Source organism: Cibotium barometz, chromosome 46 (genome assembly GCF_041138505.1).
Source record: "Cibotium barometz isolate CiBa-2024 chromosome 46, ASM4113850v1, whole genome shotgun sequence".
Classification (NCBI taxonomy): domain Eukaryota; kingdom Viridiplantae; phylum Streptophyta; class Polypodiopsida; order Cyatheales; family Cibotiaceae; genus Cibotium; species Cibotium barometz.
Genome location: NC_141091.1, coordinates 47,221,267 through 47,365,445, shown reverse-complemented (window position 1 = coordinate 47,365,445; position 144,179 = coordinate 47,221,267). Strand labels below are relative to the sequence as shown.

At 40.8% G+C, this 144,179-nt stretch overlaps 1 protein-coding gene across 1 annotated transcript; it reads right to left on the bottom strand.

The window, feature by feature from the left end:
• Positions 1–89,124: 89,124 nt before the first annotated feature.
• On the bottom strand, positions 89,125–91,433 carry LOC147612280 (GDSL esterase/lipase At5g45910-like). The gene is made up of 5 exons (XM_086784144.1): positions 91,059–91,433; positions 90,665–90,868; positions 90,333–90,505; positions 89,838–90,105; positions 89,125–89,511 (listed from the first exon to the last, which is right to left on the bottom strand). The coding sequence occupies exons 1-5, from the start codon at positions 91,354–91,356 to the stop codon at positions 89,255–89,257; spliced, it is 1,200 nt and encodes a 399-aa protein (XP_086640270.1). The 5' UTR covers positions 91,357–91,433; the 3' UTR covers positions 89,125–89,254.
• Positions 91,434–144,179: the final 52,746 nt, after the last annotated feature.

Genomic DNA, 144,179 nt, shown 5'->3' with positions numbered 1-144,179 from the left:
AATCAAAATTGATAAGAATAACTCTTTTGAATTAAAAATAAAATTCTTTATGCGTCTTTCTATGCATAAAATCAAAATTTTAATGAAAGTCACACTTTTATAATAAAAATTTTCTTTTATGCATCTACTTATGCATAAAAATCAATTATGATGAAATCTCACTTTTAATATATAAAAAAATCTTTTATGCATCTACTTATGCATAAAAATCAGTTATGATGAAAATCACACTTTTAATATTTAAAAAATTTTCTTTTATGCATCTACTTATGCATAAAAATCAATTATGATGAAAATCATAATTTTATAATAAAATATTTTTGATATACATTTTTCTATGCCTAGAATGAAAATAACCCTTTAAGAATACTCATACGATGGGGATTACTCTTTTTAACATAAAATTTAATTATTAGAATTTCTCTTTTGCTTAATTCATCAATTATGCATAACATAAAAATTTAACTTCTCCATGATTACAATGAAATTCTTTCAATTAATCTAGGATGATAATTCCTAGAATATGGTAGGAAGTCCTCTTTTCATGCTTTGAATGAAATTGTTTTATGTGTAATTTTTACAGAACTTTTGCCATAGCTCCACTACTATGACTGATAAACCTCAATTATTTTAGAGGATAAAGCTTAACATTAAGGGAATGATTAGAATGATCCCTAATTGGATCATTAACCCATAATGGATTGAATCATCAATATTCATGAAATGCATAAACTAAAAGCATTAAAAAGGCCATTAATTTGGCCTCTAATTAAAGAAGCATAGATTAATCTTGGATTAAGGAAAAGCTTAATGATGAGAAGCTTCATTTGGATTGAGAATAGGTCATAAGAATGACCATTCTTTGAGTGAGAGAGAGAAATTACATAAAAACCATTAAAATTAAGCATAAATAAAAATTTATGTAATTCTTCACTACCATTCATCAATTAACTTCAATAGCATTCAAAAACCATTCTAATTAAGCTTCTCAAGCTTGAGAGGGGATGAGAAGAGAGAAACATTGAGAATTTATGGAAAAAGATCAAAATTCACACTTTACCTTACAAATTGCTTGATTCTCTGATCACGGTAGAGGCCCCCAACCAATCAATTGGTTTGGTGTGTTGATGGAGCCACCAATGGAGATTGAAGGAGGGAAGCTCCAATTTCTTCAATTTGGAGAGAATTTTAGAGAATAGTAAAAATTATCATTATTTCAGCATAATTCTGGTATAGTAAAATTCTCCTATTTTTTTTACAGACTCAGGTTCTATTTATAGGAGAGGGAAGCTCTAACCCAGACCAACTGATTTCTAGAATTTTCTAGATTTTAGTTGGTTCCTTTTTGATTCGGTTTGATCCAAGAGAGAGGAGAGATAAAAATATCACTTTTTTTTTAGTTTAAAACTCATTCAAGCATGTGAAATAGGAGCCTCCTTGAAGGGACGCCCCTTCCTTACACATGTGTCAAAATGGAATCCTTATACCAAAAATATCTACTTTTTTTTAAATAATACTCATAGTTTTTTACTAATAACCCTTGTACATAGTCAACTCTTCATTTTATGTGAGCATTTACTCATTTTTGGGTTTTTCTTTTATAACTTGGATTTATCTCCTCCCCACACATGGATTGATCCAATTGGCCCATAGGAGCATTTACTCATTTTTGGGTTTTTCTTTTATAACTTGGATTTATCTCCTCCCCACACATGGATTGATCCAATTGGCCCATAGGAATCTTAATTGGCCCATAGGAATCTTAATTGGCCCATAGAAATCTTAATTGGACCATAATCCAAAAATTTCTAAAAACACTCGGGGCCTCGCCCACACACGGATATCCGGACAGGTGACTAATTCCTCGGTTCTTCCAAAATCGAACTTGAAAAAGCTTCTCTTGCCCAGAAAGCACAGGCGATTCCTCAACAATAAAATTTTACTCTAATGTAGTCAAGATCATTACTGACCAAAATGATCTGACCGTACCTATAAAGATACTCGGCCAGAGCAATGAAGAAACTTGCACTTAGATCATAGAGATCAATGTTTTTTTCCCCATCAAGAGGCACAGCCGTTGATTCCTATCCATAGAACAATTACTATTCGGGATTTACTTCATCTATCATAATAACAGAAAGGAGTCTCATTTTACGGATCCATCAGTCCAGCCTCAGTCCCATGGGTTAGCCAACCGCCCATCCACTGTAGTGATGGGATCCAATTTAGAATTTGGTTAGGTTTTGTCCCGTGTACCAGGGAAAAGAGTTCCCAGGCTCCCTAGCCAGATATTCATGCAAATTTAACACCAATCATACCACTTACACACCCAATATGAAATTGCCTTTTTCATAGATTCAGCCATCTTAAATACAATCATTTAATGAAACCATAGTATCATTGATCACAATCCTTCAAAATTATCTGGTTCAATCTTAATTTCCAATCAATCCTTCATCGGAGTATGTATGGCATCATTGGCAACTAGAACGCTCACCACCTGTTCATTTAGGGGCCTTTTCGATAGTTCCTAGCTCATAGTTGTTGAGATATCAAGCTCGTCTAGTGATGCGGTGGACAGGAGAGGCGGTGGACACTGAGATGACCTGCCTAGGGGATAGGACCCACACTTACACCACTGGCATGGTCGGTGAGATCTTGGGTGATATGCGGTCAGTGGGATGATAGGCTGTGTGACAGCCATTCTAAAGACTGGCATAGTTATAGCGCCACCTCATTTAGTTGGGTTCACACTATAGAGAACCCTTGTATGTATTTGGTTGAGTACCTTTCATATTGTGTGTACTCTTATCTTGTATATGTGGTGTGTTGAGTGTTGAGTGAAGTAGAAGAAGATTTTCAACCTCTCACCTTGTGTGTTCTCTATTAGGGTTTTGTGAGTGTGTGTGTGTGTGTGTGTGTGCTTGCAAGAGCTCAAGCTCTCTTCCCCCCTACATCTTTTCATGGTATCAGAGCCTGGTTTGTGCTAAGGGCTGAGCTGCAAGCAAGAGACCACAGGAAGCGATACGAGGGTAAGAGCTTCAACTACTCTTTCCTATTTGTGTTGGTGACTACACCCTTGTCGGGAGCTCTACGGGAGGCACCGACAAATGATCTCTGATTGAGGAGATTTCTTCGCAGAAGTAAAGCTATCAGATAGAATTTTCTAGGCAGAGAACGCGTTTCGAGCGCGTCTGGACCTCCATTTTTCAGAAAGCAGGCGATTTCGAGCACTGCGGATAAGTAATCGATTCTCCTGCAGAACTCTGTTTTAAGAACTGCAAGAGACAGATTGGCTGTGCAGACATAGTGTGTGCTACAAAGAGGTCAACAGTTGCCATTGGGTGTATGTATGCATATTGAAGTCACTGGTTGTGACATTTGAGAGTACTATAGTACCGATGTAGAAAATACAGCAGTTTGTGCAGGACAAACCAGAGTGCTATTTCTGGTAAAATTGTGTGTCTGGCAAGATGTTAAATGATGGCATAACCCAGATTGTGGCTGAGAAGCTTGATAAGAACAAATTCCATGCTTGGAGGTTCAGGTTGACGAATTTCCTGATGGGAAAGGGGTATTGGGACTACATAGAAGGTGAGCAAGAGGCACCGGAGATACCGGACATAAATTCGACTGCTAAGATGTGAAAGAGTTTAAAGACTAGAACCAAGGAGCCATGAAAGTTATGTATTGGCTCTCCATTAGTATACAGGACACCATGATTGGGCACATTCACTTTGCCAAGTCCCCCAAGGAGGCGTGGGACACCTTGGTAAAACTCTATGACACAAATACCAAGGCACGTAAGATACAATTGAAGAATGAACTTCATACTGTGGAGAAAAAGAACATGTCTATGAATGACTATGCATTGAAGATAAAGGGTATGTGGAATCCCTTGCATCTATTGGTGTGTCAGTAGATGATGATGATAAGGTGGAAGTCTGTCTACGTGGTCTCGGGCCACAAATACAAGGCATTCAAGACGTCTATTCAGACTCGGAAAAACATTCCCAACTTTACCGATTTGGTGTCTATGCTAATTATAGAAGAGAAGAGCTTGGGTGAAGACCAACAGTCTTCACAAAACAAAAACAATTCAGAGCAACAGGCCTTCTACACAAGTTCAAGTAGAGGACAAGGTAGAGGAGGCCGTGGACGCGGTCAAGGAGGTGGCCGAACAGGTAATCGGAATTATGGCCAACAGCAGCAGTAACAACAGTCCCAGAATACACAACAACAACATCAACAACACACAGGTGGAAGAGGCAAAGGGGAGTCAAAGAGGATGTGGAAATTGGCAAAGGCAATATAATGATGCACGTGAATGCTTTTATTGTGGTAAGCCTGGATATGTGCAGGCAGAATGTTATAAGAAGTAGGCTGAAATGCAAAATGGGAAAGTGCAGCAGAACAACTATGCATCCTCAAGCAGAAACAATGAGGATAATGAAAGGTTGTTTGTTATGCACCATGTCGTGAATGCCATGTCTGAAAATGTTGAAGCAGCACAAAAAGATGATGTATGGTATGTGGATTCAGGTGCTTCGAACCACATGACAAGTCATGGTGGGGAGTGGTTCAAGGAGATGAAAAACCTAGTATCTTTATAGGTACGGTCAGATCAGTTTGGTCAGTAATGATCTTGACTATGTTAGAGTAAAATTTTATCCTCGAGGAATCGCCTATGCTTTCCGGGCAAGAGAAGTTTTTTCGAGTTCGGTTTTGGAAGAACTGAGGAATTAGTCACCTGTCCGGATATCCGTGTGGGCGAGGCCCGAGTGTTTTCAGAAATTTTTGGATTATGGTCCAATTAAGGTTCCTGTGGGCCAATTGGATCAGTCCATGTGTGGGGAGGGGGTAAATCCAAGTTATAAAAGAAAAACCCCCCAAAAAAGAGTAAATGCTCACATAAGATGAAGAGTTGACTATGTATAGTAAAAAACTATGAGTATTATTTAAAAAAAAAAGAGATATTTTGGATATAATGATTCCATTTTGACACATGTGTAAGGAAGGGAAGTCCCTTCAAGGAGGCACCTATTTCACATGCTTGAATGAGTTTTAAACTAAAAAAAAATCATATTTTTATCTCTCCTCTCTCTTGGATCAAACCGAATAAAAAAGGAACCAAATCTGGTCCAAATTCAACCAAACTAAAATCTAGAAAATTCTAGAAATCAGTTGGTCTTGGTTAGAGCTTCCCTCTCCTATAAATAGAACCTGAGTCTTTGTAAAAAAAAGGAGAATTTTACTCTACCAAAATTATGCTGAAATAATGATAATTTTTACTATTCTCTAAAATTCTCTCCAAATTGAAGAAATTGGAGCTTCCCTCCTCCTTCAATCTCCATTGGTGGCTCCATCAACCAAACCAATTGATTGGTTGGGGGCCTCTACCGTGATCAAAGAATCAAGCAATTTTAAGGTAAAGTGTGAATTTTGATCTTTTTCCATAAATTCTCAATGTTTCTCTCTTCTCATCCCCTCTCAAGCTTGAGAAGCTTAATTAGAATGGTTTTTGAATGCTATTGAAGTTAATTGATGAATGGTAGTGAAGAATTACATAAATTTTTATTTATGCTTAATTTTAATGGTTTTTATGTAATTTCTCTCTCTCACTCAAAGAATGGTCATTCTGATGACCTATTCTCAATCCAAATGAAGCTTCTCATCATTAAGCTTTTCCTTGATCCAAGATTAATCTATGCTTCTTTAATTAGAGGCCAAATTAATGGCTTTTTTTATGCTTTTAGTTTATGCATTTCATGAATATTGATGATTTAATCCATTATGGGTTAATGATCCAATTAGGGATCATTCTAATCATTCCCTTAATGTTAAGCTTTATCCTCTAAAATAATTGAGATTTATCAGTCATAGCAGCGGAGCTATTATAAAATTTCTATAAAAATTACACATAAAATAATTTCATTCAAAGCATGAAAAGAGGACTTTTTTTTCCTTTTTTTTTCCCGAGAAAAGATCCTTTCATTAGTTATGTAAAAAACACCCGTAGGGCTACAAAAGAGATCTCTCCTGCTCCTAACAGAGAGAAGAGCAGTGAATACATCATGGCAGCCCGGGAGACTCTCCCTAGGTGCTGCAAAATACAAGCATCAGTCTAAAGAACTGAGCGGCTAAATCATACAATAGGGGGGGGGGAAGAGCCAAACAGGTGGCCTGTAGTGACAACGGGGGGATCCCGTGTGTAGGGTGTAGAACGGGCCGCAGCGCCAAGTGGTGTGAAAGGCCTGGCGCCATAAGATCGCCTCATCCGAGTCTCCCCGGATGCGGTCGTACTGTCCTCGCAGGGTGTGGATCAACTCCTGCCAAATCCCCCGAACAGTCTCTGCTGGTGGCTCTAATCTCCCCTCAAAGGCCGTAAAGCACCGGGCCCTCCAGGTGAACCAGATGGTGAGGCTGCTGAGGAGCTCCCATCGTAAATCCCTCTCCTGTGTCCAGCTGGCGGACGAGAAATCCGGTGCCGGAACCAGGCGAGGCTGGCCCCTAATAAATCTGATGGCCTGACTGCCCTGCTCCATCTCATAGCCCATAGCAGGCCCTGACGAAGTCGACCAAGCAGCAGTGGAGCTATGGCAAAAGTTCTGTAAAAATTACACATAAAACAATTTCATTCAAAGCATGAAAAGAGGACTTCCTACCATATTCTAGAAATTATCATCCTAGATTAATTGAAAGAATTTCATTATAATCATGGAGAAATTAAATTTTTATGTTATGCATAAATGATGAATTAAGAAAAAGAGGAATTCTAATAATTAAATTTTATGTTGAAAAGAGTAATCCCCATCGTATGAGTATTCTTAAAGGGTTATTTTCATTCTAGGCATAGAAAAATGTATATTAGAAATATTTTAATATAAAAGTGTGATTTTTATCATAATTGATTTTTATGCATAAGTAGATGCATAAAAGAATTTCTTTTAATATTAAAAGTGTGATTTTTATCATAACTGATTTTTATGCATAAGTAGATGCATAAAAGAGATTTTTTTATATATTAAAAGTGAGATTTTATCATAATTGATTTTTATGCATAAGTAGATGCATAAAAGAAAATTTTTATTATAAAAGTATGACTTTCATTAAAATTTTGATTTTATGCATAGAGAATTTTATTTTTAATTCAAAAAAGTTATTCTTATCAATTTTGATTTTATGCATAGATAGATGCATAAAAGATTTATTTTTATTCTAAAAGTGTTAATTTCATTAAGATGAAAATTTATGCATAGAAAGATGTATAAAAGATTTTTTTTATTCTAAAAGTGTTAATTTCATTAAGATGAAAATTTATGCATAGAAAGATGTATAAAAGATTTTTTTTTATTTCAAAAGTATTATTCTCATAAAAAAGGAATTTATGCATAGTAAAATGCATAAAAGGATTATTATAAAAGTGTTATTCCTACTAAAATTATCTTTATGCCTAATAAGATGCATATGAGATGTGATAGGATGTGATAAGATGTGTATGAGAAGTGATAGGATGTGATAAGATGTGTAAGAGAAGTGATAAGATGTGATAAGATACGTATGAGATGTGATATGATGTGATAAAATACGTATGAGATGTGCTAGGATGTGATAAGATGTATGAGATATGATAGGATGTGATAAGATGTGTATGAGAAGTGATAGGATGTGATAAGATGTATATGAGATGTGATAGGATGTGATAAGATGCGTATGAGATGTGCTAGGATGTGATAAGATGTGTATGAGATGTGATAGGATGTGATAAGATGATTATGAGAAGTCGGATAGGATGTGATAAGATGCATATGAGATGTGATAGGATGTAATAAGATGTGTATGAGAAGTGATAGGATGTGATAGGATGCATATGAGATGTGATAGGATGTGATAAGATTCGTATGAGATGTGCTAGGATGAGATAAGACATGTATGAGAAGTGATAGGATGTGATAAGATGCGTATGAGATGTGGTAGAATGTGATAAGATGCGTATGAGATGTGCTAGGATGTGATAAGATGTGTATGAGAAGTGATAGGATGTGATAAGATGTGTATGAAAAGTGATAGGATGTGATAAGATGTGTATGAGATGTGATAGGATGTGATTAAGTTTGTATGAGATGTGATAAGATGTGATAAGATGTGTATGAGATGTGATAGGATGTGATAAAATGTGTATGAGATGTGATAAGATGTGTATGGGATGAGTTATGATGTGATAAGATATGAATGGGATGAGGTAAGAAGTGTATCTGATGGGATAAGATGTATATGGGTTGTGATAGGGCGAGAATGGATGTGATGTAAAAGAAAAGATGTGAAGGTGTATGTGAATATAGGAATGGAAATGTACAAAAGGATGTATGGATATGGATATGGATGTATGAATGCAGATGTGGATGAGGATGTATGAATATGGATGTGGATGTGGATGTATGAATGTGGATGTGGATGTATGAATGTAGATGTAGATGTATGAATGCAGATCTGGATTGTGGATGTAAGAATGTAGATATGGATGTGGATGTGGATTTATGAATATGGATGTGTATGTATGAATGTGAATGTATGAATGCAGATGTGGATGTGGATGTATGAATGTGGATGTGGATGTATGAAGGTAGATATAGATGTGAATGTGGATGTATGAATGAAAATGTGGATGTGCGAATGAGGATGTAGATGTAGACGTGTGAATGTGAATGTGGAATTGGATGTGCGAATGAGGATGCTGATGTGGATGTGTGAATGTTGTTAAGATTCTAGAAATGGGATTGATCATGGTGAGTGATAAACATAGATTAAGCATAAGAATTAAGGTGGATTAAACCACACTAAAAACTCCATGAGAGAGAGAGAGAGATTGCACACTCAACACTATTCCCTTGTATTGCATATCACAATGAACCATACAATGATATAGGCTTTCTAGCCTTATCCCACTTTACATGTCATCATCCATGTGGCAACTCCCTTTTCCACTCTTTTGGTCAACTCTCACACACCATGTAATATTACATGTGGCATTCCTATCTCACCACAATATCTTGAACCTCTAGGGTGCTTTCCCACATACACACAACACCGCGATTACATCTCTCAACACCCCCTCTTAATTGAGGTGTTCCACAACTCACCCATCACCCATCACCCATATCAATGTAGCATTGCACAACCGCAATCGCTACCTCTCAACACTCCCCCTCAAGCTCATCCCATGTACTCCCAACATAGTATGGAAGTACTCAAACTTCTCCTTGCTAAGTGGCTTCGTAAAGATGTCTGCCACCTGCTCATCAGTCTTCACATAGTGAAGATCAACTGTACCATCCAGCACCTTCTCTCTGACAAAGTGATAATGGACCTCTATGTGTTTGGTCCTTGCATGAAACACTGGATTCTTGGCCAACTGTATACTGCTCATGTTGTCACAATGAATGACAACTTTGCCATCAATAGGCTCACATAAATCTGCCAAGAGACTCTTTAACCAAACTGCCTCACAAGTAGCAATGGCTGCACCCCTGTACTCAACCTCTGTACTGGATAAAGCAACTATAGGTTGCTTCTTGCTACTCCAACTCACCACGGCACTTCCAAGTGTAAAAGCATAACCACTAGTAGACCTCCTGTCATATGAGCTACCTGCCCAATCAGCATCTGTGTAGCCATGTATGTCCAAGCTTTTACCACTCTCATAAAGTAGACCATAATGTGCAGTGGTCTTCACATATCTCATGATGCGTCTCACTACATCCAAATGTGGTTTTCTGGGGCTCTGCATAAACTGGCTGACTAGCCCCATAACATAACTCAAATCCAAGCATGTGATAGTCATGTATATCAGACTACCAACCATCTTCCTGTACTTTGGTCAAGATGTTTGATACAGATACAAGTGCTCGCAAGTCTCAGTTGCGACAACAGATACATAATGTGAAAAGGAATAAAAGGAGCATACATGATTATGTGCAAGAAATCAAGAAGTTTGCAGATGCATTGGCCTGTACTTTGGTCAAGATGTTTGATACAGATACGAGTGCTTGCAAGTCTCAGTTGCGACAACAGATACATAATGTGAAAAGGAATAAAAGGAGCATACATGATTATGTGCAAGAAATCAAGAAGTTTGCAGATGCATTGGCCACAATAAATGCCCCCATGCCTGATGATGATTTGGTGGATATTACCTTGCGTGGTCTTGGCAAGGAATATAAATCTTTTGATACATCTATCTCAGTGAGGAGTATAGGTTTACCGGACTTTGATGAGTTGGTTTCCCTCTTGCTTGTTGAGGAAATTAAACTCAGTGATTCATTTCTGGATGCATCTACTAGCCATGATCATGGCAGAAATCAGGCTTTCTATTCTCAGAGAGGTTTTAGAGGCAAGGGGAGATTCACATCACGTGGACGTGGTGGTAATGGTCGTGGATGGCAAGACAGGTCATCACAACGGAATTTTCAGCCCACATGTGGTGCTAGAGGTGGTCGTGGATATGCACCTCAGAGAGGCAAAGGTAACCCCCGTGGTCGAGGACGTTGGCAAGGCCAACAAAATTCTATGCAAGATGTTGAATGCCATTATTGTGGGAAATATGGTCATATGGTGAGAGATTGTTTCCGCAAACAGAATGATTTGAGAGGGGGTAGAGCACAACGTGGTGGTCATTATGGTGGAAATTATGCACAACATGGTGGTGGAAATTATGCATCAAGCAGTAATGATGGCACTGCAAATCATTTGTTTGCCATGAAACATGTTGTGGGTTCTATGACGACAAATGCTGAGAATGATGACACATGGTATATGGACTCAGGAGCATCAAACCATATGACATGTCATGGTGAATGGTTTGAGCATATGAAGCCTATGGATGTAAAAGGCTATGTGGAAACAGGAGATGATACTCAGCATGTCATTACACATGTTGGAAGTGTACCATTGGTCATGCACAATGGTCAAACAAAGTCTATGTCTGATGTTGTGCGTGCCTTCTATCACAAAGAGCTTGGCCTCAGTTGGTCAAATGGTGGTGGAACAGGGATTACAGGTTCGTTTCAACGAGCATCGTTGCTTCGTTGAGGACTTCAAACATGGATGTAAAGTCATTGCTAAAGGCAAGAAAGAAGGCAAATTGTTTAAGCTGGATGCTGGAATTCCTAAGCTAAAATCAGCCATGTTCTCTAAAAGCAGGAATGTGGTACAGGACATTGATATGGGGCATAAGAGGATTGGACATGTCAATATACAAAGATTAAAGAACATGCAGACAAGAGGCATTGTTAGTGGATTGCCTAGATTCAAATATGATGGGAATATGCATGTTTGTGAAGCCTGTCAGTTTGGAAAGCAGGCAAGGTTGAGGTTTCCTAGAGAAGGAAATATGAGTAGCAGGCCACTTGAGATCGTACATAGTGATGTATGGGGTCCTACACAAAACCCATCTATCAAAGGCAGTTTATATTATGTGACATTCATAGATGATTTCAGCAGGATGACATGGATATACTTTCTTAGAGAGAAGAGTGAAGTATTGGAAAAGTTCATGGATTTCAAAGATTTTGCAGAAAAGCAATATGGCTGTTGGATTAAATGTTTGAGGACAGATGGAGGTGGTGAATACACCTTAAAGGCTTTTGAGCATTTCTTGAGGAAGCATGGAATAAGAAGACAATTGACTTGCAGGTATACACCTCAGCAAAATGGTGTGGCTGAGAGAAAGAATAGAGTCATATGTGAAGTGGCTAGGGCGATGCTCAATGAAAAGAGCATGCTAGATTACTATTGGGCAGAAGCATGTGCTACTGCAGTGTATATAAAGAACAAAACACCTACAGCAGTCATTCATGGAAGCATGCCAGAGATGCGGATTATAGGTTACAGGCCAGATATTGGACACCTCAAAGTTTTTGGATGCATAGCTTATGTACATGTGCCTGATGAAAGAAGAAGGAAGTTGGATCCTAAGGTAGAGAAATGTGTATTTGTTGGATATGCACAGGATCGAAAGGCATACAAATGTTACAACCCACAAAATAGACAAGTGGTCATCTCACGAGATGTGGTGTTTCATGAGCTTGATAGTTGGTACAAAGCAAAAGATGAGGGTGTCATTGAGTCACTTGAGGCTGATGTGCCTGTGAACTTGCCACAAGCAAGTTCTAGTTCTACTTCTATGTCTGGGCCAGCAGAGCAGAAGCTGAGAGTAGTACTATACATCCATGGTCAGGACATTTGAGGCATGAGAGGCTGATGTGCCTGTGAACTTGCCACAAGCAAGTTCTAGTTCCACTTCTATGTCTGGGCCAGCAGAGCAGAAGCTGAGAGTAGTACTATACGTCCATGGTCAGGACATTTGAGGCATGAGAGTGTGAGCACTGGGAGTAGTGCTGTGGATAAAGGAAAGAAGAAGGTTGAAGGCATTGGAATTACAGGTTATGAGTCATCGAGTTCAGAGAGTTTGGATGAGGAGCTTGGCATACCTGTTTTACGCACAGTTGGTGCTCGACAGGATAGATATGTGCCACCACATGCTAGAGTTACAGGTGTTCAGAGTGACCCGCATGCATTGCGAAGATCCCAGAGAGTCTTGATATCCCAAGCTCATCTACATCTTCATCGGCAGTACATCATGAGCTTGAGAGGGGCTGTTGAGATTCAAGCTCGATGTCAATGTGAGCCAGCTATGCTATGTGCTGGCATGTTAGGTAGGAACATGTGTGAGACATAAATGATCGCGTATCCAGCTGGTCATAGTGTGTGGACATTAGCTAGGGTTAGATGTGTGTGGACACAACTCATAGTGTTGTGTGTACTTTGGATTATGGTATTATGCATTGTGTGAGAGTGGAGATGGCTTCCCTCTATGGTTAGGGTTTGCTCCTGTGTGTGTGTCTCCTCCCCCTCTACCGTTCTTTCAACAAATGTGAATGTGGATGTGCGAATGAGGATGTGGATGTGAATGTAGATGTGGATGTGAATGTATGTAGATGTGGATATGGATGTGAATGTATGTAGATGTGGATGTGAATGTATGTAGATGTGGATATGGATGTATGGATGTGAATGTATGAATGTAGATGTGGATATGGATGTATAGATGTGGATGTGAATGTATGAATGTAGATGTGGATATGGATGTATGGATGTGGATGTAGGGATGTGGATGTATGGATGTGGATGTAGGGATGCAAATGTGGATGTGGATGTATGGATGTTGATATCGATTGAAAAGATGCAGGGGGGAAGAGAGCTTGAGCTCTTGCAAGCACACACACACTCACAAAACCCTAATAGAGAACACACAAGGTGAGAGGCTGAAATCTTCTTCTTCTTTACTCAACACTCAACACACCATATACAAGATAAGAGTACTCATAATATAAAAGGTACTCAACCAATACATACATGGGTTCTCTATAGTGTGAACCCGACTAAATGAGCTGGCGCTATAACTATGCCAGTCTCTAGAATGGCTGTCACATAGCCTGTCATCCTACTGGCCGCATATCACCCAAGATCTCACCAACCATGCCAGTGGTGTAAGTGTGGGACCTATCCCCGAGGCGGGTCATCAGTGTCCACCGCCTCACTAGACGAGCTCGATATCTCAACACTCCCCCTCGAGCTCAACTCCATCTCATGTACACCAAGCCAAGCCCTGAATCTGCAGAGCTTCTTTGTACCCAATGCTTTGGTGAAGATGTCAGCTACCTGTATATATATATATATATATATATATATATATATATATAGAGAGAGAGAGAGAGAGAGAGAGAGATAGAATCTAAACACTAATTGAATTTTAAACTAATTAAAGTAATTAGAGATAGAGAGATAGATAGATAGATCGATATATATATATATATATATATATATATAGAGAGAGAGAGAGAGAGAGAGAGAGAGAGAGAGAGAGGTGTAGCCACCTTGAAGGGGAGAATGACACCACTTCCATTCTCCCTTACATTCAAGGAAGAATCGCAGTGGTGCCATTCTTAAGAACTCCCATCACCTTGAAGGGGAGAATCGCACTACTACCATTCTCAAGGAAGAATGGCAGTGGTGCCATTCTCAAGGCCTCCCATCACCTTGAAGAAGAGAATGGCACCAATTCCATTCTCCCTTACATTCAAGGAAGAATGATAGTGGTGCCATTCTCAAGGCCTCCCATCACCTACATGGGGAGAATGGCACCAGTGCCATTCTCCCCCATTTTAGATTCACAGTTTTTGAACATGACTTTGAATTTGAATTCTCATATCCATTATCCTCACTCTCACTCGTTGTTTTTAATATTAGTATGGCACTAATGTTTATCCATTAAATTTTAAATCTCCCTCTCCTTGGATTCAAAAACCCTACTTTCAAAATTTCCCTCCCAAATTCAAACTAGATAACTCTAATCTAAACTAATTAAACTAAGCTAATCAAATACTGATAAGATCATAAATACTAATATAATATGAATTATGAATTAATTAAACTAATCTAATCAAATACTAATTAGATTCTAAATACTAATTAAAAATAGGCTAGAATGTAAATACTAATTGAATTGTAAACTAATTTAAGTAATTAGAGAGTGAGAAAGAGAGAATTATTTGTGTGTGTGTGTGTGTGTGTGTGAGAGAGAGAGAGAGAGAGAGAGAGAGAGAGGTATGTGTGTGTGTGTGTGTGTGTGAGAGAGAGAGAGAGAGAGAGAGAGGGGGGGGGTGTGTAGCCAACTTGAAGGAGGGGAGAATGGCACCACTACCTTTCTCCCTTACATTCAAGGAAGAATGCCAGTGGTGCCATTATTAAGAACTACCTTCACCTTGAAGAAGGGGAGAATGGCACTACTACATTCTCAAGGAAGAATGGGAGTGTTGCAATTCTCAAGGCCTCCCATCACCTTGAAGAGGAGAATGGCACCACTGTCATTCTCCGTTACATTCAAGGAAGAATGGCAGTGGTGCCATTCTCAAGGCCTCCCATCACCTTCTTGGGGAGAATGGCAGTGGTGCCATTCTCCCCCATGGCATTATGGAGAATGGTAGTAGTGCCATTCTCCCCCATTTTTGATTCTCAATTTTGAATGTGATTTTGAATTTGAATTTTAACCCCCATCATCCTCACTCTTCCTCCTTGTTTTTTGAATATGAGTATGACACCAATTTCTATCCATTGAATTTTGAATTCCCCCCCTTGGATTCCAAAACCCTAGTTTCAAAATTTCCCTCCGGCATTGCCTATCTAATATCCCAAACAAATCTCTATATAAAGTAGAATGGCACCACTGCCATTCTCCCCCCTTTCATTCAAATAAGAATGGTATTGGTGCCATTCTCATGTCATCCCAACACCTTTAAGGGGGGATTGCACCACTGCCATTCTCCCTTACAATCTAGGAAGAATGGCACCACTGCCATTCTCAGGCCCTTGCATCACCTTAAAGGGAAGAAACTCTGGAATTCTCCCTTAAGTTCAAGGAAGAATGGTTGTGCTGCTAATCTCAAGGCCTCCCACCACCTTGAAGGGGAGAATGGCTGTTGCATGAAGATCAATACAAGGATGCAACAAAAAAGACACTTCTAGGGCTCTTGAAAAGAGTTCCAAGTTGTAGATGAATGTGGGAGAGGGCTTGACAATAATCCCACATGGGAACTTTTGGGAGTTCTAGAGTTTTTGTATAAAAGGTGGCCCATTTGAGAGCTAGAGGACTCTTTGGTCATTTGGTTGAGAGGCTCATAGAGAGAGCTTGCTCCATAGCTCCTTCTCAAGTGCTCTTCCAAGGCTCTCCATCTCCATTCATGCTTCAATCTTGTACTCTCTATTCTCTACGTATTCAATGATTTGAGGTTGCGGTCTACACACTTGCTAATCTAGATTTCTTAATGATGTTTTGATTTGTGATTTGTAGAGTGCATGTGATGAAGCTTGTGCATGAAATGATGTGTAGTTGAGGCTTGTGTGATAGCTCTTTGCATGTTAGGTTCTTTGCATAAGTTACATTTTTGTGCTTAAGTGTAGCCTAATCTTGATGCGTTGATTATGTTAGATTGAGAAGGGATCAATGATTGATTGCTTGATTGTTGAAGAAGGATTGAGTAGGACTGGAAGTCATTAGTATATGGTTAACTAATCTTCTCCCATTCGGGATAGCCTCTATGCGCTAACCGGGTTGCATTCACGGATTGACAAGTGTGTGGGTTGGAGTGTGGCCTCCGCTATGCTATGATGTCCCAAACAATGGCGTCGCTGCGCCGGGGAACGCACACCTAAGTTAGTGAAGGGTGTTAACCATTACTTCTTACTAAGTGCTCCATTGATTGCAAAATCGTGGATTAGGGTAGATTAGAGTAGAGTTTGCAAGGGCATTGAGTGTGTGATCTCAAGGGCGCCTTGTGTGTTTTCGGTTTTTTGATTAGAAGCAAAAAAAAACAAAATTAATTAAAACCTCATTGCGGTAGAGAAATCCCGCCACTAATCAGATTTAAGTACTTTCTGTTTTTGTATTTTTGACGGGGTTGGCGAGAGATAGGTAGGAAGTAGTGGAAGCGGCCTTCTTTCTTTTATTGTTTTGTTGTTTTGTTGTTTGGTGGGGAGGCGTCTGTAGCAAAGAAAAATAGATAGATATATATATATATATATATATATATATATATATTATATATATATCTCTATACATGCATCTGTAAGGCGGCCAGTTGAAGCGCAACCAAAGGCGGCAGATTCGTTGAAGGGCCGTGAAGCGGACGAAGGCGTGGGAGAAAAAAAAATGTTAAAATAATAATAATTAAAAAAAAGGACCGGCTGCTGGCAGGCAGTGTAGTCGGGCTGCAGCAGTAGTGGAGTAGGCGGCTTTGAGGCAGAGTGGCTGGAGGTGGTGAAGGCGCTGTCTGCAGTGGGCGAAGCAGTAGACGGCGCCTGCAGTAGGAAGAGAAGGCGGGTAGAAGCACTGGATGTCGGCAAGAGCGCAGCCTGTAGACGGTGGCTGGAACGTGGAAGGGCCTGGTCGAAGCGCGAGCAGACGACGGAGTGCTGGTAGAAGGAGCAGTAGGCGGCTCTGAGGCAGAGTGGAGGTGTTGCAGCGAAGGCGCCGCTGGAAGAAGCATGTGGAGGCTGCAGGCAGTTGGAACGGAAGGAGACGAAGTGGAAGGCGTCGTCTGCAAAACTGAAGCGGGTGGCATTGGCTGCATCGAGCTGTGGTGGCTGGCTGTAGGCGGCAGCAGTGGAGAAGAAGATGATGAAGGTGCATTGAAGACGACCGTGCGCGCCAGCGACAAATCCGGTGAGCGGCGAGCGGTGGAGCGTGGAGGATAAGGTTAGTAATTTCTTATTTTTTTTTATTTTAGTTATTTTTCATGTTTTTGCATTTTTTAAATAAAAAAAATAATAATAAATATAAAAAAATAACAAAAAAGTATTTTTTTTCTTTTTTAAAAAAAAAGAGAAAAAGAGATTTAAAAAAAAAGAGAAAAAGAGATAGAAAAAAAAGAAAGAAAAAAGAAGAAAAAAGAAAAAGAAAAACAATTAAATTTATTTTTTTTTAAAAAAAAGAAGAAAGAAAAGAAAGGAATTCAAAAAAATATTAAAAAAAAACAATTTTTATTTTCATATTTTGAGTCCATTTTCATTATTTAAATTTCTGTAAAGTCTTGCATAATTAAAGTAGCTTGCATTTTTTATTTTTATTTTTTTAGAATTTTTGTAATTGCATGCATAATTAGTAGATTTATATTTTTTGTAATTGGCACGAAATTTATTAGTTTAAAAAACAAACAAACAAACAAACAAACAAACAAACAAAAAAAAACAAAAGGAGAAGAAAACAAAAGAAAATTAAAAATTAAAAAAAAATCTATAAATTAAGTGTTTTTTAGGAGTCTATTTTTTTGCATATTTTGTAATTCTTCATTTTTTAATATTTTGCATAATTAGTGTAACTTGCATTGTTTTAAACTTTTGTAAATTTTGTGCATAATTAGTATTTTTTTAGTGTGATTCATAATTTTTGTAATTTAAAAAAAAAGTAAAAACATAAAATCATATAAACAAAAATCATTTAAAAAGTAATAATAATAATAAAAAATAGGATAGATAGTTACACCACACATACTCATTTTAGTTGCATTTAGTGATTAGGTAGGGTAAAATATATATATATATATATATACATATATATATATATATATTTTTAAAAAACAAAAAAAAAGACAAAACAAAACAAAACAAAAACACATAAAAAACCAAAAAAATTTGACCTTATGCACTTGCGGTCGGGACGTCTTATAGATTCTGCCATAGGGCCTAGGGCACCTTCTAGAGTACCTACGCAGGAAAGTGGGACCCAATCGGTAGGAAATTTGGCAGATATTGCTGAAACCCTTTCTGAATCCCAATCCGATACCCTTTCCTCCAGAACAACTAGCTCATTGTCCATGGACAATCTTGGGCCGTCAAATAGTCAGTCCGTAGCCCCAAATAGGACACCCGCAAGATCTTTTAATCCATTTGAAGCCAACACCATGGGGTTAATGTGAGACTCCAATATGTCTACACAAATGCTCAAGGAGCTGAGATCTTTAGGGACCCACAACAACGGTATCTTGTTAAGATCGCAGACATTTTCTCAGAACTTGATAGAGCACCTCTAGTCAATGACCAGGGTAACATGTACATGGGTGGAGATGGTGTTCGCTACGAAGTCACCTACCATCCAGAAAATGTAGACAAATTAGGGGAGCTCTCTAAAACCGAGTTCTTAGACTTATCAAAACTTTCCAGAGCAAGGGAGTCTAGAGATGACTGGCTCATTGAGCCGGACATGCCTGGACCCTCCAATGCCCAGTCCTCAAAGCCATCCATAGATGATTTACTTCTTGTAGATCTAAATTTGGAAAGGGATAGGAAAGGCAAGAGAAAAATAGATCAGGGGGTTGAGAACCAATGGGAGTTTGTACGACAAGTTCCAGTGACAAAGGTCTTACAGGATGACCCACTTCAAGAGGTCTATAAGGACTCGTTAGAGGGATATTATGCCACAACTAGATTGCCACAGCTAGATCTTCCTCTAGCTCATGTGGTGGTAGTTGCGAAGCTTGCAGGACACATGAACAGAATAATTGATAAATGGGCCAATGAATACAGAACCTTAGATTGGAAGGAAATTCGGGAACTCACGTGGAAAGGACAACCATTATTCATGGAAGTGTTCTCAACAAATACAGCCAAACCAGGAGAGACAGCCTTTCTTGGAGAAACTGTTGCTCCTCCCCTACGAGAGTTCACTAGAGAGGGACCCTCAACATCAAAGTGGACCACTGCTAGTAGCCCAACTCTAGCACCAAGATATAGTCCTACACCAAATGTGCGACCACAGATCACACCCCAACAACATTTTTCTCACTATAACAATCGGAGGGTAGGGGAGCCAACTCGGCCTCCCATAAATGCACCTCCTGAAATGCGGGTGACAAGATCTTTGGAGAGGTTTGGTGAGGCTGGTAATGGGGGACCCACACCAATTTTGGATGCATGTGGACCATCTTACCAAAGAGAGGAACAATTCCCGCTGAGAGTGAGAGGCCGTAGGCCCTATGATGAGTATTCAAGACAAGTAAGGCCATCAACTCTTCAGAAACTGGTAAAGAAGTATGAAGGGTTGAGAGATCCATACGACCATGTAGCAGCATTTAGGCAAGCAGTTCGAGCTGAGCAAGTGGCTGACAAGCATACTCAAATTGAAGGATTTGGACTCACTCTTGAGGGAAAAGCCCTTGCTTGGTTTCAGGAATTAGAGGCTTCAGACAAATCTTCTTTACGAGTTTTGGAAGAGAGATTCATTGCTACTTTTTCCTTGATGGGAATTCAACATGACACGGTAGCACACATCTACTCTTTCAAGCAAGGTGAGAATGAGAGTGTTAGAGACTGTGTAAATAGAATGAAGCAGTACATTAATCATTGCCCAGAAGATGAGAAGCCCGCCCAAAGTCGATTAATTTCTCTCTTCTTAAAAGGACTCAAAAATTCAACACTGCATACACATCTCTATACGAAGAAGCACACAAATTTCAATGAGTGTTGCCATGATGCTATGGATTTCACCGATAACTTCAAATTCCAAGATGGTTCTGGCCCAGAGGTGAAACCTAGAGATCAGTGGAGTGATGACCAAAGTTTAGGGTCTAGCGCGCTAGTAAATCCAGACCAGATAGCTAACCTAGTACTACAGAGATTGGGACAGACCTATCGTCCACCCATGCAGCCACAACAACAGCAGCAGAGAATGAGGAGTGTACTTCCTACAGGTCCTCATCTTTGTGGAGCATGTGGCGATAACCATAAAACAGAGGAATGTAATACCTTTTCTCCTCTAGTCACAAACCAACCCACAAAGAAGTGGTGTCAAGCCTATGCTTGGAACTTTACCCACACCACACAGGAATGTACTCGCATTGCAAGAATGAGACAGGAACCTGAGCAGCCAAGGGGTGGAGTGGCTCCACAAATGTATCAACAGTATACTAATTTTGAACGTAAGCCACCGATGACACAAGAGCAAGCACGACCTGTTCTTGGTGTCCAACCTCCTGCTCCTGGGACTGCTCCTGTGAGGGTTGTTGACTACGACAATTCAAATATGTGTAGAGACTTGGTAAACCCAGGCTATGTGGAGGAGGAATACGCATCATATTCATCCAAGGAAAATCTCTTTGAAAGTCCCGCATACCCAAGCCAAGCACTGGAGACTCAACCAGGAGAACAAAACTCTTTAATGTTGCTAGGCGGCTACCAACCTAGGACTCCAGGCCCCTTAGGTCAATGGCAGCCAAGGAAAGTAGAGGCCAAACCAATGGGCCCCTGTTATGAGTGCGGAGAACCCCATTGGTCTCGTGATTGTCCACATCGCTCAAGGCAAGCATCTCGATCCAATACAACAGTACAACAGTTTCCACCAATTGAAAGATATTGTCTAGGGTGTTGTGTAGAACACTTCCCAAAGGATTGTCTACTGAAACCACATGAGGAAGGCACCTCTCAACCAAAGGTATCACTCAACCTTGTAGGGGCAGTTCCATCTCCACCTTTATCTAAGAATGAGGATGTCGTGCCACTTAGAGTCATGACTAGATCACAGACACGAAATGCCGAAATACAAACTGATGAGACACCTCGGACTAGGGATGCAAAGACAAATCTAGTGGATAAGACCCTACAGTCCAATAGAAAAAAGACCACTAGGAGGAAGAAGAACCGAAACAAGCGAACTAAAAGTGCATCCACTAGTTCTCAAGATGCCTCTAAACAAAACATGAGGGATAAAACTTTTACATCCCAAGAAGTGCATGAGGAGCATCAACCTCAACCTGGGCCTAGTGCTAAACAAGATGAGGCTAGTACGACTGAGGATAGTTCTGGGGGTTTAGTTTTTGTGGATAAAGTGAATGAGACTTTAGATGCCATCATTGATGCTCATAGAAGTCGCATTGTAGCTTTATCTGAGCTACCCAAGAAGCTTCAAGAATACCCAAACCCTCGTGAGGAGAAGATCAATCTAGCTGTACATCAGCAACTCATTAGGGAAGCTCAATCAATACTTGAGGGACCACCACCACCTATTCCTCGGGGCCCAACCTCTCTTAAGCCAACATTAGAAACCATACCAGAAGTGTCATCAAGTCGGGAAATGAAAAGTGAGCTCATTTCACAAGCTCATAGTGAAAGGTCTGCACCAATTGACACCCAATTGAAAGGAGGTATTCTGCCACCACCTAGCCTTGTCTTCCCATGCAATGATGAAGTTATTGATGCTAATGAGGACATGGAAAATGAGATGTGGGCCGCAGTTCATGAGAAAGTTAATGAGAACATGTCTTCTATTAGTTCGCCTCCATTCTTTGAGGTGAATTTTACCAGGGGCACGGAAAACAACTTTAGACGCCCAAGCATCCAGGAGGAAGTTCAAACAATTGTTTCTCCTAGAAGTAAGCATACAATGAAAACCTTACCATCATATCTGGGAGAATATGAGAACTGTTCTCAAACCTTGAGGATACCCTCCATGCATAAAAGGTTGACAAAGGAGAAGGATATGAATACTGTGCAAGCTATTTTGTCAGCACCAGTGGCTTGTACCTTACCATTGCTTGATTTGATAAAAATTCAACCTGAGTTGTGGAATGATATTGCCACATGTTTGTCAGAGCAGGTATTGCTACAAAAGGGTCACCATGAGTGTACTATACACCCTGAGACAAAGCATGTTATGCCAGTTCCTATCAACAAAGTAGGAAAATTTTGTGAGGACGATCAGGGAAATGCTACCCTCCCATTAGAAGTGCGAAAAGTAGCTTCAACTGCAATACTTGATAGTGGTGCAGGAGTGGGCATTATGACAAGGTCCATTTGGGAAAAGTGGGGCAAACCAGCTATTAGGAGTACCAGGATGCGCTTGCAGCTAGCAGATGGAAGCTTAGAACATCCCCTTGGGCTACTTGAGAACATATTGGTCACCACATGTGGGATTGAATATGAGCACACCTTTGCAGTAGTGGATTTTGGAAAACATCCAAACTATGAAGTGATATTGGGTAGACCATTCATGCGACAATTTCAAATGATTCAAGATTGGGGATACAATTATTTGTACCTCCGACATGATTCTGTCATCACAAGAATTGTTAAGATTCTAGAAATGGGATTGATCATGGTGAAGGACATAGATTAAGCATAAGATTAAGGTGGATTAAACCACACTAAAAACTCCATGACTAGAGAGAGAGATTGCACACTCAACACTATTCCCTTGTATTTCATATCACAATGAACCATACAATGATATAGGCCCTCTAGCCTTATCCCACTTTACACATCATCATCCATGTGGCAACTCCTTTTCCACTTCTTTTGGTCAACTCTCACACACCATGCAATATTACATGTGGCATTCACCACAATATCTTGCACCTCTAGGGTGCTTTCCCACATACACACATACATACAATATCTTGCACCTCTAGGATGCTTTCCCACATACACACTACACCACGATTACATCTCTCAACACCCCCTCTTAATCGAGGTGTTCCACAACTCACCCATCATCCATCATCCATACAATGTAGCATTGCACAAACGCAATCGCTATCTCTCAACACTCCCCCTCAATGATACATTGGAGTGTCCATCAACCAAACATGTGTGCCCGTGTCTACCATCTTAGACACCTAGTCCATTTTGAGTCGACTCATCGCTCACAGCAGAACCACTGAGTCCGATTTGAACACGGAAGTTCGGGTGGGATTCAACCCATGCGCATGCACCTCACACGTACATTGCTTTTGCACACATCACAACAATTACCGTTTCGAGCTTCTAGGTGAGCTCGGGCAGGGCGACCCTCATACCATGGATGATTACAAAATTTTTCCCGTTTTGAGCACGCATGCTCGTGGACGATTTGTCCATCATCATATTTGGGTGAAAAATAAAATAATTACAAAGCCTTTTTGACCAAAGCCGGGCAGCGGACCCAAGTGTGTGTGTACCTCTTCTAAAAAGGTTTTTGTTATGTGTGAATGAAGTTTAATAAGGCAATTAAGGCAATTTTTTAAAGCCTTATCTTTGAACCTTATCTTGCTCAAGGGCTCACATTTGTTTTAATTTTTATTATTAAAAAAAATACTTCGAAATGTTTGCACGGCTGCGCGCTTCTGTGCGCCGATGAGCCCATTTCTGCAGTCCGTCAGATTTCCTGACACACACAAGTTCTCTTCTCCTTCCTCTCGATTGCTTCTGCACACAGTAGCTATGGCGGGTACCGATTCTCTGTGCGAGTCAGCGCCTCTGTTGCGCTCAACTTCTCCATACTGCGCTGCTGTGTCTTGCTGCGCTTCAAGCTCTTGCTGATGAGATTCTATGTCTTGCTATCGCCGTGCTGTTGTGCTACTGCTTCCTGCGCTCGGCTACCTCTGCCAACAACTATGGCGGGTTTCACCCCTCTGTGTACGGGTCTGCATGCTCTCCTCGGCTACAGCTGCTCTACTGTCACCTGAGGTCGCCACAGCAGCCCTCGTCGCCTTGTCCTGGTCGTCAGCTGCTTCTGATCCGCCTACGCCTACTTGGTTCTCTTTCATGGAGCTTGAGTCTGTTGTTCACGCCAGTGGAGGTTCGCTACTGTTTGCTTTCTTACTGCTGCCAATGCTGCTGCTCCATATGCCCTTGCTTCTACTATAACACAGCTTCTTTGCTCATAACCAAGACCTTCTCTCTCACAAAGTGGTAGTGGACCTCTATATTCTTCGTACAAGCATGAAATACTGGGTTCCTGGCTAACTGTATACTGCTAATGTTGTCACAGAAAATGACAACTTGTCTATCCACTGATAGACCCAAATCTGCAAGTAGCTTCCTCAACCAAGCTACATCACATGCTGCCATAGCAGCTCCTCTGTACTCGGCCTTTGTACTTGATAGAGCAACCGTAGGCTGCTTCTTGCTACTCCAAGTCACAGCAGCACTTCCCAAAGAAAACATGAAGCCACTGGTAGATCTTCTATCTGAGATACTACCAGTCCAATCAGCATTTATGTACCCATGTACACATATCTCTGTCCCAGTCTCATAGAATAGTCCACAATGCAAAGTAGACCTCACATACCTCAGTATGCATCTCAATGCATCCAAATGCGTTTTTCGTGGAACCTGCATAAACTGACTCACCAACCCACCAACAGCATAGCTCAAATCTGGTCTAGTGATCGTCATATAGATCAAACTTCCTACTATGCGCCTATACATAGTAGGATCCTCCAAGATCTCTCCTGAATCTGCACTCAACTTGCCATTCTGATCCAATGGCACAGAAATAGGCTTACAGCCTGTCATACCATACTTGGACAACATGTCCAAGCCATACTGTCTCTGCAGTAATCCAATACCACATGTGGTGACCTAATCACCTCAATGCCCAAGAAATATCTGAGCTCCCCCAGATCCTTCATCTCGAACTTCTGTCTAAGCAAGATGTTTACATCAAAGATCTCTGCATCATGGTCCCCCGTAATGATCAAGTCATCTACATAGATGACAACAAGCACAACCCCTCTATCACCATGTCTCACATACAGCGAGAAATCTGCATTGGCTACATGAAAGCCAATAGTGACAAGATATTCAGAAATCTTGTCAGACCATGCTCTTGGTGCTTGCTTTAAGCCATACAAGGCTTTCTTCAACCTGCAAACATGCTCGGGGTGACTCACATCCTCATAACCAGGTTACTGCAACATATACACCTCTTCTTGCAAATCCCCATGCAAGAATGCATTCTTTACATCCATCTGATGTAAAGACCATTGCTTTGACACAGCCACTGCTATCACAACTCTCACTGTTGTCATCTTGGCAATTGGACTGAAAGTTTCCTCATAATCAATACCATATGTCTGCGCATATCCTTTGGCTACCAATCTGGCCTTATACCTGTTTATGCTTCCATCACTGTTATGTTTAACTTTGTACACCCACTTGCATCCAATGGCTTTCTTGCCTTCAGGCAATTGCACTAAATCCCAAGTCTCATTTCCATATAGTGCATCCATCTCCTCATCCATAGCTTTCTCCCAACACACATTTCCAACAGCCTCATCAATGCATGTGGGCTCTACAACCTGCACAACCTTTGCCATATATGCATAGTGATGTGCCACATAACCATCATAGGTAAATCTCTGCACAGGATTTTTCACTCTCCCAGATCTTCGTAGCTTTTCATTCATGGCTTCCATAGCCTTCTTTACACCAGGTGTTCTCATAGTTGGGATCCCAAGCTCCTCATCAAGGCTCATATCTGAGCCACTAGACTCTCCATCAACATGAGAATGCCCTGCAAAAATGTCAGGCATACCAAGGGGCTCAACCACTTTCTCTTTTCCTTTACGTGATGTACTAATCACATTTGGAGGACTGGTATTATGACGTAGCCTGCCACTCCATGGTCTATCAACAGACCCACTAGATGAGGACTATCCTGGTCCACTCAAAGACTGTGATTGCTGACCTCCATTCTGTGCAACCACACTTCCACTCACATCAGCCCCAATAGCTTCTTTTTCAGCAGCATACCAGTTGCTCATCTCATCAAAGACAACATCCCTGCTTACCCTCAACTCACGTGTAGCAGGGTTATAACACCTGTATCCCTTTTGCTCAAGGGAATATCCAATAAACACACATTTTTCAGCTTTCGGATCTAGCTTAGTTCTTAGCTCATCTGGCACATGCACATATGCAATGCATCCAAAGACTTTCAGATGAGACAAATCTGGTTTTCTGCCAGTAAACCTCTTCTTTGGAGTTACATCATGTATGGCTGCAGTTGAAGTCCTGTTCATGATGTATACTGCTGTAGAAACAGCCTCAGCCCAATAGCTATGCGGCATATTTTTCTCTTCCATCAATGCTCGTGCAATCTCAGCAATGTGCCTGTTTTTTCGCTTAGCAACTCCATTTTACTGCGGAGTGTATCTGCATGTAAATTGTCTCCAAATACCATTCTTCTTCAAAAATTCGGAGAACTCATTGGAGAAGTACTCTCCCCCTCCATCTGACCTTAGGCACTTTACATATTTCCCTGTTTTCTTTTCAACCAAAACTCTGAAATTTTGAAAGTGAGTGAACACCTCACTCTTCTCCTTCATGAAATATACCCACACTTTCCTTGTGTGGTCATCAATAAACATCATATAATACCTACAGCCTCCCATAGATATGGTCTTTGTAGGACCCCATACATCTGAATGCACAATATCTAGTGCATTTCTGCTCACATATCTGTTACGTGGAAACACATGCTTTGTTTGCTTCCCAAATTGGCATGCTTCACATATTTTCTGCATACCTTCCACTTTAAATTTTGGCAGCCCTGTCACAATTCCTTTAGTTTGCATAGACTTCAATCTCTGCACATTCACATGTCCAATCCTTTTATGCCAAATGTCTGTGTCTGCAACAATTCTTGAACCATTTGCAAACATCGCAGCACTCATTTCAGGCATGTCTACATTTAATGTAAACATTCTGCCCACTCTGTTGCCTTTTGCAACCAACCTGCACTTGTCTTTAAAATCTTCAACATAACATCCATCAGGGTTAAACCGAACCTGCAAACCCTGCTCAATCATCTGGCCAACTGAAACCAGATTCTTTGTTATGTTCGAAACGTGAAGTACATCTGTAAGGTACTTCACTTTGCCATCCTGCATAGACAATGGCACATCTCCAACATGGGCAATTGGATGAGTAGTGTCATCCCCTGTTTCCACAAAAACTAGTCTTTCCGGGTTTTTCATCTCCTTGAACCACTTCCCATGACTTGTCATGTGGTTCGAAGCACCTGAATCCACATACCATACATCATCTTTTTGTGCTGCATCAACATTTTCAGACATGGCATTCACAACATGCTGTATAACAAACAACCTTTCATTATCCTCATTATTTCTGCTTGAGGAGGATGCATAGTTGTTTTGCTGCACTTTTCCATTTTGCATGTCAGCCTGCTTCTTATAACATTCTGCCTGCACATGTCCACGCTTACCACAATAATAGCATTCACGTACATCATTATACTGCCTTTGCCGATTTCCACGGCCTCTTTGACTCCCCCTGCCTCTGAATTTTCCCCTTCCACCTGCATGTTGTTGTTGTTGTTGTTGATTCTGGGACTTGTTGTTGCTGCTACTGGCCATAATTCTGATTACCTGTTCGGCCACCTCCTTGACCGCATCCATGGCCTCCTCTACCTCGTCCTCTTCCTGAACTCGTGTAGAAGGCCTGTTGCTCTGAAATGTTTTTGCTTTGTGAAGAATGTTGGTCTTCACCCAAGATCTTCTCTTCAATAAACAGCATAGACACCAAATCTATAAAGTTGGGAATGTTTTCCCGAGTCTAAATAGACGTCTTGAACGCCTTGTATTGTGGCCCGAGACCACGTAGACAGACTTCCACCTTATCATCATCATCTACTGACACACCAATAGATGCAAGGGATTCCACAATACCCTTTATCTTAAATGCATAGTCATTCACAGACATGCTCTTTTTCTCCACAGTATGAAGTTCATTCTTCAACTGTATCTTACGTGCCTTGGTATTTGTTTCATAGAGTTTTACCAAGGTGTCCCACGCCTCCTTGGGAGACTTGGCATCCTGAATGTGCCCAATCATGGTGTTATGTATACTAATGGAGAGCCAATACATAACTTTCCTGGCTCCTTGGTTCCAGTCTTTAAACTCTTTCACATCTGCAGCAGTTGGATTTATGTCCGGTATCTCGGTGCCTCTTCATGCTCACCTTCTATGTAGTCCCAATAGCCCTTTCCCATTAGGATATTCATCAACCTGAACCTCCAAGCATAGAAGTTATTCTTATCAAGCTTCTCAGCCACAATCTGCGTTATCCCATCATTTGACATTTTGCCAAACACAATTTTACCAGAAACAGCACTTTGGTTTGTCCTGTACAAACTGTTGTATTTTCTACAGCAGTACTGTAGTACTCTCAAATGTCACAACCAGTGACCTCAATGTGCATACATACACCCAATGGCAACTGTAGACCTCTTTGCATCACCCACAGTGTTTGCACAGTCAATCTGTCTTCTTGCAGTTCTTAAAACAGAGTTCTGCAGAGAATCGATGACTTACCCGTAGTGCTCGAAATCGTCTGCTTTCTGAAAAACAGAGGTCCAGACGCGCCCGAAATGCATTTTCCGCCCAAAAACTTCGTCCGATAGGACAATATAATTGCCCTATAGCTTTACTCGCGCGAAGAAAGATCCTCAATCAGAGATCGTTTGCCGGTGCCTCCCGTAGAGCTCCTGACAAAGGTGTAGTCACCAACACAAATAGGGAAGAGTAGTTGAAGCTCTTACCCTCATACCGCTTCCTGTGGTTCTCTTGCTTGCAGCTCAGCCCTTACCATGAAAAGATGCAGGGGGGAAGAGAGCTTGAGCTCTTGCAAGCACACACACACTTACAAAACCCTAATAGAGAACACACAAGGTGAGAGGCTGAAATCTTCTTCTTCTTTACTCAACACTCAACACACCATATACAAGATAAGAGTACTCATAATATAAAAAATACTCAACCAATACATTCACGGGTTCTCTATAGTGTGAATCCGACTAAATGAGCTGGCATTATAACTATGCGAGTCTCTAGAATGGCTGTCACACAGCCTGTCATCCCACTGGTCGCATATCACCCAAGATCTCACCAACCATGCCAGTGGTGTAAGTGTGGGACCTATCCCCCAGGCAGGTCATCAGTGTCCACCGCCTCACTAGATGAGCTCGATATCTCAACATCGATGTGGATGTATGAATGTGGATGTGTACGAGGACTAATGAATGTGAATGGATAGGATGTCGAGATGAGTGAATGGATGAGATGTGATGATAGGTGAATCAGAATGTGAATGAATGATATAAGATGAATAAATGAGATGTAATGAGAAATGTATGTGACGAGATGTAATGTAAATTAAGAAAGATAGGAATGGATGTTAGGTGAAGTGAATGAATATGAAGTGATGGGATGGAAAATGATGTATCTAGTTGAAAATGGATACGCATATGATTGGAATTGGGTTAAGTAATATGGATTGATGTGGAACAAATTGGAAAGATGAGAATTCATTATAGAAACTGTAATTGTGTCCTGTTTGTAAATGACTATTTTATGTCAAGAATGCTGGGAAAGCATTTTGATCATCTTGTGAATAAGGTCGTGGTGGAGACCTAGCTGATAAAGTTACAACAGCTGACAGAGAGTCAATGGAAGACGTCTTGCGTAGCAAAGTCTCAGCTGAGGTCTTGACCAGCCTCGGTTCGATTTAAATGGTGATCTTCTGGTACAGTGGATGAGGGACCAAGGAAGTGGCCTATGAAGGAAGCGCCAGGTGACCTGCGAAGGATCCTAGAGGGTGCTGACCGTACGGTGCTCGGGCTCTGGTTCGTCGAAGATACCCACACGTGCGTCGTGGAAAATATTAGAACAAGGAGTAAGAGTTATTTTCAAAAATCGAGTATGGATCTGGTTGATTGACACAATATGAAAGGTACTCAACCAAATACATACAAGGGTTCTCTAAAGTGTGAACCCAACTAAATGAGCTGGCGCTATAACTATGCCAGTCTCTAGATTGGCTGTCACACAGCCTGTCATCCCACTGGCCCCATATCACCCAAGATCTCACACGACCATGCCAGTGGTGTAAGTGTGGGGCCTATCCCCCAGGCGGGTCATCAGTGTCCACCGCCTCACTAGACGAGCTCGATATCTCAACACTCCCCCTCGAGCTCAACTCCATCTCATGTACACCAAGTGAAGCTCTGAATCTACGGAGCTTCTCTGTACCCAATGCTTTGGTGAAGATGTCAGCTACCTGATCCTGTGTGCTGACATAAACAAGGTCAAGGTCTCCTGCCAAGACCTTCTCTCTGACAAAATGGTAGTGGACCTCTATATGCTTCGTGCGAGCATGAAAAACTAGGTTCCTGGCCAACTGTATACTGCTAATGTTGTCACAGAAAATGACAACTTGTCTATCCACTGATAGACCCAAATCTACAAGTAGCTTTCTCAACCAAGCTACCTCACATGCTGCCATAGCAGCTCCTCTCTGTACTCGGCCTCTGTAGTACTGGATAGAGCAACCGTAGGCTGCTTCTTGCTGCTCCAAGTCACAGCACCACTCCCCAAAGAAAACATGAAGCCACTCGTAGATCTTCTATCTGAGATACTACCAGCCCAATCAGCATCTGTGTACCCATGTACACATATCTCTGTCCGAGTCTCATAAACATTAGAAACTCAATGGAGTCTTTTTGGGCCCTTTAATTTGCCATGAGGTTATGGAAACATTTAACTTTTTGACAAATAGGAGCCCGCCATGTAAGCAAAAACCAATGGTTTGTAAGAGAGGTGTAAGAGTGGTCAAAGGGTGCACTTTTTTCCCCAAAAAGGGGAGGGGGTAATTTTACAATTTTCGGACCTCCATAACTTCTACATACAAGCTCCGATTTGAGCGGAGATTACAGATCCATGATCTACGCATCAAGAGCTTTCCATAGATATGTTACATGATATGGTTTTATCCGCTAGATTTTAAATTCCATTTTCCCCCCAAAATTCAAATTCGAATAAAGTAGCCGTTTTGAAGCTTCAAATTAGAAAATGTTTCTTCTTAAGAGAAAAGGTTTGACTCCCTTAAACTGCCAAATAAAAGGGCCCAAGAAGACTCCATTGAGTTCCTAATGATAGTCCACAATGCAAAGTAGACCTCACATACCTCAGTATGCGTCTCAATGCATCCAAATGCAGTTTCCGTGGAACCTGCATAAACTGACTCACCAACCCAACATCATAGCTCAAATCTGGTCTGGTGATCGTCGTCATGTAGATCAAGCTTCCTACTATGCACCTATACATAGTAGGATCCTCCAAGATCTCTCCTGAATCTGCACTCAACTTGCCATTATGATCCAATGGCATGGAAATAGGCTTACAGCCTGTCATACCATACTTGGACAACATGTCCAAGCCATACTGTCTCTGCAGTAATCCAATACCATGTGGTGACCTAATCATCTCAATGCCCAAGAAATATCTGAGCTCCCCCAGATCCTTCATCTCGAACTTCTGTCTAAGTAAGATCTTTACATCAAAGATATCTGCATCATGGTCCCCCGTAATGATCAAGTCATCTACATAGATGACAACAAGCACAACCCCTCTATCACCATGTCTCACATACAGCGAGAAATCTGCATTGGCTACATGAAAGCCAATAGTGACAAGATATTCAGAAATCTTGTCAGACCATGCTCTTGGTGCTTGTTTTAAGCCATACAAGGCTTTCTTCAACCTGCAAACATGCTCGGGGTGACTCACATCCTCATAACCAGGTGGCTGCAACATATACACCTCTTCTTGCAAATCCCCATTCAAGAATGCATTCTTTACATCCATCTGATGTAAAGACCATTGCTTTGATGCAGCCATTGCTATCATAACTCTCACTGTTGCCATCTTGGCAACTGGGCTGAAAGTTTCCTTATAATCAATGCCATATGTCTGTGCATACCCTTTGGCTACCAATCTAGCCTTATACCTGTTTATGCTTCCATCACTGTTATGTTTTACTTTGTACACCCACTTGCATCCAATGGCTTTCTTGCCTTCAAGCAATTGCACTAAATCCCAAGTTTCATTTCCATATAGTGCATCCATCTCCTCATCCATAGCTTTCTCCCAACACACATTTCCAATAGCCTCATCAATGCATGTGGGCTCTACAACCTGCACAACCTTTGCCATATATGCATAGTGATGTGCTATATAACCATCATAGGTAAACCTCTGCACAGGGTTTTTCACTCTCCCAAATCTTTGCAGCTTTTCACTCATGGCTTCCATAGCCTTCTTTACAGGGTTTTTCACTCTCCCAAATCTTTCCTTGTGTGGTCATCAATAAATGTCACATAATACCTGCAACCTCCCATAGATATGGTCTTCGTAGGACCCCATACATCTGAATGCACAACATCTAGTGCATTTCAGCTCACATATCTGTTACGTGGAAATACATGCTTTGTTTGCTTTCCAAATTGGCATGCTTCACATATTCTCTGCATACCTTCCACTTTAAATTTTGGCAGCCAAGATGAAGTCTGTGAATGTGCAGAGAATGAAGTCTATGATGGGATCGAATTTAGAATTTGGTTAGGTTTTGTCCCGGGCACCAGGGAAAAGAGTTCCCAGGCCCCTTAGCCGGATATTCATGCAAATTTAACACCAGTCATACCACTTACACACCCGATATGAAATTACCTTTTTCACAGATTCAGCCATCTTTAAAACAATCATTTAATGAAACCATACATCTTATCACATCCTAGCACATCTCATACGCAACTTATCACATCCTACCACATCTCATACGCATGTTATCACATCCTATCACTTCCCATACACATCTTATCTCATCCTAGGACATCTCATACGAATCTTATCTCATCTCATACGCATCTTATCACATCATATCACTTCTCATACACATCTTATCACATTCTATCACATCTCGTATGCATCTTATCACACCCTATCACTTCTCATACACATCTTATCACATCCTATCACTTCTCATACACATCTTATCACATCCTAGTACATCTCATACGCATGTTATCACATCCTATCACTTCTCATACACATCTTATCACATTCTATCACATCTAATACGCATCTTATCACATCCTATCACTTCTCATACACATCTTATCACATCCTATCACTTCTCATACACATCTTATCACATCCTATCACATCTCATACACATCTTATCACATCCTAGCACATCTCATATGCATCTTATGACATCCTATCACATCTCATACGTATCTTATCACATCTTATCACTTCTCTTACACATCTTATCACATCCTATCACTTCTCATACACATCTTATCACATCCTATCACATCTCATACGCATTTTATTAGGCATAAAGACAACTTTAGTAGGAAAAACACTTTTATAATAAACCTTTTACGCATTTTACTATGCATAAATTTTATTTTTATGAGAATAATACTTTCGAAATAAAAATAAATCTTTTATACATCTTTCTATGCATAAATTTCCATATTAATGAAATTAACACTTTTGAAATAAAAATAAATCTTTTATACATCTTTCTACGCATAAATTTCCATCTTAATGAAATTAACACTTTTAGAATAAAAATAAATCTTTTATGCATCTATCTATGCATAAAATCAAAATTGATAAGAAAAACTCTTTTGAATTAAAAATAAAATTCTTTATGCATCTTTCTATGCATAAAATCAAAATTTTAATGAAAGTCACACTTTTATAATAAAAATTTTCTTTTATGCATCTACTTATGCATAAAAATCAATTATGATGAAATCGCACTTTTAATATAAAAAAATTCTTTTATGCATCTACTTATGCATAAAAATTAAATATTATGAAAATCACACTTTTAATATTTAAAAAAATTATTTTATGCATCTACTTATGCATAAAAATCAATTATGATGAAAATCACACTTTTATAATAAAATATTTCAAATATACATTTTTCTATGCCTAGAATGAAAATAACCCTTTAAGAATACCTATACAATGGAGATTACTCTTTTTGACATAAAAGTTAATTATTAGAATTTCTCTTTTTCTTAATTCATCAATTATGCATAGCATAAAAATTTAATTTCTCCATGATTACAATGAAATTCTTTCAATTAATCTAGGATGATAATTCCTAGAATATGGTAGGAAGTCCTCTTTGCATGCTTTGAATGAAATTGTTTTATGTGTAATTTTTACAGAAATTTTGCCATAGCTCCGCCGCCGCTATGACTGATAAATCTCTTTAGAGGATAAAGCTTAACATTAAGGGAATGGTTAGAATGATCCCTAATTGGATCATTAATCCATAATGGATGGAATTTGCAATATTCATGAAATGCATAAACTAAAAGCATAAAAAAAGCCATTAATTTGGCCTCCAATTAAATAAGCATGGATTAAGGAAAAGCTTTATGAGAAGCTTCATTTGGATTGAGAATAGGTCATGAGAATGACCATTCGTTGAGTGAGAGAGAGAAATTACATAAAAACTATTAAAATTAAGCATAAATTGAAATTGATGTAATTCTTTACTACCATTCATCAATTAACTTCAATAGCATTCAAAAATCATTCTAATTAAGCTTCTCAAGCTTGAGAGGGGTTGAGAAGAGATAAACATTGAGAATTTATGGAAAAAGATCAAAATTTACACTTTACCTTACAAATTGCTCACGGTAGAGGCCCCCAACCAATCAATTGGTTTGGTTGATGGAGCCACCAATGGAGATTGAAGAAGGAGGGAAGCTCCAATTTCTTCAATTTGGAGAGAATTTTAGAGAATAGTAAAAATTATCATTATTTCAGCATAATTCTGGTATAGTAAAATTCTCCTTTTTTTTTACAAAGACTCAAGTTCTATTTATAGGAGAGGGAAGCTCTAGCCAAGACCACTGATTTCTAGAATTTTCTAGATTTCAGTTGAATTTGGACCAGATTTGGACCTAGTTTGGTTCCTTTTTCATTCGGTTTGATCGAAGAGAGAGGAGAGATACAAATATCACATTTTTTTTTAGTTTAAAACTCTTTCAAGCATGTGAAATAGGTGCCTCCTTGAAGGGACTCCCCTTCCTTACACATGTGTCAAAATGGAATCATTATACCCAAAATATCTCCTTTTTTTAAAATAATACTCATAGTTTTTTACTAATAACCCTTGTACATAGTCAACTCTTCATCTTATGTGAGCATTTACTCATTTTTGGGGGTTTTTCTTTTATAACTTGGATTTATCTCCTCCCCATACATGGATTGATCCAATTGGCCCCCATAGGAACCTTAATTGGACCATAATCTAAAAATTTCTGAAAATCTAGACCTTTAAGCTAAGGTCCTTTATACCCATTTCCAATTAATTCCAATTGCACATTGGAAAGTTCTTTTTGAATTTTTGTTTCAGGGGAATTCATTTTAGACACTAGGAGGATTTTTATATCCAAAAATATCTCAATTTTGGACTACCTCTCTCTTGACATTTTCTCTTTCTATGTCAAAACAGGGTAAAACAGAATCTTTATTTTGTTTTAGAGAGGGGAATAATTATAAGATCAGAAGGGGAGATTCTTACACCTGCACACCTCAAAAAGCTAGAGGGAGGAATCTTACATGGGATGACATGAGATTGGCACAACTACCATTCTTCTTTAAATGAAAGGGGGGAGAATGGCAGCAGTGCCATTCTACTTTACATACATGAAGCTGGTTGGAGAGCTACACCCCTTTCATTCATTTCTTGAATGTGATGGGAGCCCTTGAGAATGGCACCACTCAAATACATGCCATTTTTTCCCTTCAAGTTGATGGGATGGAAGGCATTGAGAAGGGCAATGGTGCCATTCTTCCTTCAATGTAAGGGACATTGGCACCACTGCCATTCTTCCCTTCGAGGTGATGGGAGGCCTTGAGATTGGCAACAATACCATTCTTCCTTGAACGTAAGGGAGAATTCTAGATTTTCCCTCGATCGCTTCAAGGTGATGGGATGGGAGGCCTTGAGAATGGCAGTGGTGCCATTCTCAAGGCAGTGGTGCCATTCTCCCCTTTAAGGTGATACGAGGGCCTGAGAATGAAAGTGGTGCCATTCTTCCTTGAATGTAAGGGAGGGCCTTGAGAATGGCAGTGGTGCCATTCTCCCCTTTAAGGTGATGCGAGGGCCTGAGAATGAAAGCCATTCTTCCTTGAATGTAAGGGAGAATGGCAATGGTGCCATTCCCCGCTTAAAGGTGATGGGGGATGACATGAGAAGGGCACCACTACCATTCTTCTTTGAATGAAAGTGGTGCCATTCTTCCTTGAATGTAAGGGAGAATGGCAATGGTGCCATTCCCCGCTTAAAGGTGATGGGGGATGACATGAGAAGGGCACCACTACCATTCTTCTTTGAATGAAAGGGGGGAGAATGGCAGTGGTGCCATTCTACTTTACATACAGGGGTGGCCTCTAACACTCTCCTAGATCCCCAGCTCACAAAACACAAGGAGGAGGGAGACAAGGTGATGGAAAAGGCTCCAAAGGAAAACTCTCTCAAACCTCACACCAAAACACTCAAGGCCCTGGACCGCACTCTTAGGGGAGCTCCTCCTCAACCCTTTTAGTGACACGCCAAGCCTAGTGGAGAAGAGAGTAGGGGCAAGCCCACACCTTTCCTTGCTACTCCTTACTTCACATGCATGGGGCACATAAGACTCTACCCAAAGAGAAAATTTAAGCATGGAATACAAATATTCTATTGAAATGAGAGAGAGGGAGATAGAGAGAGAGGATATGCACTTGATGATAGGAAAATACCCACAATACAATCTTATTGATATGAAAAGCACGGATACAAGGATAAGGATTACAAGGCTTGAGGGTGGAGAGGATGACTAGAGTGATAGCCTAAGGATGATGGATAGAGTGATAGCCTAAGGATGATGGATAGAGATGAAGGGTAATGGCTCTTAGATGGATCTCTATTATCTCTTGTGTTGGTGCCAAGACTATGACCTTTTTTATGGGCCTCCAACAGTACAAAGATATTTCATATCACGAGATATTACAAGTTTTGGTGTCCTCTTAGCCTGCCATGTGTGGCGGGATACTTTGGATAGATGAGGATATTTTGATAGATGGAGATACTTTAGATATCCAAGGTGAGCTGGGGTTACATGAGCTAAGATATCTCCAAGTAATTCTCCAAAATGAGGCTCTCCAAGGATATGTAGATGGTGTGTAGAGGCTTAGTGAATCCTCATGGATGTTTCTAGAGATGGTGGGTTTCTCCACAAAGACAATCTTGAGATAATACCAAGCCTTGACATTTTGTTTCTTTATTATTATTATTTTACAAAAAAAGAAAGGTAGACTTTGCATGCGTTATTCCATAAATGGAAGGTTGGAAATCGTTGATGAAGCAGAGACCACCTTTGAATCTCTTTTGGAGCCCTGTATCCTTGTAGCAAAGTGCGCATCCTCACATGCCTTTATTGGCTTACATATTTTCAAAAGGTAGGCCTAGTGTGGGCCTAAGACTAGTGAGGCTATTTTTAGGAATATATATATATATATATATATATATAAAATCCAAAGATGGTTTTGACTTTTGTAGGTTAATGATAAATCGTTTCCGTATGCCCAAGGTGAGTAGGAGATAGATCACGCATATAAGAGGGCGGTCTCCTTTAACAATTACATGGAGGGTGGCATGTGTGTGCAGTAGGATGGCTCGGGGCCCACGTGGCCCCAAGTGGAGAGGCTATGCATGAGGCTGTGAGGAGGGAGCTTCTAGCATGTTAAATGTCTGTCTTAGCTTTATGGGATTCATATATAGCAAAGGCACCAACTACAAGCGCTCCATGCTCCCTCGTATGCTCCTCCTTATTCTCGTACTACACGGCAAAACCGGGGTTGATCCAAAACAACCACAACCCTTGCCACCTGGGCTTTGATCTTGTGCCTTCTAGCATGCATGTGGGACCCATGTAAACACATGGGTGTGGGTGGGCTCATGTGGGCCTCACCAGGTGGTGTTGGGAAAAAGAGGGTGGGATTAGCAAAATTGCAGCAAATGGAAGGCTTTGAAAAGCCTTAGCAAGCTTAATGTGGAGATACTGCTATAATAGAAGAGCAGCATAGATGGTAGCTGAATGGACAAGACAATGGGAGTCAGCAGAGGGAATCACAACCAATGGAAGAGAAGCGAGTCTATCTAAATAGACAATGGAGTACAGTGCGAGAAGCGTCAGTAAGCAGCAGTTTGAAAGGCAGCAAGACCGGTAGCATTACCGAGTTGTAGAGAAAACAAGCAGTAGGCAGTGCAAAGAAGAATCTCGAGAGCAACAGTTCGTGAGGAGGTCAATCACCATGGGAGCTGAGATGAGCTCCAATAGAGAAACAGCCAGCAAAGCGCATCTTACAGTAGCTATGTCAGCTAGCTATGTCAGTGGCAAAGAAGACAGTGTGGCTGGTACCCATCACAGTCAGAGGGAGACACTGCGTAGTAGCAAGAGAGCCATAGTCGGATAGCGTGAAGATGCAGGAAGACACTTCACTGCAGCAGAGCATCAATAGGAGGTTTCCATTGGAGCAAGGAGTGCAGAGGATGAAGGCAAGGAAATGGCCAGCTGCAATAAAGAGCTAGATGAGCACACTATGAATATCTAGCTAGAGAGAAAAGCTTGCAAAGATTATTCGACAAGGAGTCTGTGTGCTTAACCCGTGAAGAGAAAGGAATGGTTAGCACATAACAGAACAATGTGTGGCGTGCAACAAGAGGAGCAACGGCTGCAAACAACATTGGGGAATGATAGCTACTGGGAAATGATAGCTACAACTACAGCAGGAACAAGTCGCCATAGCTTGGCGAGGAAAAGTCAAAAAGAGCCGTGAGGAAGAAGACGACCAGAGGTGTCAGTGGGTCCGTCAGTATATCTGGCGCTCAATTTAAAAAAAATAATGCAAATTTGACGCACCTTAAACTGATTGCAAAATTCAATTGTTTGTTTTTTATAAAGATAAGGTCTATCCCCTTGCTAGTAGCTATAAGGATGTATTCACACACTTACTTCTTGTAAGTTCATGAATGAAAACCATTGATTGATTTAGTGAATACATTTAGTGACCTGTTTTCTTACTTTCTTATTTTCTTTTGTCTTAGTTGCATGAGTATCCAGATTCTTGGGTAAGTTGGGTAAGGGAGAAGGCAGTGTCCATGGTTTTGAGCAGATCCATCAATCCATATGATCCTGATTCTCCCTTTCCACCTAATAAAGGAGCCAAGGATACAACTTCAAAGAAAAGGAAAAGGGAGAAGAAGGAAAGCAAAGACAAGGATGACTCATTCAAGAAGGAAAAGACCTCTGCCAAAGAGAAGAAGAAGAGAAAGAAGAGCCCTACTAAGAGCAGATCTTCCAAGGGGAAAAAGAGCCATTCTAAGGAGAAGAGCCATTCTAAAGGAAAGATCCCTCAGGCTTCAGAGAAGATCCCTACCCCTCCTGCTAAAGAGAAGAGCCCTAGCCCACTTGCTAAAGAGAAGACCCCTAGCCCTCCTGCCAAAGAGATGAGCTCTTCACCAGCTCAAGGGAAGACACCTATCAAAGAGGAAACCCCTAGTCCTCCTACCAAAGAGAAGAGCTCTTCTCGAGCTCAAGAGAAGACACCTATCAAAGAGAAGACCCCTGTCAAAGAGAGGAGTGCTACTAAAGGTCTTCCTTTTCACTCACCAGTGAAATTTAAAATTCAGAAGCGTCGTTTGTCCAACAAAGGTAGTAAGAGGGCAAATGTTGGCTCTCCATTAAATTTCTTATTCATGTTCCCCAAGAAGACTGCCAAGTCTCCAAGGCCAACCTCCAAAGAACCTTCTCCAAAACCAGACCCCACTGCCAAATCTCCCTCGCCAACACGTGAAGGTCTCAGAGAGGAGCCCAACTTACCACCATTAGGGGAATTCACTCTAAAGTCTTCCTCTCCAACACCTCAAGTGCTGAAAACTCCAGAACTTGACCCTCAATTAGCAAAATTTGATCGAAGCAAACAGAAGAGAGAAAGATTCTCGAAAGATGCAGGGTCATCTCATGCCAAAAGGAAAGTTGATTTTGTAGAGTGATTCCACATATTGGAGTTTGTTTTGTTCATTTTGTCCATATGAACACACCCTTTTTGGGACAATATTCTGTACTTAAATTCAGTATCAATAATTTGATATTCAACTGTTAAACCTTGTTTTGTGTCGCGAACAATTTGTTAACCAATTTTGTGAAGAAGTCAAGATGAAATCTAGCAGAATATATTGATTACATTATTGGAGAAATCCTTTTCAACTATACAAACTTGCCCTTACAAGTGGCTCAAATACAACTTTTTTTGGGGGGAGACATGTGATGCATGAGGTTACACTCTCCATCCTTGTACGGACAACAATATCATCTACTTTGAATCTATATTCAGGTGATATTTCGTCCAGAAACTCAAGCGACTCTCTAACATGTTGTAGTCGCCAGTTTGATGTTACTATGAGTTTCCTGGGATCTATGAATGGATGGACTATGATGTTAAATTCAAACTCTGGACAATTCTCTTCAGAATCCAAAGGGACCCAACTACCAAGCTTGCTTTTCCATCTCCTATAGTCATAGCCCAAAACTAGGGATTGGCGACACAGTTGGTATGAGATGGACAAAGAATTTGGGCTTACTCTACAACTGATATTGTCCCCCATATGAAAAGTTTCCTTGGTACTCCATACTTCTCCAAGTACAGTGTCCAGATCAGTCAGAGATAGTCTTCTATTAAGCCACATCGTTCTTGTCCTCTCCAATTCCATTGTTTTGAAACATGCCACAAAGACATGTATAGGCAAGAACCATTGAAGTTTAATCCTTCTTGAAATCCTTCCAGGAGACATTGCTTTAAGAATATCATCTTTGATTTTGGATTTGAAGCTTGTTATGGTATTTGGATCAGGAACTTCCCATTCTAGTGACATTATTGTGGGAATAGGTATGTCATATAATTCTCCATGAACACCTTCTCTTGATGGAACCCTGTATTCTGCAAAATACACAAATAAATCCACTGATTTGTAAAATGAAGGTGGTTTGTCTGCGTACATGACATCTGCAATCCCCTTGTGAATTGCTTTGAATGTGCCACTTAAGCTCTCAACAGGCTGCCACTCCACAGCTGTTGACGGAAAGATAACTGAAATGAAACAGACAACAAATATATCAGAAAGAGAAATATTATGTTGTATCAAATAGATAAAGTTTTGTTGAATTATAGTAAGAATGGAGAATTGGATGTTCATCCAAGTTTAACACCATGTCTTTGGCCATGTAGACATGTTGAACTTTTGCAAGCCAGCCATTGTCGGTCACTTTGAATGCAAGAACACGACCTTTCCAATGGGATTTCACTTCATTTCGCTTGGTTCTTTTCACCCTGTGGGCACCTTTGCAAGAGGGAAGCATTGTTACCCAATCATTCACACGAAAAGACATGGGTTTCCAAACACCATCTTCTCTCGTGTTATGAAAATCACAAGAAGTTATATTATGAGAAGGACGACGTGAGGACGCCATGGAAGCTCACAGATAAGAGAAAAATAGTAAATCTTTTGAATAGTGAATCTTTTGAAAGTGCAAAGAAAGGAGAATAAACCATATGCCAAAATGAAGGGAAGGTGGAAAGTAGACGTCTGAAAAAATTTGGTGTTTTGTCATTAATAGCGTTGTTTTCAAGGCCTGAAAAGAGGATTTTGTATCTTCATGCTTGATTTTTTGAAATAAAAAATGGAACAAGATGTCACTATTTTGGACCCAAACTTTAATGTTAGCCATCGTAAACGTCTAAATTTAGCCGTTTTAGCCGTTCGCCACTAAAATAGAACCGTTAAGAAGACATTTGGAGGAGACAAGAATGCCATACTTTTGTATACGTGTCAATTCACAATTGGACAATTTCTTAATCCTTAGATTAACAAACAGCCCTTTTCTAGCCGTTTTTGGCCCTAATGGATTATTTCTTGAAGGGCTTAGCAAAGGACTTACGCACGGCCCTGGCCACTGTGTGGACAAAGTGAATACGCCACTGCTCAATCTATTCTCGCCGGGGAATCGTTGGAGGATAACAATTCCACCACCATGAGGCGATCCAAGAAGAAATCTAACAGCAGCACGTCACGGGGATGCCGTCTCGACATAGTTCGGAGGAGGATTCGGACACATGGATCTCGGACAGTGAATCGGAGAACAGTAGCAGTAGTACAGATTCTGATGAGGCGCCAGTGCGGGAGACCAGGAAATCTCACAAGTGGGAAGGTCAGCACGGGGCCTGCAGGGGAGTCTTCGGCTGGCTAAGTCCACAAAGGAAGTCTGGTGTTCTCGTTGCAGTAATCCTGGCCACCCAGCAACAACGGAATGTGTGATGAACAACAAGTGGTGCGCTATCTGTATCAGCAACTCCCATAACACGTCAGAGTGTTACTGTAATGGGAGGGGGCACAAGGCTCGCCCCGGCAACCAGGTCATTAATAGTGGGAAAGACACGGAACCGCCAGAACTCTCAGCCGCATGGGTACAAGTTGGAACCAATTTTGAGCAGCCCTATCGCACAATAGTTGCGGTAGAGGTGGCAGTCATGGTCATGGTCTTCGTGGAGGCCGGGCCATAGATCGTCCAAAAATTTATCTTTTCTACACAGAGGAAGGACATTGGCGCCAAGATTGCCCACAAGCACCAGAGTATGATCGGAAGAAAGTTGAGAAACAGGCAAAAGCTGTAGGAAAATAACTGGCGGTGGCCATGGTTCAGATTGAGTTGATGGAGGCGACTTTGGATCCGAAGGTGTGCGTGGTCACATACTCTGGTCACAAATTGAAGCCCCCGAGCTCTGGCGCACAGCGCAACCACTTCTGGATTGGACCGCATAGGAAGCTCTTTGCCAACAAGTTACTTCTTGGTGGATGGACAAACAAGCTTCGGAATGGACAAACAAGCTTCGGAATGTGTTCTAGTGCCCAGACCAAGTAAAGTGCAGTTTCGGGATGCTGTGACTCTCATCGACGGGATGACATACCTCAGTTGGGGAAACCTCTGCCGCCACCACAGGCACAGAAGGATCTTTCGAAACAACCGTCCCAATAGCAAGTTTGGCCGAGAGTGAAGGATGGGATGGATTGCTCCACGCCCCTCTTCGAATCCAATTGGATCACCTTCTTAAATTGCTTCCGTTAGAGGAGATGGGCAAGGCGATCACACCGACTATAGTGTCATCCGTGCAAACAGCTCAGCGGTGGCCGGGCAGTTCCCGCGGTGGCTGATATAAGAATTCCAAAAATTTCTGTAGGCATTCGAGGCCTCACAATTGATCAAGTGCTAATCGATGGTGGAGCTAGTGTCAATATTGCAATGAAGTTCACCTGTAAGCGCATGGGTTGGCAATCATGGGATCCTACACCATTTTTTGTATGCATGGCTGATCAGAGGAGAGTCCAACCCTTGGGCGTCTTGAAAGGCGTGGTGATTGAGGTGGCGAGCATACCCTTAGTCATGTCTTTTGTAGTGCTGAGCATGGAGGATTCTGCTATGAGGAGTACAATCTGCTGCTTGGTCATCCTTGGTTGCGCCAAGCAAAGGTTCGGCATAATTGGGAGCATAATCTGATGACCATCCGCTAGGGTCACAGGAAGGTTAAATTCGCTCTGAGAAAACGCCGTCAACTAAGCAAGTCAGTTTGGCCTATCGAAAACAGTGAATCTGGCAGATGGCTTGGATAAAGATGAAGAGGACAAATTATTGTGGGAAAATGAGGATTTAATTCCATTCTACTCAGTGGATGTGGCATGTATTGCTGCGGAATACCTCAGGCCTACACCTGCGCGGTGTGTTCAGTCACCATGGACAAAGGGAACCTCTTTGGGGAAAAATTGCTAAGTTCTAAGGAGTATGCACGTGAAGCGAACATAAAAGACATTCTCGAAAAGGAGCACACTTTTGAGGCACAAATGAGCCGCATTACCCATGTCAAAGAAGATGTCTTGGTGGAGACCATTTTTTTAGGAGATGACAAGGAGACTAAGCCGGTGAAAATTAGTACCTTGCTGGAGCCTGCATTCAAAACGGATCTGGTGGAACTTCTGCGGGAATTTTGGGATGTGTTTGCCTGGGATTATGCTGACATGAAAGGTCTGGACCCGAAGTTTTACCAACACCGCATTTACTTGAAGCCGGATGCGATACCCAACAACGTTATCGCATAAACCCGCATGTAGCCAAGCAGACCGCTTGCTGAAAGTGGGGTTCATAGCACCTATTGAAAACCCGGACTGGATTTCTCCTATAGTCATTGTCCCGAAGAAGAACAAGAAATAACGCATCTGTGTGGATTACAGAAAGCTTAATGCGGCCACAGTCCCGGACCCTTTTCCCTTGCCCTACATGGATTCCATTCTGGATGATGTAGCAGGGCACGAAATGTATTGGTTTCTTGATGGATTCAGCGGCCACAATCAAATCCGGATGGCACCAGAGGATCAAGCCAAAACTACATGCATCACCGCATGGGGGGTGTTTGTGTGCACAGTCATGTGGTTTGGTTTGCGCAATGCACCTTCCACCTTCCAGCGCAACATGTATGAAATCTTTGGGCCCTTTCTCACCGATTTTAGGCGCATTTTTTTGGATGATCTGAGTGTCTTTGGCACTAGTGTGCTACATTTGGGGCACTTGCGGCTCTATTCTCATCAGTGCTGCCATGCCGGGAGGTGTCATTCAGTATTAATCCGCTCAAGTGTGTTTTTGCGGTGCGAAGTGGAAAATTTTTGGGTCACATCATTTCCCAGGATGGCATTGCGGTTGATCCAGACAAAGTAGCAGCTATTATGCAAGCACTTGCACCTGTGGATCCTAAAGGCTATATGTGATTTCTGGGCCAATTTCGGTGGCATGGTCACCATTTGTGGTTTTTGGCGCATTTGGCAATACCTTTAAATGTAGCCACTCATTCTGACCGCAAGGATTTTTGATGGACTGAAGACTATGATTTGGCTTACCGCAGCTCAAGATTCAACTTTCTCAGGCATTTTCATGTTTCTGTAGATGCTTCGGATGTGGCAATCGGCAGTGTTTTGATGCACGAGCAGACTGGGGGATGGTTGCGCCCAATTTATTATGCCAGTCGTCGCTGGTTGTCTTCTGCTGTGAGAAGAATTATTCCGTTATAGAGCGGGAAGGCCCTGGAATGGTGTACTCTGTGTGGAAGTTCTGGCACTATCTTTTGGGCCGTCGATTTTTCTTCCATGTGGATCATTCTGCTCTTCTTTACTTGGTGCGACAACAAAATTTAATAGGTAGATTGGCTCGATGGGTTCTATTATTACAGGAATTTGATTTTGAAGTCATCCATCGCCCTGGTGTGCTCAGCATGTGTTGGTAGATTACCTTTCTCGATTCGATTCGGGGGAGTCAGCAGTCAGCATGGATGATGAATTTTTGGATGCTTCACTTGCGGAGGGGGTACAGTCTTAAGAGGAAGGAGAACCTCTTCCGAGCATTCCATGGACCTTGTATGAGGAAATGTTTTCTTTTATCTCTAGTGGTGAGATGCCTGCTCATTTAAATAGGGATCAGCGGTGGTGCCTTGCTTTGTGGAGCTGCTCATTTGAAGTCTGTGTGGGGGAACTTTATTATCGCAATGTTGCAAATGCACTGTTGCGGTGCATCCTGCCCCCCCATGAGTAGGAGTTAGTGTTGTGGGAAGCCCATTACGGTGTCACTAGTGGCCCTTTCTCAGGAAAAATCACAGCGAAGAAGGTCTTACAAAGTGGATTATGGTGGCCGTCTGTTCATGTAGATGCACATCAGTTTGTGCGGCAATGCGATGTTTGTCACAACGCATGGGACAACCGTCTCAGTAGGATCGAATGCCTCTCCATTAGATTCTTCCTTTGGAACCATTTCAAAAATGGGGTCTAGATTTTATAGGCCTAATCAAACCTGCAGCGGCTCTAACTAGGAACACGTATATTCTTACTGACGGATTACTTTACGAAGTGGGTAGAAGCATGGTCTTTGTGGGATAATACTGCTCTTTGTGTCGCAAAGTGTCTCTTTAAGGATGTTTTTACTAGGTTTGGTTGTCCAGTGGAGTTGGTCTCAGGGATCAAGGCAGTCATTTTATTAATAAATTCATCAAATGAATGACGGGGTTTTACTTTGTGCTGCATCGCAAATCATCCCCAAATTACCCTTAGACCAATGGGCAGGTGAAATCTTCCAATAAGCAGATAATCCACATTCTGACTAAAGTGGTAAGTCTTCATCGGACAGATTGGGGATGTGAAGCTACCAACAGCACTTTGGGCTTACCGCACAACGTTTAAAGTGGCAACTGGGTTGACACCATTCAAACTTGCTTTTGGCATGAAGGCCATCACACCGGTCGAATTTGTGGCTCCCAGTTTGCGCCTTGCGGGTTACGAATAGATTGCTGCCAGAGGATTCATTGGCATACAGACTGGAGGTCATCCAAGAACTAGATGAAGAGAGGATGAGAAGCTTTTATTGGGTGCAGGAAATTCAAAGTCGCAGAAAGTGGCAAGTGGATTTTTCCAAAGAGGGCAATTAGTGCTGGTGTTTTCTTCGCGCATGTTCAAGAAACCCACAAAACTGAAGGTGCGGTGGACCGGGCCATTTTGGGTGTATGCTTCTTGCAGTCCCACTTCTTATTTCCTCGCAAATCTTCATGGGGAAGTTCTATCTTCTTCGGTCAATGGGTTTCGGATGCATCATTACTTTTCGGTGGTTCCTCTTCAGTGCCCTTTTCGGTTTCTGAGGAGAATACACTTTCTTTCATGATGGTTTCAATCATTCCACATCAAGGGTGGCTTTCGTCCATTTATTGGTTTTTTCCAGGTGTCATACCTTCATGCATCGAAAAGCAGTTGTTGTTTTGCCTGCAAAAAACTCCCTCCTTTTTATGGAAAAGCATTCTATTTTCGCTCTTACTTTTCTGCTTGCCTTCTGCTCTTCTTCCTTGCGTCCTTTTCTTCTGCAGCCACATGACCGCTTCTCTTGCGCAATTCTTGCCAGTCATCATGCCGATCGTGCATATCGCACGGCCGGCTATTGATGCATGGCTCACCGACAAGCGCATTCGCATTTACTCCAACTTCCATTGGGAGCGTGTGCAGGTACACCCATGGTCATTGCCCTTGCTACGGCAATTAGCTGTTGGCGATATGGTGGCTCTACAGGATGCAGCGATGGAGCTCATAGTGGAATATATTCAGCAGAACCTGCACTTGCTTGCCAAAGACGGAGCTATTACTGCCAGCAAAATGGTGGCAGTCCCTCTCTTGCCCTCGTTTTTGACTTTGAGTGGATGACCATGAGAGCATTCTAGAGCATTTGAGAGCTAGAGAGGGTGCTGCTGACTAGATCTCTATCTTGATAGTGACTAAACTCAGACTGGCTGGGTTAGCTCACTTACATTGTACTTAGGTTTATTGGTAGTGACTAGCCTCAGAATAGCTAGGGTAGCTCATTTTCATTATGCCTTGATCTTTTGAGTTAGTGGCTAGGCTAGCTCACATTTTGATGTACTTAATTGATGTTTTTATCATTATGAGTTTTTTCATCATTGAGGATCATTGCATTTTAGTTGATGTTCATGGTTTTTTGATTTTTTTAACACTTTGGCTACCATATTGTTTGTTGAAAATCCCCATGCCATCATACCCAAACATGAAAACTTTGCAAGCATGTGGGGAAGACCCACCCCCACATGCTCGCAAAGTTTGGTCCCCACCATCGGAGCATGTTTGGGTACGATGGTATGGGGAAGAGAGGGATTTTCCATGACCTCTTAAGCACCGAGAGACTTGAAAAATCCACACTAGGCGCTAATTACTAACCTAAACATGCTCGGATGGGGACCAAACCTTGCAAGCATGTGCCGGGTAGGTCTCCCGCACATGCTTGCAAAGTTTGGTACCCATTGGAGCATGTTTGGGTACGATGGTATGGAAAAGAGTGGGATTTTTCATGGCCTCTTAAACACCAAGAGACTTGAAAAATCTGCACTGGGCACTAATTACTAACCCAAAAATTATCTGATCGTGTGGTGACCAAACTTTGTAAACATGTGAGGGTGCATCTCCCCCCACATGCTTGCATGTTTGGGTACGAGGGTATGGGGAAGAGGGGGAATTTCCATGGCCTCTGAAGCACCAAGAGACTTGAAAAATCTACACTGGGTGCTAATTGCTAACCCAAACATGCTCCAATGGTGACAAAACTTTGCAAGCATGTGAGGGTGGGCGCTAATTGCTAACCCAAACATGCTCCGATGATGACCAAACTTTGCAAGCATGTGGGGGTGGGTCCCCCCAACATGCTTGCAAAGTTTGGTCCCCATCAGAGCATGTTTGGGTATGTTGGTATGGATAAGAGTCGGATTTTCTATGGCCTCTTAAGCACCAACAGACTTGAAAAATCCACGCTCGGTGCTAATTACTAATCCAAACATGCTCCGATGGTGTGACAAAACTTTGCAAGCATGTGGAGGTGGGCGCTAATTACTAACCCAAACATGCTCCGATGGTGACCAAACTTTCCAGGTGGGTCCCCCCCACATGCTTGCAAAGTTCGAAGCATGTTTGGGTACGATGGTATAGGGAAGACCAGGATTTTCCATAGCCTCTTAAGCACCAAGAGACTTGAAAAATCTACACAGGGCACTAATTGCAACCCAAACATGCTCTGATGGTGACCAAACCTTGCGAGCAAATGGGGGTGGTTCCCCCTCACATGCTTGCAAACTTTGGTTCCCATCGGAGCATGTTTGCGTACGATGCTATGGGGAAGACCAAGATTTTCCATGGCCTCTTAAGCACACCAAGAGACTTGAAAAATCAGCACTGGGTGCTAATTTCTAACCCAAGCATACTCCGATGGTGAGACCAAACTTTGCAAGCATGTGGGGGTGGGTCCCGCCCACATGCTTGGAAAGTTTGGTCCCCACCATCGGAGAATGTTTGGTTACGATGGTATGGGGAAGAGAAGGATTTTCCATGGTCTCTTAAGCACCAAGAGACTTTAAAAATCCATACTAGGCGCTAATTGCTAACCCAAATATGCTCCCATGGATAAAAATTTGCAAGCATGTGGGTGTGGGCACTAATTACGATCCAAACATGCTCCGATGGTGATCAAACTTTGCAAGCATGTGGGGGTCAATCTCCCCCACATTCTTGCAAAGTTTGCTCTCCATTGGAGCATGTTTGGGTAAGATGGTATGGGGAAGGCCAGGATTTCCATGGACTCTTAAGCACCAAGAGACTTGAAAAATCCGCACTCGGTGCTAATTGCTAACCTCAACATGCTTCGATGGTGACTAAACTTTGCAGAGTAGGTGGGTTTGGGTCCCTTCCCACATGCTTGCAAAGTTTGGTCCCCATCGGAGAATGTTTGGGTACGATGGTATGGGGAAGAGTGAGATTTTCCATGGCCTCTTAAGCACCAAGACTTGAAAAATCCACACTGGGCGCTAATTGCTAACCCGAACATGCTCCGATGTGGGGACCAAACTTTGCAAGCATGTGGGGGGGGCCACTGTGGGGACCAAACTTTGCAAGCATGTGGGGGGGTGGCCCCCCCCCACATGCTTGCAAAGTTTGGTCCCCACATCGGAGCATGTTCGGGTTAGCAATTAGCGCCCAGTGTGGATTTTTCAAGTCTTGGTGCTTAAGAGCCCCCCCCACATGCTTGCAAAGTTTGGTCCCCACATCGGAGCATGTTCGGGTTAGCAATTAGCGCCCAGTGTGGATTTTTCAAGTCTTGGTGCTTAAGAGGCCATGGTGGAAAATCCCCCCACATGCTTGCAAAGTTTGGTCCCCACATCGGAGCATGTTTGGGTACGATGGTATGGGGAAGAGCGGGATTTTCAATGGCCTCTTAAGCACCAAGAGACTTGAAAAATCCACTCTAGGCGCTAATTGCTAACCCAAACGTGCTCCGATGGTGTGACTAAAATTTGCAAGCATGTGGGGGTGGTTCCCCTCCCCACATGCGTGCAAAGTTTGGTCCCCATCGGAGTATGTTTGGGTACAATTGTATGGGGAAGACCAAGATTTTCCATGGCCTCTTAAGCACCAAGAGACTTGAAAAATCCGCACTCGGCGCTAATTGCTAACCCAAAAATGCTTCGAATGGTGACCATAATTTGCAAGCATATGGGGGTGGGTCCCTCCCACATGCTTGCAAAGTTTTCTCCCCATAGGAGTATGTTTGGTTAGGATGGTATGTGAAAGAGCGGGATTTTCCATAGCCTCTTAAGCACCAAGAGAGTTGAAAAATCCGCACTGGGTGCTACTCTGCTAACCCAAAAATGCTCCGAATGGTGGTAAACAAATTTTGCAAGCATGTGGGGTTGGGTCCCCCCCACATGCTTGCAAAGTTTGGTCTCCATCGGAGCATGTTTGGGTACAATGGTATGGGGAAGACTGGGATCTTCCATGGCCTCTTAAGCCCCAAGAGAGTTGAAAATCCACACTGGGTGCTAATTGCTAACCCAAACATGCTCCGATGGTGACCAAACTTTGCAAGCATGTGGGGGGGGTCCTCCCCCCACATGCTTGTAAATTTTAGTCCCCATCGGAGTATGTTTGTGTACAATGGTATAAGGAAGAGCAGGATTTTCCATGGCCTCTTAAGCACTAGGAGACTTGCAAAATCCACACTTGGCATTAATTGCCAACCCAAAAATGCTTGAATGGTGACCAAAGTTTGCGAGAATGTGGGGGTGGGTCCCCTCGCAAAGTTTGGTCCGCATCGAAGCATGTTTGGGTACAATGGTATGGGGAATACCAGGATTTTCCATGGCCTCTTAAGTACCACGAGACTTGAGAAATCTGCACTAGGCACTAATTGCTAACCCAAACATGCTTCGATGGGTGACCAAACTTTGCAAGCATGTGGGATGTGTCCCCCCCCACATGCTTGCAAAGTTTGGTCCCCACCATCAGAGCATGTTTGGGTACGATGGTATGGGGAAGACCAGGATTTTCCATGGCCTCTTAAGCACCCACATGTTTGCAAAGTTTTAGTCCCCATTAGAGCATGTTTGGGTACGATGGTATGGGGAAGAGCGGGATTTTCAATGGCCTCTTAAGCACTAAGAGAGTTGAGAAATCCACACTGGGTGCGCTAATCACTAACCCAAACTTGCTCGGATGGTGACTAAACTTTTCAAGCATGTGGGGGTGCCCCCCCCACATGCTTGCAAAGTTTGGTCCCTATCAGTGGAGCATGTTTGGGTATGATGGTATGGGGAAGAGCGAGATTTTCCATGGCCTCTTAAGCACCAAGAGACTTGAAAAATCCACACTTGGCATTAATTTCTAACCCAAACAAGCTTTGAGGGTGACCAAAGTTTGCAAGAATGTGGGGGTGGGTCCCCCATGTTTGCAAGCATGTGGGGGTGGGTCCCCCCCACATGTTTGCAAGAATGTGGGGGTGGGTCCCCCCCACATGCTTGCAAAGTTTATTGGTCCCCATCGGAGCATGTTTGGATATGATGGTATGGGGAAGAGCAGGATTTTCCATGGCATCTTAAGCACCAAGAGACTTGAAAAATCTGCACTAGGTGCTAATTGCTAACCCAAACATGGTCCAATGGGGATCAAGCTTTGCAAGGATGTGGGGGTGGTTCTTCCCAATGCTTACAAAGTTTTGTCCCCATAGGAGCATGTTTGGGTATGATGGTATGGGGATTTTCAACAAACAATATGATAGCCAAAGTCTTTAAAAAAAACCATGAACATCAACTAAAATGTAATGATCCTCAATAATTAAAAAACTCATAATGATATAAATATCAACTAAGTACATCAGAATGTGAGCTAACCTAGCTACTCTCGGGTTAGCCACTAACTCAGAAGAAGATCAAGGCATAATGAAAATGAGCTACCCTAGCTAGTCTGAGGTTAGTCACTGCCAATAAATCTGACTACAATGTAAGTGAGCTAACCCAGCTAGTCTGAGTTTAGTCACTACTATCAATGGGAACCCAATCAATATCGTCATCTCTGACTGGTGGTCGACGTGCGCGTCAAGGCTACTTTGCATGTCGAGGAGGCTTTACGGGATGTGGGGGTCGTTGAATATTTGCAGGGAGGTCTACCTCTCACGAGTCCCAGAACTTGCTATAGCCCTCTCCCTCTCTCTACGTCGTGCTATTGCAAGACGTCTCTGTCTGTAAACCCTAAATCTGTAATGAGAAATGGTACGTGCTTGCCACTCTATGCATGTCGACAGCGTCGAGTCCTAAGTTAGTAGTAGTTGAGGTAAAATCAAGTGGCCTGCCAGTCCTAGCATCTACTCGAGCGAAGCCTAGGTGAGAAGATCGTCAATGCCCAAAACTTTGTATGTCACAAGGTCGATGCGTGCGCAACAAGAGGGACATGCTGAGAAGCATACTAGCTCCTAGGTGATGCCAAATTAAATTAAACTAATCAACATAAATTAGGTTATAAATACTAATTAAGCATAAATAAAATTAAACTAATAAACACTAATTAGGTTATTAATAGTGATTAGAAACACATCAGAATCTAAGCATTGCTTAGATTTTTAACTAATTAGTGTAATTAGAGAGAGAGGGGGTTTGTGTGTGTGTCTGAGAGAGAGAGGGGTGTGTGTAGGTGTTTGAGAGAGAGGATTCTGGTATTCGCCAGAGGCCAGAGAGAGAGAGAAAGAGAGTAAAGGGATTATTCTTGAAAGAAAACATTGCATACCTATGCCTGTTGTTGCCTGTAAATAAGTCTTCTTGCTTCTGCTCTCTCTCTCTCTCTCTCTCTCCAGTGTGCCACGGCCCCAATGCCCCAACGATCGCGGTTCTCCTCCCAATTGCACGGCTCAGAAGCTCCAGCGATGGTGGTGGTGGCCGGCTCACAAACTCCAGTGATGAAAAACTTAATTAGTTTAACTAACATAAGTTAAACTAACATAAGTTAAACTAATATATATATTAGATACATTAATTATTAGATATAATATATATATTTAATTATTCTTATTAGATATATTAGATATATTCAATTATATTTAATTATTAGATATATTTAATTATATATTAATTATTAGATATAGTCAATTATTCTTATTAATTATATATATTAATTATTCAATTATTCCTATTAATTATATATATTAAATTATTAGATATAATAAAATATTTCTATATTAATTATATAGATATTATTAATTATTCTTATTAGATATTATTAATTTTTTCTATTAGATATATATTAATTATTCCTATTAGATATTATTAATTAAAGTACTCAACCACTATCTATTAATTATTAATTAAGGGATATATTCCTATTTAAGGCCCATTTTTTAATTATTTTAGTCTTGCTCAGTAGTTAATAGATTACTTTTCATTTTAGCATTACCATTTTCTTTCATGCTATTGTTGTATGGATGCTAGATATTCCTTATTTTACTATATATATATCGTAAAAAAACGTGAGCGTACTTAAAATACTTATCTTGATGCGTACTTTACATACTCATACCGTACACGTACCATCGCACCGTACCTAAAGTACTCAACCATTATGCTATTAATTATTAATTAAGGGATATATTCCTATTAATTTATCCTAGTAAATTTAAGGCTTGTTAATTCTCTGGTTTAGGGCATGTGCAAAGAATACTCCATATTAAAAAAATTAATCCTATTCTTAAGCCTATATTATTTCCAAGCTCTAATTATAATAGGGGGATCAATTTACACTAAACTTTTAATGGTGTGCATAGAACTTATGCTAATTAATATCATAATGTCTAAATTTACATTCCTACAATTAGTTCCATAAAGAATTGCCTTCCTCCAAGATAAAAGTGAATTTTTTTATTTATTGGGGGTGATTATACATAAATAGGGTGATTCAGAGCCTCTATATGTGCATGGACTACTTGAATAGATGTCAAGCCATACCTACCATGCATTTTATGTAACCTGTAGGATTTGAAGGCTAAACGCCACCCTTGAATTTGTTAAGCTAATGGTGTTGTATGCACGACTCTTGTTTTGCATAAGCCATAACCCACTATCACTAAACAAAGACCATAGGTAATTTAACTACCACCTACCAACCAAAATCCCTCAGTTTTAGTTAAACCAGGGGTTTCTAACCCTTACAAAAGTTAAACCTTTACCCTTTAAATTAAATTAAGGTGCACCCACACACAATAGGCCTTATTAATTTATTTCTCCATGGAAACACTTACAATTTTATTGTTCATATTTTTAATTAAATATTGGTGTAGCCCAATTAATTTTTATTTTCTTTTTCAATTCATTTTACCAATTTTTCCTTTTGATCTAGATCAAATGTATATGTGCACATACATGTGGGCTTTTTCACATTATTTTAAGTATATGAACCCAGCTAACTCTACTCAAGTTACTTTAAATAAGGAGCTACATGTGGGTCATTCTCTCCCTGACATTCGAGGAAGAATGGCACTGGTGCCATTCTCAAGGCCTCCCATCACCTTCATTGAAGGAGAGAATGGCACCATTGTCATTCTCCTTACATTCGAGGAAGAATAGCAGTGATGCCATTCTTAAGGCCTCCCATCACATTGAGTAAAGGGGAGAATAGCACCACTGCCATTCTCCCTGACATTCGAGGATTCTCAAGGCACCCCATCACCTTGATTGAAGGGGAGAATGGCACCATTGTCATTCTCCTTACATTTGAGGAAGAATAGCAGTGATGCCATTCTCTTAAGGCCTCCCATCACATTGAGTAAAGGGGAGAATAGCACCACTGCCATTCTCCCTTACATTCGAGGAAGAATGGCAATGGTGCCATTCTCAAGGCACCCCATCACCTTGATTGAAGGAGTGAATGACACCACTTCCATTCTCCCTTACATTCGAGAAAGAATGGCAGTGGTGCCATTCTCAAGGCCTCCCATCACCTTGAATGAAGGGGAGAATGGTACCACTGCCATTATCCCTTACATTTGAGCAAGAATGGCAGTGGTGGCATTCTCCCACAAGCTTGATCTATGAGAAGCAGAATGGCACCACTGCCATTCTTTGTCAAATTTGATAGGGAGAATGGGAGTTGTGCCATTTTTCATAATACATCAAAATGAAAGCAAGGGAGAATGCCAGTGCCTTTCAAGTAATATAAGAAGAATAACACCACTACCATTCTCCCCTCTCATTAGTCTTTCTACTGTGGTTGAATGGAAGTGCTACCATTCCCCCTTACTTACATTCTTTGTAGGGTAGAATAGCAGTAGTGCCATTCTCCTCATAATAAAATGCATGTATTTGAGTGGTTCCATTCTCAAGGGCTCCCATCACATTCAAGAATAAATGACAATGGTGTAGTTCTCCCACCAGCTCGATGTATGTAAAGTAGAATGGCACCACTGCCATTCTCCCCCCTTTCATTCAAAGAAGAATGGTAGTGGTGCCATTCTCATGTCATCCCATCACCTTGAAGGGGAGAATGGCACCACTGTCATTCTCCCTTATATTCAAGGAAGAATGGCACCACTGCTATTCTTAGGCCCCCTGCATCACCTTAAAGGGGAGAATGGCACCACTACTATTATCAAGGCCTCCTATCCCATTACCTTGAAGCAGTCGAGGGAAACTCTAGAATTCTCCCTTACATTCAAGGAAGAATGGCAGTGCTACCAATCTCAAGTCCTCCCATCACCTTGAAGGGGAGAATGGAAGTGGAACCAATATCCCTTACATTGAAGGAAGAATGGCACCACTGCTCTTCTCAATGCCTTCCATCCCATCAACTTGAAGGGAAAAAATGGCATGTATTTGAGTGGTGCCATTCTCAAGGGCTCCCATCACATTCAAGAATGAATTATAGTGGTGCACTTCTCCCACCAGCTTGATGTATATAAAGTAGAATGGCAACACTGCCATTCTCCCCCCTTTCATTCAAAGAAGAATGGTATTGGTACCATTCTCATGTCATCCCAACACCTTTAAGGGGGGATTGCACCACTGTCATTCTCCCTTATAATCCAGGAAGAATGGCACCACTGCCATTCTCAGGCCCTTGCATCACCTTAAAGGGGAGAAACTCTAGAATTCTCCCTTAAGTTCAAGGAAGAATGGTTGTGCTGCCAATCTCAAAGCCTCCCATCACCTTGAAGGGGAGAATGGCAGTGGTGCCATTCTCCCTTATGTTGAAGGAAGAATGGCACCACTGCCCTTCTCAATGCCTTTTATCCCATCAACTTGAAGGGAAAAATGGCATGTATTTGAGTGGTGCCATTCTCAAGGGCTCCCATCATATTCAAGAATAAATGATAGTAGTGCAGTTCTTACACCAGCTTGATGTTGAGACAGGGTAAATTGAAATCCTCCATGCATTAATTTTTTCTCATAGGGCTTGGGAAAAATGCACAAAATCTATTCAAAGGTGGTCTCCACTTCATCAACAATTTCCAACCTTCCATTTATGGAATAAGGCATGCAAAGTCTATCTTCCTTTTTTTGTAAAATAAAGAAACAAGTAGAGTCAAAGTTTCCTCCAACTTTTGAGATTGCACTAGAGGTAGAAAGGGGTAAAGATCGCAAATTGAGGTATCAAAACCAAAAGTATAAGATAGAAAAAGAAATAGGGGAGATGGGGGAGAGTCAGTCTCAAGATCCACCTCTACCTAGAGCACCATCTACACAAGCATCTACACAAGTGGGAGGCACTACACAACAAGATCTTCTCTAAAGGCTGACTGAGTAGTTGGACCAACTCACCCTTCTAAACCTAATCCAAGCACCTAGGACACATCCACCAAGGGAAGGTCAACCACAAAGAAGGCAAGCACAAGAATATATTTGTTACAATTGCAATGAGAGAGGGCATGGAATGTATAATTGCCCATATCCAAGAAGGATCCTAGGTGACATTTATCCACCACAAAGGCCCATGCAACCTCGACAATAGCTAGGTCCTCCTCAAGCTCCCCAGGTACCCCAACTTCTTCAAAGGACAACCACCCTCTCAACCACTAGCTGACATTCCACCTCTACCACAACCAAGGACTAGCTAACATTCCACCTCTCTGATGTGAGCACTCAACATCCCAATATCACATGGCCACAACTCTTACAAATAGCACACCTAATATGAGAAGGAAATGGTCAAAGATAGTTAGCACTAGAAGAAAACAGACAAAATCAGTCAAGTTAATTAAAGCTAATCCTGATGAAGATGTTGTTCCTCTAGTGGATGCTTGGATTAAAGGATATAAGATTCCTACGATGTATGTGGATGGGGGTGCCTAAATGTGTGTCATGACAGAGAAAACCATGCATAGATTAGGGTTAGAAGTCAATGCTCCATCTCCCTAAAAAGCTAAACTAGCTAATAATGTATGCATCAAGTGCCTAGGCATCATCAAGGGTGTAAAGGTAATTGTTTGTTGTGTTGAGGTAGAGGTAGACATGTCTATGATCCCATCAAAGGGGGAGGTCTATCCCATTATTTTTAGGTAGGCCTTTGGCTCATAGCTGTTGGGGTAGACCAAAAATGGGGGACAGGTCTACTAGTTCTCAAGCCAGAGGGAGAGAATGGTGCCAATAGGAAAAATATCACCTATGATATGAAAAAAGGAAGGAAAGTGGACCTAAGGTATGAAACTAGCTTGGATGAAGAAAGCTCATATGATTACATAGAAAAAGAGTCAAGATCAGGTACTAGTGAGAGGAGGATTCCTCTATGGAGGTGATGGGACTCATCTTTCAAGGGAAGGAGGCCACCACAACAAAGGGAGACCAAGAAAAGGATGGTGATTCTCTACAGGTTGAGGACAAGAAAATAAAGAATATGCTAGCAAAGGATTTGACACCAGAGGAGGAAGCGGCTTACATCACCATGCTAAAGAAGTACACCAACCTCTTCATCACCGGCTACACCCAGGTAAAAGGAGTGGAAATCATAATACATCATATAGAACTAAAGCCTGATGCTAAGCCTGTGGTTTAAAAATTAAGAAGGTTAGCAGTGTTCTAGAGGGAGGCTTTACTAATGGAGGTAAAGAGGCTCTTGAAAGCAGGTTTTATTTACCCAGTGGAAAACTTAGATTGGGTCTCCCTTGTAGTTGTTACCCCTAAGAAGAATGGAAAATGGAGGATTTGTGTAGATTACAAGCCCTTAAATGCTACCACAAAGAGGGACCACTTTTCCTCCCATTCCAAGATGAAATCTTGAGACGTGGATGATTTTTGCATATATAGTAGCAGGGAATTGCATTTCCAAAGAGTCGAAGAAGGGTTACAAAGATTGTACCGATTGGGTGGACAATTGAATCCTAAAAAGTGCCACATAGCTCAAAGTGAAGTGAAGCTTTTGGGACACATCATCTCAACAAGAGGAATTGAAGCGGATTCAGCCAAGATTGAAGATCTTTTAGCTCTACCTTCACCCAAAAACGAAAGGGAGCTGGTCACATTCATTCAAAAAACCAAGTACATGTCTCGGTTCATCCATCTTCTCTCACAAATTGTTTCACCATTGCAAAAGTTAGCACATAAAGGCACCTTCACTTGGGATGAGGAGTGTGAAATTTAGTTTCAAGAAATAAAGAAGGTTCTTAGTTCATTGCCAACCCTAATGCCACCAGTATGGAATGAAGTGTTCTATGTTTCTCCAAGTGTGGGGATCGAGGCTATTGGGGCAGTCTTGATGCAGAAGGATCCAAAGAGCTCCTACATGAGGCCAATCTACTTTTCTAGCACGATTATGAAACATGCAGAGAAAGGAGAGAAAGGCTACAAAGAAATAGAACAAATGGTTTCAGCCCTCATATTTTCAGTAAGAAAGTTCACGTCTTATCTCTTGCCCAAGCAGTTTATAATTTTAACAGTGGAGCAGACATTTCCATATGTTGTACAACACATGCCCACTTCCCCAATGATAGCGAAATGGATTTTCGAGCTTCAGGAGTATGACTAAACTTTTATGGTGGAGGATAGCACTAGCGATGAGGCCCACAATAGATGAGCGGCCCTCCTCGTGGCCCTCCTTGTGTGACTCCATGCTAAAACCTAAGCCTAACACAAAGGTCCAATGTGAAAGGTCCAATGCTTAGTGCTAAAAGTAGCACTAATGAAGCTATAAAACAATGCTAATGGGCCCACTAATGCTAATACAAATCAAGAGAGTAAGGAGAGTGAAAATGACTTTTGACAATGAGGCAAAAAAAAAACTTTTTCGATTATATAACCTTGAACGAGGTTTGGTGGCATCATGCACTTGAGGGTTTGCAAGATGTACTCTCCCGATTTTAGGGTTACTGAGACAAATGACCAAGATACGCACTTAATTTTAGGGTTGGTGAAGGATCGACGATTGAGATTTGAATTCAGTATCTCGTTTGAGGTACATGGATGGCTTAGATTTTAGTATCTGGTTCGAGGTACATGGACGGCTTAGATTTTAAGTCATTACCACGATCAAGGTATGTTTTACGGTCGAGATTCATTTAATACCTCGATCGAGATATTTAAACGGCCGGGATTGCATCTTCAAATGTGCATGAATGGACGGGTCAGATTTTGTAGATGAACCTCCTTCGAGGTTTTTAAATGGTCTTGATTTCATCTCTATACCTCGAACAAGATATGTGGACGGATGAGATTACATCTCTATACCTCGAACAAGGTATTTCAATGGTCGAGATTTTATTTCAATATCTCGTTTGAGATATGTGGCTGGTGGAGATGGACTGGTCAAATATACTAAATGTACATTTGAGCGGTATGTCTAGGGAGATACATCGTGGCATTGATGTGGATCCGAGTGGCGTGAATATCTCGATCAAGATAGTGTGGCGGGTGGAGATGGATTGGTCAAATATACTAAATGTACATTTAGGGAGATACATCGTGGCATTGATGTGGATCCGAGTGGCGTGAATATCTCGATCAAGATAGTGTGGCAGTGACCTGTAGTACTGGTGACATGGATGATGACAAGAAACCTGGACCTGTTGGCATTAGTTGGTATCTCGTTCGAGATATGTTGCTTTAGGCTTGGGAGGCAAGTGTCGTGTTTTAATTAATGGCGATATCACGAGCAAGGTACTCCGCCCCGAGATGCATGGATGTCCCAATTTTAGAGAGAGTGAACGAAAGTGAGTACCCTCATCTTGCAACCACCCTAAGATCCTTTTTCGCTCCATTTCATGGACTCCCTGTTGGATGAGGTAGTTGGCAAGGAGATGTACTCCTTCCTAGATGGCTTCAGTGGATACAACCAAGTGAAGATGTCTCCGAAAGACCGAGAAAAGGTTGCTTTTGTCATCGAATGGGGTGTCTTTATGTGAAATGTCATGATGTTTGGCTTGAAGAATGCACCAGCTACCTTCCAGAGAATGGTGTAAGAAATCTTCTATGACTACCTCCGAATTTCATGAAAGCTTTTCTGGATGATTTCAGTGTGTCTGGGGATAAAGCTAAACACATTTATCATTTGAGGTTATGTTTGCAGAGATGCAGTGATACAAGATCGAACTTGAATCTCTGGCCAAATGTGCATTTGCAATAAAATCCAAAAAACTATTAGGACGCATCGTGTCAACCTAAGCATTGGCCATAGATCTAGTTAAGATGGAGGCCATATGCAAAATTTTCCCTCCTTAGAACATAAAGCATCTTGAAAGATTTCTTGGCAATGTGAAGTGGCATACAAGGTTTTTGAAATACCTAGCACATGTAGCATATCCATTATATGCTCTAACAAAAAAGGATGCCAAATTTGAATAGAGCCCAGAATGTCAGAAGGCATTCCATTGGCTAAAGAGCATGGTAGCATATGCACCAATAATGATTAATCTGGAATGATGGAATCTGATATTCCATGTTTATTTAGATGCTTCGGATAGAATGTTCATTTGTGCATCAATGCAAGAGAAACAAAAAGGGTTCATGCAGCCTATACATTATGCCAGCAAAGCCCTCATAAGAGTGGAAAGAAACTACAAAACAACAAAGCAGAACCTCTCTCCATGATCTTTGCTGTGAACAAGTTCCGGCACTATCTCTTAGGATATAAACTTATTTTCCATGTGGATCATCAAGCTCTCATCTATCTAGTGAACAAAGCCTTCTTGGTGGGGAAAATGGCAAGATAGATGCTCCTACTTCAAGAATTTGAGTTCACTATTTAGCACACACTCAGAAAAGAAAATGCAGTGGGAGACTTTCTATCCAGCCTAGATTCCAGAGAACCTACCTTGGAGGGTGTGGAAGCTCAGCTCCCAGATGCCAACTTATCCACAATTGCATCAATCGGAGTAGAAGAAGACTGGTATTATGACATGATGCAGTTTATGGAAGATGGGTCTTTTCTAGAAGGATATACTACAGACAGGAAGAAGAGAATCACCCTAAGAAGAAAAAAATTCACTATGATTATCGGGTAGCTCTACAAAAGAAGCATAGATCAGATTCTATGGAAATGTGTTCCAAACCATGAGTAGCAACGCACTGTTAAGAGAAGCACACCGTGACATCATTGCAGGACACATGGGTGGTGAGTTAACAGCCTGAAAAATTTTGCAAGCAGGCCTATGGTGGCTAACTATCATGAGAGATGCCAACTTAGAAGCAGGCCTATGGTGGCTAACTATCATGAGAGATGCCAACTTAGAAGCAAAGAACTATGATGTCTTTCAACAGGTCAACTCGGAGATTTTGATAGGTTTCCCATCACACCCATACTACTGCTATCACCATTCATGACGTGGGGGATGGGTTTTATGGGACCAATCAAGCCACCCATAAAAGGCAGTACATGTGAGTACATCATTGTAGCAATAGATTACTTTACCAAGTGGCCGATAGCTTAGGATGTGAAAAGAAACTCCGCAGAAGACGTGGTGAAGTTCCTCTTCAAAGACATCATTCCTAGGCATGGGTTGCTGGTGGAAATAGTCAGTGATTAGGGGACACATTTCATGAACAAAGTATTGAAGGGATTAATGTAAAGATACCTAATCAATCTCACAAGAAGTATTGAAGGGATTAATGTAAAGATACCTAATCAATCTCACAAGAAGTTCTCACCTTACTACCCACCCACAGTGCAATGGCTAGGCAAAATCTACCAACAAGGTGCTGACCAAAATTCTAAAGAAAATCATGAATGCCAACAAAAATGATTGGGACCAGAAGTTAGATGATGCCCTATGGGATTTAGGACATCATTCAAGGTTGCAACTAGGTAAACACCATTCAAACTGGTTTATGGTTTGAAAGAATTCATGCCTATGGAGTATGTGGTAGCCAATTTGAGAGTGGACATTGAGGAGAAGCTTCCAATGGAAGAATCCCGAGAGCATAGAATATAGGAACTCCTAGACTTAGAGGAGGAAAGGCAAATCAACTCTTTAAAAGCAGAGATAGTGCAATGAAGAAGAAAGGCTTGGACTCATAGGCATCTCAAGCACATAATTTTTTAGAAAGGGGACCTTGTAATAGTCTACAAGGCCAAGTTGGGACCTCATCTCGAAAAATTCAAGATCCAGTGGTGGATCGGACCATTCATAGTGAAAGACTTGGTCAATCAAAATGCTTTTACCTTAGAAAACTTGGATGGTACACCTTTTCCAAAAATAGTCAATGGTTTCAGGATGAGGAAATACAAAGGCCAACTAGTGGAGATCCCACCGAAAAAATAAGAAGCGGAAGACCAAGAGCCGGTCCAAAGCATATGCTGTGGCATGATCTCACTAGTAGAGGTTGATGCGAAAGATTCAAAAAAGCACAAAACTATGGAAGGGTGGCTAGTCTGCAAGGATGGCCAAACCGCAAAAGCCCTGATTGCAGCAACAAATCAAAGCCCGGACAACAAAAAAGCTAGTGACCAGATATGTGCCACGGCCCGAGCCACGTCAACAATGCAAAAGGCCACGTAAGCAACAATTGCATTAAGGACAAGTGTCACAACATCATTAAAGCTCCACTTGCAACAACAGTAAGGCAGGATGACGTTGAAAATGCCTTAATATCATTAAACTGAGGTAGTATAAAAAAAAAGAACATAAACACTCACATTCTCATTATGCTCTTTGCTCGAAACACTCTTACCCATCTACAGCACTCTTGCAGAAAATAGCACCATGCCAAAGATCAACAAGACGCTCAGGCTCGACAAAGAGAAAAGCCTCTACATGCCCATGTTCATCAAGAATGGGCAAGAATGTGTGGGTTTGAAAAACTTCTCGACCGTTAGTGGGGAGGAGCTGCATGACCCAAAAGATGGAGGAAAATTGATTAATCAATTTTTAGAAACCAACATTGTGCATGTGGAGGGAAAAGAGCTAATAAAAATTTCAGACAATGCATTGCATCATGCCATGGGATTGCCTAGGGATGGAGCTCTAAACACCAGCTTGAAGCTAAGGGTGGGATGAAGAGATCCCCAAAACAGGTAACATGCACTAGGTGAAAGATGTGTGGCAGAAACCCGACATGAACAATTTATCTTCTTCTTACAGAACATCATGTTCATGGGAAAGTTGGAGGACACATCTAACAAAAATTATATACTGCTCATCAGAGCAACCGAATCGAGAGAGAAGAAAATTTGGGCAGCAATTTATAAGGAGAATCTGGCCAAGAGAGGAACCACCTAGGCTAAGGAAATACATCCCACCACTGTGGTACATTCACACCTAAGGGAAATTTCTAAAAGCAGCAAGACGGTGGACCGTCGGGGTGGGCAGGAGACGTTGATGACACGGAAGCGGTATAGCTATATATGCCTTTATAGAGTGTCACACTTCCACACACTGATACAAACACACCCAGAACACCAGACCCAAGAGTATGAACAAAATTTTATTTCAATACAAGTCTTCGTCTTTACAGAGTTGAACATCCATCAGAACCATCTTCTTCTAGCACCCATTCATAATCAGCCCACTCCCCTTCATCGATATGAACTATGATTGACCAGTACCCTGCATCACTATCAGAATAAACAACCTCAAACATAGAAGCATCTTCAAAGTACAGTTCCTCGATATTCGGACCAAACTCCAAGACAAGGTACATATCTGAGAGGTGGGCTATCCTCAAGGTTTTTCTTCAAGTTTACAAGACTATATTTTCAGGACAGCAAAGTTTACAACTCAGCCCCAAAGCAATCCACAAAACTTGCATATAACTGACTCCAAGCTTATAAAAAACATCAAAACCTCATAAAGCCGACCCTTCCACCATTTTAGAGCAGCAGCGAGAGTAGGTCCCAAAGCTCCACGGCCCTAGCTTGCAGCATGGCATTTCTTGGCCATCTTGGCAGACAACCACCTCTCCAAAGGCATCTTACTTTGTCTTCTATTCCCTCAGCTTTGCACACATATCACCTCATGGCCACATAGCTCCAAGAAAACTAGACCGTCGGCCTTTGAGAATCCCAACATCATCACAACTCAACCTCAGCCCTGCAGCTCCCTCCTCTCTCCTGTTTCCAGCTTCAACAATGGTCACTTCACAACATTCTCCCACATATCCAAACTGTAGACTTCAAAGAAAATAACATAGACGTCCTCTTAAGAACCAAGGCACTGCAGCACCACATCTTGAACAAAGCCTAATGTCTTCTATTATGTTTTAACAGAAGCTACCCCATAGCATCTGTGCTTACAACCCCAAGTTGTCGGCTTCTAAGGAAATAGATGCTCTCTCACAGAACAACAGCCTCCCCTCATAGTCTTCCTCTGCGCTTCCTGGCCTACAGCCCGCAACAATAGGTGCAAGAACAAGACAGGGTCCAACACATTCAAAATCTTGAAAGAGAACTCGGTGAAGCCAAACACACAGCCCAAGCCTTCTCTGGATCACCTCTCAGGATTCAGCTAGTCTGACACATAGGCTCATAGCAGCAACAACTCCCCCGTCTCCAACGCTCCCCGGCCCAACTTCCAGAAAAGATCTCTTCTGCCCATGAAAATCTCCAGCATAGCCCATGCAGGTCGCCTCTCTTCTTCTGGTTCTTGGCTCTGGAAACTTCGAAAGCCTCTTTCCTTTGCAATGGAGATTTTTGCAATGGAGATGCAGTACTTCGACCAGCTCTCTCTTGCTTTCCTTAGCCTCCTGAGCGAATTCAGCAGCCTCCTATTGCCATCTTCTCTCCAGGCATCTGCAGAGCAGCAAGCCCACAGTCGACCTCTTCTGTGTTCACAGCTTACAACACCTCTAAATTCAAAAGAACACAGGCGCCTGCTTCATCGCCACCCCACCCTTTTGTTGGCCATCTCCCCTTCTTTTCTTCTACTGCCACCCACTATGCATTCCAATCACCTCTCTTCCGTATGTCTTCCTTTCCTCCTCTCTGTTGTTTTGCTTTGTTCAGTCCTCCTTGAATCTCTTCCAGCCACTCGCTCTCCCTTGCGTTGTCGTGAAGTGTGCGGTACAGCCAGGAAAGTACGAAACTTCTAGCTGTGAGAGTGAAAGTCAAATCCAACAAGGAAACTCACGCACAAAATTTCCCAAGGAGTATTGAACATCACTATTTCCAATGACAAATACATGTGTCGATTCACCTCAATACATCCTTGAATTCATCCCGATGATTGCACAAAATTGCATGAAATCCTTTGAACCATTCACATGTGGGCATAACAAAGCCTTTCCATTTTTCCAATATACATGTGACCAGTTACATCCTTTTAATCCAGTGCCATCAAAACTATTATTTCGAGATGCACTTTTATCACCTGAAAACCTGCCTTAATATTGTAACATCTCACAAGCAAAATAGCATGGCATATGTACCACATAATTCTGTAATTTTTGAAAGTTCCCTATCTTGCACTCTAAAGCCCAGTTAAATAGTATTTGAAATCCAAGCTTTATGGTTCTCCAAAGTATAAAAAAAAACTATACAAGACTTCATTCCAAAGCTTTTTGAAGGGAAATCCTTTAAAAAAAAAACTCGCTTATCTTTTTTTAAAAGAAAAGAACGAATTTCTGCTTTCGCTTCTTTTTCTTTAATCGCCACCTCGCTGTAGACGTGTGGACAGTATTACACGTAGCTTGAAGTTTTTTCTAAGAGTTGTATCCTCTTATTACCCATCATTTCCTCTTCAATTTGAGACCCAGGACTTCAGGTACAGTCGCCGCCATCATGAAATTAAGAGCACTGGTCATCGCTCCTTCTGGTTATATTTTCTGCAGACTGCCCCCTTTTTTTCCCCACGCACTGGTTATCTCCTTTCATTCCCGCAAGGAATGCGGCGTTGCTCGCCTTTTTGCAGCATAATAGTCGGCCCTTGCCCGCCAAAAAGACTGCGCATGCTTTTTTCTTTAATATCCAGAATATTCTAATTAAGAGGAAATCCCCCCCACTCTTCCACGTATGCTACCCCTTATGTATTGCTTCTAACCTTAACATTAAGGTTAGAATTCTCAATGCAAAGCATAACCTTAGCATTAAGGTTAAAGTTCTCAATGCAAAGTAATTCACCTATTTTAATTCCCCCACATTCAATAAACTCTTCGGCACTGTGATGTCCAATAAATCTCCATTTCTCTTGACACCTTCATAGTTTATAAATCATCATATCGGCCCATGTGATTTATAGAATCCCCAATTGTTCATTCAAGTATTTCTCCATGTCTTCATGAATGCATTCCTTTGTGCATTGGTATGCCCTCATGCCATCATATATAACTGGATGCTTCTAACTTGCCCATGAGCTCTGAGTAACAGCAAAAACATCATCCTCCATACTCATATACAAAAACTCCTAGATCTGGCTCAGCCTCAGCTCGTCTTATTGAACCTCATTTACAATATGAACATATGTACATGGCATCATATAATGACTCGTCATGGCACTTAACCCCATGCATCTGTTGGATGTGTATTTGATGGCCTCACATGCACGGTTTCACACCATAGACGTGCTGTGGCACGACATCCACCCCCTCTAAACCTGCACATCCTCTGGTATGTGCCAAATCATCATCAAGGTCTACATATAACTGGATGTCGTCTTCATCTTCTGCAGTTCCAGGAAGATCATCCTCTTCCTCTTCAACCATATCCATACTACCACTGTCAAGCCTCTCATCCTGAATCTCTTGTGAATCAAAAGGATCATTATCATGCCTTCTTTTAAATATCTTGATTCTTTTGCCAGCCACAAGATTCTTTACTTCTGTTCCATCAAGCTCACACAGAGTATACGTGGCATTTCCATGCACATGCTTGACAATGTAAGGGCCAAACCATCTTTTTGCAAATTTTCTTTGAACAGTGAATTGGTTGTCAAGGCTACTATCATACATTAGAACCCAATCACCTTCTTCAATAGGTTTTGGCCGGAGTCTGTGTCTACTATCAAATCTTTCTTTATTTTTCAGCCTTGCATCTTTCAAGCGAGCTTTAGCAAGCTCTACATCTTCAGGCCTCCTCTCCAGCTGTCTTATTCGCAATGCAAGGAGGTCATCTCTGCTCAATCCTTCCACCCAGGGCAATACATTCCAAGTTAGAATTACTTCTTCAACTGGCATCACTGGCTTCTGACCATACATTAATTCTGCAGGCATGTATCCTGTTACTGAGCTATGAGTTGTACGGTCAGCCCACAAGGCATATGGTAGCAGCTTTGGCCACTCTCTCATCCTTTCCCTGCATGCCTTAGCCAAAGCTTTAATGATTGGAGGATGTCCTCGCTCACTTTTCCCATTGCCCTCAGGATTGTAAGCACATGTTAGGGACAGTTTGATACCAATTCTAGAGAAGAATTCCCTTGCTTCTTCAACATCTAGCTCACCCCTATCAGCTGTTATTTTCCCAACACAACCATATCGGCAGATCACATCTTCCAAGAGAAATTTGCATACTGTTTCCGTACTCTTTGTTCTAAGAGCACACCCTTCTACCTGATTTGTCAAATCTTCTCTTGCAAGTGCTATATACCGCATCTGCCAAATTCCTAAAGGCATTGTAACTAGATCCACTACCCATTTGTAGTGCATGGCAGGTGGGTAGGTTGGTTGCAAGCCATCACGATGCCGCACATTTGAGTACATTTGGCATACTATGCATGTTTCCACATATTGGGAAATATCCTTGTACATTCCTCTCCACCAATATTTTTCCTTTATTTTGGTAAAGGTGGCCCACACACTTCTATGCCCAGCCCAGAGACTCTCATGGAATTCTTTCACAAGCTTTCCTTGAGTCTCTTTATCACATATGACTCTCTGTGGCATAGCATTCCTCTGCTTAGGATGCTTCCAGAGATACCCATCCTTTAGGAAATAACCATATGCTTTTCTGCGGATCCTCTTAAATTCTGAGTCAGACCAATTTTCTTGCCTTGTCAGAGTACTTAAATATTGACCAATAAGCAACCAATCTCCTTCATATATTTCCTCAATAAAAGACTCAAGTGCATTTGATAGGCAAATATGATCCCCTTTTGCATATGCTGTAGTATAGAACTTTGTACCCACATCATCAATGTCACTAATCATCTCTTTCTCATCTTCATACCTGGCTCTTGATAGCATATCTGCAACTGGATTATCTTTTCCCGCAATATGCTCAAACTCAGGATTTAGTGACTTGATATAAGCAATCCACCTAAGCATAGCAATATCTGGAGTGGTACAACTTGCTATCATCCCAAGAAGTGGCAAGCAATCAGTTTCCACAAGTACAGATGCCCCAATAAGATATTCTTTTTCACATTTTAGAGCAGTGACTATCCCCCATAATTCTCTCTTGATCTGTGGATACTTTCGTTGCCGAAAGCTTAATACCTTTGCTCCAAATCTAATTACATACCTATGATCATCCTCATCATCTTGCCCTACTGCCCATCCTATCCCAGTAGGACTAGTATCAACTGTAACAATCACAGGCCTGCCACACTCATAATCTGCCTTTCTCAAAATGGGTGATGATTGGAGCAAATATTTCAGCTTCCGCATAGCTTTAATATGTACTGCACTCCACAGAAATTTTTGATTTTTCCTCAAAAGTTGATAAAGAGGATCTGCTACATGTGCATAATGTGGGATCCAAATAACATAAAAGACACATGCTCCAAGAAATCTCCTCAGCTCTGTAACATTAATGCATGTCTCTTTCATTCTTTGTATTGCATCTATTTTGGCTGGACAAGGTCGACGTCCACTAGTACTACAAAGATGTCCCACTATTAGCACTTCACCAACTCCAAACACTGATTTCAGCCCAGATAAAGTAAGATTCACTTCTTCAAGCCTGGATAGAATCATATCACAATCCTTTATATGATTTGCCACAAACTTGCGGCACCCTTTTGAATCCAAATCCTCATCTCTGTCTTTCTCATCACAGCCCTTTATTGGCACATCATCTAAAAATGGCATAGTTTTTTGTGGTATGAAGTCTCGTAAGACTTTATTCATTCCATTCATCATATGTGCCACTGAGTTGGTGGCTCCCTGTGGTAAGGTACACATCCTTACTAATCCCAAAGGAGTTCTCATTGTGGTCAAGTCCCTGCTTTGTATATCCAGCTGGAACTGATCATATCCCGAATACAGATCACCCATAGAGTATATAGCTTTCCCTGCAAATGCTTCTGCAAACTCATCCACAATTGGACCTGCTCCCACATTCCTGATTGTGACTTTGTTTACAGGTTGCATGTCTTGAATAAAGCGCAATGTCCCATTTTTCTTTGGTACAATAAACCATCTGTTGGAATATGGGGCACATGAAGGCTCTAAGATTCCCATTCTGATCTTTTTCTTTAGTAATTCCATCAACTTTGGCAAGAGAGCCTTTGGTACTGGAATTGGCCGCAGGTTCCAGGGCACATGTGGAACAGTAAAGATCACCATTGGTGCTGTTACACTTGGATCAACACAGCCTATCTCATGCGGCTGAAAGGCAAAAGCTCTCCCATGTTTTACAAGCATCTCCTCAAAGCATTCCCTTTCAACTGGCAACAGAAAATCCCTCTCACCAATCTTCAGCTCTTTCAGAGTTTCTTGAGTAAATTTATGCCCAATTTTCTTCGGATCTCTAAGATTTGGCTACTTTGAAGCTTCATCTATCTTCTCTTTGCTTGCTCGTGGCAAGGGCAAGGCAATTGGTTTCACCTTCTTTGCAACCGTTTTGTACTTTGTATCAACATGAGCATCCATCTCACAATTCATGTTTTTACATTCCACCCCCTCAAATTCTTGGATTATATCATACATCTCCACAGATGACACCTTTATCATTTCATTTCCACCCTGTAAGCATGCTCTTCCCATATCAAAAAGCACATCCATAGTATCTACAAATGACACCTCATCAAGCACCCCTGAAATAAACTCATTCTTCCCCAAAAGACCACACTGCTCAAAACTTTTTTGTTTATTTTGTATATGTTTTCGCATGCCATGCTTCAAATCCTTGCTTTTTACAAAAACCAGTGACCCATAGCTGGAGAATCCCTGAAAATTTACTGAAAAGCTATTTACATTGATTGAGTCCTGCGAGAACTCATTTCCCCTTGTACCATTGGAATCCCGCTTTACAATGGCACCTGGCCAAAATCCCTCATCTCCCTGTAGTTCATGAACTCTCTGTTTATCTTTGGGAGTGACTGTGCCCGAAGAGACTCACGATTCCTTTCATGATTAATGCAAACTGTCAAAAACTGAACAGCCTTTTTGCCATCTTTACTCCTTATTCTTGCATATGCTGAACCATCATCCAAAACCTTTGTTTCCATTCTTACAGCTGTAATGTAGGGTTGCCCAAGGATAAGGGGATACGATGACATTTCTTGAACAAAGAAATTCTGATCATCCTTCACATCCCCTATAGTTACCCTTACATTTGGACATGCTGCATAAAGCTCTCCAGATGAGTTATTGGCTGCTTTAATCATCCACCCATGATCCACATCCATTGGCCACTTACATTTGTTATAGAGATTTTTAGCCATAAGATTTATTTCAGACCCATGATCAATTAGAGCGACATATGGCTCTTCCAAATCACCTATCTTGACAAGGGTTTCAGTGGTTGCTCTTGCCCAATGGCTCCTGGAGTAATGACTCTTTGTAAGAACTTCTTTTTCATCATCCTCTTCCACAAAGCGCACTTGTCGTGCCCCATCAGCAGAGTGATTACATTCCACCACATTTTCTCTCTCTTCCTTTTTCTGTACCTGTACTCCATGAGTCTTGGACGTGCTTGCCTCCCCTTGTGATGGAATAGATTCAATTATGGACTGCCTTTTTCTTCGTATAATATCAATTATCTCATCATGAAATTCTTTCTTTGCAATCCCCAAGACTTCCCCTAGTGTGAATTCCACCCTGCTGTTTAGAATCCTTTCTTCAAGTACCTTTTTGAGATCTGTTGCAACTTCAATATCAGATTGAAGCTTGTAGAGTGGACTTTTCCCTTTACCCTTCTCCTTCATTTTTGCTGGCACTTCTTCCATTGAAACATCCTGTGGAGGTCTGCTATGCTGTGGAGGCATATGTGATGGCCCAGGATCTTTCTTTTCACTTCCACGTGTAACTCTTTTTGATGGCCCTCCTTCCTCATTTTCCCTTTTACGCTTCTCCTCTACCTGTGCCTCATTATTTTGGCATTTGGCAATATAGGCATGAATGGATAAAGAATCCACAGGCTCCTCCCAGCCAGTCTCAAGACGTATACAATCACCTGCCTCATGCAAAGCTTGCTTTGACACTTTCTTTGACGCAATTAATTCCATTGTTGATGGCCAAAAATTCTCATTCTCATAATCCTCATCATTCTCAAATCCCTGCTTTAGTTGACCAACCTTTAATCCATAGGTTGCTGCCTCAACCATAGAAATGGCATGACTAGCAGCCATATCCTCTACCAGCTTTTTCATCCCTCCTTTCCCAAAGTTTGTACTCAATGGAAGACCAGTCTCTGTAAGATGGATTTTCCCATCTTTGAAAAACACAAGTTGATTTTTAAGAGCTTCTTTATAGCTAGCACAATCTTTCTTTGCATGCTCTGGGTCATCACACCATATGCATCTATATGTAAACCCTTCTTTGCTTTGAGGCCTTTGCATAGAAGCCTGCCCCAATGGTAGACCTTTTTCTTCAATCCTGGACATCTTCAATTTTAAGTCACGCATACCCTTGATAAGCTCATCCATCGGCCCATCTATCTTTGGAATTGTAGCAGCTGGTTTGGATAGATTCTCAAGGGTGACAGCAGTTATGGGGGTTGCAGAGCCCATCACCATTTTATCCCTCCTCCGCTGCCGCTTTGCTAACATAGTAACTGCATCCTCAACATCATTCCAATCACTCTTTAATCCCTGTTCTGTATCCTTATCCTCGAGGAGGATTTCCAATTTCTCCTGGAGACCTTTCCCAGCTGCTTGTAAGAAGAGCTCTGTCTTTTCTCTGTCCAAAGTTGCACGCTCTATCCTTGACAACTGGGCATAACGCTTCTCAAACTCTCTTAGCAATTCTGTGGCAGAAATTCCCATTTTAGGTTTTGTGACCCATTCCAAGAAAGTTCGTTTGGTCACTCGCTCAGAATCCTCCATGAAGTATTCATCCTTTAAAGCAAGCTTGAACTCCTCCCAGTTTCTGCCACCATGTGCCGTCTGCAATCCTCTTATGTGCTCTCTTATTTCAGGAACACATACCAGCTCAAAACTTCGAACCATATCCTCCTCAGTCACCCTGTTTAGCTCCATCTCCTTTATATAATTGCGCAGGTACTTTGTAATGTCCTTCCCATCAAATTGATCCACCTTTTTCACAATTGATTGTAATGCCTTGGTCGTGGAAATCTGTCCCCTCTCAGCAGCTTGTTGCTGTTGCATGTACATGGTAAACATTTGAAACATCTGCATAACTCCGGGGTCAAAATGAACCCCCTGACCCTCAGAATTCTCAACCATAGCTTCCCTGTATATTTCACCACACTCTCACCCTAGCAGTTTCACGTCGGGTTCACCAAAAAGCTGTCGTGAAGTGTGCGGTACAGCCAGGAAAGTACGAAACTTCTAGCTGTGAGAGTGAAAGTCAAATCCAACAAGGAAACTCACGCACAAAATTTCCCAAGGAGTATTGAACATCACTATTTCCAATGACAAATACATGTGTCGATTCACCTCAATACATCCTTGAATTCATCCCGATGATTGCACAAAATTGCATGAAATCCTTTGAACCATTCACATGTGGGCATAACAAAGCCTTTCCATTTTTCCAATATACATGTGACCAGTTACATCCTTTTAATCCAGTGCCATCAAAACTATTATTTCGAGATGCACTTTTATCACCTGAAAACCTGCCTTAATATTCTAACATCTCACAAGCAAAATAGCATGGCATATGTACCACATAATTCTGTAATTTTTGAAAGTTCCCTATCTTGCACTCTAAAGCCCAGTTAAATAGTATTTGAAATCCAAGCTTTATGGTTCTCCAAAGTATAAAAAAAAACTATACAAGACTTCATTCCAAAGCTTTTTGAAGGGAAATCCTTTAAAAAAAAAACTCGCTTATCTTTTTTTAAAAGAAAAGAACGAATTTCTGCTTTCGCTTCTTTTTCTTTAATCGCCACCTCGCTGTAGACGTGTGGACAGTATTACACGTAGCTTGAAGTTTTTTCTAAGAGTTGTATCCTCTTATTACCCATCATTTCCTCTTCAATTTGAGACCCAGGACTTCAGGTACAGTCGCCGCCATCATGAAATTAAGAGCACTGGTCATCGCTCCTTCTGGTTATATTTTCTGCAGACTGCCCCCTTTTTTTCCCCACGCACTGGTTATCTCCTTTCATTCCCGCAAGGAATGCGGCGTTGCTCGCCTTTTTGCAGCATAATAGTCGGCCCTTGCCCGCCAAAAAGACTGCGCATGCTTTTTTCTTTAATATCCAGAATATTCTAATTAAGAGGAAATCCCCCCCACTCTTCCACGTATGCTACCCCTTATGTATTGCTTCTAACCTTAACATTAAGGTTAGAATTCTCAATGCAAAGCATAACCTTAGCATTAAGGTTAAAGTTCTCAATGCAAAGTAATTCACCTATTTTAATTCCCCCACATTCAATAAACTCTTCGGCACTGTGATGTCCATTAAATCTCCATTTCTCTTGACACCTTCATAGTTTATAAATCATCATATCGGCCCATGTGATTTATAGAATCCCCAATTGTTCATTCAAGTATTTCTCCATGTCTTCATGAATGCATTCCTTTGTGCATTGGTATGCCCTCATGCCATCATATATAACTGGATGCTTCTAACTTGCCCATGAGCTCTGAGTAACAGCAAAAACATCATCCTCCATACTCATATACAAAAACTCCTAGATCTGGCTCAGCCTCAGCTCGTCTTATTGAACCTCATTTACAATATGAACATATGTACATGGCATCATATAATGACTCGTCATGGCACTTAACCCCATGCATCTGGATGTGTATTTGATGGCCTCACATGCACGGTTTCACACCATAGACGTGCTGTGGCACGACAGCGTTCTACTCCCGCTCTGGAAAAACCCACCACCCATGGCTCGAATCGACATCCTCCCTTCTGTCGAATGCTCCCTGCGCCATCTCTCCCCCATCATTCACACGCCCATCACCTTCTTTTTCCTTCCCCTTCCAGAACATGCACAGCCACATCACCCTTCCACATGCTTCCCTTTAATCTTGGACATTTTCACCCCTCATACACACATTAAATTGCCACCCCCAACAACTAATTGCCCCCATGTACTTGCACATTTTCGAATACAATTTACAAGTGCCCATTTTTATTTTTGGGACACGCACATATACAGAGTAACCGAATGACTGACACCATCTCAAGCAGACCACGCTCTAGACAAGTCTCTATGCTTCCAAGATCTCATCATTTTTCTTGCACATACACTTCCATCAAAGCCTAAAGCTTGATTGCCACATATAACCACACATCCATGATGCCCACACTGAGTCAATGAGTGCTCCCATGACTTTACCACAATATGGAACATCACTCATGTACACATGTACAAGTTGAGTTTGGGGTTTTCAAAAATCTTCACACAACATCTCTAACAAGCAGCAACACAAAGAAGCTGCAGGATCCTCAAAATCTCGCAAAGTGACCTTCATTTTGTTTGAGGACGATGTGGATGATGAGGAAGAGTGGCAAAAGATCACCCAGAAAGCCAGCAAAAAGCGAAAGCACAATGTAGATGACGAAAGGATGCCCCACCCGAAAGAGGTCAAGAAACAAAGGGCAGAAGAAGAAAGGAAAAGGGAACTGGAAGAAAGAAAGAAATAGGAAGTCGATGTAGAAACTGAAAGGAAGAAGAAATCAAAAGAAGCGAAAAATAAAAAAGAGGAAGAAGAAAAGAAAAGGAAGGAGGAAGAAGAGAAGAATAGGAGAGAAGGGGAACAACAAAAAAAGAGAGAAGAAGCAGCCCAAAAGAGAGAAGAGGCAGCCCAAAAGAGGAAGATGCTTATAATAATGGAGCTGATTATACCAGCGGAACTGTAATCTTGGGTAACATCACTGGCGCAAAAGGCATAAGAAAGCCCAAGTCACATGGATAAATTGCCTAGAAACCTCCCAACCAGCAAAACTGCACATGGACAAAGGGCTAATGTCTATGGCCCAGAAAATTCTCTCACACTCTCTCTCTTCAATAGAGGAGTATGAAACAAAGGCCCAGAGTATAATAAATTAGTTGAGTGCACTAAATCAGAAATAGTATGGCATGATAATGACTGCCACCCACAGCCAAAACCAAGAAGCTGGAGTATAAAAGTCTCAAATGCAAGCCCTAAAAAACTAGGAAGAGGAGGATGTTATGTGCCTTCTGCCAGAAAATTCTCTCACACTCTCTCTCTTCAATAGAGGAGTATGAAACAAAGGCCCAGAGTATAATAAATTAGTTGAGTGCACTAAATCAGAAATAGTATGGTATGATAATGACTGCCACCCACAGCCAAAACCAAGAAGCTGGAGTATAAAAGTCTCAAATGCAAGCCCTAAAAAACTAGGAAGAGGAGGATGTTATGTGCCTTCTGCTAGATGCCAAAGAAGCGGTAATTAACACAGCAAAGGCTAGACTCAGCAAAGTATGGTTCATCAAGCGTTGCAAGCTCTAGTGTAGAAATCCATGAGTAGATGTCTTGCAGACCCCAACAAGTCATCCACCATGACTTGGATGACAATGATGATGGAGATGGGGAGCAACAACAACCCTCGAGCAGCAACTACATCAATAATAGCAGCAGTAACAACAACAACAGTTAGTGGGCCAAGAGTCTCCCAAGACCAGCGCTTCCAAAAAAGAAAAACAAACAAAAAGTAAAGACAAAAGTCTAATGCAAGTACTAAAGGCGCCTACCCGGAAAGTAGAGCATTGGGAAAAGAAAGAAAAGAAGTTGTTGAAAAGAACAAAGTATTGCAACAGCAGTTGGAGGAGGCCACACCCACCAAGGAATATCCAGACATATTAAGAGATGCACTCCATGAAAGACAGAGGGCAAAAGACCAAGTAGATGAGTATAAGAAAAATCTTGAAAGAAGCACAAAGTTGGAAATTGACACCATCAATGAGCTAAATGCTCTGGAACTAGAAATGCAACATTGTATGAAGAATGAGAACCAGCTCAAAAAAGAAGGGCCTAGAGACTAGGAAAATTACAAAGCTACCCTATAAATACAAATAGAAGAAGAATGGAAAGTGGCTAAAAGGGTGCAGCAAACCCAGAAAACAAGGTTGCAATGGAAGTTAGAGATGAAGGAAGCAAAGGAGGAAATTGCCAAACTCCAAGCAGAGCTCTCAAAAGTAAAAGCAGATGCAAAGCTAGTCACAAAAAATACAAAGATGCTATCGCCTGGAGTACCCAGAAAAGAACGAGGAGAACTATTGGTTGAGGTCTGGAAGTTGCAGGATGTCAACCAAGCTTTTCTCAAGGAAAATGAATGCCTAAAAGACTGTTTGGTCAACAACTCTTCTGCTCCATGGGCTAGTTTAGACAACCCATTTTTTAAACCCTCACGTGATGTTTTCTAAATTACTGAAGGCGAACATGGAACTGCCACAATATTTTAAAAATGCAGAAAGGATAAAGTCCATACTAGCTCGAAAACCTCTTTCCCCCGAGCACCCATTCTCTCAATTTTTTTTTTCACAGACACTAGAGGGAAGGAGGATTATTCCACCCAGAATGCAACCACCCTCAAGTACAAGTATATGGAAATGGGGCACCCGAGAACCAGTACAGCGGAAAAGGAAAAAAGTCCATCATCAGATAATTCAGAAGAATATGAGGAAGCTGCCTAGGTCGATGGAGACCCATACCAATGGCAGAGAAAAAGATTTTGGGGCAAACTCCACTCAAACCAGTGCTGCACTTTTTGATCAAAAGACACCACAAGCAACTTAACAGGGGTCTGGGCTCTTTAGAAGAGCATGTGAAAAAGTTGAAGAGGATCTACAATCAAACCACCTACTCCGATGAGGTGTACATCCCGGATCATAAACCCCCAGAGATGTTCTTCTAATTCAAGCACTACAGATAGTGATGCCATTTCTTGATCACATGAAGTATGGCCAACATTTCTTGCTCATAAACATGCAACCTGAAGCTTGATAGCATGTTCGAATCTTGCAAGTGGTGATCTATACTAGGTATCTATTATATTACTTTGTTGTTCTTTCAAAATGAAACTAAGAGCACACTTGCCATTACTTTTCTCTTTTGTGTCACATGTTACTCTGTGATGTCTGAACCTGTTGTGTTTCTTCTTAAGCATGCATGCTGTGTATGAGAGAGTGAGTGTGACATGGAAAGGAGTGATGCAAACTGAGAATTGGGAAACACTATGCTTAAGCATGCCTAGCTAAGCAGAGATTGGAATGTTCCCCATGACCACGTAAGGGTTGGTGTTTGAGTCCAGAATCTCTGGCGAGAGTCCACACATCTCCCACAGCATTGCCTAACTAGTCTGATACACCAAACTATTGTCTTGCCATTCCGTTGATAGAAGGGAAATTATCGAGAAACAAGAAGCCATTAAATCTGAGCATAATGATGATGATGAAGATGATGTCAAATCCATTAGCAATGGGATAGATATTTTTGTTAGTCTTGCAATGGGACATAGAGATCTTGAGATAGACAAATTAGCATGTATGGATGTGATGGAAGATGTGGCTGATGCGTTGAGCCAAGCTCACCCTAATAAATTAATCAATTTCTCAATTTACTAGTCTTGATTAAGTCCATACTTGATTGTATTACATTTTGTGCTTTTTTTGTGATATTGTATTACAAAAAAACCCAATCCTTTTCTCTCAACAAGGAGATATTGTAGGCTCTTTGAAATGCTCTCTTGAATTTTAGAATGTGTTTTCCATAGTGCATGGCTATACACATGGCTATAGCTATGTGCATAGTTACATGTATAGCCTCACGTAGCTATAGTCACGTCCATAGCCATACACTAGAACTACACACCCTATGCAGCTACACTGGGTCCCCTCTCACTACTCTCTCCTTTTCACACAGCTATCATATATGGCTATTCTTTCCTTATCTTGTTATGTGAAGATGCATTTCTTTGCCTTTGGATTCAACTTTGTATGGCTATTCTTTCCTTCTCTTGTTATGTGAAGATGCATTTCTTTGCCATACAGCTATCCTGTATGGCTATTCTTTCCTTCTCTTGTTATGTGGAGATGCATTTCTTTGCCTTTGGATTCAACTTTGTTCTCACTTCATATTTGGGAATATGTATATATGCAATGAATCCAAATACTTTCAAGGGACATATAGTTTTATACTTGCAAATGTTTATTTAGGCATCATACCATGACCAGCTATAGTTAGGGGTCCTATTCATAATGTAAACAACATTCACTTTTACCCAAAAATAATTTGGCATATCCTTTTCAGACATTAAAGTACATTCCACTTCTACAATGTACCTACTTTTTCTTCTAGTTGCAATGTGCCTGCACGTAAATTATCTCTTGATCCCCTATTTTTTTAAGAAATCACTGACTGATTGGAAAAATACTCTCCCCCATACCTTTCTCTTTATGGACCACGACTTTAAATCTCTGAAAGTGAGCAAACACCTCACTTTTCTCCTTCAAGAAATAAACCCACACTTTTCTAGTGTGACCATCAATGAATGAAACATAATACCTACAGCCTGCAATTGTTACAATCTTGGTTGATCCCCATACATCCGAATGTATAACATCCAATGGCCTTGCATTGACATGCTTTTCATGCAAGAAAGCATGTTTAGCCTACTTACCAAGCTAGTATGATTCACTTGCTTTATGCATACCATTAACCGTAAACTTTCGCAAACCTGTATGCAAAACTTTGGGCCTATATAGACTTCAGCTACTACCACTATATATTCATATGACCAATGCGCTTATGCCATATGTCAATATTTGCAATGATAGTTATGTTGAGAAATGGCCTCTACAAAATGGCTAGAGGTCCTCCACCAGCATCATGGGGTTGAGCTCCACACATGAAAAGATAAGAAAAAATGAGGATTTTGATCTATTCTACACCACAAATGTGACCTATTCAACCAAATCTCTAGATACCATGTTGAGAAAACGTGGTGCTCATGCTAGATCAAGTGTGTGGAGGAGAGAGACTAACAAAATACAAGAAAGATATCTTGTTTATTTAGTTGTTTATGAATACAACTAGGCCTTGCTCAATACAAAATGCCTCCTAGCTTCACCTTTAAATAAATGAGCTAGTGGACCTTAAGTCCCTTCACACTCACACCCTTCTCTTCCCCTTCTACATAACCTTAGTCTCTTAATAACTTATTCCATATATAAACATGAGTGCTTTATCCTCAAGCATGTAAATATCATCCAAAGCAAACATCCTCATTTGTAGACCGTGCACAACCATCTATCCAACAAAAACTAAGTTCTTTGTAATATTTGGATCATGAAGTAAATCTTCCAAGTACTCCACTTTACCCTCCTGCATAGATAATGGCACTTTACCAACATGCACAATGGGATGCAAAGTATTATTACATGTTTCCACATATCCTAGTTTTCTTTTTTTCATGAGGTCTTATTCTATTCCTATAGTCGCACACGAGAATTTCACCCAACTGTGCGCACACCATACTAACCACACACATACCCAAGTACCATAAGGGGATACCACTCTTCCAAATATTTCCCACTTTGTAGGCAGTGTGGACTAGTCTCGTGGGATGAATCCCACAATTTAATCACTTGGGCGATTGGAGTGAACACCCTAATAGCTTTGGTAGTACTCGGAAAGGCAAGTTGAGTACCAATCTTTGATATTCATATGGCAACCCATCATCCATGATCCAGAGCGTGAGCTTGAAGGGATCAAAGCATTGCACACTAGTGTCACCGAAGAGGAAGGTGAAAGCAAGCACCATGATGATTGGATGATGACGGCCTAAGATGTGCCAATGGTACCTACATGCCCACCTGCACGAACACACCCTTATTATAAGATTTCCCCAAGCGGATTTGAATCCAAGATCTCCGTCCAAAGTCTTATCCACTAGGCTACCACCTTGGGGACACATATCCTAGTTTTCTCACTCTACATATCTCTAAACCACTTTCCATGAGTGGTAATGTGGTTAGAGGCACCAAAATCAACATACCAAACATCTCTCAATCTTAACATGTCTCCTGTCATGGATATGAGCATGTCTCCAGTCATGGATATGAGCATGTCTCCTATCATGGATATGAGCATTTATCAACCTATTTACTTAACGATGCATACTAGCATAGTTGCCTTACTGCATCTTTCCACTTTTGATATCATTCTGCTTTTTATGAAGTCCTTTACCATGTGCTCTAGTTTTCCATAGTAATAGCACTATATGTTATTTGCACTCTGATTTCTTTGCCAACCACTTCGTCCTCTCTAGCTCCCCTACCTCTAGAGTAATCTCTTTCACTTATTTGTACATTAGATTCATGTTGTTGTTACTAGCCATGATTTCTATTTCCAAAACAGCCTCCACGTCAGCCTCTGGAGGATGATGATGATCTACGTCTACCTCTATCTGTATCTGATTAAAAGGCCTGCTTATGTGAATACCAAGACCCCCAATATTCATCTCCTCATGGATGAGGAGATAAATCAGTTCCTAAAAATCAAGAAAGTTCTCTTGAACTCCAATGAAGGTCTGAAATGAAAAGATGCAGGGGGGAAGAGAGCTTGAGCTCTTGCAACCACACACACATACACTCACAAAACCCTAATAGAGAACACACAAGGTGAGAGGCTGAAAATCTTCTTCTTCTCTACTCAACACTCAACACACCATATACAAGATAAGAGTACACATAATATGAAAGGTACTCAACCAATACATACACGGGTTCTCTATAGTGTGAATCCGACTAAATGAGCTGGCGCTATAACTATGCCAGTCTCTAGAATGGCTGTCACACAGCCTGTCATCCCACTGGCCGCATATCTCCCATGATCTCACCAACCATGCCAGTGGTGTAAGTGTGGGGCCTATCCCCCAGGCGGGTCATCAGTGTCCACCGCCTCACTAGACGAGCTCGATATCTCAACACTCCCCCTCGAGCTCAACTCCATCTCATGTACACCAAGCGAAGCCCTGAATCTGCGGAGCTTCTCTGTACCCAATGCTTTGGTGAAGATGTCAGCTACCTGATCCTCTGTGCTGACATAAACAAGGTCAAGATCTCCTGCCAAGACCTTCTCTCTGACGAAGTGATAGTGGACCTCTATGTGCTTCGTACGAGCATGAAAGACTGGGTTCCTGGCCAACTGTATACTACTAATGTTGTCACAAAAAATGACAACTTGTCTATCCATTGATAGACCCAAATCTGCTAGTAGCTTTCTTAACCAAGCTACCTCACATGCTACCATAGCAGCTCCTCTATACTCGGCCTCTGTACTCGATAGAGCAATCGTAGGCTGCTTCTTGCTGCTCCAAGTCACAACAGCACTCCCCAAAGAAAACATGAATCCACTGGTAGATCTTCTATCTGAGATACTACCAACCCAATCAGCATCTGTGTACCCATGTACACATATCTCTGTCCTAGTCTCATAGAATAGTCCACAATGCAAAGTAGACTTCACATACCTCAGTATGCGTCTCACTGCATCCAAATGCGGTTTCCATGGAACCTGCATAAACTGACTCACCAACCCAACAGCATAGCTCAAATCTGGTCTGGTGATCGTCATGTAGATCAAACTTCCTACTATGCGTCTGTACATAGTAGGATCCTCCAAGATCTCTCCTGAATCTGCACTCAACTTGCCATTCTGATCCAATGGCACGGAAATAGGCTTACAGCCTGTCATACCATACTTGGACAACATGTCCAAGCCATACTGTCTCTGCAGTAATCCAATACCATGTGGTGACCTAATCACCTCAATGCCCAAGAAATATCTGAGCTCCCCCAGATCCTTCATCTCAAACTTCTGTCTAAGCAAGATCTTTACATCAAAGATCTCTGCATCATGGTCCCCCGTAATGATCAAGTCGTCTACATAGATGACAACAAGCACAACCCCTCTATCACCATGTCTCACATACAATGAGAAATCTACATTGGCTACATGAAAGCCAATAGTGACAAGATATTCAGAAATCTTGTCAGACCATGCTCTTGGTGCTTGCTTTAAGCCATACAAGGCTTTCTTCAACCTACAAACATGCTCGGGGTGACCCATATCCTCATATCTAGGTGGCTGCAACATATACACCTCTTCTTGCAAATCCCCATGCAAGAATGCATTCTTTACATCCATCTGATGTAAAGACCATTGCTTTGACACAGCCACTGCTATCACAACTCTCACCGTTGCCATCTTGGCAACTGGGCTGAAAGTTTCCTCATAATCAATCCATATGTCTGCGCATATCCTTTGGCTACCAATCTAGCCTTGTACCTGTTTATGCTTCCATCATTGTTATGTTTAACTTTGTACACCCACTTGCATCCAATGGCTTTCTTGCCTTCTGGCAATTGCACTAAATCCCAAGTTTCATTTCCATATAGTGCATCCATCTCCTCATCCATAGCTTTCTCCCAATACACATTTCCAATGGCCTCATCAATGTATGTGGGCTCAACAACCTGCACAACCTTTGCCATATATGCATAGTGATGTGCCACATAACCATCATAGGTAAATCTCTGCACAGGATTTTTCACTCTACCAGATCTTCGCAGCTTTTCATTCATGGCTTCCATAGCCTTCTTTACACTAGGTGTTCTCATAGCTGGGATCCCAAGCTCCTCATCAAGGCTCATATCTGAGCCACTAGACTCTCCATCAACATGAGAATGCCCTGCAGAAATGTCAAGCATACCAAGGGGCTCAACCACTTTCTCTTTTCCTTTACGTGATGTAGTAATCACATTTGCAGGGCTGGTATTATGACGCAGCCTGCCACTCCATGGTCTATCAACAGACCCACTAGATGAGGACTCTCCTGGTCCACTCAAAGACTATGATTGCTGACCTGCATTCTGTGCAACCACATTTCCACTCACATCAGCCCCAACAGCTTCTTTTTTAGCAACATACCAGCTGCTCATCTCATCAAACACAACATCCCTGCTTACCCTCAGCTCACGTGTAGCAGGGTTATAACACCTGTATCCCTTTTGCTCAAGGGAATATCCAATAAACACACATTTTTCAGCTTTCGGGTCCAGCTTAGTTCTCAGCTCATCTGGCACATGCACATATGCAATGCATCCAAAGACTTTCAGATGAGACAAATCTGGTTTTCTGCCAGTAAACCTCTCCTCTGGAGTTACATCATGTATGGTTGCAGTTGGAATCCTGTTCATGATATATACTACTATAGAAACAGCCTCAGCCCAATAGCAATGCGGCATATTCTTCTCTTCCATCAATGCTCGCGCAATCTCAGCAATGTGCCTGTTTTTTCGTTCAGCAACTCCATTTTGCTGCGGAGTGTATCTGCATGTAAACTGTCTCCGAATACCATTCTTCTTCAAAAATTTAGAGAACTCATTGGAGAAGTATTCTCCCCCTCCATCTCTGACCTTAGGCACTTGACATATTTCCCTGTTTGCTTTTCAACCAAAACTCTGAAATTTTGAAAGTGAGTGAACACCTCACTCTTCTCTTTCATGAAATATACCCACACTTTCCTTGTGTGGTCATTAATGAAAGTCACATAATACCTGCAGCCTCCCATAGATATGGTCTTCGTAGGATCCCATACATCTGAATGCATAACATCTAGTGCATTTCTACTCACATATCTGTTACGTGGAAACACATGCTTTGTTTGCTTCCCAAATTGGCATGCTTCACATATTTTCTGCATACCTTCCACTTTAAATTTTGGCAGCCCTGTCACAATTCCTTTTGTCTGCATAGACTTCAATCTCTGCACATTTACATGTCCAATCCTTTTATGCCAAATGTCTGTGTCTGCAACAATTCCTGGACCATTTGCAAACATTGCAGCACTCATTTCAGGCATGTCTACATCCAACGTAAACATTCTGCCCACTCTGCTGCCTTTTGCAACCAACCTGCACTTCAAAATCTTCAACATAACACCCATCAGGGTTAAACCGAACCTACAAACCCTGCTCAATCATCTGGCCAACTGAAACCAGATTCTTTGTTATGTTTGGTACATGAAGTACATCTGCAAGGTACTTCACTTTGCCATCCTGCATAGACAATGGCACATCTCCAATATGGGCAATTGGATGAGCAGTGTCATCCCCTGTTTCCACAAAACCTGGTCTTTCCGGGTTTTTCATCTCCTTGAACCACTCCCCATGACTTGTCATGTGGTTCGAAGCGCCTGAATCCACATACCATACATTATCTTTTTGTGCTACATCAACATTTTCAGACATGGCATTCACGACATGCTGCATAACAAACAACCTTTCATTATCCTCATTATTTTTGCTTGAGGTGGATGCATAGTTGTTTTGCTGCACTTTTCCATTTTGCATGTCAGCCTACTTTTTATAACATTCTGCCTGCACATGTCCAGGCTTACCACAATAATAGCATTCACGTGCATCATTATATTGCCTTTGCCAATTTCCACGGCCTCTTTGACTCCCCCTGTCTCTGAATTTACCTCTTCCACCTGCGTGTTGTTGTTGTTGTTGTTGACTCTGGGACTGTTGTTGTTGCTGCTGCTACTGACCATAATTCTGATTACCTGTTCGGCCACCTCCTTGACCGCGTCCACGGCCTCCTCTACCTCGTCCTCTTCCTGAATTCGTGTAGAAGGCCTGTTGCTCTGAACTGTTTTTGCTTTGTGAAGACTGTTGGTCTTCACCCAAGCTCTTCTCTTCGATAATCAGCATAGACACCAAATCTCTAAAGTTAGGAATGTTTTCCCGAGTCTGAATAGACGTCTTGAACGCCTTGTATTGTGGCCCGAGACCACGTAGACAGACTTCCACCTTGTCATCCTCATCATCTACTGACACACCAATAGATGCAAGGGATTTCACAATACCCTTTATCTTCAGCGCATAGTCATTCACAGACATGCTCTTTTTCTCCACAGTATGAAGTTCATTCTTTAACTGTATCTTACCTGCCTTGGTATTTGTTTCATAGAGCTTTACCAAGGGTGTCCCATGCCTCCTTGGGGCACTTGGCATCGTGAATGTGCCCAATCATGGTGTCCTGTATACTAATGGATAGCCAATACATAACCTTCCTAGCTCCTTGGTTCCAGTCTTTAAACTCTTTCACATCTGCAGCAGTCGGATTTATATCCGGTATCTCCGGTGCCTCTTCATGCTCGCGTTCTATGTAGTCCCAATAGCCTTTTCCCATCAGGAAATTTGTCAACCTGAACCTCCAAGCATGGAAGTTATTCTTATCAAGCTTCTCAGCCACAATCTGAGTTATCCCATCATTTGACATCTTGCCAAACATACAATTTTACCAGAAACTGCACTCTGGTTTTTTTCTGCACAAACTGCTGGATTTTCTGCACAGCAGTACTGTAGTACTCTCAAATGTCACAACCAGTGACTTCAATGTGCATACATACACCCAATGGCAACTGTAGACCTCTTTGCGGCACCCACAGTGTATGCACAGTCAATCTGTCTTCCTGCAGTTCTTAAAACAGAGTTCTGCAGAGAATCGATGACTTACCCGCAGTGCTCGAAATCGCCTGCTTTCTGAAAAATGGAGGTCCAAACGTGCCCGAAATGCGTTTTCGGCCCGAAAATTTCAGTCCAATAGGACTATATAGTTACCCTATAGCTTTACTCCCACGAAGAAAGCTCCTCAATCAGAGATCGTTTGCCGGTGCCTCCTGTAGAGCTCCCGACAAGGGTGTAGTCACCAACACAAATAGGGAAGAGTAGTTGAAGCTCTTACCCTCGTACCGCTTCCTGTGGTTCTCTTGCTTGCAGCTCAGCCCTTAGCACGAACCAGGCTCTGATACCATGAAAAGATGCAGGGGGGAAGAGAGCTTGAGCTCTTGCAAGCACACACACACACACTCACAAAACCCTAATAGAGAACACACAAGGTGAGAGGCTGAAAATCTTCTTATTCTCTACTCAACACTCAACACACCATATACAAGATAAGAGTACACATAATACGAAAGGTACTCAACCAATACATACACGGGTTCTCTATAGTGTGAATCCGACTAAATGAGTTGGCGCTATAACTATGCCAGTCTCTAGAATGGCTGTCACATAGCCTGTCATCCCACTCGCCGCATATCTCCCATGATCTCACCAACCATGCCAGTGGTGTAAGTGTGGGGCCTATCCCCCAGGCGGGTCATCAGTGTCCACCGCCTCACTAGACGAGCTCGATATCTCAACATGAAACTGGTCTTATTCCTTGTTGCCAAGACCATTTAAGGCTATCAAAACTATATCATCATCATCTGGTGGTGATCAAATAGAAGTAGAAGCAATCACATCTACAAGCCCTTTAATAGAAGTAGAAGCAAGCACATCTAATAGAAGTAGAAGCAAGCACATCTACAAGCCCTTTAATCTTAGCTGACGAGTCATCATTTATACTCAGCTTTCCTTTGGCCATACTATTCAGCTCCTACTCTAGCTTGTATCTTTTAAGCTTAGGTGTTTATACTATATAACTTTATCAAGGTGTCCCAAGCCTCCTTACCCATTTCTATATCCTATATATGCATAATCATAGAATTTGGTGGGGGGAGGTTGGTGGGGGGAGGGGTCACTCTATTAACCCCCTACGTAACATGTGTGTTTAAGGGATATAATAAAAGTACCTCTTATGTACTAAAATTTTCACCATTTCAATTTTAAAAATCCCCTCGTGTGTAAATTTTCTATAACTTCACAAGAGAAAAAAACCCCTTATACTAAACTCACGTGCTATCTTATATATTTTTGAGTGACCCCCCGGCGAGAGAATTTATCACACTGACAAAAAACCAATACAATACCTTTTTATATCTCTTTCAGGTCGTGCTTTAAATGCATGCACCTCTTGAGAGGTGGAATTTTCTTCACCAATATCTGGATCCTTTTTATCACATATGTTGAACTCCTATGTCATCTTGAACCTACAGACATGGAAGTTATTCTTATCCAGCTTCTCGTGCTCATAATCTGATAGAGTATTAGGCATAGTTATTTGCAGCAACTTACCATTTGGTCCTTTTAGAAAAATTTCTTACTTGCAACAAGAAACCTACAATCTCTAACATCGTGGTACTATAACCCTATTACATTTGAACGAGTCATATAAACATACATCCGCTGGCACCTCTACCACTTAGCTTATTATCTTCTCTCTGCATAGATAGTCCTATAACTAAATTTTTGTTGTAACTTTTCACCAAACCAGAAATTGAGCATACACAATCAAAATTGACACTTCACATAGTACATGCCTATGGAAAATGAGTCTACTTTTATGCTCTTGTGTTGAGATCACTTGTATTTTTTTCTCTTTTTGATGCATTCTTTCATATTTAGATTGTTTGGTGTGTAGAGTGATGTTGCGTACTCGATTCTTCTTCTCTCCATCATCTTCCCCCCATTCTCTCACTCACATTAGCATTAAGGTTGAGATTAATATTTTTGTATTTCTCTCCCTCTTTTCTCATTACCCAAGCGCTACGCTCCCTTGTGGTGGTGACACCAAGGAAGGCACGGTTAAGGAACCTAGCTTCTCCACAAGCAAGGGTTGTTCTACCAGGTTCCAACTAGAAAAAAGACCCATGCATTCTTCATTCTTGTGGAACACTCAAGTGTTCCTGAATATTCAGTGAACATGTATTGTGCTACCTAAGAGTGTTTCACATGTAAGGTATTTTTTGTAGAGTGATCTTAGTAGACTCTACACCTAGTTGTGCCAAACCCCCATAAATGATAAATTTTTATTTACACCTGATTGGTCATGTTAAGATCACTTTTTAAGGTAACATGTTTACTTCTCATGTTTGTTATAAAATCTTTTAGGTCTGAAAATACCACAGTTGTATATACACCTTTTTATTTCAAATAATAAATCTAAAAGGTTTATGAAGCACCTTGTATGAATTCATAATACCATAGCTAGAGGAATAAACTCTTCTAAATCTTGTGGTAAATGACAAACTTCTATTTGTGCATTTTTCTCCTAATTTCTCTATATACACATTGTCAAATAAAGTGGCATTTTCATCATTGAAAACTAGACCTCCTTATTTGTGCAGTACAATAGAAATTGGACCTTAGGATTATAGTAAATGTTAACATTTACTATATTTCTATTTTTTTAAAATTAAACTAAATTAAACAGTTGATGTATATAAAGGAATGCATCTTGCCAAAAGAATACGATAATTGATTGCTAGATAAACTTTGCAATAGGAGTCACAACTTTTGGGTGTTTCTTGTAATAAAAAGGAATTTAAAAAAATGAAAATTTTATGCTCTCACACCATACCTCAAAATCATGCTCTCCCAAGAGATGTAGCACCACACCTTGAAAGTGCATTTGAAGGTGTAATGAATCTCCCTTCAATAAACATATTGACAATCTGTCGATACGCATTGTCAGTGAAGTGAATTCCATCCCAAATCAAGAAAGTGTTGGGATCATCACATAAGTCACTAGTACGACCGCAGAAAGCCAAAGGGTTGTATCGATTCAATGATGCCGCTCCAAGGCTTGGTGCTCCACAACATGCATTTTCAATATCAATAAGTCCTGAAGCGATGTCAATCAAATTTATAAGTACATCAAGGCCATACCTCTAAAAATTATTGAACTAGTTTATGTCAAAATGTGTGTTGATTGAAGGATCTTATGTGATAAGATAGTCATATTATTATAGCCGTCATTTCTAATGTTAAGATGAGTAAAGATTCTAATATCATACCACTAAAAAAATATTGTACTAGTTTATTTATTTATTCATTGAAAGATCTTATGACAAGATAGTCATATTATAGCCATGTTAATTTTAGTGGTTATGTCTTGCAAGTTAATTCAAATAATTTAGGCCTAAAATCATCATCTTTGTTAATTTGTACCATAGTTAACAGGGTTGGTCATGATCTCGTCGAAGGCCGAGTAGAGGTCCAAGAAGACGAAGGTCGCACTGGGTAAGAGGTGCTGCAGAGACTCGCTCAAGCGTCCCAGAGAGTCGGTGTAGTTGCGGGAGACCTCATTCACCCACGCCAAACATCCCCTCTCGTCCAATGTTTGACCGCGGCCCGCAAAATACTTCGTTGTGGGACTGCATCCCAGCAAGCCTATGCCGCTTATCATAAAATTACGCGCCCCCTTGGCGTAGAGAAGCTTCACCCATGCATATATCCAAAATCAAGATTAAGATTCCGTTGTTGAGCTCCCTTTATAAACCATAATTATTGCACTGTGATGTTCATATAAATATTGCACTAATTAGAGTAGCACTCTACTTTATTTAGCTGCGCCATCGCACTAGCAAATGCAGGTTTAAGCTGGTGGGCTTGATCGATGTATGCAATATTCAGCTGAGATTAGTAAGGTGATTAAACACTAACCCCGATAGTATCGGCAACCTTGTCCACGACACGGGGTAGCAAGCTCATGGTTTCTGCATATTCAAACCCGGACATGACATAATTTTGAAGATCATTTCCACCGATTTCTATGAAGTAAGTAGCCTCTGATACAGCTGATGCATCGGGGAAAGTGGTCACACCTCCTTGCAAACCTACAAGTAATCAAATAATTAATCATGTATGTGGCTTTAGCTCATGGTAATGGTTAGCTATTAACACGTTTATACATAATTTACAACCATAAATATTAACGTATATATGTTTGGGGTTAGCACTTGCGTTAAATTATCCTATATGGGGGGGAATTATACCTGCTTCAATAAATTGCAAGAAGGTCTGGTGCCATTGTAGTTGAACGTCTAGTGTGTAGGTGGTGTAGGGTGAAGCCCCAAGCTCTACAGAGTAGGTGTAATTGAGAGCTGTGGCGCTGCCCACTGCGTAGCTTACACCGTGAGAGAAATCCGTCCCGACAAAGTCCAAGAAAGGTGGCAAGAAAGGGAGGCCCAGCGACTGCACTGCAGCACCAAATCTCTCACACACACACACACATACGTGACCCCAAAAATCACACACGCGCGAACGTACATGACACCAAAAGTCAAAATATACTTGTCAGAGAAGATGGCCGTGACATCAATTAGATGATTAATCTTTGAAGTCCTCTTGCTCTCAATTAGATTATTATGATGCTTAATTGATGCTTGCCTGTGCAATCGATGATTAAACGACCGTCTGAGAAGCGTTGTGCCGCATTCTGGAAGTAGGTGATTCCATAGGGAAGGAAAGCTGGTGAGAGCAGGGCAGGGTTCCATGTTCTCACGAGGTTGCCCGTATCCGAGAGAGCGTCCCCAAATGCAAACACAAAGGAGGGGCACGCATGATCAGCGGCGTGATCAGCTGCAGAGGCCGCTTGCAGACATGATGATGAAAGCACCAACAACATTAACAGCATTTGGAACCTCCAATTGAAGGCCATAATTGCATAGCTTGAGTAGTAACGCATGTTAGATGCTTAGAAAATGCAGCTTGAGCTCATATGTGATCATCAGCAGGTGAATATATATGCGCAAGATCTGAGGGGGAAAAGGTGGGGGGTTTAATACACCTATCACTTATTCAGTTTACAATAATTTTTAACACATGATTTCATGCTGATCGACCTTGCTAATAAGAAGCAGCAGCAGTATATGGTCGATTCTTGTTGCTAATAAGCAGCAGCAGCAGCAGCAGTATATATGATCGACCTTGAAATCAAGAAAGAGCCAAGACTCTCTTTTTCTTTTTCTTTTTTTTGGAGTTGCAAATTACAACGCGTCTGTTTGTTTTGTTTTGTTTTTTTTTTTGGCGCACAGTAACTCGCTTTAAACTGTATCTGCAAGCACGTTTCGCGTGCTTCATTAAGATCGCGTTCCGGCGAGATCGCCACCAGCCTCCTCCACCCATTTTTTATGAACATCATCTTGTGTGAGTCAGAAGTGTTCAGAGCCCGAAATGGGCCTCTTTTGGGCTTCAAATCAGTGCTCCCCAAAACAAAACAAAACAAAAAAAAACTATTTTCCCAAAAATTGGAAAACCTTCGTGTATATATATATATATATATATATATATATATATATATATATATATATATATATATATAGAAAAACTCTAACGTCTCTTCTTTCGGAAAGCAACCAAATGTAAGAACACTACTTTTGCTAATAGGATGGCATTCGTGACGTTCTAATTGGGATCCTTTTTTATTCACAATAATGCACATCTTTATAGGATGCACAAAAGCCTTCATTATTCACGATAAAGGCCATGTTGTTTTTAATGATGTTATGTATTGATTAGGTTCAATAAAGTTAGTGTATCACATGTATTTTTGTGTGTCTATATATATATATATACACGTTGTGTAAAAATTTTCTCTGCTAATACTATTTTATAGAAAACCTTCAGCAGAGTGATCTCCAAGTTTATAATTTAAATTTACCATTAATATTGCATGTGCAATATTGTGTAGAGATACATGCACATTTTACGCAATAAAGATAAATTTTTTGAAGCCCTAAATGGTTAAGAAAGTGGCGTATTAATGCCCAAGTTGAAGGAGAAACGTTGCATAACTTTTTTGATGAAACCGTGCATTTGGCTTCAAATTTAAGGCATAGTCTTGACTCCTTACTATAGAGCCAACACTGTAAAACCTCATGAGTCAAAACCACTACTCAATCAAAGTAAAGACAACGCTTAGATGTATCCGGTCTTTGTTTCTGAAATCTCCACAATATGTCGGTTTTATAACTAAAATATATGAAAAGCAATCCTTAAAATAAGGATAACTTAAAATCTCCGTCGTAGATTTTTCTTAATTCCGGCTAGTACAAATACACTAGAATGCCATGTTTTAAAGCATTGGTCAAAACCCATTTTGGATACATGAGTCGTGAGTCAAAACCCTCTTCCTCTGAAAATGACGTGGATTTTTCAATAGTTCAACAAGCTCTAGCATGGTTGATTTTTTACGGTCGTCATGCCTGTTTTTCAGCATTTTGATTGTAAAATACACCTACTTATTTTGAGTAACCTAAAAAATAAGGTAAATTATTTTAAAAAAGCATTATTTTTACTAAGCCCATCCTTTTGAAGGGTGGTCAAACCCGTCAAAAATCATCCTTGGCCTCCAACATGAAGCGAACCCGTCTTTTCTGAAACCTACATTTTGGGCTAATTTCAACTTTAACACTGTTATTACTACGGACAAAATAGGTAACTGATGAGGGTTACCTAAAAAGATTTCCTCCCAAAATGCTTGAAGGCTCAAAAATAGCTGAGAAACACACTTTTTTTTGAAAGCGCACATCTAGAATTCCATGTGTGCATTAAAAAAACTACATTAATTTTGACACTTTTTTCGAGAGAGAACACATGGGATCTCCATATATTTATAAATTGGTATTGTTCGACATAAAAACAACCTGACTTTCAAATGGAATAGAAGGAGTCCACACAACTTATTAAAGATATATCAAAAATTTTCAAATAAAAATGTATTTTATAAATTTCATGAATGAAAGAGACTTTTTTAAATGGACTTGGTTGGAACAAATTTTACCACTACATATAAATACGCACATTATTTGACAAGTGATCAAAAAAGATTAGAATATATAGATAACATGATAAGCTCTATGATTCACGGAAAACACCTACAAACATTGTTAGTCAAAATCTCTATGGGGATATTTCGAGATATTTTATTTTGGATGTGCCTTTTATTTATATCATTTACCAAGACTAGTGTGTTTAAGCAGTTGATGTAGGCATAAAACACTAGTTCTGTAATTGGACACTAAAGTGTCCTGAAAGTTAGCATTTTTCTTGAATTTTTGTGGGCAATCTATTAAGAGTTTTGAAATGCTTAACATCCACAGATGTTCCTCAAGACCCAAAAAATCCTTGAGATTTTTTAAATTGCACTTTTCTTAGCTTTTGCAAGGTAATATTTTAATTTTCTTAGACACATGCTGATAAAACGCATGATTTTTGTTGTTTTCAAAATAGTAGTAATTTGGACATAACTTTTAGAAGGGACATAGTTTGATCATGAAACTTGGCTTGATGGAAAGCCCATGATGTAAACTAAATCTTGGAATCATCAAACGGTAATTATTGGATAAATTTTTGACTCGCTAATATTGAAATGATGTTTTTTATACAGGTGGAGCATGAATTTTTCTCCTTCCATATGCAAGCTAATAATGTAAAACTTGAGGTGCACCCATGTTATATAGGGTAAATACTACTTTGTTTTGAATTTTCCAAAACTTTATAGCCACTTTTTGGGCCTCATCTCATACATGGCCTTTTGCGCAACCTGTTTTTAATACATAAAATGTCTAATTATGAGCCTAATTTTGATTTTCATCAAAGGCGAAAGCTGTGTAAGTGCATTATTTGTTGTAACTATAGGTATAGACTACTTGTGCAAGCATAGTTATGATTAGTTTTTGAAAAAAGATGATCAAATTTTGTATTTTTGTTTTTTACAGTTTTTGTAGAACTAGGCGATAAGAACCTACTTAAGTGGAGGCTAAGTTAGTGTCATACACATCAAGTTATGGCTTATTTATCTCATCTCAAGCATGAATACCAATAATCAACATTCTCATTGATAGGGCTACATTTTTTTTTAGTGGCGTGATTGAGTTTTGATAATATGCGTTACTTTTGCTGATTTTATGCAACTTTTTTGGAAAAAATTCTAGGAAAGGAAAATGATTTTTTTGGTGAACTTCTACCTCCTTGGACTGATGTATGCTATCAAAATATCTTGGGAAAAATGCTATTGATATCATTGGATTTTTTTTTGAGAGAATGATACTTGCATATTTGGAAAAATCCTGAAAAATGTTCATTTTCAAGACATATGCTACTTTGTTGCTTATGTACTTTCAAATAAAAAGGCATTTTATATGTTTAGCATTTTTTACATAAGCATAGGGTTATGTTCTACATGCCCAATGAAGCATTTTGGTTTTTAAAGCCTACATTAGGAGTTTGATTTTTTTTCACAACCCCCAAAAAAGGACACTCAAGTGTCCTGTTTTGGTACCAAAGTAGTGTTAAGAGTATGCCAAAATGGCTCATGTAGACATTGTAGGACAACAAATTAGCTACTCCTTTACCTAGCAAGATATATGCAAGTTCTCATCATGCATCTTATTCTCTTGTGGATCATGCTCTTGTTGCCCCAGTACATGCATTGATGAAGAGGAACGTGTTTCCTTCGTTTGAGGAAGCATAGAAAAATGATTTGGATGCAGGTCGTCATGGAGGATGACTCAATCCTCAAAAATGACATTTAGAATTCAATAGATTTTCCTTATAATAAAAAGAATTCATTAGTACAAAGTGGGTTTATAAGCTAAAGCATAAAGTTGATGGTAGCATTGGCCACTATAAGGCAAGGCTTGTTATAAATCAAGATCAGGGCATAGATTATGATGAGGCCTTTGCACCCACATCTCATATGATGGTAGCATTGATCACTATAAGGAAAGACTTATTACAAAGTGTGTTATGCTCAAGAGAAGGGCATAGATTATGATGAGACCTTTGCACCCACATCTTATATGACTTCGATCAGGCATTTTCTTGCATTAGCAACATATCATGGTTGGAATGAACACCAGTTGGATATCAATATTGCCTTCTTAAGTGGTGACGTATACGAGAAGTTTATGTATCTCAGCCTCATGATTTTATTGAGAAGAGGTAGGAATTTAAATTTAAAGTATGTAGGTTTATTTAGCCTTAAGCAGGCTCTTGGTTACAAATGGTTTTAACATTGGTCCAACTAAGAGTACCCTCTATATAAAAAGGAGTAAAGATTGTTTTTTAATCATCATTTTATATGTTGATGGCACACTGCACTACTTCACAGGTCCTAATGAGGAGGAGAAGCTTTTAGCCTTCAAGGCTGAATTATATATGTCATTTAAGATGATAAATTTGGGCTCGTTACATTATTTTTTAGCCCATACAATTTGTGTAGCATGATGACGGTATTGTGATGTTGTAGTCAAAGTACATACAAAGGATGCATAGTTTAGTCTTGAAGATAAGCCTATTGTGCTACACAAGTAGAGATAGGTATTAAGCTTAGTCTCCAAGATGTAAGTGAACTGTTTGATGCATCACTTTATCAGAAAGATATTGGGTGTCTCATCTATCTATGTAATGCGAGGCCAAATATTCAGTTTTAGGAACTATCAATTGAGCACGCTTATGCACATTCCCAAAAGTAAGAGTTGGTAGCAGCATGCTACCAATTAAGTATTTAGATACTTATAGGGCACTCAGTCCCTTGGCTTATTCCATGTGCTAAGGGGAGTGATGTGCATGCTTTAACTAATTCTAATTGGCCTAGATGTTATGACATGGCGAGTGTCACCACCAGTGGCTTTTGCTTTCACCTTGGTGACTTATTTATATCATGGCTTAGCAAGAAGAAGCCACTTTGAGCTTTGAAGGTGAGTGCATGGAAACTTTCATAGTGACTATGGAGTGTGTATGGCTCAAATGCCTTTTAGTAGATCTTGTTGGATAGTAGTCCTCGGTGCCCACCTCCATCTTCATTGACAGTTGTTGCGGCATTTACCGCACACCGCAACCGCATTCTTGTAATTGCATTGATAAACTGTTATGCACAATAGTCAGTAGGGATTCCAAAGGATGTCATTAGTAGATGTATCTATTCGGATCATAGATACTATTCCAGTATATGGATGTAACTATATGTACGAATCAATGGAATTCTTCAATCAATGAAATTGCTGTTAATTTAATCTTTTATCCATCTGTAAGATAAGTATGCTGTGCAAGAAGGTAACCAATCCCGTAATCGCTTACTGTCTATGCAGGAAGTAAATGTGATTACACTTGGTGACAACGATGTTTGTGAATGCGCACGCGTTCTTAGGGGCCTCCTGAGTTGCTGGTCCCAGCAACTGGGCGGCAGAGCCACCGTCTCTTTGACGAAGCTTGTCATGGCTCGACGAGTAGCCCGCCGGCTAGCGACAGAGCCGTTCCTATCCTCCTATTCGCACTCCAAAGGCGAGGGCATCCTTTGACACCCCAAACCTCTCCTTAGACAGTGGTGCGACGGCTGTTTCCTTGACCACCGGTGGTTACACACGAGCCACTTGTCGTGATGGCCATGCCAGCCCACAACATCAAGTATTCTAAGTTTCGAGGGAAATAAGGAGAAGATCCAGATGCACATGTTTGGCAGTTTGACAACTCTTATGGCCTGAATGTGCCTCCACCCTTTGATCCTCTCCATAAGAAGTCAGTTTTTGAGTCTATCCTCAGTGGGCAAAGTATCCAGATGGCTGGTAGAATACCCCATCGGGCATTTTCAGGATTATGATGTGGTGCGTTTGTCATTCTTGTGCCGGTTCCGTGTGGAGAAGACAGTAGCCCAAATGTTGGAGCGGCTACGGGTCCTCAAGCAAGGCAAGTGCACAGTGGAGGATTATGCTGCGAAATTCCCAGTGATGTTGCAGCGGGTTCGTCAGGGGCACCGGGGTAGCCCACGAAGTCTTGACTAACTATTTCTTGAAGGGCTTAGCAAAGGACTTACGCACGGCCCTAGCCACTGTGGACAAAGTGAATACACCACTGGTAGAGGTCATTGCTCAATCTATTCTCGCCAGGGAATCGTTGGAGGATAACGATTCCACCACCATGAGGCAATCCAAGAAGAAATCTAACAGCAGCACGTCACGGCGGGGATGCCGTCTCGACATAGTTCGGAGGAGGATTCGGACACATGGATCTCGGACAGTGAATTAGAGAACAGTAGCAGTACAGATTTTGATCAGGCGCCAGTGCGGGAGACCAAGAAATCTCATAAGTGGGAAGGTCAGCACGGGTCTTTGGCTGGCTAAGTCCACGAAGGAAGTATGGTGTTCTCGCTGCGGTAATCTTGGCCACCAACAATGGAATGTGTGATGAATGACAAGTGGTGCGCTATCTGTATCAACAACTCCCATAACACGTCGGAGTGTTACTATAATGGGAGGGGGCACAAGGCTCGCCCCGGCAACTAGGTCATTAACAGTGGGAAAGACACGAAACTGCCAGAACTCTCAACCGCATGGGTACAAGTTGGGAACAATTCTGAGCATCCCTATCGCAACAATAGTGGCGGTAGAGGTGGCGGTCGTGGTCGTGGTCGTGGTCTTCACAGAGGTCGGGCCATAGATCGTCCAAAAATTTATCTTTTCTACACAGAGGAAGGACATTGGCGCCAAGATTGCCCAGAAGCACCAGAGTATGATCGGAAGAAAGTTGAGAAACAGGCAAAAGCTGCAGGAAAACAACTGGCAGTGGCCATGGTTCAGATTGAGTTGATGGAGGCGACTCTGGATCTAGAGGTGTGCATGGTCACATGGCTCTGGTCACAAATTGAAGCCCCCCAGCTCTAGCGCACAGCGCAACCACTTCTGGATTGGACCGCATAGGAAGCTATTCGCCTAGCAAGTTACTTCTTGGGTGGACAAACAAGCTTCGGAATGTGTTCCAGTACCCGAACCAAGTAAACTGCAGTTTTAGGATGCTGTGACTCTCATCGACGACATACCTCAGTTGGGGCAACCTCTACCGCCACACAGGCGTAGAAGGATATTCCGAAACAACTGTCCCAACAGCGAGTTTGGCCGAGAGTGAAGGATGGGATGGATTGCTCCACGCCCCTCTCCAAATCCAATTGGGTCACCTTCTTAAATTGCTTCCGTCGGAGGAGATGGGCAAGGCAATCACACCGACTCCGGTGTCATCCGTGCAAACAGCTCACCTGGAGCCTGTGGTGGCGGGCAGTTCCCGTGGCTGATATAAGAATTCTGAAAATTTCTGTAGGCATCCGAGGCCTCACAATCGATCAAGTGCTAATCGATGGTGGAGCTGGTGTCAATATTGCAATGAAGTCCACCTGTAAGCATATGGGTTGGCAAGCATGGGATCCTACATTTCTCGTACGCATGGCTGATTAGAGGAGAGTCCAACCCTTGGGCGTCTTGAAAGGCATGGTGATTGAGGTGGCGGGCATACCCTTCGTCATGTCTTTTGTAGTGCTGAGCATGGAGGATTTTGCTGTGAGGAGTACAATCTGCTGCTTGGTCATCCTTGGTTGCACCAAGCAAAGGTCTGGCATAATTGGGAGCATAATCTGATGACCATCTGCCAGGGTCACAGGAAGGTTAAATTCGCTCTGAGGGAACACCGTCAACTGAGCAAGTCAGTTTGGCCTGTCGGAAATAGTGAATATGGTAGATGGCTTGTATGAAGATGAAGAGGACAAATTCTTGCGGGAAAATGAGGATTTAATTCCATTCTGCTCAGTGGATGTGGCATGTATTGTTGCGAAATACCTCAGGCTTGCACCTGCGGTGTGTTCAGTCACCATGGACAAAGGGAACCTCTTTGGGGGAAAATTGCTAAGTTCTGAGGAGTATGGACCTGAAGCGAACATAAAAGACATTCTCGAAAAGGAGCACGCTTTCGAGGCACAAATGAGCCGCATTACCCATGTCAAAGAAGATGTCTTGGAGACCATTTTTTAAGGAGATGACAAGGAGACTAAGCCGGTGAAAATTAGTACCTTGCTAGAGCCTGCATTAAAAACAGATCTGGTGAAACTTCTGGGGGAATTTCGGAATGTGTTTTCCTGGGATTATGCTGACATGAAAGGTCTGGACCCGAAGTTTTACCAACACCGCATTTACTTGAAGCCGGATGCGATACCCTCCAGGCAGCAATGTTATTGCATAAACTCGCATGTAGCCAAGCAGGTCAAGGAAGAGCTGGACCGCTTTGCTAAGAGTGGGATTCATAGCACCTATTGAAAACCCAGACTGGATTTCTCCTATAGTCATTGTCCCAAAGAAGAACTGCATGCAAAAAACTCCCTCCGTTTTGTGGAAAAGCATTCTATTTTCGCTCTTACTTTTCTGCTTGCCTTTTGCTCTTCTTCCTTGCACCCTTTTCTTTGGCAACAGCCACATGATGACCGCTTCTCTTGCGCAGTTCTTGCCGGTCATGCCGATCATGCATATCGCACGGCCGGCTATTGATGCATGGCTCACCGACAAGCGCATTCGCGTTTACTCCAACTTCCATTGGGAGCGTGTGCAGGTACACCCGTAGTCATTGCCCTTGCTATGGCAATTAGCTGTTGGTGATATGGTGGCTCTACAGGATGCAGCGATGGAGCTCATAGTGGAATATATTCAGCAGAAGCTGCACTTGCCTGCCAAAGACGGAGCTATTACTGTTAGCAAAATGGTGGCAGTCCCTCGTAGCCGAGATGGAGGCAGAGTTTGGTCCTAAAATCAGTGGGGAGTATAAACTTTTAGGATGCACTGATTTGGCAGCTAAAGAGTGCTATAGATGGTTTTTAGAAGCCATTTGCTGTAGGTAAAGGCTTATACAATGTCAGTGAAGGTGAAACAACTGATCAAAACTTCTGAGTTTGGGCCTGTTTTGGACTTGTGTTCTAAAGGACCGAATTCGATTTTGTAAGATTCCTCCCCAGCCTCTCAAGATGTCCAACATCTTCTCCTTTAATCAAATCCCTCTTCAGAAATATAAAAGATCTTGTTTCTACCAGTTTTGGCCTAGAGAGAGAAAATCTTCTAGAGAGTGATAATTCAATTTTTAAATATTTTTGGATAGAAAAATATCTCATCTTATTAAAATAAGTTCCCCTAAAACAGAAGTTCAAAAATATTTTTAGAAGGTGCATTAGAAATTAAGTATAATCTGTTCAAGAGGCATTATCCTGGGGGTGAAGATTTTTTTGAAATTTTAAGTTAAGGTTCCTATGGACCAATAAGATTCATCCAAATGTAGGGAGGAGATAAATAGAAGAATAAAAGAAAAATCCCCAAAAAATGAGTAAATACTCACATAAGATGAAGAGTTAACTAAGGACAAGGATAATAGTTAAAAAAGAGAGATATTTAGGTGAAATGATGCATTTTTGACACCTCAGTATATGGGGGAATTCCCCTCATGAAGGAGGCGCCTATTTCACATGCTTGAATGAGTTTTAAACTCCCAAATAATGAGATATTTTTATCGAGTCTCCTCTCTCCTGTTTCAATCCAAAAAGTGAGCAAAAGTGACCCAAAAATGGTCAAAAATTGACCAAACTGATCTGGAAAATTCTAGAGTTAGTTGGCTTGGTTAGAAGTTCACTTTTTCCTATAAATAGAAGCCTTCTCCTTTTTTGAAACTCAATAGTGTTTTGCACTGTTACCGTGCCTCTCCCAAGTGCCAAAAACAGTGAATTTTACTCATAATTCATTAGTTTTTGACCTTCCCTCTTCCAAAAGATTGGTGGCCACTCTTGTTTCAAACAAGAGTAGAACCCTCAAACCATCAAGCCAAAGGAAAGCTCTCAAATTATCTATGTAAGTTGGAGATTCTTCTCTTTTATATTTCTTTCATGGTTGTTTTTTATCTTTGTCTTCACTAAAATCAAATGATGTTATGCCTCATTGAAAAAAGGCATTTCCCTCTCTTCCTTAGTAAATCCAACCATTCTTTATCCTAGATGTTTGATTATTGGATAAAATCAAGTTTTTATAATGTTTCTCTTAAATAAGTAGAAAATTTTTACATTAGAATGAATTAAATACTCTTGGTAAACTTCTAATTAATTTTAGTAAGTTAAAAATTAAAAAAATGGTCAGCCATACAAAGGAGGTTATGGCAATTTTTTTTGAAAATTTGTGAAATAAATTTCATCTTTTATTAATCAAAAAGAGTAATCCCCATCGTTAGAGTATTCTAAAAGTGTCATTTTCATTCATGCATAGAAAGATGCATAATGATTAATTTTTATAAATGAATGATTTTCAATAGAATTAGATTCTATAAAAGATACTTATTGATATTTTTTATTATTATGAAAGTGTTACTTTCTTCATTATGGATTTTTATGCATAAAATAATGCATAAAAGTATATTTTTTATTACAAAAGAGTTATTTTCATCATATTGATTTTTATGCATAAAAGTATGCATAAAAGAATTTTTTTTATTATAAAAGTGTTACTTTTATCATTATTGATTTCTATGCATAAAAGTATGCATAAAAGAATATTTTTTTTAATTATAAAAGTGGTACTTTTATCATTATTGATTTCTATGCATAAAAGTATGCATAAAAGAATATATTTTTATTATAAAAGTGTTACTTTTATCATTATTGATTTCTATGCATAAAAGAATATTTTTTTATTATAAAAGTGTTACTTTTATCATTATTGATTTCTATGCATAAGAGAATAAAAGTGTTACTTTTATTGAAGTAGCTCATCAGTGGTTGGGAAGAACAAATTGCTCTATGTGGAAGGCCAGCGTTTCCCAACAATAGCCATCTCAAGTTTTCAACGCAAGTACTATTTCTGTGCCCATTGCACAGAATGATAGGGGTAAGGCTCCTATGGAAGAAGGCTCTGCTTCGTAGTCTATTCTTCCGACTGGTGCTTGGTCGGATGTAGATATTGCCAAGCTTGGTCCGGGAACGCGACGATGCAGTCCGTGCTTTGGCAGAGCAAAGTGCTAAGAGGCGCAAAGCTTCTTCAATGGTGAATAGGCAGAAAGAGCAAATTCAGTGCCTATGTTTCTGGTTGGAGTAGATGGGGCATTCATTTGCCCTAGCATTACCCCGTCAACCACTGTATTGGACTGAAGCTGATTCTTATCTTAGCCGACATTATGAGTGACATGTACCTTTTGCTCAACTTCAAGCCCCTCCTACTGAAAGGGTCATTCTCAGAGAACCTACACCTGGAGAACGAAGGGCCGCCGACCGGAATGACTATGTGCAACAATGGATTCCTCTCACATGCAGTGGCCTGCAACAAGGCCAGTAGTCACAGAAAGATACACGGACCTGGTGCGGGAAATTGATGAATGACATAGAGCTAGAATTCCACAGTCTATGGGAGAGCATGATGCAGTAGTTACTAGGGAGAATGCAGCAGAACAAGTAGAAACTTTGGATTCTGATAATGAAGCTTAAGACATCTTATCACATCCTATCACATCTCATACACCTCTTATCACATCTTATCACATCTCATACACATCTTATCACATCCTAGCACATCTCATACACCTCTTATCACATCATGATGAAAATTATATCCTTTATGCATAGGTTTATGCATACAATTCATTTATGATGAAAATCATTCTTTTAATATAAAAGAATTTCTTTTATGCATCTAATTTATGCATAAAATCAAATATGGTAAAAGTAACACTTTTACAATAAATTAATAATCTTTTATGCATACCTCTATGCATGAAAATCAATTATGATAAAAGTAACACTTTTACAATAAAATAATAATCTTTTATGCATACCTCTATGCATGGAAATCAAATATAATAAAAGTAACACTTTTACAATAAAATAATAATCTTTTATGCATAACATAAAAATCAATTTCTCCATGATTATAATAAAATTCTTTCAATTAATCTAGGATGATAATTCCTAGAATATGGTAGGAAGTCCTCTTTTCATGCCTTGAATGAAATTATTTTATGTGTAATTTTTACAAAAATTTTGCCATAGCTCTGCTACTATGACTGATAAATCTCAATTATTTTAAAGGATAAAGCTTATCATTAAGGGAATGATTAGAATGATCCCTAATTGGATCATTAATCCATAATGGATTGAATCATCAATATTCATGAAATACATAAACTAAAAGCATAGAAGAAAGCCATTAATTTGGCCTCGAGCATAGATTAATCTTGGATTAAGAAAAAGCTTTATGAAAAGCTTCATTTGGATTGAGAATAGGTCATGAGTATGACCATTTCTTGAGTGAGAGAGAGAAATTACATAAAAACCATTAGAATTAAGCATAAATAGAAATTTATGTACCTTCAATAGCATTCAAAAACCATTCCAATTAAGCTTCTCAAGCTTGAGAGAGGTTGAGAAGAGAGAAACTTTGAGAAACTATAGAAAAGATCAAAATTCACCATTTACCTTACAAATTGCTTGATTCTTTGTTCACGGTAGAGGCCCCCAACCAATCAATTGGTTTAGTATGTTGATGGAGCCACCAATGGGGATTGAAGAAAGAGGGAAGGTCCAATTTCTTCAATTTGGAGAGAATTTTAGAGAATAGTAAAAATTAGCATTATTTCAGCATAATTCTAGTATAGTAAAATTTCTCTTTTTTTTTCAAAGGACTCATGTTCTATTTATAGGAGAGGGAGGTGATTTCTAGAATTTTCCAGATTCAGTTTGGTTGAATTTGGACTAGATTTGGACCACTTTTGGACCTAGTTTGGTTACTTTTTGATTTGGTTTGATCTAGGAGAGAGGAGAGATAAAAATATCACAATTTTTGAAGATTTAAAACTCAATTGCACATGTGAAGTAGGCACCTCATTGAAGGGACTCCCCTTCCTTACATATGTGTCAAAATGGAATCATTATACCCAAAATATCTCATATTTTTTATATTACTCATAGTTTCTTACTAATAAACCTTGTACATAGTCAACTCTTCATCTGATGTGAGCATTTACTCATTTTTGGATATTTTCTTTTACAAATTAGATTTATCATACTTAATTTCTAATGCACCTTCAGAAAATCTTTTTGAACTTCTATTTCAGGGGATCTTATTTTAATAATATGAGAAATTTTTCTATCTAAAAATATTCAAAATTTAAATATTCTCTCTCTAGAATATTTTCTCTCTCTATGCCAAAACCGGCAGAGACAAGATCTTTTATATTTCTGAAGAGGGGATTGATTACAAGGGGAAGATGCTGGACATCTTGAGAGGTTGGGGAGGAATCTTACAATCTCTCCCACTTGAAAAACGCGAGATGCCCTCATCTCGCAAATTGGGGGTAATCCCGTAAGATGCAAGAATATGAGACTAAGAGAAAATTTAATTAAGAGTAACCACCAAGAAAAGTCTCAAAGAAAGCAAGACTTAAGACAAGAACAAAGATTTCAACTTTATACACTCTTGGAACGTATACAGGAAAGATAGAAGAACTTTTTACAATTCCATAAGCCCGTCCATCATATGGTCACAAAAGCAGCACTCACAAGCAGCACACGTATAAGGTAACTCATCTATGGAAATAATTCGACGGGTTATTGCTGTTGAACCAACGTGAGAGAGAGAGAGACACGTCATATGCATCCCCAAAGGTGTGTGGAATACACACAATAGATGAGTATATATAGAGGAGATCCTGGGACTATATATAGAGACATTCTATATATAGCCAACACCCCCGCTCAAAGAAGGGTCTCTAACTGTGGATGAAAAAACCCTTGGGGGCTCAAGGGAAAAACCCACAGCTCTATATACACCTACCGCTATATTAAATTATTTTATTTTGAAATGCTATTGAAGTTAATTAATTAATAATAGTAAAGAATTACATAAATTTTTATTTATGTTTAATTCTAATGGTTTTTTCTCTCTCACTTAAGAAATGGTCATACTCATGACCCATTCTCAATCCAAATTAAGCTTTTCATAAAGCTTTTTCTTAATCCAAGATTAATCTATGCTTAAGAATAAATTAATAGTTTTTTTATCTATGCTTTTAGTTTATGATTATTTTTTATTAAGGGTTAATGATCCAATTAGGGATCATTCTAATCATTCCCTTAAAGATAACCTATATTTTAAAATAATTGAGATTTATTAGTTATAGTAGCAGAGCTATGGTAAAATTTTATAAAAATTTACACATAAAATAATTTCATTCAAAGCATGAAAAGAGGATTTTCTACCATATTCTAGGAATTATCATCCTAGATTAATTGAAAGAATTTCATAGTAATCATGGAAAAATTGAATTTTTATATTATGCATAAAAGATAAATATATTATTATAAAAGTGTTACTTTTAACATAATTGAATTTTATGCATAGAGGTATGCATAAAAGATGAATATTTTATTATAAAAGTGTTACTTTTAGCATAATTGAATTTTGTGCATGTATAAAAGATAAATATTTTATTATAAAAGTATTACTTTTAGCATAATTGAAATTCATGCATAGAAGTATGCATAAAAGATGAATATTTTATTATAAAAGTGTTACTTTTAGCATATTGAATTTCATGCATAGAGGTATAAAAAAATGATTATTTTATTATAAAATTGTAAAGAAAAAAAATGATTATTTTATTATAAAAATGTTATTTTCATCATATTAAATTTTGTGCATAGAAATGAAAAAAATAAATAAACTATTATTTTATTATAAAAATATTACAGAAGAAAAAAATTGATTATTTTATTATAAAAATGTTATTTTTATCATATTGAATTTCGTGCATAGAAATGAAAAAAATAAATAAATTATTATTTTATTATAAAAATATTACAAAAAATGATTATTTCATTATAAAAGTGTTACTTTTATCACAATTGAAATTCTTGCATAGAAGTATGCATAAAAGATGAGTTAAGATGTGTATGGGATGAGGTAAGAAGTGTATGTGATGGGATAAGATGTATATGAGATGAGTTAGGATGTGATAAGATGAGTTAGGATGGGATAAGATGTATATGAGATGAGTTAGGATGGGATAAGATGAGTTAGGATGTGATAAGATGAGTTAGGATGGGATAAGATGTATATGAGATGAGTTAGGATGTGATAAGATGAGTTAGGATGTGATAAGATGTATATGAGATGAGTTAGGATGTGATAAGATGAGTTAGGATGTGATAAGGGGTGTATGAGATGTGATAAGATGTGATAAGATGCATATGAGATAAGTTAGGATGTGATAAGAGAGTTAAGATATATATGAGATGAGTTAGGATGTGATAAGATGAGTTAGGATGTGATAAGGGGTGTATGAGATGTGATAAGATGTGATAAGATGCATATGAGATAAGTTAGGATGTGATAAGAGAGTTAAGATGTGATAAGATGTATATGAGATGAGTTAGGATGTGATAAGGGGTGTATGAGATGTGATAAGATGCATATGAGATAAGTTAGGATGTGATAAGAGAGTTAAGATGTGATAAGATGTGTATGAGATGAGATAAGAAGTGTATGTGATGAGATAAGATGAATATGGGTTGTGATAGGGTGAGAATAGATGTAATGAAAAAGAATAGATGAGAAGGCGTATGGGATTATTGAAAAGATGCAGGGGGGAAGAGAGCTTGAGCTCTTGCAAGCACACACACACACTCACAAAACCCTAATAGAGAACACACAAGGTGAGAGGCTGAAATCTTCTTCTTCTCTACTCAACCCTCAACACACCATATACTAGAATAAGAGTACACACAATATGAAAGGTACTCAACCAATACATACACGGGTTCTCTATAGTGTGAACCCGACTAAATGAGCTGGCGCTATAACTATGCCAGTCTCTAGAATGGCTGTCACACAGCCTGTCATCCCACTGGCCGCATATCTCCCATGATCTCACCAACCATGCCAGTGGTGTAAATGTGGGGCCTATCCCCCAGGCGGGTCATCAGTGGCCACCGCCTCACTAGACGAGCTCGATATCTCAACACTCCCCCTCAAGCTCAACTCCATCTCATGTACACCAAGCGAAGCCCTGAATCTGTGGAGCTTCTCTGTACCCAATGCTTTGGTGAAGATGTCAGCTACCTGATCCTCTGTGCTGACATAAACAAGATCAAGGTCTCCTGCCAAGACCTTCTCTCTGACGAAGTGGTAGTGAACCTCTATGTGCTTCGTACAAGCATGAAAGACTGGGTTCCTCGCCAACTGTATACTGCTAATGTTGTCACAGAAAATGACAACTTGTCTATCCACTGCCTGATAGACCCAAATCTGCAAGTAGCTTCCTCAACCAAGCTACCTCACATGCTGCCATAGCAGCTCCTCTGTACTCGGCCTCTGTACTCAATAGAGCAACCGTAGGCTGCTTCTTGCTGCTCCAAGTAACAGCAGCACTCCCAAAGAACACCATATTAGTGAATTTGGAAATTTCCTAATTCCCATTTTTGAATACTTAAAAAAGGGGACATGGATAATATGTTTGTTTCTTAAAACCCTATCATATGACCTATCGTTGGAAAGCGCTTGAAAAATGGAATCTAAAGAGCTATAAAACGCTCATTTTGGATTAGTGGTGTTCAAGTTATGGTTAATCCAAACTTTTGACCACGTGTCCCAAACTTGTGGGAAATTCCCATATTCCCCAATATGGTGTTAAAGAAAACATGAAGCCACTGGTAGATCTTCTGTCTGAGATACTACCAGCCCAATCAGCATCTGTGTACCCATGTACACATATCTCTGTCCCAGTCTCATAGAATAGTCCACAATGCAAAGTAAACTTCACATACCTCAGTATGCGTTGTCGTGACGTGTGCGGTACAGCCAGGAAAGTACGAAACTTCTAGCTGTGAGAGTGAATGTCAAATCCAACAAGGAATTTCACGCACAAAATTTCCCAAGGAGTATTGAACATCACTATTTCCAATGACAAATACATGTGTCAACTTGTCTCAATACATCCTTGAATTCCTCCAGGTGAATGCACAGAATTGCATGAAATCCTTTGAACCATTCACATGTGGGCATAACAAAGCTTTCCAATTTTTCCAATATACATGTGGCCAGCTACATCCATTACATCCAGTGTCCTCAAAACCGTTATTTCGAGATGTACTTTATCACCTGAAAACTTGCCTTAATGTCCTAACATCTCACAAGCAAAATATAGCATTTGGCATAGCTTTGACATACTCATAATTTCCAAAATCCATATGAGAAGAAAGTAAGGCCAATTACCCTCAACTTCAATGCATTTTTCACAATTCTCCGAGCTCCAAATTCCTTAGCTTTTTCCCCAAAATCCTTCTATTCATTTCCAAACTTCTTTTGATGTATGGGTTAAACGATTCTCTCAATTTGTATGGAATGAGAGTAACTTTTTAAGAAAATAAAATTAACAAAACACTTAACTGCGATTTACAAGCGTGGATCTCTTTATTTGCTTCACCAACCATAAGCTACACGCCGATTACGCGAAGGTGAAATAACTGGAGCAGCATCGCTGAGTGTTGATTTTGAAAATGGATTTTTCCATAGTTATATCATTATGTAGTACTAGAATTACTCTCTAATTCTAGCACCTACAAAGCACAAGCAATTTATATATGCAAGAGATTAAAAGCTCTGGTCCATCCGACGCTGTTCCTCAACGCTGCAGAAAATCCCCTTCACTCTGGTTTTCGCCGTGAGCCTCCGGTGCCTTTTGCATTTTTCCCGCGGTGAACTCGGCGCTTCCCCCCACCACCTTTGTCCACCTGTACATACCATTTAAAAGAAAGCTGCGCATTTCGCTTCCATGCTTTCTAGAAAATCTAAAATATATTTTGTTTTTTTTAACCTTAGCACTAAGGTTACAAAGCATAACCTTAGCATTAAGGTTAAAGTCCCCATTGCAAAGCATTTCATTTAATTCTATTCCCCGGCATTCAACAATTTCTTCGGCACTGCAATGTCTATTATTCTTGATGTCTTCGTAGTGTATAAATCATCATATTGGCTATGTGATTTATAGACTCCCCAATTGTTCATTCAAGTTTTTTCCCATATCTTCATAAATACATCCCTTTGTGCATTGAGATACCCTCATGCTTGCATTCCATAAAATTCACTGATTTGACCCAATCGATACCATTTAGCAGAACCATCACCCTCCACATTCATATACAAAAACTCCTAGATTTGACTCAGCCTCAGCTTGTCTTATTGAACCTTATATACAATATGAACATATGTACATGTCATCATATAATGAATCGTCATGGCACATAACCTCATGCATCTAGATGTGTATTTTACGGCCTCACATACACGGTTTCACATCATAGACGTGCCATGGCACGACAGCGTCTCACTGCATCCAAATGCGGTTTCCGTGGAACCTGCATAAACTGACTCACCAACCCAACAACATAGCTCAAATCTGGTCTGGTGATCGTCATGTAGATCAAACTTCCTACTATGCGTCTGTACATAGTAGGATCCTCCAAGATCTCTCCTCAATCTGCACTCAACTTGCCATTCTGATCCAATGGCACAGAAATAGGCTTACAGCCTGTCATACCATACTTGGACAACATGTCCAAGCCATACTGTCTCTGCAGTAATCCAATACCATGTGGTGACCTAATCACCTCAATGCCCAAGAAATATCTGAGCTCCCCCAGATCCTTCATCTCAAACTTCTGTCTAAGCAAGATCTTTACATCAAAGATCTCTGCATCATGGTCCCCCGTAATGATCAAGTCATCTACATAGATGACAACAAGCACAACCCCTCTATCACCATGTCTCACATACAATGAGAAATCTGCATTGGCTACTGAAAGCCAATAGTGACAAGATATTCAAAAATCTTGTCAGACCATGCTCTTGGTGCTTGCTTTAAGCCATACAAGGCTTTCTTCAACCTGCAAACATGCTCGGGGTGACCCACATCCTCATATCCAGGTGGCTGCAACATATACACCTCTTCTTGCAAATCCCCATGCAAGAATGCATTCTTTACATCCATCTGATGTAAAGACCATTGCTTTGACGCAGCCACTGCTATCACAACTCTCACCGTTGCCATCTTGGCAACTGGGCTGAAAGTTTCCTCATAATCAATCCCATATGTCTGCGCATATCCTTTGGCTACCAATCTAGCCTTGTACCTGTTTATGCTTCCATCACTGTTATGTTTAACTTTGTACACCCACTTGCATCCAATGGCTTTCTTGCCTTTAGGCAATTGCACTAAATCCCAAAGTTTCATTTCCATATAGTGCATCCATCTCCTCATCCATGGCTTTCTCCCAATACACATTTCCAATAGCCTCATCAATGCATGTGGGCTCAACAACCTGCACAACCTTTGCCATATATGCATAGTGATGTGCCACATAACCATCATAAGTAAACCTGTGCACAGGGTTCTTCACTCTCCCAGATCTTCGCAGCTTTTCATTCATGGCTTCCATAGCCTTCTTTACACCAGGTGTTCTCATAGCTGGGATCCCAAGCTCCTCATCAAGGCTCATATCTGAGCCACTAAACTCTCCATCAACATGAGAATGCCCTGCAGAAATGTCAGGCATACCAAGGGGCTCAACCACTTTCTCTTTTCCTTTACGTGTTGTAGTAATCACATTTGCAGGACTAGTATTATGACGCAACCTGCCACTCCATGGTCTATCAACAGACCCACTAGATGAGGACTCTCCTGGTCCACTCAAAGACTGTGATTGCTGACCTGCATTTTGTGCAACCACACTTCCACTCACGTCAGCCCCAACAGCTTCTTTTTCAACAGCATACCAGCTGCTCATCTCATCAAAAACAACATCCCTGCTTACCCTCAACTCACGTGTAGCAGGGTTATAACACCTGTATCCCTTTTGCTCAAGGGAGTATCCAATAAACACACATTTTTCAGCTTTTGGATCCAGCTTAGTTCTCAGCTCATCTGGCACGTGCACATATGCAATGCATCCAAAGACTTTCAGATGAGACAAATCTGGTTTTCTGCCAGTAAACCTCTCCTCTGGAGTTACATCATGTATGGCTGCAGTTGGAGTCCTGTTCATGATGTATACTGCTGTAGAAACAGCCTCAGCCCAATAGCAATGCGGCATATTCTTCTCTTCCATCAATGCTCGCGCAATCTCAGCAATGTGCCTATTTTTCCGCTCAGCAACTCCATTTTGCTGCGGAGTGTATCTGCATGTAAACTATCTCCGAATACCATTCTTCTTCAAAAATTCAGAGAACTCATTGGAGAAGTACTCTCCCCCTCCATCTGACCTTAGGCACTTCACATATTTCCCTATTTGCTTTTCAACCAAAACTCTGAAATTCTGAAAGTGAGTGAACACCTCACTCTTTTCCTTCATGAAATATACCCACACTTTCCTTGTGTGGTCATCAATGAAAGTCACATAGTACCTGCAGCCTCCCATAGATATGGTCTTCGTAGGACCCCATACATCTGAATGCACAATATCTAGTGCATTTCTGCTCACATGTCTGTTACGTGGAAACACATGCTTTGTTTGCTTCCCAAATTGGCATGCTTCACATATTTTCTGCATACCTTCCACTTTAAATTTTGGCAGCCCTGTCACAATTCCTTTTGTTTGCATAAACTTCAATCTCTGCACATTTACATGTCCAATTCGTTTATGCCATATGTCTGTGTCTGCAACAACTCCTGAACCATTTGCAAACATCGCAGCACTCATTTCAGGCATGTCTACATTCAACGTAAACATTCTGCCCACTCTATTGCCTTTTGCAACCAACCTGCACTTGTCTTTGAAGTCTTCGACATAACAACCATCGGGGTTAAACCGAACCTGCAACCCCTGCTCAATCATCTGGCCAACTGAAACCAGATTCTTTGTTATGTTCGGTACATGAAGTACATCTGCAAGGTACTTCACTTTGCCATCCTGCATAGACAATGGCACATCTCCAACGTGGGCAATTGGATGAGCACTGTCATCCCCTGTTTCCACAAAACCTGGTCTTTCCGGGTTTTTCATCTCCTTGAACCACTCCCCATGACTCATCATGTGGTTCGAAGCGCCTGAATCCACATACCATACATTATCTTTTTGTGCTGCATCAACATTTTCAGACATGGTATTCACGACATGCTGCATAACAAACAACCTTTCATTATCCTCATTATTTCTGCTTGAGAATGCATAGTCATTCACAGACATGCTCTTTTTCTCCACAGTATGAAGTTCATTCTTCAACTGTATCTTGCGTGCCTTGGTATTTGTTTCATAAAGCTTTACCAAGGTGTCCCACGCCTCCTTGGGAGACTTGGCATCCTGAATGTGCCCAATCATGGTGTCATGTATACTAATGGATAGCCAATACATAACCTTCCTGGCTCCTTGGTTCCAGTCTTTAAACTCTTTCACATCTGCAGCAGTCGGATTTATATCCGGTATCTCCGGTGCCTCTTCATGCTCACCTTCTATGTAGTCCCAATAGCCTTTTCCCATCAGGAAATTCGTCAACCTGAACCTCCAAGCATGGAAGTTATTCTTGTCAAGCTTCTCAGCCACAATCTAAGTTATCCCATCATTTGACATCTTGCCAAACACACAATTTTACCAGAAATTGCACTCTGGTTTTTCTGCACAAACTGCTGTATTTTCTACACAGCGGTACTATAGTACTCTCAAATGTCACCAACAGTGACTTCAATGTGCATACATACACCCAATGGCAACTGTAGACCTCTTTGCAGCACCCACAGTGTCTGCACAGTCAATCTGTCTTCCTGCAGTTCTTAAAACAGAGTTCTGCAGAGAATCGATGACTTACCTGCAGTGCACGAAATCGCCTGCTTTCTGAAAAACGGAGGTCCAGACGCGCCCGAAATGCGTTTTCGGCCCGAAAATTTTAGTCCGATAGGACTGAAACTATACAGGCCGATAGGACTGTATAGTTGCCTATAGCTTTACTCCCGCGAAGAAAGCTCCTCAATCAGAGACCGTTTGCCAGTGCCTCCCGTAGAGCTCTCGACAAGGGTGTAGTCACCAACACAAATAGGGAAGAGTAGTTGAAGCTCTTACCCTCGTACCGCTTCCTGTGGTTCTCTTGCTTGCAGCTCAGTCCTTAGCACGAACCAGGCTCTGATACCATGAAAAGATGCAGGGGGAAGAGAGCTTGAGCTCTTGCAAGCACACACACACACTCACAAAACCCTAATAGAGAACACACAAGGTGAGAGGCTGAAATCTTCTTCTTCTCTACTCAACACTCAACACACCATATACTAGAATAAGAGTACACACAATATGAAAGGTACTCAACCAATACATACACGGGTTCTCTATAGTGTGAACCCGACTAAATGAGCTGGCGCTATAACTATGCCAGTCTCTAGAATGGCTGTCACACAGCCTGTCATCCCACTGGCCGCATATCTCCCATGATCTCACCAACCATGCCAGTGGTGTAAATGTGGGGCCTAACCCCCAGCAGGCGGGTCATCAGTGGCCACCGCCTCACTAGACGAGCTCGATATCTCAACAGTTATATGAATGGGAATGAGGAAATGGATGTATGGATGTATGCATGTAGATGTGGATGTATGCAGGTGGATGTGTATGTATGGATGTATGCATGTAGATGTGAATGTATGCATGTGGATGTGTATGTATGGATGTATGTATGTGGATATGGATGTATAAATAAGGATGTAAAAATGGATGTATGCATGGATGTGTATGAAGAATAATGAAGGTGAATGTGTATGGGAAATAATGTGTCGTTGATATGAATGAATGGATGAGAATGAGTACATATGAAGGGAATGTGGAATAAGTAATGAGGATTGAGGAGGGATAATGTGGAAAGACAGAATTCGATATAGAAATTGTATTTTGTGACTGTTTGTAAATGCTGTTTGTAAATGACTGTTTTATGTCAAGAATGCTGGGAAAGCATTTTGACCATCTTGTGATTAAGGTCGTGGAGACCTAACTGATAAAGTTGCAACTACTGACGATTGGAGGACGTCTCGCGTAGCAAGGTCGACCGAGGTCTTGACCAACCTCGGTGCGATTAAAATGGTGAGCTTCCGGTACGGTGGATGAGGGGCCAAGGAAGCGGCCTATGAGTGAAGCGCTAGGTCACCTGCGAAGGATCCTAGAGGGTGCTGACCATACGGTGCTCCGGCTCTGGGTCACCCAGGATACCCACGCGTGCATCAAGGACGATATTGGAACAAGGAGTAAGAGTTGTTTTCTGAAACCGGGCATGGATCTGGTTGATTGACCTTGCTGGTCTTCAATGGATGAGTCCATGGCTCTTTATATGGATCTGTTGGTTGATCTTGCTGATCTTCAACGAGAGTCCATCTTGATAAGTGATTATATTGCCAAGTATTATGGGCTAGGAACTATTGAAACGGCCCCTGAGTGGACAGGTGGTGAGCGTTCTAGTTGCCAATGATGCCATAGATACTCTGATGAAGGAATGATGGAAAATTGAATCAACCGGATAAATTGGAAGATTGTGATCAGTGATACTATGGTTTCATTAAAGGATTGTTTTAAAACTGGTTGAATCTATGAAAAAGGCAATTTCATATTAGGTGTGTGAGTGGTGTGACTAGTTTTATTTTTGCACGAACATCCGGCTAGGGGGCCTGGGAACTCTTTTCGCTGGTACCCGGGACAAAAAATCAAATTCTAAATTGGATCCCATCACTACAGTGGTTGGGCGGTTGGGTAACCCATGGGATCGGATGGGGTTAGGCTGGACTAATGGATTCGTAAATCGAGACTCAATTTCTATTATTACGATAGATAAAGTAAATCCCGGATAGTAATTGTTCTATGGATAGGAATCAACGGATGTGCCTCCTTGATGGGGAAAAAAACGTTGATCCCAATGATCCAAGTGCAAGTTTCTTCCTTGATCTGACCGAGTATCTTTATAGGTACAATCGGATCAGCTTGATCAGTAATGGTCTTAACTACGTTAGAGTAAAAAGTTATCCTGGTGGAATCGCCCGTGCTTTCCAGGTAAGGAAAGTTTTTCCGAGTCCGATTTTGGAAAAACTGACGGATTAGTCTCTTGTCCGGATATCCGTGGACGAGGCCCCGAATGTGGGACTCCTGTCTTGTGCGAGAAGTGCTACTTCCGCTGCTATTACCTGAATCCGTTGCTCGGTGGGAACAGGGGGACCTTACAGTTGGTATCAGAGCAATTGGCTAATAAAGATCAACTGAGAAACCAAATATGTCAAAAATTTATCAAGAAACACAAAAAGGTTATAATTGTGTGATATAATTCATACAATTTGATATTCAAACTGAAATTCGTAATTTGGTAATTGGGTCTTCAGATGGAAGTACCGCAATTATATAGAATCCCTGACTTGCTTGAGGCCTAGACATGATGGTATTTACCTTATAATTCCAAGGGCCGTGACTACCCATATATACCGAGAGTATAACTGCAGCTCTTTACTGACAGTATATACGAGTAAATCTAAGACTTGAAATTATAAGTGTTAATGCTATCCAGATGATGATTTCGAATGTGGTTGATATGATTTTTAATTCTGTTTGAGAATTAATGAATTGATTTGGATTCTGATTGAAAATTTTGATTGTTTGAAAAATGATGATTTTTGAAATTTAGTTGAAATATAATAATCTGAACGAAACCACAATGAGGATGAATGGGACGAGTCCCTGTGATGATATTCATAACTAGAATGATGATAATGATTTCAGCAAATCACTATGAGATTAGTGGGTTGTGCTGTCAAATTGTTACTATTAAAACTTGACCGGTAAATCAAGTTAAGGGATGACAAATTGAGGACTTACTTGACTGAAATTCCCGTGGAAGAATGTTAAGAAAGAAATTTTTCGGTCTAATGGACCATTATCGTGTTAAAGATATGAATGATATGATTTAAATGAATTGTTATTTAATGATAAGTTCTATTTAAGGGATAATTATCCCCGTATTTTGTTGGGTTGACCAGAATATAAGGAACCCTAGAATAAATTGGATCTTAAGAAAAAGAGTTGTCCTCTACTTGGCGAGATGAGGACATCTCGCATTTTTTTAAGTGGGGTAGAATGTAAGATTCCTCCCCAACCTTCGAGGTATATAGGAGTAAGAATCTCCCTTTTTGATCTTATAATTATTCCCTCTCTAAAATTTTAAAAAAAAGATTCTGTTTAAAAAAGGAAGACCCTTTCCCTAGAATACTTCTTAGGAGTCACGCCTGTTTTAAGGATTCAGAACAATGAGTTCAGAAGTGAAAATCGGTGTTTTGGATACCAAGGTTTTGGTTTTCATTCGAGTACGGCCCAAAAGAAGTTCTTTATCTCTTGGAGAGTATAAGAAGTTATCCCCCAGATATTGTGAGCCTTATCTAAATTCAAAGAAAGGAAGTGACTTAGCTTATGAGCTTCTTTTATCTCCTCATCTCAAAGTTCTTAATGTATTTCATAGAAATATGTGCCAAACCCAAATCATGGAAAGACGATAAAACTTCAGTGACAAGATACCGTTGGCTTCTAAGTTACGCTAGCTTCTTCCTCTATATAAGTCGTAACTTTTACTTGTCGCTCACAGTAATCTTACTCCCATCGATCTCCTTTCTTTCTTAATCTCCTTCATGGCTTGGCAACAAGAATTAGTTTTATCCATGATGATTTCTCACCTTCAAGACGCAAGCGAGTCTGTGAAGAAGGATTTTATAGAACAGTATGAGCGCTCACATGGATGTATGCATGGATGTGTATGAAGAATAATGAAGGTGAATGTGTATGGGAAATAATGTGTCGTTGATATGAATGAATGGATGAGAATGAGTACATATGAAGGGAATGTGGAATAAGTAATGAGGATTGAGGAGGGATAATGTGGAAAGACGGAATTCGATATAGAAATTGTATTTTGTGACTGTTTGTAAATGCTATTTGTAAATGACTGTTTTATGTCAAGAATGCTGGGAAAGCATTTTGACCATCTTGTGATTAAGGTCGTGGAGACCTAACTGATAAAGTTGCAACTGCTGACGGAGAGTCAATGCAGGACGTCTCACGTAGCAAGGTCGGCCGAGGTCGACCAGCCTCGGTGCGATTAAAATGGTGAGCTTCCGGTACGGTGGATGAGGGGCCAAGGAAGCGGCCTATGAGTAAAGCGCTAGGTCACCTGCGAAGGATCCTAGAGGGTGCTGACCATACGGTGCTCGGGCTCTGGATAGCCCAAGATACCCATGCGTGCATCAAGGAAGATATTGGAACAAGGAGTAAGAGTTGTTTTCTGAAACCAGGCATGGATCTGGTTGACCTTGCGGTCTTCAATGGATGAGTCCATGGCTCTTTATATGGATCTGTTGGTTGATCTTGCTGATCTTCAATGAGAGTCCATCTTGATAAGTGATTATATTGCCGAGTATTATGGGCTAGGAACTATTGAAACGGCCCCTGAGTGGACAGGTGGTGAGCGTTCTAGTTGCCAATGATGCCATAGATACTCTGATGAAGGAATGATGGGAAATTGAATCAACCGGATAAATTGGAAGATTGTGATCAGTGATACTATGGTTTCATTAAAGGATTGTTTTAAAATTGGTTGAATCTATGAAAAAGGCAATTTCATATTGGGTGTGTGAGTGGTGTGACTAGTTTTATTTTTGCACGAACATCCGGCTAGGGGGCCTGGGAACTCTTTTCGCTGGTACCCGGGACAAAAAATCAAATTCTAAATTGGATCCCATCACTACAGTGGTTGGGCGGTTGGGTAACCCATGGGATCGGATGGGGTTAGGCTGGACTAATAGATCCGTAAATCGAGACTCAATTTCTATTATTACGATAGATAAAGTAAATCCCGGATAGTAATTGTTCTATGGATAGGAATCAACGGTTGTGCCTCCTTGATGGGGAAAAAAGCGTTGATCCCAATGATCCAAGTGCAAGTTTCTTCCTTGATCTAACCGAGTATCTTTATAGGTACAATCGGATCAGCTTGATCAGTAATGGTCTTGACTACGTTAGAGTAAAAAGTTATCATGGTGGAATCGCCCGTGCTTTCCGGGTAAGGGAAGTTTTTCCGAGTCCGGTTTTGGAAAAACCGACGGACTAGTCTCTTGTCCGGATATCCGTGGACGAGGCCCCGAATGTCTGACCCCTGTCCCGCGCGAGAAGTGCTACTTCCGCTGCTAGTACCCGAATCCGTTGCTCAGTGGGAACAGGGGGACCTTACACATTCTTTGAGTAAATCAGAATGTCATCAAAGAAAACTAGAACAAAATCATCCAAGTATTCTCTGAGAATGTCCTGCATTAAGCGATTGAATGTAGCTGGGACATTTGTCAATCCAAATGGCATGACAGTAAATTCATAATGCCCATAGCGAGTATTGATGCTGTTTTTGGTATATCTTGATCATTGATCCTGATCTAGTAATACTCGAATTTGTTGAGATCTATCTTTGTAAAGATCTGGGCTCCATTTAGCCTATCCAGAAGCTCATCAATTCTTGGGATAGGATACTTATTCTTAACTGTAGCAGATTTAGACCTCTGTAGTCCACACAGAGTCTAAGCATTCCATCTTTCTTTTTCTGAAAGAGAACTGGCGCACCCCAAGGTGAAACACTGGGTCTTACAAACCCTTGTTCTAACTGCTGTCTAAGCTGTTCCTTGAGTTCAATGGCTTTAGGAACTGGCATTTTGTACGTGCATAGGGCTATTGGTTGAGCTCCGGGGGTCAATTCAATCACATGATCTACTTCTTGAATTAGAGGCATTTCAGTTAGTTCTGTTGGGAATAGATCATCAAATTCACTTAACCATTCTGGTTCTTTAGCCTTAAGCTTTGAGTCTCCTGGGTTCATTTTGACAACATAAATTTGCTGCTTCTTCTTAAGTCCTTTCAGCAACCTGGAAGCTTTTACTAACTGAAGGTCTGGGGATCCAAAAACTCCAATTCCTTGAACTTTGTTCCCGTGAAGGTCATGGTTCCATTGTGACAGTGTATGTCAGCTTGATTTTTGTGGAGCCAATCCATTCCAAGGACCCCGTCAAAAACTCCCAGAGGTAAGACTTTGAACTGAAAGTCGGTTACATTACCATCTAGATTGAACTGGATAAGAATCTGTCTCATGGTGAGTGAAAAGAATCTTCCCACTGGCCAATTCAACTTGCATAGGTTTCCCTGATTTCTGTTCTAAGACTAGCTTTATCCAGGGGAAATGAATGAATGAGAACTGCCTGAATCAATCAAAAGCTTAAAAGGCTTACCCTGATATTCTGCTGGAGTATGGATGACTGAGAACTGACGGTTAGGTCCTTGGTTTTCAATTGCAGCAAAGATCTGCCCTCTTTCCTCTTCTACTACATCTAAAATTGTGACTGCTCTGGCTGCTGCAATCTGAGGTGGAACTCTTTCTCTTTGGTTGCCCCAATTTTGGGAGGGAGTTCTGAGGTTACTCTAGACAAAGGCAGATGGTTGAGCTAGAGTTCTTATGGGGTTTCCCTGGCTTGGGCAAGACGGACCCTGATTAGACTGGTATAAAGGGGTTGGTCTCTGAACTCGGGGTTCTTGACTTCCCTGTCCCCTTGACATGGCAGGAGTTGGGCAGTCTTTCAGTTGGTGACCAAAACCTTGGAACCCAAAACATCAGTTTTCACTTCTGAGCTCATCCCTCTGATTTCTTGAAAGAGGTGGGGCTCCTGAGAAAGTATTCTGGGGGGGAAGGGTCTTCCTTCACTTCAGAAATTTCTTGCATCTTGATTATGATTCGGGCCTTGCTGCCTCTTCGGGGGTGGAAAGTTTGAAGTACTTCCCTGGGCTTGGAATCTTTTAAAGTTAGAGGGTGCAGACTTTGGTGGGATCTTTACTACAAAGGCTTTGGCAAAATCTTTTGCCATTCTTACTGCTTCAGCCATGGACACTGGCTTGGCATTTTTGACCAGTGTGTCCAAGGGTTCGTTCATTCCCCGAATGAACTTGGCCACCATGAGTTGTTCTTCATCAAGAGGTGGTAAATATTTGAGTAGAAGAGCAAAGGCCTGGTGATATTCCTCGATGGTTTTTCTCTCCTGCTTCAGCTCTAAGAATTCGTTCATTTTGATTTCCAAAAATCCAGGGGACAAAATCTCTTTCTTAGATAGGTTTTTAGGTCGTTCCAGGATTGAGTATTTCTGTCCAGACGGTTGGTGTCACAGTGGTTCCTCCATGCTACCCTGGCTGTTTCCACTATTTTCAGCCGGGCAAGAGCCATTTTGCTCCGCTCATTGCAGCCTGTGACGTCAAAATATTCTTCCATGGCTTTCACCCATTTCTCCCCACAGCCTCGCCTAGGTTCTCCCCTTCTCCTTTGTAAGGGTCTTGGCTAAGTCCTATGAAGAGCCTTGCGAACATCAGGGTCAAGCTCATCATCTTCAGAGAGAGGGTCTGGCTGACGGTCACGGTTTCCTCATCTCATGATTCTGCCAAAAATTTATATATTATTAAATTTTTATTTTGATATCATCCACGAGATCCTAAGGCTTAAGAGGTTCGAAAAACAATTTCTTAAACAAGACAATGATCTTATTGGAGATCTATGACATATGTCCGATAACAGATTTTTTTTTATCAGATCGTCCGTAAACAATCAGTTATACAACAGGGAATTTTTCTCCAGAAAACATTTCTATATTTATATAAAAGTTACAATATGTACATAGAGTAGCTCAGCTCCGGAATCACCGCCTCAGTCGTACTCGCATAAAGAAGCAAAACTGTGAAGAAGACATGCCATGGTACACACGCAAAGAGGTGCTGTAATTCTATTTCTCGGGATAAAGCGGCTAAGAAGTCTAAAAAATCGGCATGAAGTTCTAAAGTTTCTGGGTGAATGATCAAAGAGTTGAACATGCTGAACAAGCCCTAGTCTTATCAGAATCATGGCCAAGGAAATATTTTGCCTGAGCCTCTGACGCTGACTGGTACTGACATTAATGCACCATCCTCCATTGAACCACATATACCGACGTCGCTCAAGAGGATCAGGAAAGTAAAGGCTCTCAAGATGGTGAGCGAGTCTCACTCTACTCATTCGGTTTGTAGCAGAGTTGATGAGGTGATCAAATGTAAAAGCTATCATGTCCTAACTCTGAGAGAGTCCAGGAATTCCAGATAGGTTCACGATATCCATCTATAAATTTCCAATTCAAATTTATAAGTTTTTTATTTTTGAAGTTCATTCTCATAGTATTATCAAGTGAAAAACATTTCTTTCCCAGATTTCTATTAAAAATTTAGGCAATTTTTTCTCTGATACCAACTGTGAGATCCCTCCTCCCCTCTACCCCTCCACGCACCAGACTCTCAGTAGAGCTGACAGCGGAAGCACTCCCCTCATGCGCGGGTTTCTCACTCGCGGCCTCGCCCATGAATGTCCGGGCATGAGACTAGGTTGGTGGTCACTCTGAAAACCGAAATCGAGAAAATTTCCCATGCCCGAAAAGCGGGGTCGATTCCACCTTTTTGAATTTTCTTATCAAATTTTTTTCTAACGAGATCAAATCTAAACTATCCTTCACCTGAATAAACCAGATAGAAGGAAACTATCACTGATATAATTTGATCATCTGAGTAAATTCAACACTTTTTTTCTAATCAAGATCAGGCACAGCCGTTGATCCACTCAATTAAGAAATTTATCAGGGAATTAACTAGCTACTCGAATCCTAGCGTGATCCTAAGATTTTTTAGTTTGATTATTAAAACTCCACTGATTCCAGCCATGGGTTAGCCACCACCCTACCACTGGAATCGGTAGAACCAAACAAGTACTCACCCACGCATAATTGAAATGCCTTTCTTAACTTTAGCTTTAGAAAATAGATACGCACATACTCCTCTTTAATATAAAAATAATCCATTGACAAAAACAAAACTTTCATATAAAAATAATCCATTGACAAAACTTTAATATAAAAATAATCCATTGACACGCACATGGGTACCGGCACAGTCGCAGTAGTAACAGAAACAGTGACTTCACCCCGTTCAGTATCACTGGCCACTTCTGCATGCGAGCGCTTTTGGCCTCTAGAGCTGCTACTAGCCACTTCTGCATGGGAGAGCTTTTGGTCTCTAGAACTACTACTGGCCACTTCTGCATGCAAGCGCTTTTGGCCTCTAGAGCTGCTCTACTGGCCACCGGTACTCCATGAAAAACAATGACTGTGACTGAAGCACTGGTAGATAATGGAGCTGAAAAATGACAGGCAAGCCAAAGAGAAACCAAAAAATTGGCGGGTAGAGGGAAGATCTACAATATTTGACCCACCTTTGAGTGTACTACCTGCCCTTTTTGCACCTAAGAACAGACCCGTTGGGCCTCAAATCTGTGAGATCCCTCTATCCCCTCCGCGCACCGGGGACTCCCGGTAGCTGATAGCGGAAGTAGCCCCCTCATGTGCAGGGCAAGGTTTCTCACTCGAGGCCTCTCCCATGAATGTCCGGGCACGAGACTAGGCTGGTGGTCACTCCGAAAACCAAAACCGGGAAAATTTTCCATGCCCGAAAAGCGGGGACAATTCCACCTTTTTGAATTTTCTTATCGAATTTTTTTCTAACGAGATCAATTCTAAATCATCCTTCACCTGAATAAACCAGATAGAAGAAAACTATCACTCATATAATTTGATCATTTGAGTAAATTCAACGCTTTTTTCCTAATCAAGATCAGGCACAGCCGTTGATCCACTGAATTGAGAAATTTATCAAGAAATTAACTAGCTACTCGAATCCTAGCGTGATCCTAAGATTTTTCAATTTGATTATTAAAACTCCACTGATTCCAGCCTAACCCCATCCGGCCCATGGGTTAGCCACCACCCTACCACTGGAATCGGTAGAACCAAACAAGTACTCACCCACCCATAATTGAAATGCCTTTCTTAACTTTAGCTTTAGAAAACAGATACGCACACACTCCTCTTTAAAACTTTAATATAAAAATAATCCATTGACAAAACAGATATGATCACAGATTTCATAACTCAAAATTTCCATTCAATCCCTTGTTTCATAAAAATAGTACCACTCTGGACTCTCCATTGGGACCAGCTAGTCAGCAACGAGATCCAGTAACAGATTACAATAATCATTTCATCAACATACATATATATATCTTCCTCGACATATGAATGGGTATCCTAAGCACCGCGAGCCCATGCATTGCCTGGTCAAAACCCTCCAAGATCCTCCTTAGGTGTCCTGGTACTTCACTCAGGGACCGCTTCGTCGACCCTCACCCATCGTACCAGAAGCACACCATTTTTCACCATACCTAGGCTGGTCAAGACCTGGGCAGGTTTTTGCAGCGTGAGTTGTCCCTCGAACACTCCCCGCTAGCTGTTGCAACCGAACTTCCCTTAGATAAACATATATGCCAAATGCTCCCTCTAGCATTCTGGCGTAAGATAGTCCTTTAAGAAAACAGGGTTTCTATGCAAGTTTTCAAATTTGATTTTGTTTGAAAACCATGAATAATCTTAAATTCGTATCCCAATACTTCTAGATCCAGGTCTGAATTCCAAACAAAATTCCTCGAATTCTGTTAACTTGATCCTCAGATCAAAATCCAAACTCTTAACTTAGTTTCAGATTAGGTGGGGGATTTGAGTACATTTTTCCTGAACCGGACACATCGTTATTGATGAAAATTGACGAAGGTATTAGGTGGGGGATTTGAGTACATTTTTCCTGAACCGGACACATCGTTATTGATGAAAATTGATGAAGGTATTAGGTCTTGGTCAATAGTCTGAATTAGAGTTTGGGTCTGGAAAGGTTCTTCCTAAACTATCTTTCTCGAAAGGTACTATTTCAATTTTCCTTTTTCTAAATTTCGTTCGACAAATATTTACTTACAGATTTCTAAAACATGAATTTCTTATGAGGAATAAAATAATCATTTTATATGCATCTATTTATGCATAAAATCTAATTCTGATGAAAGTCACACTTTTATCATCTTAAAAATCATTTATGATGAAAATCACTCTTTTAATATGAAAGAATTTCTTTTATGCATCCATTTATGCATAAAAATCATTTATGATGAAAATCACACTTTTAATATAAAAATATCTTTTATGCATATGTTTGTGCATACAAATCATTTATAATAAAATCACTCTTTTAATATAAAAGAATTTCTTTTATGCATAAAATCATTTATGATGAAAATCACACTTTTAATATTAAAAAAATATCTTTTATGCATATGTTTATGCATAAAATCATTTATGATGAAAATCACACTTAAAACATTAAAAAATATCTTTTATGCATATGTTTATGCATAAAATCATTTATGATGAAAATCACACTTTTAACATAAAAAAATATCTTTTATGCATAAAATCATTTATGATAAAAATCACACTTTTGATATAAAAAATATCTTTTATGCATAGGTTTATGGATAAAAATCATTTATGATAAAAGTAACACTTTTATAATAAAAAAATATTCTCTTATGCATACTTTTATGCATAGAAATCAATAATGATAAAAGTAACACTTTTATAATAAAAAATATTCTTTTATGCATAGAAATCAATAATGATAAAAGTAACACTTTTATAATAAAAAAGTATTCTTTTATGCATACTTTTATGCATAGAAATAAATAATGATAAAAGTAACAATTTTATAATAAAAAACTATTCTTTTATGCATACTTTTATGCATAGAAATCAATAATGATAAAAGTAACACTTTTATAATAAAAAAATATTCTTTTATGCATACTTTTATGCATAAAAATCAATATGATGAAAGTAACTCTTTTGTAATGAAAAAATATACTTTTATGCATTATTTTATGCATAAAAATCCATAATGAAGAAAGTAACACTTTCATAATAATAAAAAATATCAACAATAAGTATCTTTCATAGAATCTAATTCTATTGAAAATCATTTATTTATAAAAATTAATCATTATGCATCTTTCTATGCATGAATGAAAATGACACTTTTAGAATACTCTAACGATGGGGATTACTCTTTTTGATTAATAAAAGATCAAATTTATTTCATAAATTTTCAAAAAAAATTGCCATAACCTCCTTTGTATGGCTGACCATTTTTTAATTTTTAACTTACTAAAATTCATTAGAAGTTCACCAAGAGTATTTAATTCATTCTAATGTAAACATTTTCTACTTATTTAAGAGAAACATTATAAAAACTTGATTTTATCCAATAATCAAACATCTAGGATAAAGAATGGTTGGATTTACTAAGGAAGAGAGGGGAATGCCTTTTTTCAATGAGGAATAACATCATTTGATTTTAGTGAAGACAAAGATCATAAAAAACCATAAAAGAAATATAAAAGAAAGAATCTCCAACTTACATAGATAATTTGAGAGCTTTCCTTTGGCTTCATGGTTTGAGGGTTCTACTCTTGTTTGAAACAAGAGTGGCCACCAATCTTTTGGAAGAGGGAAGGTCAAAAACTAATGAATTATGAGTAAAATTTACTGTTTTTGGCACTTGGGAGAGGAAAGGTAACAGTGCAAAACACTATTGAGTTTCAACAAAGGGGAAGGCTTCTATTTATAGGAAAAAGTGAGCTTCTAACCAAGCCAACTGATTCTAGAATTTTCCAGATCAGTTTGGTCAATTTTTGACCATTTTGGGTCAGTTTTGCTCACTTTTTGGGATCTAGTTTGAAACAGGAGAGAGGAGAGATAAAAATATCTCATTATTTGGGAGTTTAAAACTCATTCAAGCATGTGAAATAGGCACCTCCTTCATGAGGGGAATTCCCCCATACTGAGGTGTTAAAAATGCATCATTTCACCTAAACATCTCTCTTTTTTAACTATTAACCTTGTCCTTTGTCAACTCTTCATCTTATGTGAGTATTTACTCATTTTTGAGGGATTTTTCTTTTATTCTTCTATTTATCTCCTCCCTACATTTGGATGAATCTTATTGGTCTATAGGAACCTTAATTTAAAATTTTGAAAAAATCTTCACCCCCAGGATTATGCCTCTTGAACAGATTATACTTAATTTCTAATGCACCTTCTGAAGATCTTTTTGAACTTCTGTTTCAAGGAAACTTATTTTAATAAGATGAGATATTTTTCTATCCAAAAAATATTTAAAATTTTAATTACCACTCTCTAGAAGATTTTCTCTCTCTAGGCCAAAAGTGGTAGAAACAAGATCTTTTATATTTCTGAAGGGGGATTTGATTACAGGGGAAGATGTTGGAAATCTTGAAAGGCTGGGGAGGAATCTTACAAAATCGAATTTGGTCCTTTAGAACACAAGCCCAAAACATGCCCGAACTCAGAAGTTTTGATCAGTTGTTTCACCTTCATTGACATTGTATAAGCCTTTGCCTATAGCAAATGGCTTCTAAAAACCATCTGTAGCACTCTTTAGCTACCAAATCAGTGCATCCTAAAAGTTTATACTCCGCACTGATTTTAGGACCAAACTCTGCCTCCATCGGCTGCGAGGGACTGCCACCATTTTGCTGGCAGTAATAGCTCCGTCTTTGGCAGGCAAGTGCAGGTTCTGCTGAATATATTCCACTATGAGCTCCATCGCTGCATCCTGTAGAGCCACCATATCACCAACAGCTAATTACCGTAGCAAGGGCAATGACTACGAGTGTACCTGCACACGCTCCCAATGGAAGTTGGAGTAAATGCGAATGCGCTTGTCGGTGAGCCATGCATCAATAGCCGACCGTGCGATATGCACGATCGGCATGACTGGCAAGAATTGCGCAAGTGAAGCGGTCATGTGGCTGCTGCCTGCTGCAGAAGAAAAGCACGCAAGGAAGAAGAGCAGAAGGCAAGCAGAAAAGTAAGAGCGAAAATAGAATGCTTTTCCATAAAAAGGAGGGAGTTTTTTGCATGCAAAACAACAACTGCTTTTCGATGCATGAAGGTATGACACCTGGAAAAAACCAATAAATGGACGAAAGCCACCCTTGATGTGGAATGATTGAAACCATCATGAAAGAAAGTGTATTCTCCTCAGAAACCGAAAAGGGCATTGAAGAGGAACCACCGGAAAGTAATGACGCATCCGGAACCCATTGACCAAAGAAGATAGAACTTCCCCATGAAGATTTGCGAGGAAATAAGAAGTGGGACTGCAAGAAGCATACACCCAAAATGGCCCGGTCCACCGCACCTTCAGTTTTGTGGGTTTCTTGAACATGCGCGAAGAAAACACCAACACTATTTGCCCTCTTTGGAAAAATCCACTTGTGCCACTTTCTGCAACTTTGAATTTCCTGCACCCAATAAAAGCTTTTCATCCTCTCTTCATCTAGTTCCTGGATGACCTCCACTCTATATGCCAATGAATCCTCTGGCAGCAATCTGTTCGTAACCCGCAAGGCGCAAACTGGGAGCCACAAATTTGACCGGTGTGATGGCCTCCATGCCAAAAGCAAGTTTGAATGGTGTCAACCCAGTTGCCACTTTAAACGTTGTGCGGTACCGTTGGCAGCTTCACATCTCCAATCTGTCCGATGAAGACTTACCACTTTAGTGGATTATCTGCTTATTGGAAGATTTCGCCTACCCATTGGTCTAAGGGTAATTCGGGGATGATTTGCGATGCAACACAAAGTAAAACCCCATCATTTGTTTGATGAATTTATTAATAAAATGACTGCCCTGATCCCTGAGACCAACTCCACTGGACAACCAAACCTAGTAAAAACATCCTTAAAGAGACACTTTGCGACACAAAGAGCAGTATTATCCCACAAAGACCATGCTTCTACCCACTTCGTAAAGTAATCCGTCAGTAAGAATATACGTGTTCCTAGTTAGAGCCGCTGCAGGTTTGATTAGGCCTATAAAATCCAGACCCCATTTTTGAAATGGTTCCAAAGGAAGAATCTAATGGAGAGGCATTCGATCCTACTGAGACAGTTGTCCCATGTGTTGTGACAAACATCGCATTGCCGCACAAACTGATGTGCATCTACATGAACAGACGGCCACCATAATCCACTTTGTAAGACCTTCTTCGCTGTGATTTTTCCTGAGAAAGGCCCACTAGTGACACCGCAATGGGCTTCCCACAACACTAACTCCTACTCATGGGCAGGATGCACCGCAACAGTGCATTTGCAACATTGCGATATAAAGTTCCCCCACACAGACTTCAAATGAGAAGCTCCACAAAGCAAGGCACCACCGCTGATCCCTGTTTAAATGAGTAGGCATCTCACCACTAGAGATAAAAGAAAACATTTCCTCATACTAGGTCCATGGAATGCTCGGAAGAGGTGCTCCTTCTCTTTAGACTGTACCCCCTCCGCAAAGTGAAGCATCAAAAAATTCATCATCCATGCTGACTGCTGACTCCCCCGAATCGAATCGAGAAAGGTAATCTACCACCACATGCTGAGCACACCAGGGCGATGGATGACTTCAAAATCAAATTCCTGTAATAATAGAACCCATCGAGCCAATCTAACTATTAAATTTTGTTGTCGCACCAAGTAAAGAAGAGCAGAATGGTCCACATGGAAGAAAAATCGACGGCCCAAAAGATAGTGCCAGAACTTCCACACAGAGTACACCATTCCAGGGCCTTCCCGCTCTATAACGGAATAATTCTTCTCAGCAGAAGACAACCAGCGCGACTGGCATAATAAATTGGGCGAAACCATCCCCCAGTCTGCTCCTACATCAAAACACTGCCGATTGCCACATCCGAAGCATCTACAGAAACATGAAAATGCTTGAGAAAGTTGAATCTTGAGCTGCGGTAAGCCAAATCACAGTCTTCAGCCCATCGAAAATCCTTGCAGTCAGAATGAGTGGCTACATTTAAAGGTATTGCCAAATGCGCCAAAAACCACAAATGGCGACCATGCCACCGAATTTGGCCCAGAAATCGCATATAGCCTTTAGGATCCATAGGTGCAAGTGCTTGCATAATAGCTGCCACTTTGTCTGGATCAACCGCAATGCCATCCTGGGAAATGATGTGACCCAAAAATTTTCCACTTCGCACCGCAAAAACACACTTGAGCGGATTAATACTGAATGACACCTCCCGGCGCGGTAGCACTGATATGAGAATAGTGCCGCAAGTGCCCCAAATGTAGCACACTAGTGCCAAAGACACTTAGATCATCCAAAAAAATGCGCCTAAAATCGGTGAGAAAGGGCCCAAAGATTTCATACATGTTGCACTGGAAGGTGGAAGGTGCATTGCGCAAACCGAACCACATGACTGTGCACACAAACACCCCCCATGCGGTGATGAATGTAGTTTTGGCTTGATCCTCTGGTGCCATCCAAATTTGATTGTAGCCGCTGAATCCATCAAGAAACCAATACATTTCGTGCCCTGCTACATCATCCAGAATGGAATCCATGTAGGGCAAGGGAAAAGGGTCCGGGACTCTGGCCGCATTAAGCTTTCTATAATCCACACAGATGCGTTATTTCTTGTTCTTCTTCAGGACAATGACTATAGGAGAAATCCAATCCGGGTTTTCAATAGGTGCTATGAATCCCGCTCTCAGCAAGCGGTCCAGCTCTTCCTTGACCTGCTTGGCTACATGCGGGTTTATGCGATAACGTTGCTGGGTATCACATCCGGCTTCTAGTAAATGCAGTGTTGGTAAAACTTCGGGTCTAGACCTTTCATGTTCGCATAATCCTAGGCAAACACATCCCAAAGTTCCACGAGATCCGTTTTGAATATAGGCTCCAGCAAGGTACTAATTTTCACCAGCTTAGTCTCCTTATCATCTCCTAAAAAAATGGTCTCCACCAAGACATCTTCTTTGACATGGGTAATGCGGCTCATTTGTGCCTCAAAAGTGCGCTCCTTTTCGAGAATGTTATTTATGTTTGCTTCAGGTGCATACTCCTCAGAACTTAGCAATTTTTCCCCAAAGAGGTTCCCTTTGTCCATGGTGACTGAACACACCGCGCAGGTGTAGGCCTGAGGTTTTCCGCAGCAATACATGCCACATCCACTGAGCAGAATGGAATTAAATCCTCATTTTCCCACAAGAATTTTTCCTCTTCATCTTCATCCAAGCCATCTGCCAGATTCACTGTTTTGGATAGGCCAAACTGACTTGCTTAGTTGACGGCGTTTCCTCATAGCGAATTTAACCTTCCTGCGACCCTAGCGGATGGTCATCACGAGATCCATGTGTCCAAATCCTCCTCCGAACTATGTCGAGACGGCATCCCCATGACGTGCTGCTGTTAGATTTCTTCTTGGATCGCCTCATGGTGGTGGAATCGTTATCCTCCAACGATTCCCCGGCGAGATTAGATTGAGCAGTGGCGTATTCACTTTGTCCACACAGTGGCCAGGGCCGTGCGTAAGTCCTTTGCTAAGCCCTTCAAGAAATAGTCATTCAAGACTTCGTGAGCTGTCAGTGCCCCTGAGAAACCCGCTGCAACATCACTCAAAATTTCGTAGCATAATCCTCCACTATGCACTTGCCTTGCTTGAGGACCCAAAGCTGCTCTAGCATTTGGGCTACTGCCTTCTCCACACGAAACTGGCACAAAAACGACAAACGCCGCATCATAATCCTGAAAATGCCCGATGGGGTATTCTGCCAGCCATCTGGATGCTTTGCTTGCTGAAAAGGGGAGAATGGCACCACTGCCATTCTCAAGGCCTCCCATCCCATCACCTTGAAGCGATTGAGGGAAAATCTAGAATTCTCCCTTACGTTCAAGGAAGAATGGTATTGTTGCCAATCTCAAGGCCTCCCATCACCTCGAAGGGGAGAATGGCAGTGGTGCCAATGTCCCTTACATTGAAGGAAGAATGGCACCATTGCCCTTCTCAATGCCTTCCATCCCATCAACTTGAAGGGAAAAAATGGCATGTATTTGAGTGGTGCCATTCTCAAGGGCTCCCATCACATTCAAGAAATGAATGACAGGGGTGCAACTCTCCCACCAGCTTGATGTATGTAAAGTAGAATGGCACCGCTGCCATTCTCCCCCCTTTCATTCAAAGAAGAATGGTAGTTGTGCCAATCTCATGTCATCCCATGTAAGATTCCTCCCTCCAGCTTTTTGAGGTGTGGAGGTGTAAGAATCTCCCCTTCTGATCTTATAATTATTCCCCTCTCTAAAACAAAATAAAGATTCTGTTTTACCCTGTTTTGACCTAGAAAGAGAAAATGTCAAGAGAGAGGTAGTCCAAAATTGAGATATTTTTGGATATAAAAATCCTCCTAGTGTCTAAAATGAATTCCCGTGAAACAAAAAATCAAAAAGAACTTTCCAATGTGCAATTGGAATTAATTGGAAATGGGTATAAAGGACCTTAGCCTAAGGGTCTAGATTTTTAGAAATTTTTAGATTATGGTCCAATTAAGATTCCTATGGGCCAATTGGATCAATCCATGTATGGGGAGGAGATAAATCCAAGTTATAAAAGAAAAACCCCCAAAAATGAGTAAATGCTCACATAAGATGAAGAGTTGACTATGTACAAGGGTTATTAGTAAAAAACTATGAGTATTATTTTAAAAAAAGGAGATATTTTGGGTATAAAGATTCCATTTTGACACATGTGTAAGGAAGGGGAGTCCCTTCAAGGAGGCACCTATTTCACATGCTTGAAAGAGTTTTAAACTAAAAAAAAAAAGTGATATTTTTATCCTCCTCTCTCTTCGATCAAAGCGAATGAAAAAGGAACCAAACTAGGTCCAAATCTGGTCCAAATTCAACCAAATTGAAATCTAGAAAATTCTAGAAATCAGTGGTCTTGGCTAGATCTTCCCTCTCCTATAAATAGAACTTGAGTCTTTGTAAAAAAAATAGGAGAATTTTACTATACCAGAATTATGCTGAAATAATGATAATTTTTACTATTCTCGAAAATTCTCTCCAAATTGAAGAAATTGGAGCTTCCCTCCTCCTTCAATCTCCATTGGTGGCTCCATCAACCAAACCAATTGATTGGTTGGGGGCCTCTACCGTGAGCAATTTGTAAGGTAAAGTGTGAATTTTGATCTTTTTCCATAAATTCTCAATGTTTATCTCTTCTCAACCCCTCTCAAGCTTGAGAAGCTTAATTAGAATGATTTTTGAATGCTATTGAAGTTAATTGATGAATGGTAGTGAACAATTACATCAATTTTCATTTATGCTTAATTTTAATGGTTTTTATGTAATTTCTCTCTCTCACTCAATGAATGGTCATTCTCATGACCTATTCTTAATCCAAATGAAGCTTCTCATAAAGCTTTTTCTTAATCCAAGATTAATCTATGCTTATTTAATTGGAGGCCAAATTAATGGCTTTTTTTATGCTTTTAGTTTATGCATTTCATGAATATTGCTGATTCCATCCATTATGGGTTAGTGATCCAATTAGGGATCATTCTAACCATTCCCTTAATGTTAAGCTTTATCCTCTAAAATAATTGAGATTTATCAGTCATAGCGGCAGAGCTATGGCAAAATTTCTATAAAAATTACACATAAAACAATTTCATTCAAAGCATGAAAAGAAGACTTCCTACCATATTCTAGGAACTATCATCCTAGATTAATTGAAAGAATTTCATTGTAATCATGGAGAAATTAAATTTTTATGCTATGCATAATTGATGAAATAAGAAAAAGAGGAATTCTAATAATTAAATTTTATGTTAAAAAGAGTAATCCCCATTGTTTGAGTATTCTTAAAGGGTTGTTTTCATTCTAGGCATAGAAAAATGTATATTAGAAATATTTTATTATAAAAGTGTGATTTCATCATAATTGATTTTTATGCATAAGTAGATGCATAAAATAATTTTTTTAAATATTAAAAGTGTGATTTTCATAATATTTGATTTTTATACATAAGTAGATGCATAAAAGAATTTTTTTATATTAAAAGTGTGATTTCATCATAATTGATTTTTATGCATAAGTAGATACATAAAAGAAAATTTTTATTATAAAAGTGTGATTTTCATTAAAATTTTAATTTTATGCATAGAAAGATGCATAAAGAATTTTATTTTTAATTCAAAAGAGTTATTCTTATCAATTTTGATTTTATGCATAGATAGATGCATAAAAGATTTATTTTTATTCTAAAAGTGTTACTGATAGATCCGTAAAATGAGACTCCTTTCTGTTATTACGATAGATGAAGTAAATCCTGGATAGTAATTGTTCTATGGATAAGTATCAATGACTGTGCCTCTTAATGGGAAAAAAAACATTGATCTCTATGATCCAAGTGTAAGTTTCTTCCTTGATTGAACAGGTTTTGTGGAAACAGGAGATGACACTGCTCATCCAATTGCCCATGTTGGAGATGTGCCATTGTCTATGCAAGATGGCAAAGTGAAGTACCTTGCAAATGTACTTCACGTTCCAAACATAACAAAGAATCTGGTTTCAGTTGGCCAGATAATTAAGCAGGGTTTGCAGGTTTGGTTTAACCCTGATGGTTGTTATGTTGAAGACTTTAAAGACAAGTGCAAGTTGGTTGCAAAAGGCAACAGAGTGGGCAGAATGTTTACGTTGAATGTAAACATGCCTGAAAATGAGTGCTGCGATGTTTGCAAACAGTTCAGGAATTGTTGCAGACACAGACATTTGGCATAAAAGAATTGGACATATGAATGAGCAGAGAATGAAGTCTATGTAGGCTAAAGGAATTGTGACAGGGCTGCCAAAATTTAAAGTGGAAGGTATGCAGAGAATATGTGAAGCATGCCAATTTGGAAAGCAAACAAAGCATGTATTTCCACGTAACAGATATGTGAGCTAAAATGCACTAGATGTTGTACATTCAGATGTATGGGGTCCTACGAAGACCATGTCTATGGGAGGTTGCAGGTATTATGTGACATTCATTGATGACCACACAAGGAAAGTGTGGGTATATTTCATGAAGGAGAAGAGTGAGGTGCACTCACTTTCAGAATTTCAGAGTTTTGGTTGAAAAGCAAACAGGGAAATATGTAAAGTGCCTAAGGTCAGATGGAGGGGGAGAGTACTTCTCCAATGAGTTCTTTGAATTTTTGAAGAAGAATGGTATTCGGAGACAGTTTACATGCAGATACACTCCGCAGCAAAATGGAGTTGCTAAGCGGAAAAACAGGCATATTGCTGAGATTGCGCGATTGATGGAAGAGAAGAATATGCCACATAGCTATTGGGCTGAGGCTGTTTCTACAGCAGTATACATCATGAACAGGACTCCAACTGTAGTCATACATGATGTAACTCTAGAGGAGAGGTTTACTAGCAGAAAACTTGATTTGTCTCATCTGAAAGTTTTTGGATGCATTAAATATGTGCATGTGCCAGATGAGCTGAGAACTAAGCTGGATCCAAAAGCTGAAAAATGTGTGCTTATTGGATATTCCCTTGAGCAAAAAGGATACAGGTGTTATAACCCTGCTATATGTGAGTTGAGGGTAAGCAGGGATGTTGTCTTTGATGAGATGAGCAGCTGGTATGCTGCTGAAAAAGAAGCTGTTGGGGCTGATGTGAGTGGAAGTGTGGTTGCACAGAATGCAGGTCAGCAATCATAGTCTTTGAGTGGACCAAGAGAGTCCTCATCTAGTGGGTCTGTTGATAGACCATGGAGTGGCAGGCTAGGTCATAATACCAGTCCTACAAATGTGATTAGTACATCACGTAAAGGAAAAGAGAAAATGGTTGAGCCCCTTGGTATGCCTGACATTTCTGCAGGGCATTCTCATGTTGATGGAGAGTCTAGTGGCTCAGATATGAGCCTTAATGAGGAGATTGGGATCCCAGCTATGAGAACACCTGGTGTAAAGAAGGCTATGAAAGCCATGAGTGAAAAGCTACAAAGATTTGGGAGAGTTAAAAACCCTGTGCAGAGGTTTACCTATGATGGTTATGTGGCACATCACTATGCATATATGGCAAAGGTTGTGCAGGTTGTAGAGCCCACATGCATTGATGAGGCTATTGGAAATGTGTGTTGGGAGAAAGCTATGGATGAGGAGATGGATGCACTATATGGAAATGAAACTTGGGATTTAGTGCAATTGCTTGAAGGTAAGAAAGCCATTGGATGCAAGTGGGTGTACAAAGTAAAACATAATAGTGATGGAAGCATAACAGGTATAAGGCTAGATTGGTAGCCAAAGGATATGCACAAACATATGGCATTTATTATAAGGAAACTTTCAGCCCAGTTGCCAAGATGGCAACAGTGAGAGTTGTGATAGCAATGCCTGCGTCAAAGCAATGGTCTTTACATCAGATGGATGTAAAGAATGCATTCTTGAATGGGGATTTGCAAGAAGAGGTGTATATGTTGCAGCCACCTGGTTATGAGGATGTGAGTCACCCCGAGCATGTTTGCAGGTTGAAGAAAGCCTTGTATGGCTTAAAGCAAGCACCAAGAGCATGGTCTGACAAGATTTCTGAATATCTTGTCACTATTGGCTTTCATGTAGCCAATGCAGATTTCTTGCTATATGTGAGACATGGTGATAGAGAGGTTGTGCTTGTTGTCATCTATGTAGATGACTTGATCATTACGGGGGACCATGATGCAGAGATCTTTGATGTAAAGATCTTGCTTAGACAGAAGTTCGAGATGAAGAATCTGGGGGAGCTCTGATATTTCTTGGGCATTGAGGTGATTAGGTCACCACATGGTATTGGATTACTGCAGAGACAGTATGGCTTAGACATGTTGTCCAAGTATGGTAAGATAGGCTGTAAGCTTATTTCCATGCCATTGGATCATAATGGCAAGTTGAGTGTAGATTCAGGAGAGGTCTTGGAGGATCCTACTATGTATAGGTGCATAGTAGGAATCTTGATCTACATGACGATCACCAAACCAAATTTGAGCTATGATGTTCGGTTGGTGAGTCAGTTTATGCAGGTTCCACGAAAACCGCATTTGGATGCATTGAGATGCATACTGAGGTATGTGAGGTCTACTTTGCATTGTGGACTATTTTATGAGACTCGGACAGAGATATGTGTACATGGGTACACAGATGCTAATTGGGCTGGTAGTATCTCAGATAGAAGATCTACGAGTGGCTTCATGTTTTCTTTGGGGAGTGCTGCTCTGACTTGGAGCAGCAAGATGTAGCCTACGGTTGCTCTATCCAGTACAGAGGCCGAGTACAGAGAGGAGCTGCTATGGCAGCATGTGAGGTAGCTTGGTTGAGAAAGTCAGATTTGGGTCTATCAGTGGATAGACAAGTTGTCATTTTCTATGACAACATTAGCAGTATACAGTTGGCTAGGAACCTAGTTTTTCATGCTCGCACGAAGCATATAGAGGTCCACTACCATTTTGTCAGAGAGAAGGTCTTGGTAGGAGACCTTGACCTTGTTTATGTCAGCACACAGGATCAGGTAGCTGACATCTTCACCAAAGCATTGGGTACAGTGAAGCTCCGCAAATTCAGAGCTTCACTCAGATGGAGTTGAGCTCGAGGGGGAGTGTTGAGATATCGAGCTCGTCTAGTGAGGCAGTGGACACTGATGACCCGCCTGGGGGATAGGCCCCACACTTACACCACTGGCATGGTCGTGTGAGATCTTGAGTGATATGCGGTCAGTGGGATGACAAGCTGTGTGACAGCCATTCTAGAGACTGGCATAGTTATAGCGCCAGCTCATTTAGTTGGGTTCACACTATAGAGAACCCTTGTATGTATTTGGTTGAGTACCTTTCATATTGTGTCAATCAACCAGATCCATACTCGATTTTTGAAAATAACTCTCTCCTTGTTCTAATATTTTCCACAACGCACGTGTGGGTATCTTCGACGAACCAGAGCCCGAGCACCGTACGGTCAGCACCCTCTAGGCTCCTTCGCAAGTCACCTAGCGCTTCCTTCATAGGCCGCATCCTTGGTCCCTCATCCACTGTACCAGAAGCTCACCATTTAAATCGAACCGAGGCTAGTCAAGACCTCGGCCGAGACTTCGCTACGCAAGACGTCCTCCATTGACTCTCCGTCAGTTGTTGTAACTTTATCAGCTAGGTCTCCACCACGACCTTATTCACAAGATGATCAAAATGCTTCCCCAGCATTCTTGACATAAAATAGTCATTTACAAACAGGACACAATTACAGTTTCTATAATGAATTCTCGTCTTTCCAATTTGTTCTACATCAATCCATATTACTTAACCCAATTCCAATCATATGCGTATCCATTTTCAACTAGATACATCATTTTCCATCCCATCACTTCATGTTCATTCACTTCACCTAACATCCATTCCTATCTTTCTTAATTTACATTACATCTCATCACATACATTTCTCATTACATCTCATTTAATCATCTTATATCATTCATTCACATTCTGATTCACCTATCATCACATCTCATCCATTCACTCATCTCGACATCCTATCCTCGTACACATCCAATTCATACATCCACATCGATATTGAGATATCGAGCTCGTCTAGTGAGGCGGTGGACACTGATGACCCACCTGGGGGATAGGTCCCACACTTACACCACTGGCATGGTTGGTGAGATCTTGGGTGATATGCGGCCAGTGGGATGACAGGCTGTGTGACAGCCATTCTAGAGACTGGCATAGTTATAGCGCCAGCTCATTTAGTCGGGTTCACACTATAGAGAACCCATGTATGTATTGGTTGAGTACCTTTCATATTATGAGTACTCTTATCTTGTATATGGTGTGTTGAGTGTTGAGTAAAGAAGAAGAAGATTTCAGCCTCTCACTTTGTGTGTTCTCTATTAGGGTTTTGTGAGTGTGTGTGTGCTTGCAAGAGCTCAAGCTCTCTTCCCCCCTTCATCTTTTCATGGTATTAGAGCCGAGCTAAGGGCTGAGCTGCAAGCAAGAGAACCACAGGAAGCGGTACGAGGGTAAGAGCTTCAACTACTCTTCCCTATTTGTGTTGGTGACTACACCTTTGTCAGAAGCTCTACGGGAGGCACCGGCAACGATCTCTGATTGAGCCTGGAGCTTTCTTCACGGGAGTAAAGATATAGGGCAACTATATAGTCCTATCGGACGGAGTTTTTGGGCGGAAAACACATTTCGAGCGCATCTGGACCTCCGTTTTTCAGAAAGCAGACGATTTCGAGCACTGCGGGTAAGTCATCGATTCTCTGCAGAACTCTGTTTTAAGAACTGCAGGAAGACAGATTGACTGTGTAGACACTGTGGGTGCTGCAAAGAGGTCTACAGTTGCCATTGGGTGTATGTATGCACATTAAGGTCACTGGTTGTGACATTTGAGAGTACTACAGTACCGCTGCAGAAAATACAACAGTTTGTACAGGACAAACCAGAGTGCTGTTTCTGGTAAAATTGTGTGTTTGGCAAAATGTCAAAAAATGGGATAACCCAGATTATGGCTGAGAAGCTTGATAAGAATAACTTCCATGCTTGGAGGTTCAAGTTGACGAATATCCTGATGGGAAAGGGCTATTGGGACTACATAGAAGGTGAGCATGAAGAGGCACCAGAGATAACGGATATAAATCCGATTGCTGCAGATGTGAAAGAGTTTAAAGACTGGAACCAAGGAGCCAGGAAGGTTATGTATTGGCTATCCACCATTAGTATACAGGACACCATGATTGGGCACATTCAGGATGCCAAGTCCCCCAAGGAGGCGTGGGACACCTTCGTAAAGCTTTATGAAACAAATACCAAGGCATGCAAGATACAGTTGAGGAATGAACTTCATACTATGGAGAAAACGAGCATGTCACTGAATGACTATGCGCTAAAGATAAAGGGTATTGTGGAATCCCTTGCATCTATTGGTGTGTCAGTAGATGATGATGACAAGGTGGAAGTCTATCTACGTGGTCTCGGGCCACAATACAAGGCGTTCAAGACGTCTATTCAGACTCGGGAAAACATTCCCAACTTTACAGATTTGGTGTCTATGCTGATTATCGAAGAGAAGATCTTGGGTGAAGACCAAAAGTCTTCACAAAGCAAAAACATTTCAGAGCAACAGGCCTTCTACACGAGTTTAGGAAGAGGACGAGGTAGAGGAGGCCGTGGATGCGGTCAAGGAGGTGGCCGTGGACGCGGTCAAGGAGGTGGCCGAACAGGTAATCAGAATTATGGCCAGCAGCAGCAGCAGCAACTACAACAGTCCCAGAATCAACAACAACAACAACAACATGCAGGTGGAAGAGGAAAATTCAGAGGCAGGGGGAGTCAAAGAGGCCGTGGAAATTGGCAAAGGCAGTATAATGATGCACGTGAATGCTATTATTGTGGTAAGCCTGGACATGTGCAGGCAGAATGTTATAAGAAGCAGGCTGACATGCAAAATGGAAAAGTGCAGCAAAACAACTATGCATTCTCCTCAACCAGAAATAATGAGGATAATGAAAGGTTGTTTGTTATACAGCATGCTGTGAATGCCATGTCTGAAAATGTTGATGCAACACAAAAAGATGATGTATGGTATGTGGATTCAGGTGCTTCGAACCACATGACAAGTCATGGGAAGTGGTTCAAGGAGATGAAAAACCCGGAAAGACCAGTTTTTGTGGAAAAAAGGGATGACACTGCTCATCCAATTGCCCATGTTGGAGATGTGCCATTATCTATGCAGGATGGCAAACTGAAGCACCTTGCAGATGTACTTCACGTTTTGAACATAACAAAGAATCTGGTTTCAGTTGGCCAGATGATTGAGCAGGGTTTGCAGGTTCGGTTTAACCCTGATGGATTTTATGTTGAAGATTTTAAAGACAAGTGCAGGTTGGTTGCAAAAGGCAACAGAGTGGGCAGAATGTTTACATTAAATGTAGACATGCCTGAAATGAGTGCTGCGATGTTTGCAAATGGTTCAAGAATTGTTGCAGACACAGACATTTGGCATAAAAGGATTGGACATACGAATGTGCAGAGATTGAAGTCTATGCAGACTAAAGGAATTGTGACAGGGCTGCCAAAATTTAAAGTGGAAGGTATGCAGAAAATATGTGAAGCATGCCAATTTGGGAAGCAAACAAAGCATGTGTTTCCACGTAACAGATATGTGAGCAGAAATGCACTAGATATTGTGCATTCAGATGTATGGGGTCCTACAAAGACCATATCTATGGGAGGCTACACGTATTATGTGACATTTATTGATGACCACACAAGGAAAGTGTGGGTATATTTCATGAAGGAGAAGAGTGAGGTGTTCACTCACTTTCAAAATTTCAGAGTTTTGGTTGAAAAGCAAACAGGGAAATATGTAAAGTGCCTAAGGTTAGATGGAGGGGGAGAGTACTTCTCCAATGAGTTCTCTCAATTTTTAAAGAAGAATGGTATTCAGAGACAATTTACATGCAGATACACTCCGCAGCAAAATGGAGTTGCTGAGCGGAAAAACAGGCACATTGTTGAGATTGCGTGAGCATTGATGGAAGAGAAAAATATGACGCATAGCTATTGGGCTGAGGCTGTTTCTACAGCAGTATACATCATGAACAGGACTCCAACTGCAGCCATACATGATGTAACTCCAGAGGAGAGGTTTACTGGTAGAAAACCAGATTTGTCTCATCTGAAAGTCTTTGGATGCATTGCATATGTGCATGTGCCAGATGAGATGAGAACTAAGCTAGATCCGAAAGCTGAAAAATGTGTGTTTATTGGATATTCCCTTGAGCAAAAGGGATACAGGTGTTATAACCCTGCTAACACGTGAGTTAAGGGTAAGCAGGGATGTTGTCTTTGATGAGATGAGCAGCTGGTATGCTGCTAAAAAAGAAGTTGTTGGGGCTGATGTGAGTGGAAGTGTGGTTACACAGAATAGAGGTCAGCAATCACAGTCTTTGTGATTAGTACATCACGTAAAGGAAAAGAGAAAGTGGTTGAGCCCCTTGGTATGCCTGACATTACTGCAGGGCATTCTCATGTTGATGGAGAGTCTAGTGGCTCAGATATGAGCCTTGATGAGAAGCTTGGGATCCCAGCTATGAGAACACTTGGTGTAAAGAAGGCTATGGAAGCCATGAATGAAAAGCTGCAAAGATCTGGGAGAGTGAAAAATCCTGTGCAGAGATTTACCTATGATGGTTATGTGGCACATCACTATGCATATATGGCAAAGGTTGTGTAGGTTGTAGAGCCCACATGCATTGATGAGGCTGTTGGAAATGTGTGTTGGGAGAAAGCTATGGATGAGGAGATGGATGCACTATATGGAAATGAGACTTAGGATTTAGTGCAATTGCTTGAAGGCAAGCAAGCCATTAGATGCAAGTGGGTGTACAAAGTAAAACATAATAGTGATGGAAGCATAAACAGGTACAAGTCCAGATTGGTAGCCAAAGGATATGCGTAGACGTATGGTATTGATTATGAGAAAACTTTCAGTCCAGTTGCCAAGATGGCAACAGTGAGAGTTGTGATAGCAGTGGCTGTTCAAAGCAATGGTCTTTACATCAGATGGATGTAAAGAATGCATTCTTGCATGGGGATTTGCAAGAAGAGGTGTATATGTTGCAGCCACCTGGTTATGAGGATGTGAGTCACCCCGAGCATGTTTGCAGGTTGAAGAAAGCCTTGTATGGCTTAAAGCAAGCACCAAGAGCATGGTCTGACAAGATTTCTGAATATCTTGTCACTATTGGCTTTTATGTAGCCAATGCAGATTTCTTGCTGTATGTGAGACATGGTGATAGAGGGGTTGTGCTTGTTGTCATCTATGTAGATGACTTGATCATTATGGGGGACCATGATGCCGAGATCTTTGATGTAAAGATCTTGCTTAGACAGAAGTTCGAGATGAAGGATCTGGGGGAGCTCAGATATTTCTTGGGCATTGAGGTGATTAGGTCACCACATGGTATTGGATTACTGCAGAGACAGTATGGCTTGGACATGTTGTCCAAGTATGGTATGACAGGCTGTAAGCTTATTTCTGTGCCATTGGATCAGAATGGCAAGTTGAGTGCAGATTCAGGAGAGATCTTGGAGGATCCTACTATGTATAGGCACATAGTAGGAAGTTTGATCTACATGATGATCACTAGACTAGATTTGAGCTATGCTATTGGGTTGGTGAGTCAGTTTATGTAGGTTCCACGGAAACCGCATTTGGATGCATTGAGACGCATACTGAGGTATGTGACGTCTACTTTGCATTGTGGACTATTCTATGAGACTGGGACACAGATATGTGTACATGGGTACACAAATGCTGATTGGGCTGGTAGTATCTCAGATAGAAGATCTACGAGTGGCTTCATGTTTTCTTTGGGGAGTGCTGCTGTGACTTGGAGCAGCAAGAAGTAGCCTATGGTTGCTCTATCGAGTACAGAGGCCGAGTACAGAGGAGCTGCTATGGCAGCATGTGAGGTAGCTTGGTTGAGGAAGCTACTTGCAGATTTGGGTCTATCAATGGATAGACAAGTTGTCATTTTCTGTGACAACATTAGCAGTATACAGTTAGCCAGGAACCCAGTATTTCATGCTCGTACGAAGCATATAAAGGTCCACTACCACTTCGTCAGAGAGAAGGTCTTGGCAGGAGACCTTGACCTTGTTTATGTCAGCACAGAGGATCAGGTAGCTGATATCTTCACCAAAGCATTGGGTACAAAAGAAGCTCCGCAGATTCAGGGCTTGGCTTGGTGTACATGAGATGGAGTTGAGCTCGAGGGGGAGTGTTGAGATATCGAGCTCGTCTAGTGAGGTGGTGGACACTGATGACCCGCCTCGGGGATAGGTCCCACACTTACACCATTGGCATGGTTGGTGAGATCTTGGGTGATATGCGGCCAGTAGGATGACAGGCTGTGTGACAGCCATTCTAGAGACTGGCATAGTTATAGCGCCAGCTCATTTAGTCGCGTTCACACTATAGAGAACCCGTGTATGTATTGGTTGAGTACCTTTCATATTATGAGTACTCTTATCTTGTATATGGTGTGTTGAGTGTTGAGTAAAGAAGAAGAAGATTTCAGCCTCTCACCTTTATTTGTTCTCTATTAGGGTTTTGTGAGTGTGTGTGTGCTTGCAAGAGCTCAAGCTCTCTTCCCCCCTGCATCTTTTCAATCGATATCCACATCCATACATTCACATCCACATCTGCATCCCTACATCCACATCCATACATCCATATCCACATCTACATTCATACATTCACATCCACATCTATACATCCATATCCACATCTACATTCATACATTCATACATTCACATCCATACATCCATATATCCTACATTCATACATTCACATCCATACATCCATATCCACATCTACATACATTCACATCCACATCTACATTCACATCCACATCCTCATTCGCACATCCACATCCACATTCACATTTGTTGAAAGAACAGTAGAGGGGGAGGAGACACACACACACGAGCAAACCCTAATGTATATTGCAAACCCTAACCATAGAGGGAGGCCATCTCCACTCTCACACAATGCATAATACCATAATCCAAAGTACACACAACACTATGAGTTGTGTCCACACACATCTAACCCTAGCTAATGTCCACACACTATGACCAGCTGGATACGCGGTCATTTATGTCTCACACATGTTCCTACCTAACATGCCAGCACATAGCATAGCTGGCTCACACTGACATCGAGCTTGAATCTCAACAGCCCCTCTCAAGCTCATGATGTACTGTCGATGAAGATGTAGATGAGCTTGGGATATCAAGACTCTCTGGGA

What these genes read in the sequence shown, in the direction of transcription:
- LOC147612280 (XM_086784144.1), bottom strand. Translation starts at nt 91,356, where the DNA reads ATGCGTTACTACTCAAGCTATGCAATTATGGCCTTCAATTGGAGGTTC. An exon ending in TTTAATCATCGATTGCACAG is followed by an intron (nt 90,869 to 91,058) that starts GCAAGCATCAAT and finishes TTGGTGCTGCAG; the next exon opens with TGCAGTCGCTGGGCCTCCCT. An exon ending in AGGTTGCCGATACTATCGGG is followed by an intron (nt 90,106 to 90,332) that starts GTTAGTGTTTAA and finishes GCATGGGTGAAG; the next exon opens with CTTCTCTACGCCAAGGGGGC.